This window comes from Cupressus sempervirens, chromosome 9 (assembly GCF_028749045.1).
Source record: "Cupressus sempervirens isolate cs-2001-9-10 chromosome 9, ASM2874904v1, whole genome shotgun sequence".
NCBI classification, from domain to species: Eukaryota; Viridiplantae; Streptophyta; class Pinopsida; order Cupressales; family Cupressaceae; genus Cupressus; species Cupressus sempervirens.
In genome coordinates, this window is record NC_143126.1 from 191,073,434 (window position 1) to 191,217,612 (window position 144,179).

At 34.9% G+C, this 144,179-nt stretch overlaps 1 protein-coding gene across 2 annotated transcripts; it reads left to right on the forward strand.

Annotated features, from left to right (window-relative positions):
- Positions 1-52,383: 52,383 nt before the first annotated feature.
- On the forward strand, positions 52,384-116,722 carry LOC149538131 (L-type lectin-domain containing receptor kinase SIT2-like). Of its 2 annotated transcripts, none has more exons than XM_089799509.1 (5): positions 52,384-53,032; positions 111,571-112,048; positions 112,364-112,585; positions 112,865-113,164; positions 115,865-116,722. In XM_089799509.1, the coding sequence occupies exons 1-5, from the start codon at positions 52,507-52,509 to the stop codon at positions 116,367-116,369; spliced, it is 2,031 nt and encodes a 676-aa protein (XP_089655635.1). In that variant the 5' UTR covers positions 52,384-52,506; the 3' UTR covers positions 116,370-116,722. The 2 variants fall into 2 exon arrangements, with proteins under 2 accessions (XP_089655635.1, XP_089655634.1); XM_089799508.1 differs by lacking the exon at positions 52,384-53,032 and adding an exon at positions 107,746-108,654.
- Positions 116,723-144,179: the final 27,457 nt, after the last annotated feature.

The following is a 144,179-nucleotide window of genomic DNA, read 5'->3' on the forward strand; positions in this document are numbered from 1 at the left end:
TTATTGCTACCCATAAAACTTTATGTCATCAATGCATTTCCCTCACCCTTGGTGGACGTCAGATTTGAAATGCATTTTAAAAAGGTTTTATTTAAAAAGTTATGGCAAAGTCAATGGTCTTGATGGGAGGGTGACGTCACCCTGTCCCCATGTCCCATCCCCACCACCTTGCTTGGCGCGCAGACCATATGTTTGGATGGGAGGTGTAACAATTTTGTTAAGTTGTTTTTTTTAAATAAATATAACTTCAACCTGTTCCCCCCCCCTTACCTTTTTGGTCGCCCACTTTTGAGGGAGGCCTGCGCAGGATGTTTTGGGGCAGAGCGCTATCCCAAGGACAATGCTTGGGAAGCACTCCTTGGGAAGTGCTACCCATGGGGGTGTAGGGTGGGGTGTTTGGGAAAAGGTTTAAGGTTAGGGGTGGGTTAGTAAATAAGTTTAGTTAGTGTGTTTTTTGTTTATTTATTTTAAATTGTGATTATTAAATGTTTAAATTAAGTTAATTGTAGTTAGTTGTTTTAATTATATTAGTTGTTAGTAATAGTGTTAGGATTGATTTATGTTATTTTAATTGTGTTTATTAATAGTATTAGTTAGTTGTTAATTTAATATAGTTTTGTAATTATAAGTGTAGTAGTTTTTATATTATGTTATTTTAGTTTGGTTTTAATATTATTTAGTTTAAATCTAAAGGTTAGTTAGATAGTTTTATGAATTAGTTAGTTAATTTTGTTTAGTAGTAAATATAGTGTTAGTTAAGTTAATGGTTATAGTAAGAATTCAATTAGTCTTGATTTAAAAAGTATAGAGGTAAGTTGGTATTACTAAAATTGTTGATAGTATGTAATTTAGGATTATGCTAGTTAAATTGATATTTTTTTTGGAAGGTTTCCAATTTTGAAATGTAATTAGTAGATTTAGTTTAAGTTAGTAAAGTTTAAATAATGAAAGTTAGTTTGATTTCGATTCATTCAATTTTAGATATTATGGATGTAATCGTTAATTTAGATTTGATTTTAAAACTTTGAATGCATTTAGATGGTAAGTAAGGTTAGATTTAGTTAGTGTTTATTTATTTGATTAAGTGTATTTAGTTAAGTTTTTATTATAGTTAAGAGTTTGGATGAGTAAATAAGTTTATATGTCTTTCCTTAATTGTAGTTAGTAATGATTATAAATTTAAAATGCTTAGCAAATTTAATATATTATTCCTCCTCAGGTTTTTGAACTTAAGACGTAACGTAGAGAACCTATACTTAAACTGTGATCGCAAAACTTATCAAACGTGAGCATCATAATAATAATTATTTTATCTCAAAAAAAATTTGTGTGTTTTTGCCCTCGTAGTTTGGGCATGACATTTCAATCCAATTGACACCATGCAAAAGCAAAACTAATGTTACATGGCACAAAATTTCTTCAATCAAGGCCCAATTGGAGTTGAAAATTACTCTATTGTCATCAATACTATAAGTTCCAAATGCCATTCTCCCATTTTTTCTTCAATGCAAACTTTATCTTTGTAGATTGATCATTCTTTAGATAGTTAATGCCTATCTTCCACTGTCAATGCTTCTATTATATTAACACCTTCATCTTTATGGCTTAAGAGTTTACTCTCTCATTTCTATAGATATTCAAATACTTTAATCAAATCTCATACCATCCACCTACATTGTAGATTCCTTTAAGGTCCGTTTCCTAGAAATCACACTCGTTAGCTATTAAATAAATATCTACCTTTTCAACTCATGGTTCAGAGGAATACATTTTGCTTCTTTCTAGGTTTTTCTCATATTTCTCTAGTTCTTTACCGGATTTTACCTCTTCTTTGCTCCAGTATTTTTGTTTTGGATTGCAATATGCTTTGCATGAGAAGCAATGTTCTTGTCTTATAAGCTCATTTTAATATCCTTATTTTTCACAACTAGGAGTTTATTGTAATGGAAATTATATCTAGGCATCAACTAGAACCCTAGTGTTGTGGATTCAAATGGTGGTTTCTTGAGGCTTTGGTTTAATACCATTCTTTTTGCAAGGAATTGATTCAGAGTCTTCTAGAACCTCTTTGAATTTATATTTTCTCTTTTCCTTTCTTGACCTCCTTATGTAGTTATACAAGCCTCTTTCAGTTGGGTTCCTATCTTTGTACAAGTTAAAGTAACAAGCAAAGGAGAATGTAATTTTGATAATATCAAGCATGCTCTGATACTCCTCAAATTTCCAAAGAACTGCAAGTTTATACCTTTATTTTGTATTTTCATATTCTCTTTTTGAAGAGGATTTATATCTTCTTTGATTGAGCCTCTATTCTCATTACTATTGGCCTTGAATAACGTTCTACTATATGGAAATGTAAAGATTCAAGAATGATCCCATGATTCACAAGTTGATAAGGAAACCCGTTTTGATGCCACTGTAATATATTGGGCTAAATATCAATGGAACATATCATTTAATACCTTGACAAAATTCATTCAAATTCTAAAATTTAATCTAATTTTACAAAAACCACAAATTTCCTTTATATTCTCATTAACCTTATACTCAAATTCACAATGAAATGGCAAATCAAAGGTAACTTCGGATTTGCATGTTTCAATCAGATTTGGTGAAAACCCAGATCTCTTTAATGTTTACACACAAACTGAATTTAATTATTATGACTAGCTTTTACAAACCCAGTAAATAGAATTTTGGATTTATGTGTTTTACCCAGGTTTGGTCAAGACCATAAACATATTCAACATCAACACTAACAGCTCACTTTTCTTCACATTTCACAATACACTAATGCCCACATTATAAATCAAAGTGAAAAAGATGCAAGATAAATAAATAATATGACATTTCCAATATTACTGTTTTGAATACATTACACTATAAAAATTATAACAAATTGATAAATTACAACAACCAAAGGTTCATTCTATCACGGAGAATCCCATATATCCTTACGAGCCTCTTACTACATCCTCAAAGACCATTTGGTTGGCTAAAGAAGTGAAACCAAGAAAGATAACTTATATAAAAGAGAAGTATGTGGATATGTTGGAGGACAATCTTTTCCTTAAGGGAGAATGAAGCCGAGTTGCACAAAGGATGTCATATGTCACAAAAGATGACATTAGTAGATGGAAAACATAGGTTGTTGTTCCACCTCCTAGGGTGAATATATAAAACATTACTCATGATGATTATGTCACGGAGGAGGTTGATTCGGGAGAACCCACAAGAGAAGGTGGGAAGGCATTGGTTGCTTTGGGTTTGAAACAATTATTAATATATATAGATTAGGACGAGACCCATATCTAGGGTTTAAAGAAGAAAAATCAAGTTTTGAATGATTTCATTTCAAAGGTAGTAGGTCTTATTGACCCAAATAATTTTGAGGCCACATTATAGGTTGTACTCAAAAAATGAGAAACCCTAAACATTTATTTTAATTCTTTTATTAAGGCCTATATGGAGTTGAAATTTTGTTTTGAGATATACTATGAGTTGAGAGTTTAGATATTATCTTGTGGTATTTCAGGACAATTGTCAATAACAAAAGCCATTTGGGGAGAATGATAGAGAATGCTAATGAGATGATGGAGACATGGGAAGCTACAAGGATTAACTTGAAGAATATCCAGAAGCAATGCTTTTGATTTTTTATCAAACTCTATCAAAACAAAGAGATAGATAAGTTTAATGATTGGATGAGTTCCATTTACATAGGTGTTAAAGAGTATGATGTAATTTTTTAGGAATAGAAGGCATGAGAAAAATACAATTTGGTGGGTAGCTGAAGGTGACAGGTTCTTTGATGGACTTGATCTTAAGATATAAAAAGATGTAGATAAAGCCCAAACGTACCCCATGGGAAGTAGTCTTCATCAATTCAAGGGGACCATTTAGGTGCTAAACATTGAGGATGATTTTATTCTTCCATTCCTATAATTTCCTTGCTCGAGGAAGACTAATTTGACAAATACCTATTCGCTAGTACGTGCACTCCTCAAAAATAGGAGAGATAGGTGGCAATGAGAGAGAGATTTTACAAATGGTAAAAGCCATTAATCTCTATGAGGTGTACTGACTTATAACTTACGATCCATGAGACTGTGTGGGATGCTCGTGAAAGGGCTTCAGATTTCTACATATGTAAATCAATTATCCTGTTAGCTAAAAAATTCATGATACATATACTCAAAATTCCATCGAATATTAGCATCACATATGAATTATAAGCATTAAATGGTACATGACAAGTTAATCAAATTAACCATTGATCTATCAAGAACTCAATATTGAATAGCATAGGCATTGATCACATAACAATACATTTCATTCATGTCATTGATAATCAAACCCCCCTTCAATGTTAGTTAATCAAACCCCCCCCCCACATCATTTATATTATTCTTCATCCATCTCATCATCAGGATCATCGTCATCGTCAACATCATCACATCCACTATCGTCGTTGTTGTCATCATCGTCGTCATCATCATCATCATCCTCTTCCTCCTCATTATCATCATTATCGTGATTGGTGGAAGCATCATCATCGCGATCAATAGAAACACCATTTGCATCAGGAGCATCATCAACTAACTCTCGATCATTGTCCACTTCTTCCTCTTCCTCGATATCTTCTTCCTCCATCGCATTATACTTTATTAGCCTTCCTTGTTGGTTGTTTTTAACAAAAAATGGCCAACCCAGTTTATGTGGAACCTCTGAGTAAAATACTTACTCACATTGGCTTGGAAGAACATAGGGCTCATCCCTAATTGGCTCAAACAACTTTGTATTAATCATTGGAAATCCATTCTCATGCTCAATAATAGTTCTATGAGGATCATTTTGACTGAGTCGTAGTCTTTACCATTTGACAACAAAGAGAACTAATTTGAAGGAATTAAAGTCACAGTCAAGTATATAAACCAAAATTGCATAAGATCGATTTTGAGACTTTCAAGGATGTAAGTCATTTCTAGATGAAATATTGTTCACCTGGAAAACTGCACTTATCCCAAAATCACAAGTTCTCTTTGTGTCATCAAACTTTTTGTTGCAAAATTTATAACTATTGCATAACATAGTCTTGTGGTGTTTCACCTACAATAATGTCAAACATGTATAAATAATTGCATCACAAGTTTGTAACGCCCCGCCAAGGGATCCAAAAGAATTAACCTAAAGTTTCACTAAGTTTGCTAAACATTTTTTTTTTAAAGTAAGAAAGTACAACATACACATCAAACACATAGTAGCGGAAGCAATAACATGTAATCATCAACAAACATACATTGTAAGTTACATTTCTTAAAGATCCCAAGACGTTGAGTCATGTTTAAATTTAATTAATTCTAAGTCTAACAACTATCACATACATATGAAAGAATAATCAGAAAGTCCCATGTCCATAATATACATTTGTTTCGAATGCCTCTCGGCAAATTAATTTGGAATGCTCAATCATCCACTATACATGTCATAGGGTATGAAAGGCTTAAAAGAATATACATATGTAAAGATAAAGATACAACATCCTCAAATCCATGATACAAAGTACAGTAAAAATATATGAAACTATTCCCATACATGATACATCCATACATCCATAATGATAAAACATCTATCATAAAATCTAACCATCCATCATAATAATCCAAGAACATAGTGAAGGTAAATGCCAATCACGAAAAACTCCAGCCACGGTGACCACGGAACGGATCTCAAAGGTAAGAGTAAAAGCACTACCACCCGACCGCGTGGAACCTAAATGGTCCACTCCCACCGCGCTGAGGAGATAGTCTCAAGTCCCAAATAGGATAACAAAACCTATAATCATAAATACTCTCTAAGTCCAGGAAATCCTATAAGTATGCTAACTCAAGGGTTCCTAAAAAGATCGACATCTAAATCCTAGAGGTACCACAAGACACGTAGGAAACCTAATATGCAAGCGGGAAAGTGTCATCACAAAAGTCATGTACAAGCTACCCTAGCAATCCCTTAGGAATCCCGGGTCCCTATTGATCCTACGGCCACTAGTATCCTCTCGTACTGATGAGGCCTACTATGGAATGCAAGGTCGTAACCAAGCGCTCTCTCTACCCCATCCTAGTCTGTACTAGCACTCAAGGCATGGGAGAGAACATACAATTATCTTGTTAGGTTCATTTTCTCTCATTTAGTGTAAATGTTTTCACTTATTAAAAACGACTTACAATGGGTTTCTCAAGGCAATCTCTTAGGGCTCCAACCCCCATTGCAAGCCACTTCTCGACTATACACATAGATAACCTACCCTAGGCTCATGAAATCATAAATCAAAGAATCATAATAAAACCACATCAGTCCTATACAAGCAACTAAAAAGACATCATAAAATGATAAGCCACAAAATTATATCAGTTCTTCATGAGCAACAGATAATATCAAATAGTAATCATATGATCACGACAGTTCTCTATCAGCAATTGAAGGCATTCAATGATAAGTCACAAAATCCAATGGTTCTCCAATGAGCAACCAGAAAGTATCCCAATAGTAAATTTCAATACTGATCGAAGACTCCAAAATGGTCAAGTCAACACATGACATCATCAAGAACATAACAAACACTTCAGTCCTTTCAAGTGACTGAAAAGCAATCCAAGTATAACTGATCGAGACTCAAAAATGGTTATCAAATATAATTGATCAAGACTCGAAAATGGTTAAGTCAAGTATCTCAAATACGTACATCTCAGCTTCACACAAGGAAACTGGAAAGCAATAACAAACAGTAAACACAATCATGTCATAGAGCACTTCATCACATTACCATGGTCGGGTTAAGAAAGATCGAGACCAAATCATCATGACATCACATTCACAACCCCGAGCCTCTGGTAACAATCTAAACTGGTCAACGCTAAACCAACCCCAAAATATTCAAAGCACAAAGACAACATCAAAGTCTCAGAGATTGGATCTAAAAGTATATTATTTGAGTTAAGGTAAGGTTTATGTTTTAGTTTAATGTCGAATTTCAAGTAACAAAGTTTTCATATCTACCCCTTACGATTAACCCATTTCTATAATAACTTCCATTAAGTCAATCTTCCAAATCTATTATTTAATCAGATAATATTCATTATTAATTAACTTTAATTAAACTAATTTTAATTAAATTAATCAATAATCATTTGATCTAATTACTTATTTTAATCTATCCATTAATTGTTAATTTATTAATATTTAACCAAAATTATTAATAAATTAATATTTACAAACTATGTTAAATGCATTATTATTTAATTATTAAATATTTAATAAAAATTAAAATCTTTATTAATTAAAAATATATATATATATATTAAAAATTTATTAATTAAAAATTTTAAATAATAATAAAATTTGTTTTTATAAATTATAAAAATTATATAAAAAAAAAACAAAAAAAAGACATATTTAAACATACGTTTATAGCCCGTCGGCTGAAGAGACCTCTGCGGTCTGCCGCAGGCCTGCAGTCGCAGGGCCTGCGGCGGCAGGTACTCTGTACCTGTCGTCGCAGTACCTGCAACGTAGGTACTGTCGACCCGCCAACAGTAGGGGTGGGTACGGGGTGATTCCCTCCCCCCCACTAAATACAATTTTTTTTGTTTTATATTATATATATTTTTAATTGAAATTTAATTTTGTTTAAATATAAATATGCATGTATAAATATATAGATTTATAAATATACTAACTCAAATCCCCTTTAATATATATAAACGTATAAATATATTAAAGAATTTTCTCTCTTTTTTTTATATATTGGTATAGAAATAAAGTCAACCATCCAAACTTCTAATCTAGAATTTCGGTATTAGATTCAACCCTCCCATTTAAATCTCATGTATACAAAAGTTTATAAACAAGCATCTGATAAATTCCAATATCGTAATGTTTAAGTATTCCTCACAGAGAATTTCAGATTTACAAACCCCAGACACGAAGAAGACAGGAAAGGATAATTGCGTATTTAATCGATAATCAAAAACACAAGACCCTACCTGATCCTGATGCTATTATGCAATCTCCAAGAACTGTAAGAGAATTCGCTCCTCTCAATAATCTTCTTCCGAAAATCTTTCTTTGGTATTCGCCTTCTAAAATTCGCTTCCAAAAGTTGTCTCCCCCAAAAATTCCCGTCCAACTTCGTATATCTCAAAAATGAACCCCCAAAGTTGTCATAAGCAATTTCTCCTCAAATCGGGGCACTAATTGTGCGTTTACCCAAGAAGACTCTTTGCACAACTCAGTTAACTCCAAATTAACCTTTATTATCTTTTCTTTTATTTTGCATTCAACTTTCATGCACATTAAGTTGAATTATTAAATAACTTTATTTAATATTCCACTTGACTTCTATTTTAAATTAATTTATTACTTTAATCTTATGTGCACTTTTAAGAAATTAAAATAATACTATTAATTTCTATAATTTAATCTTTTAATTTAATTCTCATATTTAAACTCATGCTTAGATCATGCGATCTAGAATTCTTAATAATTTAATATCTTTCAACTTTTAATTTATTTTAGAACTTAATTGATAACATATTTGATTAATTTAAATAACAATAATATTTAGCATTTATTTAAAAATGAACTCCAAATATATTATTATTAAATTAAATAAATCTTATCCTATTCTAAATTTATCTTTGAACTTTAATCTCCAAATTTAATTCTTTTATTTAATTAATTTCTCAATTAATTAAATATAAAGATATCATAATAATTCTCTATTAAATTAAATCATTAATTAATCTTTTTTAATTAGACTTAATTAATAGAAAACACATCAAGGACTCATATAACAACATACGAAAACCCTACATAGAAAAGCATATACTAAATCAAAACAAAAAGGTTATAATCTCGAAATTACATCATTTGATGCATTCAAAGGGTACTTAACTTAGATACTTGTCCTAATTATCAATTAGTACAATTGGCTAAAGGGTTTAGGAATTGGACTTAAGAGTTTATCTCCCCTCTCTTACCATTGAGATAGTGCGATAGGGTACGCTCATCCTGACAATTCAGGGAAGTCAATACCCGGTACCTGCAACCTGCATAAAAATCCACGCATGTACAAACGCAATATTCTAAGCTAAATAGACAATGGCAGGAAGTGGTGCATCGTGTAGATCCCGACTAGCAGGTGACTACGACTCCCTTCCTTAACCACATCAGAAACACCATACATAAATAAAACAACACGCACACCATACACCTGCAGTATGGTGTAAGTATCCATAAGAAGCACATGGAATAATAAACCATCTAACTAATCATCATCGATAACTGAAACCATTGAATAATCATCATACATGCATGAAATATAGAGTATCAAGTAATCTCATCATATAATAAACTGAGTGTAAAACAACATCTGATAATCTCTAAAATAATAATACTAATCATCAAACATAAATTGGCCTAAAAGAGTTTGGCAATGATATCAGAAATGTAGCTCGAAAATGTAGACTAGGGCAGGCATTACATCCACCCCCCCCAGACTTAGGCTTACTCCTGGAAGCCTATAAACAAATAGGGATATAAATCCCGTAATCTAGATGCATCCTCCCATGTAGCTGAAGAGTCATCAGTAGGGTCCCATTGGACCCTTACTTGCTCTATGGTTCGACCCCTGAGGGTCAACTCCCGCTGCTCCAGAATATGAATTGGCTCCAAAGCCAGCTGCCCGTCCTCTACCTGCAATGCATTCCAATCAAGAATATGTACAACATCAGGGATATACTGTCTAAGTACTGAAACATGGAAAACATCGTGAATGCGAGCAAGGCTGGGCGGTAAAGCAAGACGATAGGCAACTAGACCAATCCTCTCAAGAATATTGAATGGTCCCACAAAGCGAGGTGCTAGCTTTGAGCCCTTTCCATAACAGATCGGACTCTTCCGCGGATGCACTCTCAAGAAAACCTTCTCTCCCACAACAAACTACTTATCTGACCTATGTGCATCAGCATACCTTTTCTGCCTATCCTGTGTCGTTGTCAAGTGCTCTCGGATACGCACCACCTGTTGCTCCATGTCACGAAGCATCTCTGGACCCAACAGGATGCGATCCTCAAGGCTATCCCAACTCAAAGGTGCACAAAAAGGGCGTCCATATAAGGCTTGGAAAGGTGCCATGCCAATAGAACTGTGATACCCGTTGTTGTAAGCAAACTCCACTAGATAGAGATAGTCCTCCCAATGAGTCTGTCTATCCATCACGTACATCCTCAACATATCTTCGAGAACCTGATTCACTCTCTTTGTCTGCCCATCTATCTCTGGGTGATATGCTGAACTAAAATTCAGCTGCGCTCCAAGATCATGCTGTAGTGATGTCCAAAATGCGAAAGTGAAAACATGATCCCTATCCGAAATGATCTTTTCGGGAATACCATGTAGTCTCAAAATGTCACGCATGAAGACATTAGCTACTGAAGCTGCAGTGTAGGAAGACCTGATTGGTGCAAAGTGTGCCACCTTGGTCAACCGGTCAACGGTGACCATGATAGTATCATGACGTCGAAGAGTCATAGGTAATCCTACTATGAAATCCATAGAGATGATGTCCCACTTCCATGAAGGAACGAGATTCAGTTGCAAAAGTCCTGTCGAATGCTGGTGTTCTGCCTTGACTCTCTGACACTCAAGACATCTAGCCACAAAATCAGCAATGTCGCACTTCATCCCAGACCAATAGAATAAACGTCGCAAATCTGCATGCATCTTCTTGACACCTGGATGTGCCGAGTAAGGTGCACAATGGGCCTCTGATAAGATCAATATGCGAAGCTCATCCAGTAGCGGCACATAGATCCTTCCTGAATGTCTCAAAAGGCCATCCGACTCTAGGACATAGCCTGAAAACTTACCCTCCAAGGGTCTCCCTAAATTGATCTCACTGCACACCTCCAGATACCATGAATCAGTGGGGAGTGCCTGAAGTATCTGACACCTCAAATCGACACTAAGAGTCATAGATAATATCACATGTTTCCTGCGACTCAAAGCATCAGCTACAACATTCTCCTTCCCCTGGATATACTTTACCTCAAAGTCATACTTGCACAAAAACTCCATCCAACGCTTTTGCCTAGCATTCAGATTAGGCTGCGTGAATATGTACTGAAGACTACGATGATCGCTATGTAGTTCAAATCTGTGTCCCAACAAGAAATGTCTCCATATCACTAAGGCATGAACTACTGCGGCTAACTCAAGGTCATGTGTAGGATAATTCAACTCATGATCCTTGAGTTTGCATGATTCATATGCAATCACTCGACCATTCTGCATTAGAACTGCTCCAATACCCTCAAGGGAAGCATCTGTACACACCATGAAATCACCTTCTGGATTAGGTACTACTAAGATCGGTGCACTGGTCAAAAGCTCTTTGAGTTTCTGAAATGCTTCTACACATTTTTCTGTCCACAGAAACTTCTTTCCTTTCCTCTGAAGGGAGGTAATAGGGTGTGCTATTCTGGAGAAGTTTTGAACAAATCTACGATAATACCCAGCTAGACCCATGAAACTACGAATCTCCGACACAGTAGTGGGTGCAGGCCAATCTACTATTGCCTAGATCTTCGCAGGGTCTACAGAGATACCTTCGCCTGAAATAACGTTTCCCAAATATTGTATCTCTGATTGAAAGAAATCACACTTTGCCGCATTGGCATAAAGTTGATTATCTCTCAAGCACTGCAAAACTAAACTGAAATGTTCCTCATGTTCCTTTTGGGACCTAGAATATATCAGAATATCATCGAGGAACACAAGAACAAATCTATCAAGATAGGAACGGAACACCCCATTCATTAAGCACATGAAAACTGATGGAGCGTTCATCAGTCCAAAGGGTACCACTGTGAACTCATAATGCCCGTAGCGAGTTTGGAAGGCGGTCTTATGAATATCAGCCTCCTTGATGCGAAGTTGATGGTATCTTGACTTAAGATCAATCTTAGAGAACACTGTAGCCCCCTTGATCTGATCAAATAAATCATCAATCCTTGGTAAAGGATACCTGTTCTTTATTGTCACCTTATTCAGCTGTCTGTAATCAATGCAAAGGTGCAAAGAACCATCCTTCTTCTTCATGAAGAGCATTGGAGCTCCCCATGGTGATACACTAGATCGAATACTACCCTTGGCCAAAAGTTCCTCTAACTGCAAATGCAACTCACTTAACTCTTGAGTGGTCATACGGTAAGGAGCTTTAGAGATAGGTTCTGCTCCTGGAGTGAGCTCAATGCTAAAATCAATGTCTCTCTTCGGAGGCATGCCTGGAATCTCACTCGGAAAGACATCAGCATACTCCTGTAAAATAGGGTGATCTAGGGTCTTCCTCATAGAGTCTTCCTCATCTAGCTCATTTACCGTAACGACAAATACCTGACATCCCTTACGAAAGCTTCGCTTTAATTGCATAGCAGAGATCATCCGTAGGGATATAGGCCTCAGTATCCCCACAATCTCAACATCCTTCCCTTGGTCATCCTGACACGTAATGGTCTTCTTTCTGCAGTCTATACTAGCCCTATGAGAGCCAAGCCAATCCATACCTAAGACCACATCGTAGGAGCCAAGAGGAATAACTCAAAAATCGATTGAAGTCTCAAACCCTCCTATGCTAAGTCCACACTTATGAACTACAGAATCTGTGGAAACTTTAGCGCCCGAGGCTAGTTCCACTTGCCAACCATGATCTTGCTTAACCGACTCTAGCTTACACTTATCAACTAGAGATGGAGAAATGAAAGAATCTGTAGCACCTGAATCAAATAATACAAAGAGAGGTGTACCTCGGATAGCTCCTGTATCTCAACTACTGTCCCCTGATGGTCTGCCTGACGGTGATCCACCGCTGCAAATACTCTATGAGATCCACCTGCATTTCCGACTGTAGGCTCAGATGTTGCTGGCCTAGGTCCTGAATACTGAGATGCTCACTATGGGCAGTACGCTGCAATATGACCAATCTGTCCACACGAATAACATCCCGTGCTTCTACCAAATCCTCTCCCTATAGGTGGTGCATTCGACCACTGGCGGCTACCCCTTCTAGTAAAAGACTAGCTGCTCTGTGCAGGCCAAGATTGCTGATTCTGTTTATTACGTTGAGCATTGCGATTGATCCTAGAGTTGGATCCACCACCACCACTCTGTGCCTGAGGGTAAAATCCCTTATGCTGCTGAGGCTGCTGCTGAGAATGTTGCTGAGGATGCTGATTCCTCCTAGGGAAGGGAGGCTTCCTAATTCCACCAGAGTTGTGGTTGCCCTTAGATCCTGCTATAGTAGGCGCTCCCACAAAACCCCCTTGTCCAAAGTTGACACTTTTCTCTACCAGGATAACTCGATGTACCGCATCCTTGAGGGTCTTAGGCTCAAATACCTTAACACCCCCAATAAAATGGTTATTCAAGCCTTGAATGAAATGGTGTGCCAACTGCGCTGGGTTGTCATTGAGTCCCGAAAAAGGCATGAGCTCATAGAACTTGCGCTCATACTCTACAACGGTCATAGTGAACTGTCTCAGGTTATGAAACTCATCTGCTCTATGCTGCTTCCATTCCTCTGGTAGGAATCGCTCATGAAAACTCTCCAAGAAAATCTCCCAAGTGACACTACCCATGTTAATGCCCAACTTCTTCTCCTCAATAGTCCACTAGGTGGCCCCAAATAACTCTAGATTGGTAATGGAAAATCTCGCTTTGACATTACTGTCAAAGTCCTGTATAGCAAAAATCCTATCAAGGGCAATAAGCCACTGCTCAGCTACATATCCAGAACCTTGCCCATTAAAGGGCTTGATCTTGAACCTCTGAAGGTCCTTCATCTGAGAAGATACTATGGATCTATGTCGATCCCTCTGAGGACTCCTAGATCTGTGTCTATGCTCATGTCCAACCTGGTGTGCTCTATCCTGCTCAAGAACAGGAGGTAAGCGATCAATAAGGGTTCGCATCATTTGCCTCAGATCAACCTCCTCAGAGTCGGCATGTCCCTCTCCATGGTTCTCTTCCTGATGTTCACTGACATGCTCTTCCCTATTCTCTTCCTGAATGGGGCTCTCGTGGATAGACTCATGAACACTAATATCTCTGCCTTGTCCACGGCCTCTGCCATGGCCAAGACTACGACCTCTAACGGAAGATCTTGTCCTAGATACCATCCTAAAATAATATCCAAGACACAAGATGCTAAAATAACCATGAAACATACTACTGAAACACATAGATAGAAGACACATGTTTTGCAAACAAGAAATTTTCAATTTTTCAGTTTACCTATAATTTCAGTTTGAGTATAATTTCAGTTTTGAAGTCTTAAGTGTTGAAGTACGAAAAAAAAAATAGGTAACTAATAGTTTACATAATGTTTCAGTTCAACTAGTTTCAAGTTCCAGTTTAAGGTTTGCATTTTTGTTCAACTAGTTAACACTCGTGGCGTTCCAATATACCCAGAGCTCCCAATGTAGAAACTTGGGCTCTGATACCAGATGTAACACCCCGCCAAGGGATCCAAAAGAATTAACCTAAAGTTTCACTAAGTTTGCTAAACATTTATTTTTTTAAAGTAAGAAAGTACAACATACACATCAAACACATAGTAGTGGAAGCAATAACATGTAATCATCGACAAACATACATTGTAAGTTACATTTCTTAAAGATCCCAAGACGTTGAGTCACGTTTAAATTTAATTAATTCTAAGTCTAACAAATATCACATACATATGAAAGAATAATCAGAAAGTCCCATGTCCATAATATACATTTGTTCTGAATGCCTCTTGGCAAATTAATTCGGAATGCTCAATCATCGACTGTACATGTCACAGGGTATGAAAGGCTTAAAAGAATATACATATGTAAAGATAAAGATACAACATCCTCAAATCCATGATACAGAGTACAGTAAAAATATATGAAACTATTCCCATACATGATACATCCATACAACCATAATGATAAAACATCTATCATAAAATCTAACCATCCATCATAATAATCCAAGAACATAGTGAAGGTAAATGCCAATCACGAAAAACTCCAGCCACAGTGACCACGAAACGGATCTCAAAGGTAAGAGTAAAAGCACTACCACCCGACCGCGTGGAACCTAAATGGTCCACTCCCACCACGCCGAGGAGATAGTCTCAAGTCCCAAATAGGATAACAAAACCTATAATCATAAATACTCTCTAAGTCCAAGAAATCCTATAAGTATGCTAACTCAAGGGTTCCTAAAAAGATCGACATCTAAATCCCAGAGGTACCACAAGACACGTAGGAAACCTAATATGCAAGCGGAAAAGTTTCGTCGCAAAAGTCATGTAGAAGTTACCCGAGCAATCTCTTAGGAATCCTAGGTCCCTACTGATCCTGCGGCCACTAGTATCCTCTCGTACTGACGAGGCCTACTATGGAATACAAGGTCGTAACCAAGCGTTCTCTCTACCCCATCCTAGTCTGTACTAACACTCAAGGCATGGGAGAGAACATACAATTATCTTGTTAGGTTCATTTTCTCTCATTTAGTGTAAATGTTTTCACTTATTAAAAATGACTTACAATGGGTTTCTCAAGGCAGCCTCTTAGGGCTCCGACCCCCATTGCAAGCCACTTCCTGACTCTACACATAGATAACCTACCCTAGGCTCATGAAATCATAAATCAAAGAATCATAATAAAACCACATCAGTCCTATACAAGCAACTGAAAAGACATCATAAAAGGATAAGCCACAAAATTATATCAGTTCTTCATGAGCAACAGATAATATCTAATAGTAATCATATGATCACGACAGTTCTCTATCAGCAACTGAAGGCATTCAATGATAAGTCACAAAATCCAATGGTTCTCCAATGAGCAACCAGAAAGTATCCCAATAGTAAATTTCAATACTGATCGAAGATTCCAAAATGGTCAAGTCAACACATGACATCATCAAGAACATAACAAACACTTCAGTCCTTTCAAGCGACTGAAAAGAAATCCAAGTATAACTGATCGAGACTCAAAAATGGTTATCAAATATAATTGATCGAGACTCGAAAATGGTTAAGTCAAGTATCTCAAATACGTACATCTCAGCTTCACACAAGGAAACTGGAAAGCAATAACAAACAGTAAACACAATCATGTCATAGAGCACTTCATCACATTACCATGGTCGGGTTAAGAAAGATCGAGACCAAATCATCATGACATCACATTCACAACCCCGAGCCTCTGGTAACAACCTAAACTAGTCAACGCTAAACCAACCCCAAAACATTCAAAGCACAAAGACAACATCAAAGTCTCAGAGATTGGATCTGAAAGTATATTATTTGAGTTAAGGTAAGGTTTATGTTTCAGTTTAATGTCGAATTTCAAGTAACAAAGTTTTCATATCTACCCCTTACGATTAACCCATTTCTATAATAACTTCCATTAAGTCAATCTTCCAAATCTACTATTTAATCAGATAATATTCATTATTAATTAACTTTAATTAAACTAATTTTAATTAAATTAATCAATAATCATTTGATCTAATTACTTATTTTAATCTATCCATTAATTGTTAATTTATTAATATTTAACCAAAATTATTAATAAATTAATATTTACAAACTATGTTAAATGCATTATTATTTAATTATTAAATATTAATAAAAATTAAAATCTTTATTAATTAAAAAATATATATATATTAAAAATTTATTAATTAAAAATTTTAAATAATAATAAAATTTGTTTTTATAAATTATAAAAATTATATGAAAAAAAAAACCAAAAAAAAAACATATTTAAACATACGTTTATAGCCCGTCGGCTGAAGAGACCTCTGCGGTCTGTCGTAGGCCTGCAATCGCAGGGCCTGCGGTTGCAGGTACTCTGTACCTGCCGTCGCAGTACCTGCGACGCAGGTACTGTCGGCCCGCCAACAATGGGTTTGGGTACAGGGTGATTCCCTCCCCCCCACTAAATACAATTTTTTTTGTTTTATATAATATATTTTTTAATTGAAATTTAATTTTGTTTAAATATAAATATGCATGTATAAATATATAGATTTATAAATATACTAACTCAAATCCCCTTTAATATATATAAACGTATAAATATATTAAAGAATTGCCTCTTTTTTTTTCATATATTGGTATAGAAATAAAGTCAACCATCCAAACTTCTAATCTAGAATTTCGATATTAGATTCAACCCTTCCCATTTAAATCTCATGTATACAGAATTTTATAAACAAGCATCTGATAAATTCCAATATCGTAATGTTTAAGTATTCCTCATAGAGAATTTCAGATTTACAAACCCCAGACACGAAGAAGACAGGAAAGGATAATTGCATATTTAATCGATAATCGAAAACACAAGACCCTACCTGATCCTGATGCTATTATGCAATCTCCAAGAACTGTAAGATAATTCGCTCCTCTCAATAATCTTCTTCCGAAAATCTTTCTTTGGTATTCGCCTTCTGAAATTCACTTCCAAAAGTTGTCTCCCCCAAAAATTCTCGTCCAACTTCGTATATCTCAAAAATGAACCCCCAAAGTTGTGATAAGCAATTTCTCCTCAAATCGGGGCACTAATTGTGCGTTTACCCGAGAAGACTCTTTGCACAACTCAGTTAACTCCAAATTAACCTTTATTATCTTTTCTTTTATTTTGCATTCAACTTTCATGCACATTAAGTTGAATTATTAAATAACTTTATTTAATATTCCACTTGACTTCTATTTTAAATTAATTTATTACTTTAATCTTATGTGCACTTTTAAGAAATTAAAATAACATTATTAATTTCTATAATTTAATTCTCATATTTAAACTCATGCGATCTAGAATTCTTAATAATTTAATATCTTTCAACTTTTAATTTATTTTAGAACTTAATTGATAACATATTTGATTAATTTAAATAACAATAATATTTAGCATTTATTTAAAAATGAACTCCAAATATATTATTATTAAATTAAATAAATCTTATCCTATTCTAAATTTATCTTTGAACTTTAATCTCCAAATTTAATTCTTTTATTTAATTAATTTCTCAATTAATTAAATATAAAGATATCATAATAATTCTCTATTAAATTAAATCATTAATTAATCTTTTTTAATTAGACTTAATTAATAGAAAACACATCAAGGACTCATATAACAACATATGAAAACCCTACATAGAAAAGCATATACTAAATCAAAACAAAAATGTTATAATCCCGAAATTACATCATTTGATGCATTCAGAGGGTACTTAACTCAGATACTTGTCCTAATTATCAATTAGGACAATTGACTAAAGGGTTTAGGAATTGGACTTAAGAGTTTATCTCCCCTCTCTTACCATTGAGATAGTGCGATAAGGTACGCTCATCCTGACAATTCAGGGAAGTTGATACCCAGTACTTGTAACCTGCATAAAAATCCACGCATGTACAAACGCAATATTCTAAGCTAAACAGACAATGGCAGGAAGTGGTGCATCGTGTAGATCCCGACTAGCAGGTGACTACGACTCCCTTCCTTAACCACATCAGAAACACCATACATAAATAAAACAACACGCACACCATACACATGCAGTATGGGGTAAGTATCCATAAGAAGCACATGGAATAATAAACCATCTAACTAATCATCATCGATAACTGAAACCATTGAATAATCATCATACATGCATGAAATATAGAGTACCATGTAATCTCATCATATAATAAACTGAGTGTAAAACAACATCTGATAATCTTTAAAATAATAATACTAATCATCAAACATAAATTGGCCTAAAAGAGTTTGGCAATGATATCAGAAATGTAGCTCGAAAATGTAGACTAGGGCAGGCACTACAAAGTTCAAAAACATATGATTGATTAACAAACTTATAAGTACATGGAGATCTCTTAAACCATATGCTAAATCTATTTTCTTTTGTGTAACATTGGGATCTCCATTACAGTGAGCTTGTATAACCAATGAAGACACAAATTCCCATTTTAATCTATAACCAAAATGTTGAGATCTTTTAATCCATATTGTCATTCAATCTTTGATTGTTTTCAATAAACAAATATATTGCATCCCACTCTTTTGTAATAGTACAAAAGTAAATAAATGACTTACAACATATTTATTTTGAAGATTAAGAATTAATTAACTACAATAACATCTCATTACTTATTATTTGGGGGGAGATTGTGCATGGTCTTTACATTGTGGCCTCTAGTTATGAGACATTGCAATTTTAGGGCCAAGCCCTTGTGTGGGCCAAAGCCTGGTTCTTTGGCCTTATCCCAAAAATTAACATATTCTTTTGGATCTTACTCCAAAATCGTATCCTCACGGTGGATAACCTGACCAAAAGGGGTAACATGATGCCCAATAGATGTATCTTATGTAAAAATAACAGTGAGTGTTGACCATATGTTTATACACTGCCCTTTCATTAGTTCTATTTGGTCTCTCTTCCTATCTTTTTAAAAAATTTCCTAGTGTTTTCCTTCCAACATTCTAGATCTCTTTGATCAATGGAAACTTGGGCTGGTTGGAAACGAATCCAAGACTTTATGGATATGGGCCTTACCACATGTTTGTTGGGGGGTCTAGAAAGAGTGAAATAATAGAATCTTCAAGGACAAGGAATCTAAGGCTAAAGTTGTTTTCCACAAATGCCTCAATGCCTTGATGGAAAATTTCACCAACACAAAAGGACCTATCCCTCCCGTTAATTCTAAGACCAGGGATGAAGACAAAAGGGAGGGATATAGTTGGTCTTTCCCTGCCTAAGGGTTGGCATAAGGCTAATGTTGATGGGGCAGCCAAAGGTAACCCGAGAAAGGCTGGGGTTGGTGGCATCATAAGAAATGTTTCTGGGAAAGGAATTGCTACGATTGTTGCCCCCCTTGGAATTCAAACTAATCATAATGCGGAGGCCATTGTGGCTCACCAGACTATTAATCTAGCAAAAGAAATAGGAGTGAAATACCTATGGCTGGAAGGAGATTCAAAAAGCATAATTGATTGCCTAGATGAGAAGAACAAGCCTACTTGGGTGACCACAAATATTATTGATGAATGCATTCAGAACCTTAAAACCTTTGAAAAAACCTATGTGGCACATGAGTATTGAGAGGCCAACAATGTGGTGGACAGGTTGGTAAATTGGGCAGTAAAGTACCAGGTGGCTAAGTAGACAGATGGTTATGATATCCCATCAGAGTTTCATGAGGTCATCGAAAGGGAATGTATCTCGGGCAGATCGAGTATAATTGAAAGCTATTATAAAAGTTAGTAAGTTGTGGGAAGCGGTCAGAAATATTATGTGGATTTATTATGATAATTAATGATGTATGGAGAATGTGCAGAGCTGTGAGGTGGAAGTATGATATCTCTCATACTTCTCATATCTACAATATCCATCAACTCATGTCAAGTACCGCTTGTGGGAAGAGAATTCACAAGGTGGAAAATAGATGTAAGAAAAAAAGGAGAGCTAAAGGCTTGCTGGTTTTGAAGGGCTCTGATACTAACTATAGAGATTGCATAGAGAAGGACACCATGGTTGGCGAAAGACATAGGAGGGAACCAAAGGACAAAGCCCAGAAGTGGGGAAGACATTCCAAGGTGTGGAACATACTGAAGAAAGGAGAAATTATGAATTATATTGAACACCTCCATGGATGGGAACCCTTTGTAACCAAAAGTATGGTAAAAAACTAGAACAAGGGAATGGTCAAAATTGACGAGGTGGAGTTCTCTATGATGGAAGAAGTCATCTCCATGGTTACTAGCATCCCCATAATTGGCAAGAAATTTTACAAAGATTGGAAAATATCGAGGCAAGCAGTGGTGGAATTCATAGAGAACCAAGAAGAGAGGTACCCATTATCTCCCGAGCTCCATCAAGCCTCTGTGGAGATTCACGCTCTATACTATAATCAAATATATTACTCTCAACACTAGGTTTGATCGTCTATGCACTTACCACTTCATGTTGCTCAACCACTTCAGGTATGGGGCAAAAATATCTATCCCCTTCTACCTTTACTTTTCCATGAATGAAAACATTAATGAGTATCAAGAAAAGCATACTAGGAATCCGACACTCCATGAGGGGTTGTTGTTGTTAATTTATGAATACTTCAAAGCTAGGACTATGAGTAAACAAATCAAAGATAGGAAAGAGGGCAAGAAAGGAATAGGGGAATCCGAAGAGTCTGATGAGATTTATTTGCCCTCAGATATGAAGGAAAGTCTTGAGATGCATATATATTTGGAGGAATTTTACTCCCCGTAGTGTGGCTCAGGGAAAAAACACTCAAAACAAATAGCAAGGAGAAAAAAGTGCTCCCCGAGCCCACATAGGAAATTGACACATCCTCTGATAGGGGTTATAATGAAAGGGCGAAAGGGATGGATACAGGAGAGGATAGTGCAGAGGGAGAGGAGAATATCAGGGAAGGGGATGGCAAGGAGTGAAAGAAGAGTAAGAGAACCATCACTATCAAAGTGCCAGCAAGAAAAGAGGAGGCCATGATGTTAGGGAATCAAAAAAGGAAAACCCCAAATTAAAACGAGGAAAAATAGGGGGAGGAAATTGAGAAGGTGGAAGGGGATCCCAACCAAAGTGAAAGGGAGGGACCCAAACAAGGCTACAAGGATTTTGGCACTAGCACTTACAAATGCTCAGTCACGAGGAAGGATAGAAAGGTGGCGTGGCAGAAATTTTACTCAGTTTTGGCTACTATGGGCATCAAACGAGAGCTTATCATAACTTAGGTCAAAGAAAATGAAGAGGGAAAATTCTAGATGGAGGTGTTGATCAATCTGACTTTGGTCATCTTTAGCAACATTGCAAAGGAGCACCCGGACATGGATGTCCTTAACAATGTGGTGGACAGCTTCTGTACCACCAAGTGGCTATTCCACAAATTCCTTGAGCTCAAACATAGAGTGAACACTCTAGAAAGGGATACCTATAGCATAAGGAATAGGGTCAAGGAGGATGAACAAAGAAGTCATTAATAGGGCCCAAGTGGTGGATAGGACAATGCAAGGTATAGTTCAACAGAGCTCTAAGATCCTTAAGGACAATGAGAACATTAAGAGGTTCATACACTAGACAAATGACCAAAGCATTAGCAAGGAGGAGGACCCTGACACCACAACATAAAAGATATGACCTTGGAAGAAAGCTCAAGGAAGTGGACTAGATCCAACACTAGGAAAAAGGACACTTTGGCCCCAGACTAGGAGCTTTTTAAGATGAAGGAGGCAGCTGGCAAGCTGTCGGAGCTGGAGATAAGCGCAACAAAAATGTTGAGAGACATCATCTGAGTGCCTTGGCCTTTTATGGGTAGCCCTGGATTTTTGGCGTCTCTCCATTGCTTTACTTTTGTTTCTATCTTTGTTTAGGGAGATGTTCTATCTTTTTGCTTTTTGGCTCTGTTTGTAGCCTTAAGTGTTCTTTTGTTGACTGTTCTTTGTTATGTTTGGATTTCAAGGACCTTTTAAAGCCTATTTTCCATAATAAAAAACATCTCATAATTTATTACCTTTTACATTCCTAAATCTATCATTCCCCTCCAAGTACTCCCCTTCAAATTTTTTAATGGGTTTGAGATCCCAAATGCAATCTATATGAGTCTTTGTTGCAAGATTAGGAATATATTGAGTAGTGTACACCATCATTTAGTATACCATATATCCCTTAACCATAGAACCCTCAAGATGTGCTCTTTTTCAAACCAAACCCTTCAAAAATTTCAAGTGTCTCTCAACCATCCACATTGATCTAGGTTGTATAGGTCCACACAATTCAATCTCCTCAACTTGGTGCATGAAGTGGTGTTCTTGTGCATTGAAAAAAGTTGAAGGCAAACACTTTTTCATTTTACACATTAGTTGACAATTCTTGTCTTCCAATATTTTATATCTTCTTTATGGATTTCTTTAGATGACAACCACCTACAAGGGATTTAAGACACAAAAAAATATAAATACAAGACTTTAAAATATATTACTTGTTTAATATTATTGTTTGATATATTGAACAAATATCATTGCTTACCTCATGTATTTTCCAAGATCATATATCACTTGTCTGATATTATTGTCAAAGTTGTCTAGGAGCGATAGGGGTAGCACATACTACAATAATTGTCAACTAATCATTTCATTCTTTTCTAACGTAATACAATGAAAATTGAATGCAGCTTCACAAATATGTTATAAATATAAAATACCATGACTTACCTTAATGAAGGTATGCCAATCATGTGTTTTCATCCCCAGCCCAAATTTAGTTTTCTTTGATATGAGATTGCTTATATTTGCAACAAATCCTGTAGAAAATTGAATATTTTGTATGACTTTTTTTATGGCATTACTTTGTTTCTCTGTTACTAACCAAGGAAGGGCACTTGCATTAATCTGGTCTCCATTGCTATTTGATTCAGTGATATTTTTCATTGCATAATTAGAATCATGAATGTCACTACAAATTGTGGCAAGATTTTCTTTGTCATGCCTTCCATCCAATATTTTTCATAGTGTCTCTCGTACATTATTTCCAATATTCATAGTATCAAACAAATGCACAATTTGTAGTTTCTCGTAGTTGGGCAACCTACTAAGTTCTCTGGGATAACATTTTAGTCCCTTTGGAAGGTGGTCAGTGATGCCTTGACAACCTCCATGATTATCAATTACATAATTAGTCAACAAAACATAATCAAAATATATAATTTCCAAACATAAACCATTAGGTAGAGAGATACTACCTTGAATTCTATTATAGTCCAACTATCATAGGTGAGGTTTCATTCTCTGTGTCTTTGATGTAGCCTCTTCTTTCCCATTGAAAAGATGGTTTTTGACACTTTGGCACTTATGATTTCTGTGGAGGAAGTGCTTATACTGATCAAACACCTACTTTCTTAAACTTTTGGAATAACGAGATTCCATCTTTGAATGACACATTAGACATGAAAATTTTCCATTTGTTTGAAGACCTACAAGATAATGATACAATTAGATTAAATATTTTAATTTTTAGAATTAATATTATCGCACACAACTAGATTTTAGCACAACATACCACATAAATGTGTCAACCCTAGGGCATCATGAATTGTCCACACAAGCATTGCATGGAATTGAATTTTTTTTCCAATTGGTCTAGAGATATCATACATAGTGAAACCATTCCATAACACCAACAATTTGTCGATAAGAGGTGCAATTGATACGTTCATATATTTCACTTGGTACTTACCTAGTTGAATGAACAACATTAGATAATTATTGTGGTCCTTTCACTCCAAGACTTTTAATTACATGTAGATAACAATAAAATAATAAAATACCTCAAACAATCATTTTCAACATAATGTGCTCCCTCTTTATTGACATCCATAAAGGAAGGTTATTGTTGATAACAAAAACAGGCCACACCAAGTAAACAGATCTCATCTCTCCAAATGGATTGACACCATCAATTGCTAGAGAAAGCTGAGATTTAGAGGTTCTTCTTTAAAGTATGGTCATTTTTCCTCTATGTCCATAAATGTTGAACCATTTGTAGGCATTCAAAAAATATCATCTCGACTTCTATTGTGTGCCGAGTAATCCATAAATTGTGCCAAGCTATTGCACCTGAATAATCATTTATGACATGGAATAATGAGGATGTAATGAAGAACCTTGTGAGGAACCTTTTTTTCACTTGATCATCCCAATATTTTCTCATATGACATTTGGGGCATTCTATTGCATTTTTGTGTTCTTTATGATAAATAACATGATCTTCAAGACAAGCATATATTGCTTGATGCTCCATTCCAATATGTTTCATAGTGGCACACAATTCTTGGTCTAAGCAAGGGAGAATGTTTGATGGTGGTAACAAAAGGTCATCTATCAATCTACAACAAAAAATATAAGTCGTTAGTATAAACAATCTTGATGGTACATGTTTCACCTTTTATAAACTATAATGGTGTATATGACAAGCCTTAGCATATGTGGCATTGTTATGTTGGATGAACCATTCATAACCTTCAAATTCACCAACAAAAATACAATAGAGAGAAGAGTTGATTGGGATCCTTCGTAAAGGGTCATATTTTCCTTCTCAAGTAGAGGTATATCATGGATGGCCTGTAACACCCCACCAAGGGATCCAAAGAATTAACCTAAAGTTTCACTAAGCTTGGTAGCATTTTTTTTTTTAAACATGAAAGTAAAACCATTCATAGCATAGTAGCGAAAGCAATAACATCATTCAACTAAAAGTAAACATAAACATACATAACAGGTTACCTTCTTCATGGATCCCTTAACGTTGAATCACAACAAAATTAACTAATATTAATGATTCCATCTATTACTACATCCACATAAAATAATAATGAAAAGTCCAATGTTCATATATTACATTTCTGAATGCTCAATCATCTGCTATACATGCCACAGGATATGAAAGGCTCAAAAGAATATACATGTGAAAATAAAGTACATCATCATCCCTATTCTAGTCCATGATGCAATAAAGTAAATGTAATCACATGTCATACATGATACGTCATCATAAAGGATAATAATTTATCAGAAACATAATTAACTAAGTGCACGGTTCCTCCCAACTGTAAATAGCATCATTAGACCATCGTGGGCCCTAGCCATCCTTATGTGTGCAACATTCCAAATCATCGAAGAGATCATCGATATTAACATAGTAGGAATGTCACTCCTAAATCATACTACATCATATGCAGAAAATAAATCTAACATGCAAAGTAAAGCATAAGATAACATCATCTAACATATGCAAATCATCAATATAAGGATATGTGTCCACCATCATAATCAAAGAATGCATCAGCCATGGTGTCTCAGATGGATCTCAAATGGTAAGAGTGAAGAAGAACTACCACCCGACTACGTGAAACCTAAATGGTCCACTCCCACCATGCTGAGGAGATAATATCAAGTCCCATACAAGTTATCAAATCACATAGCGCAAATACTTTCTAAGTCTAGGAATCCTAAAAGTTTACTAACTCAAAGGTTCCGTTCACAAATTGACATCTAATCCCAGAGGCACAACAAAGACATGTAGGAAACCTACTATGCAAGCAGGAAAGTCTCATCACATGGTTCACACTACAGTTACCCTAGTAGTCTCCCAATAGACCTCGGCCCCCTAGTGATCCCTATGCGGCCACTAGTATCCTCTCATACAGATGAGGCATACTACAGAATGCAAGGTCGCAACCAAGCATTCTCTCTACTCCCATCCTAGTCTATACTAGCACTTGAGGCATGGGCGAGAACAAACAATTATCTTATTAGGTTCATTAAGTCAGTATTAGGTGTAATGTTTTCACTTATTAAGACAACTTACAATGAGTTACCCTGGCAGCCTCTTAGGGCCCTGACCCCCATTGCAAGCCACTTCCCGACACTACAAGTAGATAACCTACCCTAAGCTCATGGAATCATAAATCAAAAAATCACCACAGTCCTATACAAGCGATTGAAAAAATACCAAAGATAATCCACAAAAGAGCATAAAATCTCCATGAGCAAAAGAAAAGCATCGATAGATAATTATGACCACAAGAGTTCTCTATTGGCAACTGAAGGTATCACTGATAATCCCAATAGTTGTTGGTTCTTAACAAGCAACCAAAAAGTATCTCAAAGTAATACTAATCGAAGACTCCAAAATGGTTGAGTCAAAACATGTCACAACATGACATCATCAAGATTAGATAACAATTCAAATGGTCCCACAAAGCGAGGTGCTAGCTTTGAACCCTTTCCGTATAGGATTAGACTCTTCCGTGGATGCACTCTCAAGAATACCTTATCTCCCATAGAAAACTGCTTATCTATCCTATGTGCATCAACATATTTTTTTTGTCTATCCTGTGCGATAGTCAAGTGCTCACGGATATGCACTACCTATTGCTCCATATCACGAAGCATCTTAGGACCCAATAGGATGTGATCCTCAAGACTGTTCCAACTCAAGGGTGTATGACAAGGATGTCCATATAAAGCCTAGAATGGTGACATGCCAATACAACTGTGATACCCACTGTTGTAAGCAAACTCCACTAGGTAGAGATAGTCCTCCCAATGTGTCTGCCTATCCATCACATACATCCTTAACATATCTTCCAGGACCTGATTCACCCTCTCTGTCTGACCATCTATCTATGGGTGATATGCTAAATTGAAATTCAATTGTGCTCCATGCTCATGCTGTAGCGATGTCCAGAATGTGGATGTGGATATGGGATCCCTATTGGAAATGATCTTTTGGGGAATACCATGTAGTCTCACAATGTCATGCATGAAGTCATTAGCTACAGAAGTTGCTTTGTAGGAAGACCTGATTGGTGAAAAATGTGCCACCTTAGTCAACCGATCAACAATGACCATGATAGCATCAAGACAACGAACAGTCATAGGTAATCCTACTATGAAGTCCATAGAGATGATGTCCCACTTCCATAAAGGAATGAGATTTGGTTGCAAAAGTCTTGTCAGATGCTGATGTTCTGCCTTGACTCTCTAACACTCAAGACACCTAGCTACATAATTAGCAATGTCTCACTTCATCTCGGACCAATAGAATAAATTTTGCAAATCAGCATGCATCTTCTTGACACCTAGATGTGCCGAGTAGGGTGTACGATGGGCCTCTACTAAAATCAAGGTGCGAAGATCATCTAGTAACGGCACATAAATCCTTCCTAAATGTCTCAAAGGACCATCTAACTCTCGGATGCAGCCTGCAAACTTACCCTCTAAAGATCTCCCTGAATCTATCTCTTTGCACACCTCCTGGTACCAAGAATTTGTAGGAAGTGCCTGAAGAATCTGACTCCTCAAATCAACACTAAGAGTCATAGATGATATCACATGTCTCCTGCGACTCAAGGCATCTGCCACCACATTCTCCTTTCCCTGTATGTACTTTACCTCAAAATCATACTCACATAAAAATTCCATCCATCGCCTTTGGTGAGCATTCAAATTAGGCTGAGTGAAAATGTACTGAAGACTGCAATGATCACTATGTAGCTTGAATTTGTGCCCCAACAAGAAATGTCTCCACCTTGTCAAAGCATGAACTACTGCTTCTAATTCAAGATCATGTGTAGGATAATTTAGCTCATCATCCTTGAGGTTGCGTGATTCATACGCAATCACCCGTCCATTCTGCATCAAAATCACTCCAATCCCCTCAAGGGAAGCATATGTACATACCATGAAATCACCTTCTGAATTGGGTATTGCTAAGATCGGTGCACTGGTCAAAAGCTCCTTGAGCTTTCGAAATACTTCCTCATATTTCTTCATCCATATAAACTTCTTTCCTTTCCTTTGAAGGGAAGTGATAGCATGCACTATTTTGGAGAAGTTTTGGACAAATCTACGATAATAACCAGCTAGACCCATGAAACTATGAATCTCTAGCACATTAGTTAGTGTAGGCCAATCTACTATTGCCTATATCTTTGCAGGGTCTACAGAAATACCATCACCAAAAATGACATGCCCTAAATACTAAATCTCTGATTTGAAGAATTCACACTTAGCTACATTGGCATAAAGTTGATTATCTCTCAAGCACTGTAAATCCAGTCGCAAGTGTTCCTCATGCTCCTTCTGAGTCTTAGAATATATCAATATATCATTGAGAAACATAAGCACAAACCTATCAAGATAATATCAAAACACCCCATCCATCAAACTCATGAAGACTAATGGAGCATTAGTTAGCCCAAAAGGTACCACTGTGAACTCATAATGCCCATAGTGAGTTCGAAAGGTGGTCTTGTGAATGTCAGCTCTTTAATGCGAAGCTGGTGGTATCTTGACTTAAGGTCGATCTTGGAGAATACTGTAGCTCCCTTGATCTGATCAAATAAGTCATCAATCCTAGGTAGAGGATACCTATTCTTTATTGTCACCTTGTTCAACTGTCTGTAATCAATACAAAGGTGCAAAGAACCGTCTTTCTTTTTCACAAAGAGCACTGGAGCTCCCCATGGCGACACACTAGGTCGAATGCTCCCTTTGGCCAAAAGTTCCTCTAGCTGAGGATGCAACTCACCCAATTCCTATGTAGTCATACAATAAGGAGCTTTAGAGATAGGCTCTGCTCCTGGAACAAGATCAATAATGAAATTGATGTCCCTTTTCAGAGGCATGCTTGGAATCTCACTCGGGCAGACATCTGTGTACTCCTGTAGAATCGGGTGATCTAAAGTCTTCCTCACAGGATCTTCCTCATCAAGATCATTTACCATAACTGCAAATATCTGACATCCCTTATGGAAAATCCACTTCATTTGCATAGTAGAAATAATCCATAGAGATATGGGCCTTAGTATCCCAATAATCTTCACATCATTCCCTTGGTCATCTTGACACAATATAATCTTCTTCCTACAATCTATACTAGCTCTATTAGAGCCAAGCCAGTCCATACCAAAATCCACATCATAGGAACCAAGGGGTATAACCCAAAGGTCAACTGTAGCATCAAATCCTCCTATGCTAAGCTCACACTTAGGAAATATAGAATCTATGGAGACCTTAATGCCTGAGGCTAGTTCCAGTTGCCAACCATGATCTTGCTTCACCGCGTCCAGCTTACACTTAACAACTATAGATGGAGAAATAAATGAATCTATAGCACCTGAATCAAACAACACTGAAAGAGGTGTACCTCAAATAGCTCCTATGGTTTCAACCATTGTTCCCTGATGATTTTCTTGACAATGATCTACTGCTACAAACACTTTATGAGCTCTGCTTGCATCCCCAACTGTAGGCTCGGATGTTGTTAGCCTAGGTCCTAAATATTGAGGTGCTCGCTGTGGACAGTGAGCTGCAAAATGTCCAACCTACCCACATGTAAAACATCCTATATTTCTGCCAGATCCTCTCCCTAAAGGTGGTGCATTTGACTATTGACGACTATTCTTGCTAACAAAAGACTGACTGCTCTGAGTTGGCTGAGGGGGCTGATTCCATTTATTGTGCTGAGCATTGTGATTGTTCTTGGAGTTAGAACCTCCGCCACCACCTTGAGCCTGAGAGTTTGATCCCTTCTACTGCTATGTTTACTAAGACTACTGTTGATACTGTTTCCCCTTAGAAAAAGGAGGCTTCTTGTTTCCACCTGAGTTGTAGTTGCCTTTAGGTCCTAATGCTGCAAGTGCTCCCACAAAACCTCCCTGACCAAGGTTGACACTTTGTTCTACAAGGATGGCTCATCATACTGCATCCTTGAGGCTTTTAGGCTCAAATACCTTTACACCCCCAATTATACAGTTGTTCAAACCTCTAATAAAGTGTTGTGTCAACTGAGCTGAGTTGTCACTGAATCTTGAAAAGGACATGAGCTCATAGAATTTGCGCTCATACTCTGTCACAGTCATAGAATACTGCTTGAGGTTATTGAACTCATCTGCCCTTTGCTGCTTCCATTCCTTTGGTAGGAATCATTTGCAAAAAATCTCTAAGAATAGCTCCCAAGTGACATTGTTCATATCTATGCCTAGCTTCTTTTCCTTAATTGTCCACCAAGTGGCCCCAAAATTCTCTAGATTGGTAATCGCAAATCTCTCCTTAACATTACTGTCAAAGTCCTGCATAGCAAAAATCTTGTCAAGGGCAATAAGCCACTATTCAGCCACATATCCAGAATGCTGCCCATTGAAGGGCTTGACCTTGGATCTCGAAAGACCCTTCATCTAAGTAGATACAATGGATCTATGTCGATCCCTTTGAGGGCTCCTAGACCTAGGTCTATGCTCTTGTTCTGTGTGATGTGCTCTATGTTGTTCATGAGAAGGAGATAGGTGATCAAGAATGGTCTGCATCATTTGTCTCAAGTTAACCTCCTCAGATTCAGCTTGGTCTCCTTTATGACTCTCTTCCTACTACTCACTAGCATGCTCTCCTCCGCTCTCTTCATGAGGAGGCCCTCCACGGATAGACTCATGGACACTGATAGCTCTGCCACGTCCACAACCCCTTCCACAGCCTCTACCACGGCCTCTAATAGAAGATCTTGTCCCATATACCATTCGAAAACAATATCCAAGATACTAAGTACTATTACAACATAATACATGCTACTATATAGCATAAAAGGCACATGTTCTACAAAAGACTAAGTTCAACTTTGGTTTTGCCTATGTTTAGATTTAAGTAGGATTTTCAGTTTTGAAAGCTAAGTGTTGCATATGCAAGTCAAAGTTCAAGTTCTATTTTAGTTCACCTAGTTTTCAAGTTTGAAGAGATACACATAATAGTTTCAAGTCTTAGTTTTGTTCCAAAATACCCAGAGCTCCCAATGTAGAAACTCGGTCTCTAATACCAAATGTAACACCCCGCCAAGGGATCCAAAGAATTAACCTAAAGTTTCACTAAGTTTGGTAGCATTTTTTTTTTTTAAACATGAAAGTAAAACCATTCATAACATAGTAGAGAAAGCAATAACATCATTCAACCAAAAGCAAACATAAACATACATAACAGGTTACATTCTTCATGGATCCCTTAACATTGAATCACATTAAAATTAACTAGTATTAATGATTCCATCTATTACTACATCCACATAAAATAATAATGAAAAGTCCAATGTTCATATATTACATTTCTAAATGCTCAATCATCCACTGTACATGCCATAGGGTATGAAAGGCTCAAAAGAATATACATGTGTGAAAATAAAGTACATCATCATCCCTATTCTAGTCCATGATGCAATAAAGTAAATGTAATCACATGTCATACATGATACATCATCATAAAGGATAACCATTTATCAAAAACATAATTAACTAAGTGCATGGTTCCTCCCAACTGTAAATAGCATCATTAGACCATCGTGGGCCCTAGCCATCCCTCAGTGTGTAACATTCCAAATCACCAAAGAGATCATCGATATTAACATAGTAGGAATGTCACTCCTAAATCATACTACATCATATGCAGAAAAGAAATCTAACATGCAAACTAAAGCATAAGATAACATCATCTAACATGTGAAAATCATCAATATAAGGATATGTGTCCACCATCATAATCAGAGAATGCATCAGCCAGGGTGTCTCAGACGAATCTCAAATGGTAAGAGTGAAGAAGCACTACCACCCAACTGCGTGAAACCTAAATGGTCCACTCTCGCCGCGATGAGGAGATAATATCAAGTCCCAAATAGGTTATCAAATTACATAGCACAAATACTTTCTAAGTCCAAGAATCCTAAAATTTTACTAACTCAAAGGTTCCATTCACAAATTGACATCTAATCCCAGAGGCACAACAAAGACATGTAGGAAACCTACTATGCAAGCAGGAAAGTGTCATTGCGCGGATCAAGCGAGAGTTACCCTAGTAGTCTCCCTATAGACCTCGGCCCCCTAGTGATCCCTATGTGGCCACTAGTATCCTCTCATACAGATGAGGCATACTACGGAATGCAAGGTCGCAACCAAGCATTCTCTCTACTCCCATCCTAGTCTATACTAGCACTCGAGGCATGGGCGAGAACAAACAATTATCTTATTAGGTTCATTAAGTCAGTATTAGGTGTAATATTTTCACTTATTAAGACAACTTACAATGAGTTACCCTGGCAACCTCTTAGGGCCCCGGGCCCCATTGCAAGCCACTTCCCGACACTACAAGTAGATAACCTACCCTAAGCTCATGGAATCATAAATCACAAAATCACCACAGTCCTATACAAGCGACTGGAAAAATACCAAAGATAATCCACAAAAGAGCATCAAATCTCCATGAGCAAAAGAAAAGCATCCATAGATAATCATGACCACAAGAGTTCTCTATTGGCAACTGAAGGTATCACTGATAATCACAATAGTCATTAGTTCTTAACAAGCAACCAAAAATTATCTCAAAGTAATACTGATCGAAGAAACAAAAATGGTTGAGTCAAAACATGTCACAACATGACATCATCAAGATTAGATAACAATTCAAATCCCATCAAAGTAACTGGAAAGTAATCCAATACAACTGATCGATAACTCATAAAAAGGTTACATATATCACAGCTTACACAATGAAGACTGAAGACAATATCAATCAGCATGCCATCACATAACCATGGTTGGGTTTGAAAATGATCAAGATCAAAAGACATCATCATGACATCACAATCATAACCCCCAAGCCTCTGGTAGACGTCCTATAACTAGTCAACACTAGTCAACCCAAAAACCCAAAATTGATAGCATAGAGAAAACACAAAATGCAAGTACATGTTTTGGTTTTCTATAATTACATAGTTGAATTAAGTTTGGAGGTCTCAATTCTCATTTTGGATTTAGACATCAAGTGAATGTTTATTCATTCCTCTCTAGCTCAAATAGATGTTTTGATAGATACAATCTTCTCCCCCATAACTCATAGAATTGTTCTAAATGTTCTAAATATTTATTATATATATGCTATGATGATAATAACCCCCATTATGTTTCAATGGATCAATCAAAATCTTATTCAATGTGATCATAGATTTTCCCCCCCATATCTAACCATCATATTTGAATTCAACTAAAAAATTAAATTAAATTCATATTAATAATTCCTACAATTAACTTTTATGAGAAAAGACTACATTATTATTTGCTATCTAACATTAACAAACTAATTTAAAATTACTAATATATAATAATGGATATTTAAAAATTGTTATTATATATTAATTAAAAATCATTATTATAAATAACAATTTAAAATTAATAATCCAAAATTTGTCAATGTATTAACATTACCATATATCTTACTGCGCATTACATACTAAAGTGATATAAATCACTGCGCATATTATACTGACGATGCCATATTATATTAATGACACCCTTTTAAAAAGGGGAGCCGTGTGGCCCTGTACCCAGTCGCAGTACCTGCGACTGCGGTACAGGCACCATCGGCCACAGGCCTTAAGTGAGGTGGGGTTAGGGGGTGGGTAAACCCGCCCCTCCCCAATACATGTATTAATTTTTATTTTTTTAAATGACTCATTCCATCATTTTGAACAACACGCTACGAATATTTAAAAAATATTTTTTCACTGTGATCTCATAAATAGCGTTTTCAATAATCGTGTATATATATATATATATATATATATATATATATATATGTAGATATATATGTATATATGTATATATATATATGTAGATATATATATGTAGATATATATATATATATGTATATATATATATATATATATATATATATATATATATATATATATATATATATATATATATATATACATGTAGATATATATATATATACATGTAGATATATATATATATATATATATATATATATATATATATATACATGTAGATATATATATATATATATATATATATATATACATGTAGATATATATATATATATATATATATATATATATATATATATATATATATACATGTAGATATATATATATAGATATGTATATATATATATATATATATATGTATATATATATGTATGTATATATATATGTATATATGTATATGAAAACCCATCATAGAAAAATCCATGCAAAATCAGTCTAAAGGGTTAAAAATCATGAATCATGTGATCCGACACATTCAGAAGGTAAAATATCCAGATACTTGTCCTACCTCTCTAGGACAAATGGTTTAAGGATTTAGGATTTGGACATGAGAATTTATCTCCCCTCTCTTATCATTGAGATAGTGCGATAGGGTACGCTCATCCTGGCAATTCAGGGAAGTCGATACCTGGTACCTGCAACCTGCATAAAATCCATGCATGTACATACAATATATATATGTGCTAAGCTAAACAGGCAATGGCAAGAAGTGGTGCATTGTGTAGATCCCAACTAGCAGGTGACTACGACTCCCTTCCTTAACCACATCAGAAATGTCATACAATAAGAGAACAAACACGCACACCATACACATGCAAGTATGGGGTAAGTATCCATAAGAAAACACATGTGATAATAAACCATCTAACTAATCATCATCAATAACTGTAAATAACGTAATAATCATCATGCATACATGAAATGTAGAGTCTAAGTAATCTCATCACATATTAATTGAATCCATAGCACATTATTTGATAGTCTCAAAACAATGCTACTAACCATGAACATAAAACTAATCTAATAAGGTTCAACCATAATAGCAACAATGTGTCCAGAAAAATTTAAACAAGGGCAGGCACTACATGGCCTCAATGGTATCCTCATCATAATCATCATAATCATTATCATCATCAACAACACCATTACCAAATGTATCATGGATCAATGCATTTGTACCATCATCTTCAAATGTGTTTTCTGGCACATGATCGTCATCTTCTATGGGATCATGATCTTCTCCTTCAATACTCACACCTCCATGTTCCTCCGAGATGTGGTGGTCCATATCACGTACTACACTAGGGATATCGACCTATATAAAAATGATGATAAGCAAACCCCCCTTCAATGTGATAATCAAACCCTCATTTCATGGTTCATATGTATATTAATTGTGAAAACAATATAAAAAACAACTTACCAATGGATGATAATCAAACCCCCCTTTAATTTGACCATTCTCCCTACAATTTCTCTTAGTTGTATTGATTTTGATTCTTCTTGTCTTTAAGCCATTAGAACAATGTTGGCTAGGATTTCATCTTGGAAAGTGGCTAATAAAACCGAAGTAATGATATTCCTAAACTATATCTCCTTTGGTGCATACATATGTCATGGGGAATAAATTCACTTGTTATTGTTGGCCCTTTTTGTAACTATTAATGAAATCTATTGATCAATGGGTGCAAGGCATAAAAGAGCCTATGAAAAATTATGTGAATTCACACCATTTAAGCTCAAACAATGTTTCTAGGTGGAAAAACATTTTAGAGAAGTTGCATGGTCAAATCCAGCATTAATGGTGCTTTTGTGTCATATCAAAAGGTAGTTGAGATGAAAAAAATTAGTTGGCATGAATGTTAGAGCTTGGGGATTGAGGATACTACATGGTGTTGGAACTAAAAATTACATGGTTAATTTTGAGTACCATTGAGAAATTGAGCCCTACAAATGCTTTTAAATGCCTATGTACTTGGCTGTACTTTTGAGCCCCATAAGGTGTTTAATGTTTCTAACACCTTCCATTCAGCCTATCCACCTATTCCATGAAGTTAAATTGAGATTCTGAGCCATTTCGTGAAGCCTTGTTTTGAGCACTTGTCATTTCTGCATTTTCACCGTAGTGTCAAACAGCGACAGGAGGCCTTGTTTGCATTTGAATATCTTGCACCCAGAAATGTGTCATGACTCACCACTTTGGGAATGTCTAGTGTCCATACCTAAGAGCCTATGTTTCAGGTTTCGAGTCATTTTGGGTCCTTTTCCCTAGTTTTTGAATCCCTCAAAGTTGGCCAGTTACTGTTTTCATGCTTTTGCAATTATTTCTGAATTTTGGGAAGCCCTGTTTGACCTATAATAACTTTTGACCAGTTGATCAGAATGTTGAAATTCCTTTTGTGTTGCATTGTAGACATCAGAGAATTGTTATGTTTTAAGTTTCAGATCATGATGAGTCCGTTTGATCAGTTTTCAAACATGATTCCAAACACAATTTCTATCTTTTTACTGGTGTTTGCATTTACAGATTTGTCAAGACCCCTGTTCGTGATGTTATAACTACTAATTCGTGATTGCCTAGATCGAATGGATTGTACCACTATTTTGTCCTCTGAAACTACTTTAAGTGTGCTAGTTTGTAAGTCTTGAAAAATCCGTATCCACACTTTTCCATGTTAACTCCATTTGCAAAAATTGATTTCCTGCCATTGTTTTAATCTGCAAAATCTGAGTAGCCCACTTTGAACGCTCACCATTTGCGCCCTGTTATTCGTCATGAGCCCAAATCATAGAAGTACACTCTCCTCATGAAAATGAACCAACGCCTCAGTTTTCATTTTTCTAGGTGTCAGTTTACCTAGTTTTTGAAGCCGATTCTAAACCCAATTTAGTGTTTTCTGACATGTGTTCTTGCAGGCAGTTCTGAGAGGTCAACTTTGACAGTGAATATCTTTTGATCTCGAATTCTTCATGAGACAAGATTTGACATGGTGCAAGAGTGCAAACCAAAGAGTCAATGTGTAAGTTTTCATAGCTTAATCAAGTGATTTGGTCAATTTTTAAGGCCAGTCAATGGAACTCCTGATGCAAAATTGATAGTTGGCAGAAAGATGTAAAATGAGCTTCAAATTCTCTTTTAGTGGTCAAATTTGTTTCAAATTAGTGCTAGAGGGTGAATGAGTCAGTTTTACAGTTCAGTCATTGGGAAACAATTTTTTTTTTAGCCGGACCCACTTTGGGGCCCCACTAATCCCATCTGATTAATAAGGTGATAAAAATAAGGTGGAGATTTTTTATATATTAAAGGATAGACCTTATCATATGCCCTATGCACAAACTTGTGGAGTCTTTTCAGCAACAGGGCTTCTCATTTCTGAGAATCTCACAAGTTGGGTAAGATGGGTCTTACATTCATGAAGCTTTTCCGACGGTTATTTGCTAAGAAGGAGATGCACATTTTGAGGTATATGTGACATTGAGGCATACAAGAAGATATGTTTGGCATGTATGTACCTATTAAGATTCTTCATATTCTGACATTCAAAAGTGTACAAATTATTCCCACTAGAGTTCAACAATATTCAATTCCTGAGGTGAAAAAGAGGATCCTACTTTATTTTTTTTAGGTTGTTGGTAGGAGTTTCTTAGGAGCTCCACCATTGTTTTCTTCCCTATTATGTCAGACCAGCCCATTGATATCAATGCAATTTCTCACAAGGATAAATGAATGAGAATGAAATGTGGAGGCGCCTAAAAAAGTGGGGTTGGATGAAGAAACCTTGCAGAAGAAGGGCAAGGCTGCCTTGATTGCCCACATCACCAAGTTAGAAATTGAGGAGAAGCCTTGCAAGCAGTAGCTAAACATAAGTTTTCCAATGCAAAAAGACTACTACAAGATTTTGAAGCTCACGAAGATGAACTTTGAAAGCAGCGACAATCATTCAAGTCAGAGTGTGAAGCTCATGAGATTGGAGCTTAATAAAATGAGAGAAAACCCTTGTGAAGAGGAGGAAGCAACGAAAGATGGAATCAAAACATGTTACATTTGATTTTCAATTCACATGAAGACTAGATGTGACCCACGACTAGGAGCTAATGCATTGAAAAGCAAAAAATAAAATAAAATTTAGAAGCAGGATGCTGAATTGATTGAGGCAGACAGATGATATAGATGAGTTCTATTCTTTTGATGAGACATATAATGCTCATAAGCTTGGAGGGAATCCTTTGCATGGTTTTATAGAAGCTTGTACTTCTACAACAGCCCCAACACTTTTTTGTGTCAAAAATTCTATTGGGATTGGGGTTGATGCTAGCCAACAAGCTTATTTAGAACTAGATCCAGGTGATAGAGAGTCAAGTGATTGCATAATGCTACACAGGAGGCAGAGAGAAGGCCATCATTGCGTACAAGGAGCAGCTCACGGCAATCAAAGAGACGTCCACACAAAGTGTTTGCATTGAAGTTCTTCAATGTAGGTGGCATGGGTAAAGCAAAAGGGAGGAGGTTTGTGCATTAAAAAGACCCCAAGACTCATGCCCAAGCCTTGAAGAAAGTCAAAGCCGCAATGAAATCTAACCAGTGGCAGTGAGACTCTACGATCTGAGATTTTGAAAGAGCAAAGAAAGTGCAGCGCAATGGAAGGAGAGGATGTGCCTACACAAAAGACAGTCTTAAAAAGGAGCCATTCACCCATAATTTTAGGAGGTAATGTTTGAAAGCAATAGAAAACTTGCGCATATCTTTGCCAAGGTCCATGTTAAGTACAGGAGAAGACCTTGTGCAAACTACAAATGAAGGACATAGCTCACAAGCAATTCACGACATCCAGCTCCATTTTCCATGCCAAAGAGGTAAAAGTCTACAAGATGAAGCCACATGATTAAAAAAAAGGTATGAGGGATAAATCCCACATTGCTCGTGGTTAAGAGTTCAATAGTATTTAAATACCTCAAGGCATAGTAAGCTTTTTGTCTTTAAGAAAATGCTTTATATAAGCCACAAATTGTGTGGATGGGCCCATCTAGCTAATGTTAACATATTTTGACATCCATATGCCTTGAAAAAGGGGGACATGTGGCAGTTTGCATGAAGTCGAGAAAGGTAAGTTTGAAAGTGCCTGATCTTACGCTTAACCCATGAAATTAGAGGTTGAGATATTAACACTTACGATGATATAGTCAAGCGAACAATCGTAAACAAATTATCAAAGGCCTTTGATTTTATGCCCGACACATAGAAGCGTAAAGGGAATTCATTTGTGTAAGGGCGTAGACCAAATTTTAAAGACCTCCGCTCATATGCAAACCCTATAAGACGTTAAGCAATCTTCAAACCTCTTCGGTGCTACAAGTGCTCATAAGAGCGTAAAGGGCAATGTTCAGCGTGAGAACGTAAGCTAAATTTCAAAAATCTTCGCTCTTACGAAAATTGAAAGTGTAGAAGCAGAAATGGAAATGTGAAGAGGTTCCAGGGCTATGGGGTATATCAGATATTAATAAAATATTAATATGTTAGTGAACGCATGAACGTAAAGGGGGCAGAAACAAAGGGAATAAAGAATGAAAATTCAAAAAATGTTTTTCAACATGAAAAATTGAAATGAGTTTCAAAGTTTTATATAGTCTAACTATATAAAAAAAATTTAAAAATTCATTTTATTGCAAAACCATGGCTCAGGACCCTGAATTTCAAAGTGCCATAACAGGGGCGATTTTTATCAAAAATATGTAGTGCAGCATACAGTTGGAACCGGGAGAAGTTAAGTTTTCCAATTTTGAGGTCAAATTTTGCACAACAGTCCACTGGTTCAGTCTATAAGCAGTTTTGTAATTTATGGGGCATTCTCAGTAAAAGAGGCAGAATTCATCATGGAGTGTTAGAATTTGTTGAGGAACATATATTGATGTCTGTTGATGCTAAAAAAAATTCTGGAAAAGTTGGCATGCCTCTAGAATTCATATTTTAACTGATTTTTGTTGTTGTTGTGAGTTCAAATCAAGAGTTAAAATCAGTTACTTGTTCCTTTCAAATATCTAAGATATCTTTACATTTGGCAAGCCAAATGATGAAAATTTGATTCACCAGTTGAGGGGAGAGATTAGAGAGTTTTTTTAACCTTTTGAGAAGGTTTTCCAAGTAGACAGATGTCATGTTTTGATCAGATCTAGGAATGAATTCTTCTCCTATATCTTTCATTCTTCTTCTTCTTTAGGGGACCGTTCCAATTTTTGTCACTGAGAAACCAGTTGGTTCCAGTTCTTTGGAGAAAATTTGCTCATTACTATGATACCAGATTTTGGATCCAGTTCTGGATGCATTCCCAATACTGAGACAACATTTCTTTCAACATTTAATCTTCAGACCTCTCCGGTGCTACAAGTGCTCATAAGAGCGTAAAGGGAAATGTTCAGCGTGAGAACGTAAGATAAATTTCAAAAATCTTTGCTCTTACGAAAATTGAAAGTGTAGAAGCAGAAATGGAAATGTGAAGAGGCTCCAGGGCTATGGGGTATATCAGATATTAATAAAATATTAATATGCTAGTGAACGCATGAACATAAAGGGGGCAGAAACAAAGGGAATAAAGAATGAAAATTCAAAAAATGTTTTTCAACATGAAAAATTGAAATGAGTTTCAAAGTTTTATATAGTCTAACTATATAAAAAAAATTTAAAAATTCATTTTATTGCAAAACCATGGCTCAGGACCCTGAATTTCAAAGTGCCATAACAGGGGCGATTTTTATCAAAAATATGTAGTGCAGCATACAGTTGGAACCGGGAGAAGTTAAGTTTTCCAATTTTGAGGTCAAATTTTGCACAACAGTCCACTGGTTCAGTCTATAAGCAGTTTTGTAATTTATGGGGCATTCTCAGTAAAAGAGGCAGAATTCATCATGGAGTGTTAGAATTTGTTGAGGAACATATATTGATGTCTGTTGATGCTAAAAAAAATTCTGGAAAAGTTGGCATGCCTCTAGAATTCATATTTTAACTGATTTTTGTTGTTGTTGTGAGTTCAAATCAAGAGTTAAAATCAGTTACTTGTTCCTTTCAAATATCTAAGATATCTTTACATTTGGCAAGCCAAATGATGAAAATTTGATTCACCAGTTGAGGGGAGAGATTAGAGAGTTTTTTTAACCTTTTGAGAAGGTTTTCCAAGTAGACAGATGTCATGTTTTGATCAGATCTAGGAATGAATTCTTCTCCTATATCTTTCATTCTTCTTCTTCTTTAGGGGACCGTTCCAATTTTTGTCACTGAGAAACCAGTTGGTTCCAGTTCTTTGGAGAAAATTTGCTCATTACTATGATACCAGATTTTGGATCCAGTTCTGGATGCATTCCCAATACTGAGACAACATTTCTTTCAACATTTTCTCTCTTATGAAAAACATTAAGAAGGTTAATACAGATAGTTCAGATCTCTTAGGTTGTTTCATGTTTTTCATTTCATGCATATGACTGTATAATTTCAAGGAAATAATACAAAGAGCAGTAGATGGTTGAGTTTTAGTTGAATCATGTCTCCTTTATCAGCTAATTTTCAATGTTTTACAATCTTTGACATAGAGCTTAGGTTGTTGTTGCAGTCCCTTAAGGCTATATGTTATTTCATTGTTGCTTATAACCCAAGAGGTTATGTAAATGCTTCAGGGAATCAACAGGGTTGCAAGTTTATTGATGGGGATATCATGTAAGAATGGGATTTAAATTGAGTATTGATGTCTATTTACAAGTTAAATAGATAGATCAGATATCTGAAGATACACATATGTCTCAGATATCCATATGTATGTTTGTGATTCATGGATTTGCCCAATGGTTAAGGCACTGATCGGTTACAGGATCATTAGGTCTTATTGTTGCATATTTGAGGGTTTTCTGAATTCAACATTATTAATCAAACGTTCTTCCCTTTCATGTTGAAGGACCTAAATGTAATTCCCTCACTCAGCTTCTGAGATTCATAGATTTGCATTTAGTTGCCGTAGATCTATGTCATTTCATGAGTTATTAGGAGATATAAGGGTTTTCATCTGCTTAATAGATTTAGGGATATGTTTTGCACTGGTACGGTATCAATTGAATCTGAGGTCTACCCACCTAGGTCTTGTAGAGCCTGAAGTAGAACAAGGAGTTATGCCTTATAGTTGGCTCAAGACTGCAATCAGGTGCATTCATCATAGGAATTTTCTAGCCTTAGATGCATTTGTCTAGTTTCTTGGTCATTTTTAAAACTATTAAATCAAGAGCCAACACGTGGCACATGCCATAATTTGGGAGTTGAGAGTCAAGGGAAGGCATCTTGGTACATAGTAGTTTGAAACTTCAATAAGGGGATAGGACTAGGTGTGCTTTGATGAATGAATCAATGAAGGATTTTATTGACGTCATGAGATGATTAGTCTAAGGGACCACAAAATCACAACCTTAAGCAACTCCATATTCTTTTCCATGGCTAACCTCTTGGTACGGATCTTGATAATCAAACTAGCGATTTGGTTGATTTGATTGTTAATGTTTAGCATCACATAGATTTGTTGAGACTACAAATTTTAATATATATAATCAGATACCAGCCAAACACATCTAATATGAGATTCAATACACTTATGTATTGTAGATCGATCACTTTGAAAGTAGTCACAATTAGTTAGTATTAACTAACTAATTAGATCTTGTATAATATCGAATTAGTTAGTCAATACTAACTAATTCTCTAAACAAATTGTGACTCTTGAATGGAAAGATCATGACTGATCTTGAGAGGCATCTATTAAAGACAATATATATGTATATCATTTGTTGTTTTATTGACATTGAAATCAATATATGTTCATTACCTAAAACAGGTTGCTATCCAACATTGTCATGTGTTCTCACAAGTTGTTATTCAAGCTATATTTGCAATAGCATGTCAAAGTTTTGTGTGTTCATATAGGCTAAGATTCATCATCAGATATCGACATTATCTCTGATTAGATTCATCACTGCAGATTGAGATTAAAGGTTCAAAGTTTATATTCTCAACAAATCATGCTTCTACATACAGTCTGATACAAGTTTAATTCAATCACATGGTATCAAAGCTACACTTATCTTAAACCTAAAGTTAAAATTGAGAATTTAGATTGCATACCTTTAACTTATAAAATTCATCCTTCAAAATGACAAGTGCAATAAGACTCGAGGATCATCTTGAAGAAGCCAATAACTTCATAGCATGGAAGTTACAAATCATGATGGTATTAGATGAAAATAAAGTAGACTCATTTGTTAAAATAAAAGGTACTGAGCCTGAGAATGAGCCAAAGAATCACAATGCATTTAAAACAATAAGAAAGCTATGAAATTAATAGTGGATTCTATAAGGAATCACATTGTACCTATTCTAGCAAAACAAACAACTACATACCTCATGCTCAAATCCTTAGAAAACACATTTGAGGTGAGTAATACCAGAAGAAATCTTGCACTAAAAATATAATTGTATCACATAAGCATGAACAAAGGTGAATTCGTAAATGCCTATTTTATGAGAATTATAGAAATAAGGGATCAATTGTCTAATGTTGGGTATGAAATATATAGTAAGGATTTATCTCTAATAGTACTAAGTGGCCTCCCAATTTCATGGGAACCATTCAAAAAAGGCATTAGTGCAAGATCAAAACTACCAAAGCTAGATTGACTAAGATCTAGTTGTCTACAAGAAGCCAAGTTCTTACCAAAAGGAATCTAACCAAAATCCTTAGATGAAGACATACAAGTTCTTAATAGAAATACAAAGAAGAAAGGAAATAAGAAGAACTTCAAAAGAAAGAAGAATTTTCATGGGAAAAGAAAATATATAAAAGATACTTCACAAGTCGAATGTTTAGATGTGACCAATATGGACACTATGCTATAAACTGTCCTAAAAGAACCCAAAAAAACACATCTTATGCCCACGTTGGAAAAATAAACTCTCGAGGAGAATATGAGAAGTTCTTATTTTATTTAGCACTATCAAATCAACTATCAAACAAATCAAGCAACTGGGTAATTGATAACGGATCATCTAGACATGTTATAGGATTCTAAGAAAATATGGGAACTATGGTAGAAGAAACTGATGAAGAAGTGACCATAGGAGATGATTCTACACATCCTCTAAAAGGTTTAGGGACATGTACCATCAAAATAAAGTTAGACATGGAAATTCAACTAAAAGATGTATTATATGTACCTGAAATCAAAAGAAACTTAATATCTATATCAACTCTTGAAGATAATGGACACATAATCACATTAATGAATGGGAGAGCTTTGGCTTGGCACAAATCCAACACATTTAAGAAAGCCAAACCTATAGAAATAAGGCAATGTTATCTATATAAACTATGTATCAAACCTAAACAAGCTCTCATTCTTGAATCTCCCAACATAAATGAAATCTGGCACAAAATATTAAGGCACATACAATTTCGAGCCTTAAAATCAATGGATAAATTGGAACCAAACTACCCAAACTAAACTCCTTACATTGCAGAACATGCAAAGGATGTGGTCTAGGGAAAAACACCAAAGGATCATTTCACACCAGTTCAAGCAAAACCAAAAATATATTGGAACTAATCCATTCTAACCTCTATGGACCTATGTCAACACCCTCCAAGGGAGGGGCCCTCTACTATGCAATAAGACATGGATATATTTCCTAAAATATAAAGAATTTGAGGAAATCCTAAATAGATTCAAAGAGTTCAAAGCTCTAACTGAAAATTTCTCCGAAAAGAAAATCAAGACCTTGAGAACTGACAATAGGACAGAATGCACTTTAGAATTATTCAAAGAATATTGTGTTAGTTCAGGGATTAAGAGGGAGTTCATTGTACCCTACAATCCTCAAAAAAAAGGGGTAGCTGAAAGGAAAAATATAACTATTGTGGAGGCAACAAAATCCATGATGTTTGATCAAAATCTAGATGCATCCTTCTGGGCAGAAGCATCTAGAGCAACTATTTATATTAAAAATAGATGTCCTCATTCTCATCTTGATAACAAAACACCTAAGGAGACATTTACCAGATAGAAACCTGACATAAGTCATCTAAGGATCTTTGGCTGCCTAGTGTACATTCATGTACCCAAAGAGAAGAGAACAAAACTAGAACCCTCTAGAAGAAAAGGGATATTTGTGGGATATAGTGAAACTTCAAAGGCATATAGAATATTCATTCTTGGACAAAGACAAATAGAATTTAGTCAGGATATAATATTTGAGGAAGATATTGCCTTTAAAAGGGAAAAGAATTATGATGAGTTAGAAAATCAAAATTGTTATACTCCTGAAATTTAGTCAGAAACACTTTATATGAAAATCCACCTGAATATGAGATTCAACACGAGTGTCTTGATGAAAATCAAAATTCCAACAAAATAAAACAACCACTTTGGGCCAAGAAAATTGTGAAGGAAGCTGAAAACTTTGTAGTGCCTGATGGTACATTCAGAGAAAGCAAAAGACCCCAAAAACTAACATATAATGCATTGAAATTCGTGACTCTAAACCAACAAATGTTGATGAAGCCCTCAAAAAACAAGCCTGGAAATATGCTATGACAAAAGAATATCACTTCATTCTAAAGAATGATGTTTGGGATATAGTTCCTAGACCAAAGGGAAAATCAGTTTTTTCTTCCAAATGGTTGTTCAAAATTAAACATGCTATAGATGGTAGCATAAAAAAACACAAAGAAAGTTTTGTTGCCTGAGGATTCTCTTAGAAGGAAGGAATTGACTATGAGTAAACTTTTGCACCTATAGTGCGATATACCTCTGTTGGAGTTGTGTTAGCCATTGCAGCAGTGAAAGGTTGGAAGGTTCATCAAATGGATGTTAAGACTGCATTTCTAAATGGAACAATAGAACAAGAAGTCTATCTTGAACAACCTGAAGGATATATTTATATTTCATAATACAAAATCTCATATATGAAAATTAAAGAAGGCTCTATATGGACTTAAACAAGCTCCCCGAGCCTATTATGAAAGAATTGACAAATATCTAATGAGATTAAAATTCTCCAAGAATGTTGTTGATCCAAATCTCTATTTTAAATGTATTAATGGTGATATGCTAATTTTAATTCTTTATGTTGATGACCTATTTCTCATAGGAGAAGATCATCTTATTGCTCAATGCAAAAGAGATTTAGCTTCATAATTTGAAATGAAAGATTTGGGTTTTCTACACTACTTTCTAGGATTGGAAGTGTGACAGAAACCAGAAGGTATCTTTCTAAATCAAGGAAAATACACTGTTGATATACTTAAGAGATTTGGAATGTTAAACTATAGACCTATGTCCACTCCCATGGAGAAAAAATTGCACAAATTAAAAGAATCTACTTCAAAATCTAGATTTGTAGATCCTACACTTTATAGATAGATTATTGGGTCACTCATGTATTTGGTTAACACTAGACCTGATATATGCTATGTTGTGAATGCCTTAAGTCAGTTCATGTGTGAGCCTCATGAAATTCATCTTGTTGCTACTAAACATATTTTGAGATACCTTCATGGTACTATTGGATATGCCCTTAAATACAAGAAGATTGATCTCAATTTACATGGATTCATAGATTCAGATTAGGTTGGCAGTGTGGAAAATCAAAAGAGCACATTTGGGCATTGTTTTAGTTTAGGATTCACTATGATCTCTTAGACAAGAAGAAAACAATCTCTATTGCACAAAGCTCTACTGAAGAAGAATGTATTGGAGCAACTATGGGAACTAGAGAAGCTATGTGACTTAGGAATTTGATTGTGAGACTATTTGGAAAACCTCTAAAGCTTACTACTATTCTATGTGATAATCGAAGTTGTACTAAGTTATTAGAAAATCCAGTGTTCCATGATTGATCCAAGCATATTGAAATTCCTTTTTACTATGTCAAAGATATGGTAGAGAGGCAAGCAATTCAATTAGAGTATATTAATACTAGTGATCAAACTACATACATTCTCACCAAGCCTCTTTCCCGAGTTAAAATGGAACACTTCAAGAAGAAACTTGGAATGATTGAAATGTAATTGAGATTCAATCTCTAAATTTATTTCATTTGTGAAATTATATACTAAAGATGTTTAATGTGTAAACTCTTTTTGTCATATGTGTGACTCTATGACTTATGTGCCCTTGTCTAGTGTACATTACATTAAGGTGATGATCTTTCTGATAATGTACACTTGTATTAAACATTGTGAGGTGATGACTGTATAATGTTTCCTAACATGAGGGATATTATGTGACATGATATCTTTATGTAGACCATGATAGTAGTATCTCTAGAACATTTTGATGGATATCATGAAATGTGATACCTTTATACATCATCATGTTCTTTATGAGATAATCATGTTGAGATGCCATGATGAATTAAGATAGACATCATGCAACGTGATGTCAGTGCACATATCATAACTAGGGTATATGAATGTCATGAGATGTGATATTCTAAATATAATCCTTGATGTCATGAATAAGGTGATAGCTAAAAATTCATCTTATTTATCTTCCCTAGCTAAGAGGGAGTGTTAATGTTTAGCGTCAAGCAAATCTCTTGAGACTGTAGATTAGAATATATATATAATCAGATACCAACCAAACACATCTAAGATGAAATTCGATACACTTATGTATTTCAAATCAATCACTTTGAAAGCAGTCACAATTAGTTAGTGTTAAATAATTAATTAGATCTTGTATGAGATCGAATTAGTTAGTCAATACTAACTAATTCTCTAAACAAATCGTGACTCTTGAATGGAAAGATCATGACTGATCTTGAAAGGCATCTATTGAAGAAAATATTTATGTGCATCATTTGTTGTGGCATTGACATCAAAATCAATATATGTTCATTACCTACGACAAATCGATATCCAACATTGTCACTTATTCTCACAAGTTGTTATTCAATTTATATTTGCAAAGTAGGTCAAAGTTCAGTGTGTTCATACAAGTCGAGATTCATAATTAAAGATTGACATTATATCTAATCAGATTCATCACTGCAAATTGAGTTTAAAGATTCAAATTTTATATTCTTAGCAAATCGTGCTTCTACATACAGTCTGATATAAGTTTAATTCAATTACACTTATCTTCCTCAAATAAACCATGCATGTTGTAAACCTTGAAGATGATTTTGTACTGAGCCCAAATGTCTACATACATTGTGTACTCCATAAGAAAGTGTCATTTGATCTTAGTCACACCCATTTGCAGAACATGCAATTCCTCTAATCCCAATTCTCTTTGGGCCTTTTCCATCTACCCGTCTCACATCTGAGATGCTACAAGCTCATCTTCAATTGTGTTGCTAATAGTCTATCTTTCTTTTCAATAGATGCCACTAGATAATTTTTATCACTATGTTCTTGGGTTGGGTTGAAGACTTTAATGTGGCAAGCCTTTTTCTGACCCATGTGAGTAGTCCACATGGTAATCTATTCTATGGAAAACTTTTTTATTTCCACATTAGTATTAGGACACACTTGTAACTTGATGTTCCAAAAACTCAACCACTTTATGTTTTTTTTATCCAAGTTTTCTTTTTGCAGACCAAACCTTCTTTCATTGTAATTTTGGGCCATCATTGGTTATCCATGTTTTTAAGTTTCTTTAAATAGCTTATTAATAACCGAGTTATCACTCTTGTCTCCAATGGGAAAATATCAACTTCCATTAATAGAAGTTCATATGGCATCGAGCTCTTGACTTTGAGATTGCTTGTAACGAGATATTTCCAAATCCTTTCTATCTCCATCCACATTGTCATCTTGGCCCCCCCAAACTCTGTAGCCATAAAGAACAACCAACATGACCAACAAACCAATAAAAAATTTATTGGTTTTCTAGTCCCAAAGCTTAGCATTGTTACATCTATTTTGAGGTAGTTATGATGCTTTCCATCCCACTATATCTTTTTCGCTCCACAAAATATCATTTTGAAGTGGCAACCAAATTTCAACCATTGCATTGGTAAAACATGGGTATTTTAACCTTCATGCTACATGTACATGTGAATTCATACCCCTTTTAAGTTTAAAACATTTATGGGTGGAAAAACCCTTTTAGAGTAGTTGCATGGTCAAACCTAACATAACTGGCACCTTTGTCTTGTATTTGGACTAAAGTGAGGTGAATAGTGTAAATAGTCATGGATTTTAGAGGTGGGGATCAAATATATTGCATGAAGCATGTTGGGGGTTGGGAGTTGGGAGACGAGGGAAGGCATTCTTATACGGGAAAGAAAAGAGTTGGGCTTGGTCAAAAGGTATGCTATGATTGACAATACTAAAACTCCACCATAAATAGAGGATAAATAGGGTTGGATAGAAAGGGATGCCAATATGGTAAAGGCTAGAAGTCCAATGGGAACTACAAAGAAGTTAAAATTAGGTAGAAATGCATGTCAATAGGATGAAACTAAAAAATTCTAGCAACCTGCAGACACTCAAGAAAAGGACCAGAAACTACACACTTAATTTTGTTTAAATCTTTACCTCTCACAACTCATCCAAAGGCATCTAGCAAATAACAACGAACCACACTTAGGCCTAAGCATAGCTCATATAAATAGGGATTGAAACTTTGTTTTGCACAAACATAAATTGGTTTTAAATGGGTTTTAAATTTATGTTTATGGTTTGATATCCGAGAAGATTCTTTGCTCAACTGAGTTAACTCAAAATTATCTTTTATTAATCTTTGCTTTATCTTTTTAATGCATATTAAATGAATCATTAAATAACTTTATTTAATATTCCACTCGACTTCTATTTTTAATCTTTATTACTTTTAATCCCATGCACACTTTAGGAAATTAAAATAACATTATTATTTCCTCTTATTTTATCTTTTAATTTATTTCTTTATTTTCAACACATGCTCGCATCATGCAATCTTACAACTTTTAATAATTAATATATTTTCACTTTGTAATTTATTTTAGAAACTTAATTGATAAAATATTTAATTAACTTAAATAACAATAATATTTAGCATTTATTTAAAAATGAACTCTAAATATATTATTATTAAATTAAATTAATATTATAATGTTCTAAATTATCCTTAAACTTTTATCTCCAAATTTAATTCTTTTTATTTAATTAATTTCTCAATTAATTAAATATAATCAAATATTAAAATATCATAATAATTTTCTATTAAATTAAATCATTAATTAATCATTTTAATTAATTTCTTTTATGTTTAAACTCATGCTTAGATCATGCGATCTAGAAACCTTTAATAATTTAATATCTTTTCCACTTTTAATTTATTTAAGAAACTTTAATTGATAAAATATTTATTAATTCAATTTATAATAATATTTAGCATTTATTTAAAAATGAACTCTAAATATATATTATTATTAAATTAAATTAATATTATCACATTCTAAAATTATACTTAAAACTTTTATCTCCAAATTTAATTCTTTTTATCTAATTAATTTCTCAATTAATTAAATATAATTAAATATTAAAATACCATAATAATTTTCTATTAAATTAAATCATTAATTAATCTTTTTAATTAAACTTAATTAATAGAAAATACATCAAGGACTCATAAAGCAACATATGAAAACCCATCATAGAAGAACACATACTAAATCAAACAAAAGGGTTATAATCACGAAATAACATCATTTGATGCATTCAGAGGGTACTTAACTCAAATACTTGTCCTAATTATCAATTAGGACAATTGGCTAAAGGGTTTAGGATTTGGACTTAAGAGTTTATCTCCCCTCTCTTACCATTGAGATAATGTGATAGGGTACGCTCATCCTGGCAATTCAGGGAAGTCGATACCCGGTACCTGCAACCTGCATAAAATCCACGCATGTACAGACACAATATTCTAAGCTAAACAGACAATGGCAGGAAGTGGTGCATCGTGTAGATCCCGACTAGCAGGTGACTACGACTCCCTTCCTTAACCACATCAGAAACACCATACATAAAAAAAACAAACACACACACCATACACATGCAGTATGGGGTAAGTATCCATAAGAAAGCACATGTGATAATAAACTATCAATATCTGAAAACATTGTATAATCATCATGCATATATGAAATATAGAGTAAAAATCAACTGAATCTAAGACAATATCTGATAATCACCAAACAATACTACTAATCATTAAACATAAAATTAGCCTAAAAGAGTTCGACAAAAATAACAGAAATGCGAACTAGGGGCAGGCACTACATCTCGACTCAAAAAAAATGTATATATGAAACCACTTGTTACAAACACTTTACTACCCACTACTATACTCCATTACTACCAAATTCATTTCTCCAAAGACCAGCACTAAAAGTATTATAATCAGTTTAATATCTGAAACATTTGTAGAAAAATACCCTATTTTATTTACGGGCAAATCAATCCTCACAATTCTTAGCAATATATTCCTCCATCTAAATCTCAAATCAACATCGTTAGAAGAGTTCGCTTGAGCCATGGGGACACCTTGCAGGTTGAGGACTGGACTAGGATGTGCCTCCTACATTAAAAAAACAAAAACAAACAAAACCCCTCTTTTTATTAAATTTCTACAAATTCAAATCTACATTTATGATTGTAAACCCCACTCTTAATTTTAATTGTTTATTACTGGTCAGTTCTAAATTCTAATTTTTTTATTACTGATCAGTTTTTAACTCAACAAAATGATTAGATTGCCAATGAATTCAATCAAAACCTTTCAAGCTTTACAAGCAAACAAAAATCTCATTTCCTAAAATTGAAATCTTTATTATATTTTGAAAACTTTCCAGGCACACTCTCTAAAACCCTTTGAAAAGTAAATCTTCTCCTTGAAATCTTGGTTCTAAAACATACACCTCTAGTCATCTATGAGCTGCTGTATGATGTAATACCCTGACTTTCCTTCAATAATAACCAGAAAACAAAAAGTCAGTCAACCCTTGAATGTAATTGGTAGGCGATTTGGGTCAAGATTGTCAATTAAAGTTATAATTAAATATAATGCGCCTTTCCATGCATTATCCGGGGTTTTGCTTTAGTTAGGCCAATACCCACTCAAAATATCTACCAGAAGAAGAACCTTTTATGAATTAGATTTAAAATGGTATCAGCAATTACATAGAGAGAAAACCTGGTCATTGTATGCGAGGCCGCCATGAATTTCTTGTCTCTGCTGCTGGTCTTTGCAGTAGCATTAACTGCAGCACAAGACTCTGCCAACAATCAAACACATACCACTTTTGCCTTCAACAATTTTACTGCCACTTCAAAAGTGACTCTTGCCCAATCTGCCATGATCAGGCCGCCAGTTGTAAGGCTAACAAATGATACTCAGTGGATTATTGGTCGTGTGTTCTATCCCCATCCCGTGCAAATGAAAAGAAATAAGAGCCTTTCTTCTTTCAGCACAAGCTTTGTTACAGCAATTGTGCCCCCTGAAGGGGCAGCAGGAACAGGGCATGGATTGGCCTTTCTTATGGCTCCCTCTGCTGATCTAACTGGGGGTCAGGCTTCTGTCTACTTGGGTCTCTTGAATACCACCAGCAATGGTCAAGAATCTAACCATATGTTTGCAGTGGAGTTTGACACCAGTCAGAGTGTGGATTTTCAGGACCCGAGTGCCAACCATGTGGGTCTGGATATCAACAGCCTTAACTCTCTTGATACCCCTCCTGACGCAGGTATTTTTCCTTGGCTTTTCTTTTCCTTCCATGAATTTCTCTATTGTTCAACAGAAGTTAGGATATGTGAATTCACCATCAATCCTGAATGGTTTTCATTTCAAAAGTAGTCTCTTTAAGTTCATGGTGAGTTATTTTCCCCTTCAAATTGTTTCAAAACTAGTAGCAACTGGTTAACCTAAATTAAGCCTGATTGTGGTTGTTAAGGATGTAGTCTAACTCGGGCTATGCTCTTGGTTGAGGAGGTTTCAATCTATAGGCTCATGTTGTCATATTGGGTAGCAAAAATTCTTCGTTGTGGCCATCGTTGGAACTAGATTGTTTGCAAGATGCATTGGGCAGTCCTCATAGTTTCAGCCTCCATTAAAAAAAAAATTACGTTTAAAAATATGAACTTAGTTGTTTTCACCAAATATCGTGGTCTTTTATTACAAGGTATTTATTTGAAAACTTGAAGATAATCATAAATGGGAAGAGTCCACTAGTGAGAAATTTTGAAAAACTATTCAAACATTCGACGTAAGTATTGACAATGGTTGAATGAGTGTTGGGACATTTGTGGATAAGTATTGTCAAATTTTTAGGTGATAATAGTGCATGGTAATTGGGTAATTTTAAAGTAGGTATTGGGTAACACTTTGAAATAACCACATTTGAACCTTGTGCAATTTATAGATCCTATAAGATATGTCACCACTACTCAGAAACCAGAACAAGAGCTAAAGGTAGCAAGTCACATACATAGACAACAACAGATTATTGAAATCCAATGTACTGCTTAGAATTATGAGGTGCATGAAGTTTGCTATAACAACCACTAGTATGCTTATTGTTTGACATTCAATTGATTCATCATTGATATGTCCTTGTTTGATCCTTTTCCATAGGTAACCTCTCTTTAACCTAACAAACAATTGATTCCTTGTTTAGATGTCTTACGGTTATCTCTATTGATACATATGAATATATATGCTTATGACTCTATCCAACTCTACCATGGATTAACCCCTTTAAGAATTTGTTGCATTAGTTGTCCAATTCAACACCAAGTTACGTATTAACATTATAAAACTATGAGCAATCCATTCTCAAGCCTAAACTCTTCTTTATTGAGCCTATGGTTTAGATTTTTAATAGAGAAAATCAACCATCTTAGCAGGAACAGGAACTGGCCATCACTATTAGCTCTTATATTTTTGACATGATACACATAGGTTCCATTTGTACTTAGTAGGGATTAACCATTTACCCTTTAATTGATCTAGAGTTTGCATTATCTAGAGGTCGATTTTCATTACATGTAGTGATAAACATGCTCATTTTCTAAAGCAAATAGCAAAGACAAATTTATTTATATTTCAAAAAGTCAATGAAATTGGGAGCTTATATGTCGGTTATCTAATTGTATTTTGCACCAATTTTCCATGTGTACACTTCATGCCAAAGTTAATATATGATATGCATATTGAAATTTGTTTTATTCTTGTAGTCAATAGGAAAACACATATTGTTCCTCTACTTTGTCTCTCTATTTTGAAAATCTCTCCATCTATCTAGACATGCTCTTATTGCATAGAATAAATCCTATTGTGCAATAAAGTCATATTGTGATTTTAATTTTAGTATACGAAACATAAATTTGTATTTTTCGACATTAATAACAAAACAAAATAATGTAGCTCAATTTAATTAAGGTATAAGAACAAGAAGAGGAAGGGATATTGATAATTTAAGATCTAGAACCTAGGAGAAAAATGAAACACCAATTACCTTTGGCTAATAAAGTTTGTTGTGAGAGAGATGAGTCGAAGAGATGCAATTACAAATAACATAGTCGGGGAGAGGAACCAATATGTGAGCACATTCCAATGGTTGTGATAGGAGTTGTTAACTTAATACCCACATGTGTTGATTTAATATCCAATATTTTTGACAAGATTGTACCAATAGTTGTGACTTAAAAGTTGTTCTTACTAATGATGACTACTCATAATTGAACAAAATGTGTCTATTTCCCAAAAAATAACCAATAGTGTGATGTCACATTAGCTGCACAAGTATGGGGGTCTCTAGTGCACTATGATTGGTCCCACTCTTTTTTTTTTGGTTGATTTAGACACCTTGGCAAAAAGCATGTTGATGTGGCATCATATTTGATGATGTGGCTCTAAAACCTTAGTTATAAGAAGGGGACTTGCCAATTAAGCTACTATAAAAAATGGGAGTGATTTGAAATGTCCACATAGGATTTTGAGAACCACAAAGTTAGCGTGCTCAACTACTGGGTCATCTTCCCTAGTTTGGTTGACACTTTTATCAACATAAATGTAAGAAAGCTAGGGTTAAACCATCCCATTATGGAAATATTACATGTTGACAAGAATAAAAATTAAGCCACTCATATATTGGTTGTCCCATAATAAAAAAGTAAAACAATCCTTAGTTGTGAGTTGCATCTTTACAGAGCAACTTAATATTCTGCACCAAGAGGATAATGTTCATATTACTTGCCAAACATCCAAAAATATATGATTGAGAATTATCGTGACAAGTTTTTTTTCCATTTATTCTAATTAAAAGATGAATATCATTTTTCATTAGCACTCATAATCTCCGACAAACAACTATGTTCTACTCTAAATGAAGTAATTGCATTAATGCTCCCCAATCCTCTGGTCTCACCTATAATGCCTCCAATTGCTTCAAGCTTTGATTTAATTCCCTAGGCACGTAAGAAAGATGAAAATGTTATACATTTATAAAGTTAAGTAGCTGACATATTTATTTCATCACTTTCAAAATTCAATATGCTCCTAGCACAAATAAAAAACCATGTAAAATTATTTTTCCAATTACTTTTTGTTGCATCTCCAAAAATGAGATTGACCAATGTCAACCATATTGTTGAAAGTGAAAAAATTAGTGAATAAAATAAATTTTCTACCATCATAAACATTTTATTTTCCTTGAGATATAATATATACCTTTGAAAAAGAAAGATAATATAAATTACATTAAGTGTTTGACTTGAACATATAAGAAAGGCCTCACTCATAAATGAGAATGAGATCTTTGTAATAAATGCTAGCTTTCTACTAAATCATCCTATTGTACACAATCTTCTAGCTAGCTTTAAGCAAGCATATTTTTGTTCATAATATGTCATCCATATATAATATGTTTTCTACATAGATTTAGAATGTTAATAGTTATTTAAATGCTTCTATAATATCTATAAATATAAAGAAACTAATGGTGCATACATTCTAATAATAATGGAGTTGAAACACTTCAAAGTGAGAGCCTTTTGTCTATTTAAAGCTTGGTAAAGTACACATTCCGAAATATATTAAAGTTTTGAGAAGACAATAAATTGTGAGCTTTGTGACCATTACTTGGCATGCTTTGCAACCTTCCAAAACACATCATGTCTTCATTTCAACATAAGCTCATTCTAAGAATTGTTGGTAGAACCATTTCATTGTGCAAATATAAAATGTTTACAAGGACAAAAATTAAGCCGCTCACATATTGGTTGTCTCATAAAAAAGAAGTAAAACAATCCTTAGTCGTGAGTCACATCTTCACAGAGTAGCTTAGTATTTTGCACCAAGAGGATAGAGTTCATACTACTTGCCAAATATCCAAAAATATATGATTGAGAATGACCATGACATTTTTTTTTTCATTTTTTTAATGAAAATGGAAATAACATTTAACATTCACACTCCTCATAATCTCTCACAAACAACTATATTCTCTTCTAAGCAAAGTAATAGCGTTAATGCTCCCCAATCCTTTGATCTCATTTATAATGCTTTCAATTGCTTCAAGCTTTAATTATTTTTCACCGAACATGAAAGTAAGATGAAAATGTCACACATTAATGAAGTTAAGTAGCTAATGTATTTCTTTCATCACTTCTAGAATTCAATATACTTGTAGTGTATCACCTGCAAATAATTAGTTTTGGAATACAATGATCAAACAAAGAACTCAACAAGGTTAACACCTATGAGTGGACAAAAGGAAACAAGGTAAGAGAGAATGAAAACCCTACAATCAACATTCCAAGCCTCCTTTGATGGGTAGATGTGTCCAATGATGTAGATGTATGCTCAAACATGTAATCCAAATAGGATATGGATGCATACAATTGCCAAAAATGGATGGAGGGAACAAAGGATAAGGACCTAAAATAGATGGAAGTGAGGAAGGAGTAGGTCCCAAAACAGATGGAGGAGATAAAGGATTTAGATTAGGTATATAAGGACCCAAAATGGATGGAAAGGGTGAAGGATTTAGATAAGGGATATAGCGACACAAAATGAAGGGATGGAATAAAGTAGTAGGATAAGGACCCAAAATAGATGTGGAACAAGATGGATGGGAATTTTGGGGTGAAGATGGAAGGACTTGGGACCATGAAGGGATAGAAGGGATACCAACATCTAGAGATACATTTTTATTTCTTTTTTCAATGTGATGTTCATTATTTGGAACACAAGATGTGAGTCCATTAGTAGGTGAAGGAGTTGAAGTTTTGGATATGATAGTGAGGTCTTCTTCTATAGATCTATTACCATGGATTATATGGTATGTATGATCATGAAGCAGAGGGGATGGGAGGAGAGGATCTTAATTTGGATAGAGAGAGGTTAATATCTCTTGAGATGGAGTAGGTATAATGGTAGGATTTGGATATGGAGGAGATGGTGACTGCTCTTTAGATGGAGTGAATTGTAAAAGTGGATCATGTAGGGGAATAAGTGGGATGGTGGGATCTTTGGATACAATGTATGGGATAGTGGGATCTTCTTTTGTGTTGTGGGATATTTCAACATGATTTTGAACAAGACCTTGATAGGATTGGATTGGAGTGGGTGTTGCACTAGGAGATGTATAGATGGTTTCTTTAAGTGGGGTAGATCGATGCAGGTGAGAGGTGTTGACACCTAAATTTGATTGCATCACTAAGTAATCTTATTTAGTCATCTTTTAGGACATTATTGATTAAATATTTTATATTTAATTAATTAATCATCATCCCTTAGTTAATTAATTTATTAATTAACTATAGTCAAATGAATAACATCAAATGATAACCCAAAATTAATTTATCAATTAAATCCATATTATTCTATTAAATTAAATAATTACACTATACCTTTTTAATTTAATCCCACATCCCCCTTTTATTAAATAAATCATTTAATAAATCAATTCCTAAACCCTAACCATCCCTAAACCCTATCATTACCCAAATCCAACCCATTCACCCATGCTAACCTCACTTAGCCAGCTAATTAACCTACATCACTAACCCTAAGCCTTTTCCCTCCTAAGATAAGCCTAGTCCCCCTCCTAAACATGTACACAACCTTAAACATGGGTTAAGACTTTCTAACCCGAGCCAAAGTCAAAGTCATCCCCCATCCTCTTACATTCTTATCCAAGAGCATTAATGGCTCTTACATGCCTTAATGACCCATTTAATACCTCTTACATCCCTCTTTCACACTCCTCCTTCCTCATAACTCTTTTTGACCACCCATTTTGACCCACTTCCCCTATCCAACCCCCCTATGACACTTGTCACAAGGCTATGCCTTTGAAGAAGCACAATCCAGGTACTTCCTCTTCCTTGCATCCTAGCCCTTCCTCATCAAACCTCCATCTTTCCATCCTTACCCTCAATTTCAGTACTTCTTGGCCTATAAATTAGACCCTTTCCTTCTCACAAATCATCCGCTTTCCATGAAAACTTATAATGCTCCATTAAACACCATAATTATCCATTGCACCCTTACCATGTGAAAACCCATTTACATCTCCATTGTTAAATCTTCCATTCATCTCCATGCTTGATCACAAAACCCATCACTTAAAGCTTGAGAACACATGAGAATACATCCATCATCACTTGGACACATTGAAACATCAAGGTCACACTTGGGGAGATTATCATTCTTGGTTTACCTTCCTCTACAATGTTTTCCTTTGTCTTATCATAAGTATTGCTAGTTTATTTAGTTTGTGAATGTTAGATCAGTTTTGATATTCGTAGCAGATTGGATTTTGTAGCATACAAGAGGTTCTTTAATTGGGATGAGTTGATGGGGGAGGGACTCATTAGGTTTTGTATATAGGATTTGGGTAATGCTAGGAGGAGTAGATGTGGATGGGATTTGGAGGGATTCAATAGATTGGAGGTAGGAGATGGAAGGGTACTAATCAATGAGGTGGATGAAATAGGGATGATAGTGTGGGATGATGGAAGAGGAATAATGGGTGTGCGAGATAATTTTTCTTTTGGTTTCCTTGTAAAGATCCTTGGACATGTGCATGTTGGATTGGTAAGAGTAAGGGGATTAGATTGATGCATTATATAACAAGGATTGGTTGGAGGATTTGGAAAGTGGTTTGGAGGATATTGAGATGGTGGAATTGGATTAGGGATGTAGATAGTAGCATTGTTCTAGAAGGGGGGAGATTGGGATATGAAGGCGGAGGAATATGGAGACATGATTATTGTATAAAATGAATATGCAGGTGCAAGATATGAAGGAGGTGTGGATGAGTGCAATAATGTATTTACCTTGTCAAAGGTATGATAAGGAGTACTAGCGAGTATGCATGGAGGCATGATGGGGTAGTTTGGAGGACATTTGGAGAAAGATCTTTAAGGCTTTCAATATAACCATCATGGTCAACAATACCTTCATCATCATTGGAATAGGATGGAGTGGGAGAATAGGAAGGATGACCAAACTCATCATAATAGAATTGTGATAGTCATGTTTTGATATTTGGATAGGGATGAAGGATGAAGGATGAATATGGATGAAACCTAAAGATTAGATTAGGATAAAAAGTAAGCTCAGAATGAGATTTAGATGAAGCTCATAATAGGAGGAAGGATTGACTCCAAGGAAGATGGAAATGAGGTGGGAATGGCGAAGATAACTCCGCTAGTTAGGATATGGAGCAAAAAGGAGGACTTGATGGAAGCCTTTAGAAATGATGACACTAGAGGAAAACAATATAGGATAATAGAATGGGTGTGATTAGGATGAAAATGTTTTGGAAGGTTGGATGAATCCCTGATGGGATAGTGACTACGCTAAGTATGCCTTGTTTTGACTTTGAGACAATATTTTTGGATCAAGTGAACAAGCAATCCCTCAAAGGACAAAGCAAATTTGAGGGAAATAAATAATGGATCTCTTTTTTGGAAAAAATGACATTTGATAAACAACTTTGACAAATGTGTATGTTCAACAAATGTTCTCCACGAGGTCATTTCACAAATGAGATAGTTCAAGCATACTTTATCCCTATGGTTAATTTGGTTTTAATGTAATACTAAAAGGGTAGTTGCTAGTTGGTTTGTAATAAGATCAGTGGAGTCATGTCAAATGACTATTACTTGTGTGATTCACTTAAAAATCTATTCTGATCATGTTGAAATCATGGAAAATTTTTCCCACCTCAGGATATCATCAGAAACGCATCACCCAAACTTGTCCTAGATGGTGAAAATGTTGGAGTACAAACACCAGACTTACCCAGATCTATGAGAGGCGGTTAAGCCATGTCACAAACCCCAAAGGAGGTGTTGAGGACCAAGTCAACAATCTCCCTCTTAGCACCAATTGAGGGTTCCGCACCCACAGAATGAAGGAGACCTCTTGAGATTCGAACTCATGGCCAAAGGCTCTGATACCACTTGTTGGAATACAAACACTAGACTTACCCAGATCTACAAGAGTTGGTTAAGCCATCTCACAAACCCCAAAGGAGGTGCTAACCACCAAGTTAATAGAAAAAAGATTACCTTTCTCATTTATATACCGACCAAAGGGGTTTATTGGTTTGAGCTTTTATCCAAGGGGGAGACACTTCCCAAAGAATGATGAACTTGCTAGAAGCACTCTTAGGTTGTTGCAAATGATCTTGCTAACAATGTTCAGTACGTGCATCATGCAATTTAAGGGTTCTACTTTGCAAAAAATGAAAGATTGACTTAAGGCACACAAAACACTTGATTCATTCCAATATTTGAAGCTTTTAGGTTTTCTATCTATTTTTGAAAACACTTGTGACTAGCATGAAAGGTTTATTCCAACTTGACAACAATGTCAACAAAGTAAAACAAGTCAACATAATAAACCATTCACGTGAAAGCTTTGAAAATGATGGGAATAAGAGCAATTTTTCTTTAGAGCATTCAAGATGTTGTGATTTTGTCTTTAAGCCCTAAATTGAAGTGTTTGGAATATACTTTTCAAGCCCAAAATGAAATGTGTGGTTTCTTTGACCTTTTATACATTCAAGAATTGTTTGATTTCTATGTATTCATCCCAATGAAGTGTTTGTTGATTTCTTTAAGGCATTCAAGATTGAATTTTTCTCAAATTTTAACCTCTTGCATTCAAGATTGAATTTTGCTTAAATTTAAGCCTTTTGCATTCAAGATTTGATTGATAATTTTGTTAGGCCCAAATTGAAGTGTGATTTCATCAAACCAATGATTCAACATGCAAGTAAATTCCAAAGGAAAATGTTTATAAATGACAACCTAAAAATAATAATCTCCTCATCTCTTTAACCTAGACAAAAGATAAAATCCCCAGTTATAGATGCATAGATAGACAGAGTAAACGTGCTAAAACATAGAATAGATGCGCAGTAACACAGAATAGATGCATGGTAATATAGAGTAGATGCATGCAATTACTAAATGAAAGCATGGAATTACTACATGGATTCATAGAATTTTTGAATGAATGTGTGTATTATTGAATGGATTCACGGAATTAGTCCATGGATGTGTGGAAATACTACATGGATGCACATAATTGTTGAATGGATGCACAAAATTATTGCATGGATGCACGGAATTATTGCTTGGATGCATGAAAATAATGAACAAATGCGCAAAAATAGTAAATGGATGCACAAAAGTAAGGAAAGGATGTGTAGAAAAAAGGAATAGATGTGAAAAACTAAGGAATGGATGCATAAGAAAACAAGAGTAACTACGCAACTGTGAGTTATGGGAGTGTGCATTTACCACTTACATAAATCTTGTAGAAAAGCGCTAAAAAATGTGATACATATGCATATGTTGTGTAAAAGCACTAAAAAAAGTCATAGATGTGCCAAAATAAGGCATGGATGCATAAGAAAGAGAAATAGAAATGTTGAGATAGAGAGGAAAATTTGTCAAAGTGTTTTCAAGAGTTTTTGAGCATTTTAAGGTGTAATTCTTCCTCCTACACGAGTCTCTAGACTTGCATATGTTGGAGTTGATGAAATCCAACTCCACAATCACCAGGATCACCTGTAGTGCAAATAGCTTGCTGAAGAGAAACCTAAGGAGCAAGAGCTTGAAGAAAACAAAGCAAGAGAAAATATTTCATAATAGGAAAATGAAATTACTATGTGAATGGATGAATTTACAATGTGAGAGAGACCGCTTATAAAGGCCTCAAGGAAGCTTCTAGAAAAATTTGGAAGGAGGTAGAAGATAAGGTTGACAACTAAGCACTCTTCCACAAAAAGGTGGAACATGCTAGAAGGGAATAAACTCCCGTGTTGTCAACAACTCATCACTGCATGCATTAAATACTAAATATTAAATAAATGCATTAACCTAAGTAAGCTTAAGTAAATAGAATAAATAATAAATAATAAATAAATTATTTACTCTAACACCCCCACACCCCCCCCCCCTTAAGTGCAACTTAGGGGAATTCCTTAAGCTCACAAAACTAAGATGAAAATGCAAAATGGGTCCTAGCAACAAAGCCATGTTAGGTACCCATGTACAATGCAAAGAAATGCAACCTCTGAAAACGGGGAAAGAGGGAAAACCTTATGGGAAAAACCCTCCCCCAAAAAGAGGTAAAAAACATGCTGAAAAAAAAAATATGAAGTGAAGGAAGGAAGGCCTCAACCAATCCCCCCAAGGACAACTTCCATCGAAAAAGAGTCAAGAGACCCGCTCAAAACCATAAGTACAACCAGCCTCCCCACAATAAAAGAGCCCCTAAAGGAGGGATCAGACCAATGCAACTCCAATGTTAAAGAAACAAGGGTACATAACAAGGGAATCCCTGAATGAGAGGCAAAACTGGAAAGCCTAGCTGATGCCTAGAGGAGAATCTATGAGGAACTAGAAAGGGAATCCCCAAGGCAAGTGTGATGACACTGTCATGAATGTCCACTGTAGTATCTGCAACAAGTGCACCTGGAGGCTCAATGAATGGAGCTGGAAGATCAGGTAAAGTAGAAGAAGAAGAATCTTGCTGAAGAGAAAAGACCTCAATTGGATGTGGTGTGGAAGTCAAAACAGGGATCTCATGAACAATACAAAGGTTCAAGTATCCAGACTACACCACATGATGCTTCAGTGAAAGAGAAGAGTCGTGCTCCAATAATGGAGATGGTGGACCAAAGTGTGAGAAGGTGTAGAGATGAGTGGAAGAATCAACTGGACCTATAGCAATAAGATCTCCTGTAGCACGATCTTGAATGAAGATTGAATCAGTAGTGAACTCAACTGTCTTCCTTGATCCACTACGTGTAATCTGATAAATTGAGAGAAGGTTTGCAGACAAAGATGGAACATACAACACATCATTGAAGGTGCCATCCTGAATGTGAGCTGAACCTTTCATAGAGACTGGTAGTGTAGTGTTATTCCCCATGAGAATATGAGGAATAGGAGAAGCCTCAAGAGTAGAGAAGACACCTTGAGAAGATGTCGTATGGTGAGAAGCACCTGAATCTAGTATCCAAGGAACTTGTGAAGGAGATGTAATGGTAGCCTATAATGCATGACCCTTTCCAAGATCCGATGTAGATGTCAAAGATGTGGAAGAAGACTGAAAGGTAGACCCCTGTGAGGTAAAAGAGGATGGAGAAGAAATGGTGTTCTTCTAAAGAAGAGCTTGTAAATCTGCAATTTGTTTCTCATAGCCATCAAATCTCTTCTAAAAATAATGTGCCTCGTCATGAGATCCTTTCCCACAATAGGAATAGGTAGGAGTCTCAATATTCTTTTTCTCCTTCTTCTTAGAAGAAGATGATAAACTAGTAGAAGGGGAATCTGATATCTGCTTTGACTTCTGCTCCTGTGTATCCTTGACAAGCAATGCCTGTGACTGTGAACCTGAAAGTGAATCCATCTGATTGATTTTGGATTGTTCACAAGTTAACCGATCACAAAACATCTCAAATGAAGGCATCCTGTGTCTATCACCCAAGGCATCCATAGTGGAGTAGAAAGTAGAAGAGAAGATATGATACTGTCCCCTCAACTTTGAGAGTATCAAAAAGATATACTCATCATCTGTCTTGGTTTTCCCACATCCCTGCAAAAGTGTACACAAAGATTTGAACTTCATCAAGAAGTCCTCAATGGTGGGAAAGCTATTAGGTGTCAAATAAGTCAACTCTGCATCTAGCTAAAGTGCCCAAAAATCATTCACTGTGCCAAAAAAAGTTTGAAAATTGAGCCAATAAGCCCGTGGAGTGGTCAAACCATCCAAGTGAAATAGTAGACTGTCTAAAATATTCAGTGCAATCAATCCCATGGCCTCGTCCATTTTATTCCTATGTTGAAGAACCTCAAAAGGGCATGTAAGAACAGGTTGATTCTCATCCAAACATGACCATAAGCCCCTTGACATGAGAAGCCTAGTCATTTGTGCCTTCTAGGTGTGATAGTTGTGTGGTGTGAGACAGGTCACAGATGGATCTGCCATTGAGAGAAAGAAGAAGACAGAAGTAGAAGGGTCTTATTCTAAAGTAAATTATAGAAAAGAAAATGTTCCCCCCCCCCTCCCACAATGTACAAATTGGGCACTCTTTACTTAGTGTGATTATAATAGCCAATTTAGGGCCTATTTCTAAAAGTAATATTTCTATCTACTGAACCTATAATCTAATTGTAGATTCGGAAAGTAGACAAAAAAAATGCACTTTCAAAAAAAATGGAACCTGATTATGTGTCTAGATGAGCCCGTATAAAGCATTTAAAGTGGCAAAAATTGGAATTTGCAAGTTGCAGAAAAATTTAGGAACAAAGATGTCAAACCACCTGCACCAATGTGTAGATCACAGAATTCTACCCCAAAACAAAAAAAAAAATTGCTTGAAAAAATGAGTCCATATGAGAGAGATATCGTTGTTTGAAAATCACCTCTATAGTTTTTCTTTTAATCGCCGCCATCGCACGTCCAAAAAATATCAGATATGTTATGCCAAACCTTCTTTCTCCTTTTTCTCCAAATATTGAAAAAAAATGCTCTTCCTCCCGATTGAAGAAAAAATCACAAATAAACTAAGGTTTGTGTCTCTGAATCACGGCTTCAAAAAAATCCTTCGAACAAGAAGCAACAGGAAGGCTCTGATACCATGTTGGAGTTGATGAAATCCAACTCCATAGTCACCAAGATCACCTGCAGTGCAAATAGCTTGCCGAAGAGAAACCTAAGGAGCAAGAGCTTGAAGGAAACAAAGCAAGAGAAAATATTTCACAATAGGAAAATGAAATTACTATGTGAATGGATGAATTTACAATGAGAGAGAGACCGCTTAAAAAAGGCCTCAAGGAAGCTTGTAGAAAAAGTTGGAAGGAGGTAGAAGATAAGGTTGACAACTAAGCACTCTTCCACAAAAGGTGGAACATGCTAGAAGGGAACAAACTCCCATGTTGTCAACAACTCATCACTACATGCATTAAATACTAAATATTAAATAAATGCATTAACCTAAGTAAGCTTAAGTAAATAGAATAAATAAATAATTATTTACTCTAATAGCATAATCAATAATAATCATTTTTAACCACATCAAAAAACAAAAACACCATTAGTTTTAGTTAATTCATTAGTTAATAAAACCAAAAATGAATAGAGATTGATGAAAAAATGACCCATATGCAAGGTCCCACCAGACATACCAAAATGTATCACCTACAAATCATTAGTGTCAATGGAATACAATGATTAAACAAAGCACTCAATAAGAACAATAAGGTTAACACCTATGAGTGGATAAAAGAAAACAAAGTAAGAGCGAATGCAAACCTCATGATTGAAATTCCAAGCCTCCTTTGATGGGTAGATATGTCCAATGATGTAGATGTATGCTCAAATGTGCTTCAAGCCTTCAATGGATGAAAGATGGTGTATGGGGTGAGTGTGGATTCCTATATGATAAGGGCATGATTGAGTGATTTTTTCTCCAAAGGGGCATTATGAGTTTACATGAGATTTGATTCCTAAATTGTGAAGGGAGAGGGCTCCATTTATAGGCGAATGATGTGAGAATGGAGGGTTAGGATGCAAAGATAGAGGAAGGATGAAGGATGACTAGGATGCAAGGAGAAGGAAGCACATGGAATGTGCTTCTTCAAATCCATAAATTGGATGCGAGGGGATGGTCAAAGTGGAGGGTCAAAGGGAGTTATGAGGGAGAAGGAGTGTGGAAGAGGAATGTAAGAGTCCTTTAAAGAGCCATCAATACATGTAAGAGCCTTTAAGTCTTTTGGATAGAAATGTAAGAGGGATAGGATAGAAGTTTGACTTTGCTTTGGCTTAGGACTTTCTTAACCCTTGGTTAAAGTTGTGCACATGTTTAGGGAAGGGATTAGGCTTAGCTTAGGAGGGAATTAGGATTCAAGTGGGCTAGTACTTATGAGGTGGGTTAATTAGTTGGCTAATAGGATTAGCATGGGTGAATGGGTTGGTTTTAGCTAATGATAGGGATTTAGGAATAGTTAGAGGTTGGGGATTTGATTTAAAATAATTTATTAAATCAAAGGCGATATTAGGAATTAAATAAAATAGATATTATGTATTTATCTAATTTAATAGGAGAATAGGGATTTAATTGATAATTAAACTTTGGGTTTGTCATTTGATTTTATCAATTGGGCTATAGTTGATTAATTGAATTAATTAACTAGGGGTGACATTAAATTAATTAAATATTAAATACTTAACCAATGATTCGTGCAGATGACTAAATAGGATTGCTTAAATGTTGTAATCAGATTTAGGTGTCTACACCTAGCATAGATAGAAGAAAAATGTAAATAATACTTTTCAATTATTTGTTGCATCTCCAAAAATGAGAATGAGCAATGCTAACCATATTGTTGAAAATGGAAAAATTAATGAATAAAATAAATTTGCCAACATCAGAAATATTTTATTTTCCTTGAGATATAATATATACCGTAGAAATAGATTGATAACAAATTACTTTAAGTGTTCGACTTGAAACCTATAAGAAAGGCCTCACTCATAAATGAGATTGAGATCTTCATAATAAATGTTAAAATAAAAATAAAAATATAAGATATAAAAATGCTAGCTTTCTGCTAATCCATCCTATTGTACACAATCTTCCATTTGACTTTAAACCAGCATATTTTTATTCATAATATCTCATCCATATAGATGATTTCTATGTAGATTTAGAATGTTAATAGTTATCTAATGCTTCTATAATATCTATAAAAAAATAAATCAACTAATGGTGCAAATATTCTAATAATTACGGAATTAAAATGCTTCAAAGCGAGAGACTTTTGTCTATCTAAAGCTTTGTAAAGTACACATTCTGAAATATATTAAAATTTTGCAAAGACAATGAATTCTAAGCTCTCCATTCATTACTTGGCATGCTTCGCAAACTTCCAAGTACACAATATGTCCTCATTTTAGTATAAGCTCATTCTAAGAATTACTGGTAGAAGAATAGCCACTCTTTTATATTCAGGTAGTTATGGATTTCTTGGCCCACCTAATAATGAAACTGGGGATAACTTTTTTTTTTCTTGCAATCAAAATTTGTTTCCCCAATTTGACTGCCTCCAATGGTTGTCTCGATGGATCTACTGCTTCAATCTATTGTCAATGAGAATGGAAAGAAAATCCAAATCTTTGGGGATGTTAATATGTTGAGGGAAAAAAATTTTGCAGCATGCCAAATGAAAATGATAGATGCAAGATCACTATAATTCATTTCTTGAGGTATGCAAGAATGTGGAAACTTAGATAAGGCACGTGGATCTTTTGCATATTTAGGCTAAGATTGTTTTCAACATTTGGGAAAAAATAACAAAATGGATTATCTTCTCAAACAAGAATTTAAGCTACAATGTAGCATGTGTATGCATGAATATGCGGCCTCTGCTAACACACACACTTCAACACAATCTTTATTTGCGGATTCATCTCGAAATGAACACTGGATTGTTCATCCAAAAATTAGCTGGCAAGGTGACCTTTTGCCTTCTATCTAAAGGGATTTTTCTTGTTAGATATCCTCAAATTTGAGGTGTTTAAGCAACCAGACCCTCTAAGAATGAAGGATTTAAGAAATGAAATTAATCTATATGATTGTGCAGATTAATCTAGAATGAGAAATGCATTCTAATCTAGGAACAATTGAAACAAAACTAGATTAACCTATGCATATTAACCTAAATGAATTTAAACTAAGAATGCAAGATGTATGCAAAAATGTGAGCAAATGTGAGTATGAATTCCAGCAGCAATTTGATGCAAATTCCAAATTCATCATCTCCCAAAATGAAGAGATGAGGGTCTCTTAAATAGACTTTCCTAGAATCCATCAATGGTTGAGATCGATTTCAATCAACGGTCAGGATTAAAGGTGAAGTTCAGTCATAAAGGAAGATTCGCAAATTAAAGGGAGTTAACTGATTTAATTTGAGTAGAATAAGGAGTTAACTGATTTAATTTGAGTAGAATAAGGAGTTAACTGATTTAATTTGAGTAGAATAAGGAGTTGACTAATTTAATTCCTTTTTTATCAATAGTGAATTGGGAATTTCTCTTTTTGAACTGAAGAAGGATTTTGGAGAGATATTTAATTTAATAAAATGAGATATGCTCTCATAAATATATTTCCTCTTTAATTAAATAATTTCATTTAATTAATTAGAGACACTTTCTTATTTAATTAAATAACTATATTTAATTAATTAGGAATTACTCCTGGGCGGGGGCCCTAGCTCGGTTGGCTAAATCTTCCCTGTTGCAGGGGGTTGGTCATGGGTTCTAGTCTCCCCCGTCCCCGTGGTACCGATGGGCATGTCGCGCCAGCGCTATCAGTCACGTTAAAAAGTTTACTCGACACACTACAGTTTATAAGGGGGGTCGTGTTGCACCCAATTCCTGCAGTCTAATAAAAAAAAAAAAATTAGGAATTACTCCTATTTAATTAAATAACTTTGTTTAATTAATTAAAGAATAGCCTTCCATTTAATTAAATAATTATATTTAATTAATCAAGATAGGCATATTTATTAAATTAAATAAATTTAATCCCATAGTACATTAGTCTTAGGAGATAATTTAATTTAATAAAGTATAAATACTTTTAAATTAAATTATAATTAAATCAAGTAGGTTTAATGCGACTAATATGAGTACGTACTATAGGAATTAAATAAGAAATGTGATGAATGCATATTAGGGTCTTCTGCATCTGACAATTAAGTCAAGTAGCGAGTTAGATCAAGAATGTGTCTAATGAAATAGGACTTTAGCAATGATCAAAATAGACCAAAATTGGTATCATGGCAATGAGCCAATTTTGGGGTATTACAGCATGCAATGTCAATACAAAACCCTAATTTCCATTTGTTAGGCCTATGCAAAATGACAACCCCAAAACTTTAATTTTTCCCCCTTCCTTTATATTTTGGTGCTCTTGCATAGGAATCTATAGTGCCTCCAATTTGGCCCAACGAGAATCTGCCAAGGCTGATATTGTATAAATAGTTGTTAAATCTTGATTGCTTCTAGCCAGCAAAAATTGAAGTATAAATAATTGTTAATAGATTCTACAAAATTGTGACCTCAAGAAATTGGTTCTTGTCCCCCCCTCTCTGTGTGTTCTCTTGCATACGAGTCTCGAAACCTTGTGATCTGGCCGACAATTTTTTTTACAGTGTCCATATTGCTTAAGAAATCCTTAAAGTTTGATCACCTTTGCTCAAAATATCAAAGGAAAATGTAACAATAGAGAAATGAGACAATATTATTGGATGGAAATGAAATGTATAATTAAGACTTAAGTTTTAACCGCCTAGAACAGTACACTACCATGGCAAGAACTAATAATAGATAACTCAATATCTTTGCAATAAAGTGAAATGCATTAGTTGGTAAGCCAAAAAGAACTTCTTAGATGAATTATTTAGTAGTAGGTGTATTACTAACAACATTGATAATTATTTAGAAGTAGGTGTTTTACTATGAACATTAATATTTTCTACTATATAATTGATAGTATAATGAGTATATATTCAACATAATGAAAATTTGGTTTTTCCAAATCTACCCTCATTGTGGAGTGTGTTCCTTAATTGTGACAAATCATTAGCACGTGTGGTTATCTTGTCAAGCTTCTTATGCAGCTCCTTTTGACTATTCTCCAAAAAAAGTTTTCTTTATATATTCTCCATATATTTGGTTAAATTTAAATATAACCTTAGAATATTTTGTAGTAGAAAAGTAAAATTCACAATTAAAAATATATTTTAGAGTCAACTGATAAAGTGAACTTCTAGAAAATTGGTTAAATTTTAAAAATAAGAAAACATCTACCTTTATAAATTTATGTAATGTTCACTTGTCACACTATTCTTAAAATATCTAACTAAAGGAGGGAAGATTCTCACAACTACTTTGTCCCAAAGTAGCAAGTTAGATAAAGTGGATGTACAAATATATTGAGAAAAAGAGAAGAATTAAAGGAGTGTTTAAGGGATTCCTTCTAAAATAAGACATATGGGGATAATTTGGTGGAAATGAATGTGGTTTTCCTTACAAGAAAAAGTGAAGAAACATTTTATAGAGTAAATTAGGCTTGAGAATAAAATTTGCATTCTTAAGCACACTTAGTTTGATCTTTATTCCTACAAGATGTGTCTTCATTTATCATTAATCCTTAACTCATGATTTAGAAATGGGTAAACTTAGATTGATAAATATATCTGAAATGTAAAATATTAAGTTTAGCACCATTATTTCACTTCCAATCCTAAAAGGGATTATAGGTGCATAAGTTTGACATCTTACCTTAGGGATAAGGTTAAACCAAAGTAGACATTTCAAAAAGATATTTATTTTGGAAGGGAATATATTAAAATTAATTTTTAGTCATCAATATAACTTTGAGTAGGATCAAGTGCAAGGGTCATATGTATCTCAATGATTCAAGTTGTTTTCTAAAATAGTTCATGCAACTAATATATTTATATAATCCTAGAGATTATATACACACTTTTATCTACTACGATTTCAATGTACAAGTGGTTACTTGCTAAGCCTATATCTCAACAATTCATTAAAACACTTTAGCTATGCAGAAATAATTTATATAACTTTTAATATGTTTTTGAGTTTGCTTAAAGCACATATTTAAAAATTGGGATCAAGAAAAATGGTAACTTTTTTTGTTTCCCTACTTATTCTAATAAAATCCTACTAACACTATTTCTTAGTGGATTCCCTTCTTGGTTGATGTTCACTTTTTTCTTCAATCTCAAATCTAGCTTTTGTTGAAAGAGATAAAAATACTAGGATTTAAATGTTCCTTCATCTTTCCATGAATTTAAGATAGTTTTCCTTCCTCGTGTCAAACATCATTAGTTTTCTCTCTACCTTGGTGGATTACATTATATTCATATTGATATGGCCTACCCAATAAAATATGATATGATTCTATCAACACTACATCACAAATCTCGTCATCCTCATATAGGTCAATTTTGAAAGCAACTAGATGAGGCCTACCAATCAAAATATGACTCTTTCGCAACAAATAAATCTTTGAGGGATTAGATTTATGAATACAATGAGGTTTTGTTGAACATCTGGTATACTAAGAGGGGAGGGGTAAATTAGTATACCCTTGATTTTTATAAAAGATTTAAGTAGATATCCATAAGACATATTTCAAACTTGTGGCAAATAAAAGAACTAAAAGTAAATAACACAATACCATTTTTTAATCATGGAAGACGAAGATTGGAAACACCACATAGAGAATTAACTCTCAAGTATTAGCATAATTGATTGAGTTATACAAGGTGGCTCACTCATGGTTGGCTCACTTTTAGTTGGGCTCAATGTCCTAAATACAAAAAATGTACATGATAATGTATCATCTTAAAATATAAGAACCTAACTTGTGCTTAGTTTGGAACCATTTTGTGCCTATTCTAGTGTGTTCCCTATGGTAGGAACTCATACTACACTTAAATGCACATTTTGTTCAAATATGGGTCCTCCTCCCCCTCCTCCAATCTTGGTTTAACTTGCAGTCTCATTTTTACGCATGATTTCCCATTTTCTATCCAATCTTGTATTCCATTTCCTTACTTAGTCCCTTGTTGTAAATATAAGAGGAGTAACTGAGAGGGGAGGGGTGAATCAATTACCACAAAAACAAATCCAAATCCCTTAAGGTGTCAATAATACAAAACCAAAACTCTGCTGAAATTGTTGCAACTCGGTTAGCACAGAATCACTCGGTTAACACAATAACTCAGTCTAAACTAAGAATAAATGTTACTTGGTAAACACTGGAAATATGCACTATTACTTGGTTAACAATGAACATGCAGATCTTAAGGTATTAAGTGTGATTAACCTTAATTAACTTAGTTACATAAACATAAAGCAAATAACACAAACACATGTGACACCAAGATTTAACGTGGAAACCCAATTTGGAAAAACTATTGGAGTTGATGAAATCCAACTCCGAAGATGCCCAAGATCACTTGCAATAGCTTGCTGAATAGAAACCTAGGAAGCAAAGAGCTTGAAGCAAATATGACATGAGAGTATTTCACAATAGGAAATTAGAATTGCTATGTGAATGGATGAATTTACAATGAGAGAGAGACCGATTATAAAGGCCTCAAGGAAGCTTGTAGAATAAGCTAGAAGGAGGTAGAAGATAAGGTTGACAACTAAGCACTCTTCCATAAAAAGGTGGAACATGCTAGAAGGGAACAATCTCTCGTGTTGTCAATAACTCATCACTACATGCATTAACCTAAGTAAGCTTAAGTAAATAGAATAAATAATTAATAATTAATTGATTATTTACTCTAACACCCCCCCTTAAGTGCAACTTAGGGGAATGCCTTAAGCTCCCAAAACTAAGATGAAAATGTAGAATGGGTCCCAACAACGAGGCCATGTTAGGTACCCATGTACAATGTAAAAAAATGCAACCTCTATAAATGGGGAAAGAGAGAAAACCACGTGAGAAAAACCCTACCCCAAAAAGAGGTAAAAACAACATGTAGAAAAAAAGCATGAAGTGAAGGAAGGAAGGCCTCAACCAATCCCCCCAAGGACAACTTCCACTGGAAAAGAGTCAAGAGACCCACTTAAAACCATAAGTACAACTAGCCCCCCCCATGAGAGATACTAAAGCCTCCCTAGAATAAACGAGCCCCTGAAGGAGGGATCGAACCAATGCAACTCCAATGCGGAAGAAACAAGGGTACATAACAAGGGAATCCTTGAATGAGAGGAAAAACTAGAAAGCCTAGCTGATGCCCATAGTAGAATGTATGAGGAACTGAAAAGGGAATCCCCAAGGCAGGTTTGATGATACTGTCATGAATGCCCACTGTAGTATCTGCAACAAGTGCTCCTGGAGTCTCAATTAATGAAGCTGGAGGATCAGGTAGAGTGAAAGAACAATCCCATTGAGGAGAAAAGCCCTCACCTAGATGTGGTGTAGTAGTCAAAATAGGGATCTCATGAACAATACAAAGATTCAAGTATCCTGACTGCACCACATGATGCTCCTGCAAAAGAGAAGAGTTGTGCTCCAACAATGGAGATGGTGGACCAAAGTGCAAGAAGGTGTAGAGATGAGTGGAAGGATCAATTGCCCCTATAGCAATAAGACCTCCTGTTATATGATCCTAAATGAAGACTGAATCAGCAATGAACTCAACTATCTTCCCTGATCCACTACGTGTAATCTGAGAAATCAAGAGAAGGTTGGCAAACAAAGATGGAACATACAATACATCATTGAATATACCATCCTGGACGTGAACTGAACCTTTCCCACAGATTGGTAGTGCAGTGTTATTCCCCATGAGAATATGAGGAATAGGAGAATCCTCAAGAGTAGAGAAGACACCTTGAGAAGATGTCATATGGTGAGAAGCACCTAAATCCAGTATCCAAGGAACCTGTGATGGTAGCCTGTAATGCATGACCCTTTCCAAGATCTGATTTAGATGGTGAAGATGTGGAAGAAGACTGAAAGGTAGACCCCTATAAGGTAGAAGAGGATGGAGAAGAAATGATGTTCTTTTGAAGAAGAGCTTGCAAATCTGTAATTTGTGCCTCATAGCCATCAAATCTCTTCTGAAAACAATGTACCTCATCATGAGATTGTTTCCTACAATAGGAACAGGTAGGAGTCTCAATCTTATTTTTCTCCTTCTTCTTAGAAGATGATGAACCCATAGAAGAGGAATCTGATATCTGCGTCGACTTCTACTCCTATGTATCCTTGGCAAACAATGCTAGTGACTGTGAACTTGAAAGTGAATCCATTTGAGTGATCTTGGACTATTCACAGGTTAACCGATCATAAAATATCTCAAATGAAGGCATATTGTGTCTATCACCCAAGGCATCCATAGTGGACTAGAAAGTGGAAGAGAAGATCTGATATTGTCCCCTCAACTTTGAGAGTATAAAAAAGATACACTCATCATCTATCTTGGTTTTCCCACATCCCTACAAAAGTGTACGCAGAGATTTGAACTTGATCAAGAAGTCCTCAATGGTGGGAAAGCTATCAAGTGTCAAAGAAGTCAACTCTGCATCTAGTTGAAATGCACAAAACTCATTCACTTGGCCAAACAAAGTTTGAAATTTGAGCCAATAAGCTTGTGGAGTAGTCAAACCATCCAAGTGTCCAAGTGAAATAGTAGATTGTCTGAAATGTTCAGTGCAATCAATCCCATGCCCTCATCCATTTTGTTCCTATGCCTAAGAACCTTAAAAGTTCATGTAAGAATAGGTTTATTCTCATCCAGACATGACCATAAGCCCCTTGACATGAGAAGTCATGTCATTTGTGCCTTCCAGGTGTGATAGTTGTGTGGAGTAAGACGGGTCACAGATGGATCTGCCATTGAGAGAAAGAAGAAGACAAAGGTAGAAGGGTCTTAACTAAAGTAAATTATAGAAAAGAAAGATACCCCCCCACAAGCATACAAGAATATCCCTCAATACCACAAAAACAACTATGGAAAGCAAAAAATTAGAAAAGAACCTAGATTTGTTGATGCAGAATAAGAGGAAACACAAGCCTCTACTTTGACACCAAAAATGGGAGCTCAAATGAACTTAAAATTTGAAAAAACCAATACCATTGTCTCTATCTCTAAGTCAGCTTTCCAATGCTTCTTTCAGATCAAAAAAAGACCTTCGTATGCTCAAGTTATGGCCAAAAAACTAACCTCCGCTCTAAAAATGCACCTTGTTGGAAAATTAAAGAGACTGTCTTAAATTTGATGGCCATACGGACATCACAAGGACATCACTAGAAAAAAATCTAGTTGTCGAATTATTGACTTTAGTAGCTAGAAATATGATGTCACCTCACTAGAAAATGACGTCAGCACGTATCAGAACTGATGATGTCACTTGTCAGGAAGATGACATAATCGGCCATGAAGATGATGTTAGCTATGTATAGATACTTGGAAATGATGTAAGGCTATCTGGAAGTGACATCAGAAGGGTGTAGCGGCCGCCAAGTGGTAGAGTAGAGAAAATTTCCACTGGCGGTGGTGCCCGGGAGGAGAACCCGGTAGCGCCGCTGTCTCGGGCGGTGGTCTGGTGGGTCCCTGGTAGAGCGCCGACGGAGCTCGACTATGGAGGAGCCAAGAGGAGGAGTTGTTGGCCAAGTGGCAGACTGGAGGCCGACGAGAGGCTGCTAGGCGGCCGTTGGGTGGTGCTTTGGCACTGCTACAATGGTAGGATTTTTTAATTATTTTTTTTGCGTTTCCTGTCCATACAGTCCGTACGGCAGCATCTAGGGGGGCCTCAAATTTTTTTCCAAAATGCCCTGTGTTTAAAAAATGAATTTTTTTTATATGAATCTTAGCTGCAAACAACCTTTTAGATCCAATGGCAGCATCCGCTTGGCCCCAAGATGCTCTCAAAAATTGCTCTACCCCCGAATTGAAAAAAAATTGCATAAACAAACTAGGGTTTGTGACTCCAACTCACGACTTCAAAAATCCTTTGAACAAGAAGCAACAAGGAGGCTCTAATACCATGTTGGAGTTGATGAAATCAACTTTGAAGATGCCCAAGATCATCTACAATAGCTTGTTGAAGAGAAACCTAGGAAGCAAAGAGCTTGAAGCAAATGACACGAGAGTATTTCACAATAAGAAATTAGAATTGATATGTGAATGGATGAATTTACAATGAGAGAGAGATCACTTATAAAGGCCTCAAGGAAGCTTGTAGAACAAGCTGGAAGGAGGTAGAAGATAAGGTTGACAACTAAGCACTCTTCCACAAAAAGGTGGAACATGCTAGAAGGGAACAAACTCCTGTGTTGTCAACAACTCATCACTACATGCATTAAATACTAAATATTAAATAAATACATTAACCTAAGTAAGCTTAAGTAAATAGAATAAATAATTAATAATTAATTGATTATTTACTCTAACAAAAACCACCAATTGCAACTAGTTACTATTTTTCACTCTTTTGAAGTGAGCCCTATTAGGAGCCAACCCTGTTAAAGGTTACAAAGAACACTATTAAGTGTGACCCTATTAAAGTATTTAGATCACCCTATTAGGAGTGCCTTGTTAGAGGTCTTCAGACACTTCAATCTAGAAATGCCATCTTGTTAGAAGATTTGGCAAATAACTATTATGCGAGCTCTTTTATTCACTGCTACAATTATTAGAGAGTAACACGTGACTTGATTGTTGATGCAACTAACTTTGTTGATTTCAGATCTCTACTCTGGCTTGATTACTTGATCCTCCTTGATCAAAATGTTCTTTGCAGCTTGGTTAACTTGAATACTCTGTTATTTTTCTAATTCGCTTCCTTTATTCATCTTCTTCTCTTCCACTTGTACTCATCTTCAATCCTCAACTTGACCTTATACTTATATGAATTACCTTGTCAAGTCGGCTTGAATACACTTATAAAAATTCAATAATCAACCCTTGAGTCAGCGAGAACTAACAAAATAAATTCATCAGACTCAATATGTTGTAACAAAAATATCCTTTGGTAGTCAACCCAACTTGGTCAACACTAACACAAAAAGGACTTTCCTTTGTTAACCAAGTGAACTCGGTTAACACTGTTTCTAGGCCAACTTTCCTCTGATAAATGAGTGAGCTCGATTAATATTAGATTTTCTTCAATGTTCGAGTGAGTTTGGTAGATACTAACTTTGAACTTGGTTATTACTGGAACACTTGACATACACAGGAAATTGTCTTCATCGCTCAAGTGAGCTCGATAGTCACTAACTTCTTAGTAAAGACTTGATATTTTGTGTAACATCAAAGACAATATACAATTGAACAATTATTTTCAACAATCTCCCTCTTTGGCATTAATGGCAACAAAATTGTCATAATACAATGAAATTTTAGAGCAAAAATAAAAGTAAGGATAATATCCTTAGTTTGATTTTGATTCTCATCCATGCGAAGTCCCTCTATCAATGTAAGATCCCTCTAACATCAATCTCTCCCTCTGGAATGATTATTTGATTACTCTAGCTGTAATTTCTCCCTTTTTCAGCAAACTCTCCCTCTTTGACATCTCATGCCAAAAGCATACACTCTCCTTCTTTGATATCACAAAATTTCTCTGATATGACAACATAAACTCTCCCTCTTCGACATCTCATGACAAAGAAAACATTCAATGGACTTTCTATGTATCTGATGTATTAATTCATATGTAATATGCTCTGAAAATACTACATCAACCTTGATTGATTGTCAAATGCTTAGTTGATGCATCACTAAACTCCTTTTAGTGAGCTTACCTCTTAGATACAAGAATGCATCCTTAGACAATGGTTTGATGAATATGTCTACAATTTGTTCCTTTGTATTCACATATTCCAATCTCACCTCTTTGTCTTGCACTAGTTCTCTTAGAAAATGATATTTTATTGCAATGTGTTTAGTCCTGGTATGCATCACAGGACTCTTATAAATGTTAATTGCACTGGTGTTATCACAGAAAACAACTATTGGATCATTGATTTCTTCCTTCATACCTAACAACGGTTGTTTGAACCAAACAATGTTAGAACAATTGACTACTGCTGCAATATATTTTGCTTCTATTGTAGACTAAGAGATGTAATTATGTTTCTTGCATGTCCAAGAAGCTAGCCTCTTTCCAAGAAAGAATGCTCCACCACTAGTGCTCTTCCTATCATCAATACTTCCTACCCAATCAACATTAGTGAAGGTTTTCAATTCAAAGTTGCCTCCTTTCTTATACTACAATCCATAATCTTTAGTACCCTTTAGATATTTCATGATTCTTTTTATTGCCATCATATAATTTTCTTTTGGATTGGCAAAGAATCTTTCCACCATACCAACTGCTAGTGCAATATCAAGTCTTGTATGCACTACATACTGAAGTTTTCCAATCATTGATCAATATGCAGTCTAATCTACCTCTTTGGAATCATCATTTTTGGAAAGTTTATGTCCAATAGACATAGGTGTTCCAACTGGTCTATAATCCTCCATTCCAAACTTCTTCAATATCTCCTTCATGTACTTAGATTGAGTGATGTAGATACCATCCTTCTTCTATTGAATCTGCAAGCCAACAAAGAATTTGATCTCTCCAAACATTGACATTTCAATTTCCTTACTCATTCCCTTAGAAAAGGATATGCACAAGTCATCATGTCTAGTGAATAATATAACATCTTTAAAAAAAAATTGCCAGTAATATCTTCTTATCTGGTCATTCCTTGATGTATAAACTATTGTTGTCATTTGTTCTTTGAAAACCAATCCTTACCAAATAACTATGCAATCTTTCATACTAGGCTTTGGGGGATTGTTTGAGACCATATAAAGCTTTTTGTAGTCTACAAACCATATTCCTTTTGTTGGGATCTTTGAATCCTCTAGGTTGCTCAATGTAGACTTCTTCTTCTGGGATGCCATTCAAGAAAGCTGACTTTACATCCATCTAATATACCTTGAATCCTTTATGTATAGCATAAGAAAGTAGTGTTCTAACACCTTCTAGTCTTACAATAAGAGAAAAAATTTCTCCATAGTCAATACCTTCTTCTTGAGCATAACCCTTGCATACTAGCCTTGTCTTATTCCTTGACACTTCTCCATTTTCATTGAACTTATTTTTGAATACCCATTTTGTGCCAATTATGTTTTTGTCCTTGGGTCTAGGAACAAGAGACCAAGTATTGTTTCCTTCAATTTTTTCTATCTTTTCATTCATAACCTCAATCCAACTTTCATTGTATAGTGTATCTTTAACAATTCTAGGTTCAAATTCAGTAAGCAAACATGTACCTTTTAGTTTGTTCCTTGTCATTGTGCCTTTTGACTAATCTCCAATGATTTGCTCAGGTGCATGATGCCTTTTGACATATCTAGCAAGAAAAATTATCTTCTCTTTTGATTTTGGACTTGAATGACTTAGTTCACCATGCTCAGAATGATTTTCTAAATCATGCTTGGCTCTCACTATTTGTGACTCGAGTCCTTTAGACTATGACTCGGTTTCCACTAGCTAAAAATTAGGTCCTTCTGATAGAGACTCGATTTTTTCTAATTGTGACTCGGGTTGCACTGGCTACAACTCGAGTTGAACTGGAGATTTCGGGGACTCAGGTGGTGAAGATTGTTGATTCCCAATTGCATTATTTTGAACTTCAGGTAAAGTATCAAGTTCATAGTAGACAAGTTTTATGTAATTTTTAGGTTCTTTTCTACTTTGTTCTTCACTCTTTTTTGCAAACTCATCAATCATTACATGTGCACTTTCTATAACCTTGTGGGTAGTTAGATTCAAACATTTGCATGATTCATTTTTGTTGGAGTATCTTAGGAATATGCCTTCATGACTTTTCACATCAAATTTTCCTTTCCTTGTCTCTTTTAAGATATAATATTTGCTTCCAAATACTTTGAAGTAATAGACATTAGGTTTATAGCCATACCATAATTCATAAGGTGTTTTCTCTGAATCTTTCTTCAATTGAACTCAGTTCAAGGTATGAACTGTTGTATTGATTGTTCCTTCTAGTATTTGATTGCAACATTTTTCTCTATCATCAGTGTCCTTGCATAATCCATAATGGATCTATTTCTTCTTTCTGCTATGTCATTCTACTAAGGTGTATCAGGTGCAGATATGTGTCTTTTTATTCCTCTTTCATTGTATAATTTATTGAATTCATTTGAAATGTATTAACCTCCTTTGTCTGACCTTAGACATTTTAGTTTCTTTCCTATTTATTTCTCTACTCTAGCCAGATACCACTTGAATTTTTGAAATTCTTCAGAATTATCTTTCAAGTACATTAATGTCATCATCCTAGAATAATCATCAACAAATAAAATAAAGTGCTTATCTCAACAATAGCTTTGTGTGAACTAATAGGTCCACAAAGGTTTGTGTGAACTAGCTCCAAAAAAAATTCAGAATGATCATTCTTCCTTTTGAAGCTTGTATTTCCCATCTTACCAATTTGACAATTCTTGCACATGCCTATGTCAGGTTTCTTGAGGCTTGGAATGCCTCTCACTCTTCTATTCTTGCTTATGTTGACCAGGTTATCAAAATTCACATGACATAGCCTTTTATGCCATAACCAACTTTCCTCTACTTGAGCTAGGAAACATGAACTTTCAGTTAGATCAAGATAGAATAGAATACCTTTTGTTTGATTTCCAGTCCCAACTAGATTTCCTTTCCCATCTAGCAGCTTGGCCTTACCATTCATGAATTCTATCTTGAATCCAATGTTGTTCAACTGTACCACACTAAATAGATTATGTTTCAGTCCTTCAACTTGAATAAGCATTATCACATTTGAGTTCATTGGTCAATGCAATGCATTCATTTCCTTTTACATAACATGGTTCACCATTGCTAAATTTGACACTTCCACCATCATAGTGTTCCAAGTTCTCAAACTTTGATTTATCACCAGTCATGTGGTGAGAACAACCAATATCTATGATCCATGTGTCATTTTTGCTAATATGAGAAATGAGAGCCATCTTATCATTTTCATAATTTGATTCATCTTTATTAGCAATGTAAACCATTTCATTTTCATCACTATTGTCAGAGTCTTTAGCCATGTAGCAAGATTTCTTACCTTTATCCTTAATCTCTTTGTAGCTTTTGAAATATTTCTTTCCTTTTTACTTTTTGTACTTCTTTTCTTCTTTGCCTTCTTTGTTTGGACACCTTGCAGCAATGTGACCAACTTCTTCACAAGAAAAATAGATCAGAGGTATTTTGCCTTTGTACTTTTCATTTCCTTTAGGGAATCTTCTTGCAAGTAAGGCATCAATGGTTTCAAGATCATCATCATAATCTTCTTCATCTTCACTTTTAGATTGTTTTCTTTTAGATTTACAACCTCTCTTTTTGAGTGATGGTTTAGCTTGAAATGTAGACTCAATGTTACTAGAGCTAGGAACATAGTTATCTAAGTTATCTAACTCAAAATATGTCAATCTTCCCACTAGTGCATCCAAAGTTATATCATTTTTTAGATCACATCTCATCTCTTGAATTGCTGAAACTCTAATTGCATAAACATGAAGAATAGTTTTGAGTACCTTGCTTACCACTGTCACATCATCTATCTTTCCTCTTGAGGCTTTGATTGCACTTACACTAGCTTTGATTATTTCACTATATTTTTTAATGTTTCTATCTTCTCTCGTCTTTATTTGGTCAAACTGAGCTCTTAGACTTTCGGCCTTAGCTCTCCTCACATTTTCATCTCGTCTATAGATATCTTTCAGCATGATCCACATCTCATGTGCAGTAGGAAAATCTTTGACTTCATCAAATTCAACATAGTTGAGAGTAGAGGCAATGTCAATTATCATTATGTTGTGATTCTTCTTTTCTATAATTTGTTAGACAGTCAAAGTTCTAGTAGGTACCACATAATTGTTATCTAGGTATTTTAGGCTTTAATCTCCAATGGTTTCCAAATGTAGCCTCATGAGTTCTTGCCATGCTTTGAAGTTATCTATGTTTAGCTTAGGAATTTCCCTTCTGTAATACATCTTGATCTTTAGCTTAGGTCCTTGAATTCTTATATGCAAGCACCAAATGCTTTGATACCAATTGTTGGAAATATAAGAAGAGTAACTGAGAGGGGAGGGGTGAATCAACTACCACAAAAAAAAGTCCAAATCCCTTAAGATGTCAATAATACAAAACCAAAACTTTGCTAAATCTATTGTAACTCGGTTAGCACAAAATTGCTCAATTAACATAGCAACTCAATTTACACTAAGAATAATTGTTACTTGGTAAACACTCGGTTAACACTAAAAATATGCACTATTACTTGGTTAACACTGAACATGCAGATCTTCAGATATTAGGTGTGATTAACCTTAATCAACTTAGTTTTAGAAACATAAAGCAAATAACGTAAACACATGTGACACCAAGATTTAACATGGAAACCCAATTTGGAAAAACCACCAATTGCAACTAGTTACTATTTTTCACTCTTATGAAGTGAGCCTTGTTAGGAGCCAACCTTGTTAAAAGTTACAAAACACACTGTTAGGTGTGACCCTATTAAAGGATTTAGATCACCCTATTAGGAGTGGCCTTGTTAGAGGTCTTCAAATAATTCAATCTAGGAATGCCAGCTTGTTAGAGGATTTGGAAAATAGCTATTAAGCTAACTATGTTAGGAGATTTGACTCACTACTAAAATTATTAGAGAGTAAAAATGACTTGACTTGATTGTTGATGCAACTGACTTTGCTGATTTCATATCTCTGTCCTTGCTTGATTACTTGATCCTCCTTGATTAGAATGTTCTTTGCAGCTCGGTTAACTTGAATACTCTATTATCCTTCTAATTCGCTTCCTTTATTCATCTTCTTCTCTTCCACCTATACTCATCTTCAATCCTCAACTTGACCTTATACTTATATGAATTACCTTGTCAAGTCGGATTGAATACACTTATAAACATTCAATAATCAACTGTTGAGTCAACTAGAACTAACAAAATAAATTCATCAAACACAATATGTTGTAACAAAAAAATCCTTCATTAGCTGACCCAAATCAGTCAACACTAACACAGAAAGGACATTCCTTTGTTAACCAAGTGAACTCGGTTAACATTAGCTCCAGGCCAACTTTCCTTTGGTAACCAAGTGAGCTCGGTTAACACTGGATTTCCTTCGATGCCCAAGTGATCTCAATAGATACTAACTCTAAACTTGGTTATTACTAGAATGTTCAGCATACACAAGAAACTATCTTCATCATTTGAGTGATCTCGGAAGACACTGACTTCTCGGTATAGACTTAAAATTTTGTGTAACATCAAAGACAATATACAATTGAACAATTGTTTTCAACATGCATTTATATTTGTATTTTGTAGTCTATCCCAACATCCTAGCAACCTACATTTTCTTCCCCTTCTCCTTTCCACATTAAATAAATATTATTTTTTTTAGTAACCACATTAAGCAATTATAATAGTTTTAAACATGAAAGCACAAAAAACACCAACACAAAGAACACACAAATTTATGCAAAAGCTCAAAATGGAAAAAAAAAAATGGAGAATCTAATTCTCATTAAATGAACAATAGTTTAGGTGGTTTTCACAAGTGACTTACTGTCGATTGACTCACTATCAGTCTAGCTAACTACTCTAAAATATTAATATGGATAACTACCAAGGTAAATAAGTACACTGCTAGTACACATAGCCTTAAAACTAGAATATAAGAAATGAGATTGAATCCACCAATGAAATCACTATCATTGATAATCTATAATACAAAAATGATATATCAGTCTACTACCAGTTGCATATGTACACAATAATAGAACACATAGATATTCTCTTGTGAGATACAGTCACTTCACATACTAGCATCATGCAAGTCACACAAATAATTGAAATCATTACTCTTTTTATACTACTTGATGCTAACAATCAAGTTAACTTGAGCCAATTCGAAATAGATCACACTAAAGAATTCACTACCTCTCTAAACATGACACACCTCATGCATATCAACACATTACACTATCTCTAAGACTTTTGGTACTAATGGATATGATGAACATGTTACATGGTAGTGGTTGGAACCAAAACTTAAATAAATATGCTCCAAATAGTACCAAACCCAAACAATCCATCCATAATTTGTTGCACAAAACTTAGAACCACCATCAAAATAGATAAGGATAAAAATCTAAAGCATATTTTTTGAAGAACACCTATACTTATATGCCAAGGTTATTCACACACATCAAGTAATACAAAAAAAAACACAATTGTGCATCAAATGTGTTGAGATCAACAACAACCATTAATGAAAACAACATGAGCAACATCAACTTAAATTTCCCCCTTTTTAATTGATGACAACATTCATCAATAGCACATCTAAAACAACTCATAGTCAAAATATATGAAAATCAAAGTTCTTTGTTCTTCTTCATATTTCACCTCACATTCCAACACTGAAAAGGGGCCAAAAACTCCCCCTTTCTATACTACACTACTCCCCCTAAGAGGAATCTTTCAATCATTGATCTAGAAAAGAATAAACATGAAATTTTTTAGAAAAATGCATCCACTAATGCATTTGTTGAGCACTAGGAAGGGGCCACACACTCAGTTTCCCCTTAAGATGCTCGAAAGTATCCTTGCAAAAAGGTTTTGTAAACTTATCTTCTATCTACTCCTTTGTAACTTTATTTTTTGTGTAATTAAATATTACTAATTACACTTTACTTAAGTTTACTTAGGATAATGCATTTTCATATTAGTTTTCATGTAGCCACATAGGAGTTTGCACTTTATTTGAGCACATGTTGTCTCACACTTCTCTTTGTGTGATACACCTTTGTGTTATTATCCTCTAATTGTTGCATTTACCCTCATGCATAGTGAAGGATAATCCACCTTTGGTGGACATGTGCTTAGTTTTTATGCTTGCCACGTGCACTACTCCTAGTTATCTTGCATTGCCTATATATTTAGCCACATCTGAATCTGAATATCTAATTTGGGCATCCATTACCCATTATTATTTTGATCATCAATGAATCAAGTCATTTGAAGATCATATAATCTTGTCTCTTTTTTTGTGCGATCAATTGATCTTATAGATCTTGGCACTTTCATGCATTGTCTTGGGAAAATTCTTACAATTATCTCTCAAGAAGTGATATATGATAGATATATGTTTCATTCTAGGATGTTGCATTGGATTCTTTGGAAATTTTATAGTAGTGGTATAATCACACATAATTGAAATTTGCTCATCAAAAGTAATTCCTACATCCTTTAAACTTTTCATCCATAATACTTGAGTACAACATTAGGATGTTGCAATGGACTCTAATTCAAGAGTGTATAAGTTATATAATCCTTCTTTTTGCTTGACCAAGAAACCAATCGAGAGCCGCAAAAATAATTAAGCTCAACTATTAGTACTTCTTCAGTTATCCAAAAATTCCCGCAATCAACATTAGTGTGGGTTATCAACATTAAATCTGATCCTTTTGTAAACCATATTCTAAGTTCTTTTGTTCACTTTAGGTATCTAAAAAATCCTCTTCACTTTCATAACATGTGACTCTTTTGGTTCTTGTTGAAATTTTGTTGCTAAACATACTACATAAATGATGCCTAGCCTAGTAGCACTTGGGCACAATAATCTCATGTTTTGATAAATCATTAGGTCCTTAGTCAACTTGCATCTAGTAACAATATGATTACATACTACTTTATAACTCCCCAAACCAAACTTCTTCAAGAATTCTTTCATATACTTGGAATGAGAAATGAACATTCCTTTAACACTATGATTTACTTGTGATCCAAGAAAGAAGTTCAAGTCACCAATCATGGACATTTGAAACTCTTTTTACATTTCCTCTATAAATCTTATACAAAATATATATTTTCCTTCAAAGAAAATGCCATTAACATAAACCACATCAATTGCAATTTTATCTTAAAAGGTTTTGTAATACAAATTATTATCTTCTAATCCTTTCTTGAATCCTTGTCTAATCAATTAATTATCCAATGTCTGATACTCTACTATAGGTGCCTACTATAATCCATAAAATGTCTTATTTCATCTATATACAACATCCAATGTACCTTATGATTCAGCTTTAGGAAGTTTAATGTATGCTATGGTATGTACTAGGCCAGATATTGCACATGCAGTGGGAGTTGTTAGCAGGTATATGAGTCATCTAGGGATTGAGCATTGGAATGTAGTTAAATTGATTCTCAGATATTTGAGAGGAACATCTAATAAGTGTTTATATTTTGGGGGCTCTACTACTGATTTACAGGGCTATGTTGACTCATATTTGGCAGGAGATATTGATACTAGGTATAGTATTGTAGGTTATGTATTTAGTATTGGTGAGACAACAGTGAGTTGGATTGCTTGGTTACAAAATGTTAATGCTTTATCTACTACAAAGGCATAGTATGTTGTTGGTATAGAGGCAACAAAGGAGATGATATGGCTTCAGTTCTTCATGGAAGAATAAGGACACCCACAGCGGGATAATTATTTGTTTATAGATAACCAAAGTGTCATTCATCTTGCAAAAAATTCTTTTTTATATTTAAAGACAAAACACATACAGTTGCGATACCATTTCATTCGGTCAGTTTTGGATGATGACCAGTTAAAGTTGGAGAAGATACATCTATATGATAATCTAGTAGATATGTTTACAAAGGCAGTCATAAGGGAGAAGTTGAACTCCTCTTCAACTTTGGTTGGTAATCTAGACTGAACAAAATAAAAGAACAATAGAGTCTAGGGTGTGTTCATATTCTAGTGGGAGCTATAGGTTTAGCAATGCTATGATCAATATCGAAGTGGGAGGTTATTGTTATGGAGTCTAGTTAGTCTCCAAGAGGTAGATTGTTGTGATGTGGAGCCTAATTAGACTTGAAGGTTTATTCCACATAGTTTTCCCCCAGATTATTTCTATGAGGGTTTGTGGGCATCGCCCCCAAGATAGGGTCAAGGGACAGCGCCCCCAAGACATGGTCAAGGGGTAGCACCCCAGGTGAACTCCCTATCATAGTATAGAGTGGAGTCAAGGCCAACGCCCCCATGGGGGTAGTGCCCGTAAAACCAAAAAAAATGACTCTACTATTGTAAAGACATCTACTTCTATTTTCCTATTGGACAACATATTCTAGCCCCAATTTTGTAAGTGGAATTTTTTTTTTATAAAATGGATTAGGGTTAGGGATTTCATCATGTATGATGATATTGTAGCTTCTTGCGGTGATATTAAGCTATAAGGGATTGTGGATTGTAATCAGTAGATAATAATAATATTGGACTTGATGTTGATGGACGTAGCCCAGGTTATGGGTGAACCACGTTAAACCTTTGTGTCTTGTGTTCTCTTCTATGCGACTTATTATTTTTTGATATTGGTTATATTTGCATTTAATTGTTATTTATGTATGTGGTTAATCCTAACATAAACATGGTCTTTTAATACCTTACTTCTCTGGAAAAAAAAAAAAAACACATCAAAAGTAAATTCTCCTCCTTTTTAGATCTCAAACATTTAATCTTTTTACCATATTCATTTTCAACTCTAGCCTTGAATATTTTGAACATTTTTAAAATGCCTCTATTTTTTTTCTTTTGGAAATGAAACCCAAGTTAACCTTGAACAATCATCAATGAAATGTATCAAATATTTCTCACCTTGTAAAATTATTGTTCTAGTAGGACCAAAAAAGTTGATGCGCACTAGCTCTAGTAAATCAATAGAATGAATAATCTGTTTCCTTCAATGATTCTCTTCTTTTTGTTTTCTTTCTTGAAATCCTTTACAAATAATATTTTATGGTCTACATAGTCTAGGTAAATCTCTTACCGCATGTAATGAACTTATTCTCACTAGATTGTCAAGATTGATGTGCACATCTTCGATGCCAAAGCCAATTGTCTTTAAGTCAAAATAGTAAACATCCTTTTGTAGCTCCTTTAAGTTGGTACATGTTCTTTCCAATCATGTTTCTAACTATAACTAATACTTTAGATCTCTTCTAGATCTCACAACCTTCACTCTTGGACACAACATCATAACCATTCTCACACATTTATCCAACACTCAAAAGATTGTGACACAAACCCTTCACATAATAAATATTGCCAATTTAATTATTTCCATCAAAATGAATAGAACCTCTACCAAAAATATGTGTTTTCTTATCATCACAAATCTAACATGGCCACCATAATTTTTGTCAAGATTTGCAAACCTACTTTTATCACCATTCATATGATTAGAACATCCACTATCAATTCAACTTTTATTTTTTGTTTCTTCTAACATAAAAAGTAGTTTTAACATTATCATCAACTCCACCTCAAATGCCAAAGGTATTAATTCTTAATTTTTCATTTTCTTCAACATAGAAAAATGAATCTTTTTTTTCAATAATCCTCATTCAAAATACTAGCATAGTCATTAACATAGTAATCCTTCTAAGTGAGCTTCTTAAACTTCTATCTAGGTCCTTTCTCTAGACATCTAATACCTAAATGATCAATCTTTCCACACCTAAAACATTTAACAAGTAACATAATTTTATACTTGTTGGTACCTTTCTTTAGTCTCCTTGCAAAGTTTGCTTCAAATTCATTTGATTTATCATCACTGCCAAAATATCCTAATTTAGTTACCTTGAATGTAATTTAAGATATGCTCTTCTCCATTCCAAACTTTCTTATCTCAAATCTAGTCAAAAACACCAAATAAATATTCTTTTGTAATCTGTTTTTGAGCATATACCTTGACTATAGTCAAGATCTTCTCGTTGTGGCTATCTAGTAATGTCATCAAGATCTTTTCTGTGAAATCTTTATCGGTGATACTAACTCTTTGATTCTTGACTTCACTAACTGCATTTTCAACTCTATGAAAATATCTTATAATGTCTTCAACTTTTTCTTTTCTTTGTTTCTCATAGTGACACTTAGTTGTTAGCTTCTAGAGAACTTAGCCCTGTCATTTTAATGATAAATATTTTTTAACTTTTCCCAAACTTCATAAGCCATTTTTAAATAAATAAATTTAGCTAACTCTATTTTTGATAAAATACTAGCGATTTCATACTTGTTTTTCCTCATTCTCCTCATAGGTTGTGATTTCATCTTAAGTGTTTCTAGGCTATTATGGGGGAATGCATACTCCATCTCCGCATGCTTCTAAGCATTGTAATCAACTGAAAGCAAATATCCTCTCATCTAATATTTCTGTGAATGGTAGTCTGAACCAACAAACATAGGAAAGTTCAATTTGTGTGTCCTTGGATCATGAAGAATAATTGGCGGGCGGGGGGAGGGGGGGTGAATTAACTATTCTAAAACATGTTGTAAAATTTTTGTTACGTTAGTATGCCTAGAGACCATGCAAATGACAATGATGGTTATATCTATATTAAATTATGTTCTATTGGTAACCACATTAATCAATTATAACATATGTAAACATGAAATCACATAAGAAACAATACAAAGAGCACAGAGATGTATGCGGAAATCCAAATTGGGAAAATAGATAGAGAATCTTATTCTCATAAAATAAACATCAATTAAAATTGCATTGGTTAAGATGATTTTACAAGGTGCTCAATATTTATTTTCACTCCAATGTTTGGCTCACTGCTGATCAAGATAACTACCTTGATTTTATATGAATATAAATAACAACCAATACAAATAGGTTCATTGTCATCATATAAGAAATGATATTGAATCCACCACTAAGATCATTGTCAACAATACTTTGTAATATAAAAATGATATATATCAATATGCTCTTGATTGCATCCACACACACACACATAAAAACATTGATATTCTCTTGTTAAATTTATGTTCCCTTACATACAATCATCATACAAGACACACAAATAAATGAAATCACCACTCTTCTTATACTACTTGATGCCAAGAACTAAGTCAACCTGAGCCGGTCAAACTAAAGCATTCCCACAATGGTAAGTAATAAAACATGGACCATATCACTCAATAGAACACACCTCATACATGTCAATATGCTACACCATCTCCAAAAAAATTGGTACCAATAGATATGATCAATATGTTGTATGGTAATGGATGGGACCAATACATAAATAAACATGCTCCAAATAGGACCAAACCCACGTAGAAGTTGAGAAAAACCAACTTCACAGTTTGCCAAGAACACTTGCATGCAAATAACCTGTTGTTGAAAGGAAACTAAAGAGGGAAAAAGTGCATCTTGGAAATCTCAATGGAGTGAGAGCAAAATGTATTCCAAGATAATGAAAAAGAAAATACAAGAGTTCAATCTTAAAGGTGAATGAAACCCTAAAGCCTAAGAAAGCTAAGTTGCACATTAATAATTAATAAAAGAATTAATTATTAATGCACCTAAGAGAAAGCTTAAGCACTAAAGAGTAATAACTTAACTAATTAAATAAAAATGATTTAAAAAGTAAGAAAATAAAATATTACTCTAACACCCCCCCTTAAGCTAAGCGAAGGGGATAAGCTAACCTAACACAGCTATGAAAGCAGGAAATGAGTCCCAACAACAAAGCCTGATCAGGTACCCAAAACAAGGAAATCTCTGTAAACCAGAGACAAAGGAGAAAACCCAGTGGGAAAAACTCCTCTCCAAAAAGAGATAGAAAAAAAAGAAAAGAAATGGCTCAAGAGACTCTCTCAAAACCATAAGTATAACCAGCCCCCCATGAGAGAGAGAAGAAACACCAAACCCCCCCCCCCCCCGAAAAAAAAAAAATGATGGAGCCCCTATAGAAATGGTCAAACAAATGGAACTCTAATGCGGAAGAAACAAGAGCATAGAACAAGGAAACCCCTGAATGAGAGGTGAAATTGGAAGGCCTAACTGATGCTCAAAGGAGAAAACATGAGGATCTTGAAAGAGAACCCCCAATACAAGTGTGCTAACATTATCATGAAAGAGGAGATGAATGTCCTCTATAGGATCCTCAACAAGTGCACCTGGAGGCTTGATGAATGGAGCTAGAGGGTCAGGCAGAGCTGAAGAAGAATCCTACTAAAGGGAAAAGACCTCAACTGGATGTGGTGTGGTAGCAAAACAATGATCTTGGGAACAACACAAAGGTTCAAATGTCTTGACTGCACCACATGATGCTCTCGTGAAAGAGAAGAGCTGCGCTCCAACAATGGAGATGGTGGACCAAAGTGCAAGAAGGTGTAGAGATGGGTGGTATGATTAACTACCCCTATAGCAATAAGGCCTCTTGTTGCACTATCCTGAATGAAGACTAAATCTGTAGTGAACACAACTGTCTTCCCTGATCCATTGTGTGTAATCTAATAAATCAAGAGAAGGTTTGTAGACAGAGATGGAACATACAATACATCATTGAATGTGTCATCATGAATGCCAACTGAACCTTTCCCACTGACTGTTAACGTAGTACTATTCCCCATGAGAATATGAGGAATGGGAGAAGCCTCAATAGTGGTGAAGACCACTTGAGAAGATGCCATATGGTGAGAAGCACCTGAATCCAGTATTCAAGGAACTTGCAAAGGGAATGCAATGGATGTCTGTAATGCATGACCCTATCCAAAATTTGGTGTAGATGTCAAAGATATGGAAGAAAACTCAAAAGCAGACCCCTGTTAGGTAGAAGAGGATGGAGAGGAAATAGTGCTCTTCTAAAGAAGAGCTTGCAAATCTGCAATCTATTTCTCATAGCCATCGAATCTCTTCTGAAAACAATGTGACTCATTATGAGGTCCCTTCCGATAGTAGGAACATGTAGGAATATCTGTCTTTTATTTCTCCTTAGAAGAGGATGATGGGTTAGTAGAATGCTGAGAAGAGGAATCTGATATCTGCTTCGACTTTCGCTTCTATGTACCCTAAGGTGACTTGGCAAGTAATGCCTATGATTATGAACCTATAAGTGAATCCATCTGAGTGAGCTTGGATTGGTCACAAGTTAACCTATCATAGAATGTATCAAAAGAGGGTAAAACATATCATGCACCTAGTGCATCCATAGTGGAGTAGAAAGTAGAAGTGAAGATTTGATAAGGACCTCGAAGCTTTGAGAGTATCAAAAACAATACACTCATAATCAGAATCTATCTTTCCAGCAACCTATAAAATAGATCAAAGAGACTTGAACTTCATCAAGAAGTCCTCAATATTGGTGAATGAGTCAGGTACCAAGGAGGTGAACTCTACATCTATCTATAGAACCCTGAATTGATTCATTGTACCAAACAAGGTGGAAAACTTGTCCCACATAGCCCTAGGTGTAGTCAAACCATCCAAGTGAAATAATAACCCATCTGAAATATTCAGTGGAACGAGGCCCATTGCATCATCCATCTTATTTTGTTGCATAAGAACCTCATAAGGCCTCTATAGAATTGGTTGAGTTGCATTGAGGCATGACCATAACCCCTTTTCCTTAAGCAATTTGGTCATCTGTCCTTTCCAAGTATGGTAGTTGTGAGGTGTAAAGCAGGCGACAGAAGATTCTACTATTGAGAGAAAGTAGATAGAAGTAGAAGGGTTATTTCTGAATTAAATTATAGAAAGAAAATGTAGCCCCCCTACAATGTATAAATTTATCCCTTGTATACCAAAGAAACAACTAAGGAAAAAACAAAAAACTAAAAGAAAACCTGGATGCCAAATGTAGAGAGGGAGGAAATAGAAGCCTCTACTTCAATGCCAAAATTAGGAGCTCAAACGATCATGTCATAAAATGAAACCAACATCATCATCTTCGACTTGGAACCAACTTTCCAGTGATATTTCATTTTTTGAAAATAGACACCATATGCAAAAGATATGGCTCAAAAACCAACTTCCCCTTCCAAAGAATGAGCTCTCTGGAAAAAATTTGACGGTTGTATGGTCGTCAAATGCCTGTTCATCGGAAAAAATTCAATCGTTAGAAAAAAAATTTGATTGCCAGAAAACTTGTTAGAAAATTGTTGTCTATGAAAAAATTGAGCACTGGTTGAAAAGGTGACATCAGTGCCTAGAAAATGATGTCACCTATTAGAAAAGATGATGTCACCACTGATGACGGTGACAGGCTAGTGATAGCTATTGCCAGGTGGCGGGGGTAGTCGGGCGAAGTTGCGTTAGTGGTGGCGGTGGGATGGTGGTGTGTCGACAGTGGTGAGCCATGGGCTAGGTCCTTGTGGCGGGGCGCAGTCTGAGCGCGGGTTGTACGCTAGTGGCGTGTGGGTGGTATGTTGGCTCTGTAACAACGATGCCATTTAAAAAAAAAATTTAAAGCATTTTTTGATTTTTTTCATTTTTTTGATCCGTGCGACCTTGGGAGGCCAATTTTTTTTTCTAGAGGCTATTGTGGCCAAAATTGACAAATTTTATATAAATTTTGACTATACCAGGCTTTCTAAGTGCAATGCGGACATCCATTTTTTCCCAAAGTGCACTAGAAAAAAGGTGCCTCCTCCAAATTGAAGAGAAAAAACCATGAAAAACTAGGTTTTCTGTCTTCAAATCATGGCTTCAAGATCTCCAGACTAGGCAGTAGTAGGGAAGCTCTGATACCATGTAGAAGTTGAGAAAAACCAACTTCACAGTTTGCCAAGAACACTTGCATGTAAACAACCTATTGCTGAAAGGAAACCAAAGAGGGAAAAAGCGCATCTTGGAAATCTCAACAAAGTGAGAGCAAAATGTATTCCAAGATAATGAAAAAGAAGATACAAGAGTTCAACCTTATAGGTGAACTAAACCCTAAAGCCTAAGAAAGCTAGGTTGCACATTAATAATTAATAAAAGAATTAATTATTAATGCACCTAAGAGAAAGCTCAAGCACTAAAGAGTAATAACTTAACTAATTAAAGTGAAAATGATTTAAGTAGTAAGAAAACAAAATATTACTCTAACAACCCAAACAATCGATCCACCATATGTTGCACACAAAATAGAATCACCACCAAAATATATGAGGATATACATTTAAAGTAAATCCTTTGCTGAACATCTTTAATGATAGACCAAGTTTATTGATACGCACCAACTGATACAACAAAACCATAACTATGCATTAGATATATTAACATTAATGACAACCAATAATGACACAAACATGAAAAAAAATAGCTTCACATTCTAACAGCATGGAGACCAAAATCCTTCCAAGTGTGGTACCTATTAGGATCATCTCTATAAATGTAATTTCAAATCACTATGTTCTAGGTTTCATTTATGTCAAAAACTTTGATTGTCATATTTGAAGATATTGATAATCATCAATGCAAGATTGTTATCAAACCATGTGTCAAATAATTAGAGGGTGAAAAGTTCTCGAGTCACATAGTGGATGCCTTTGGGAGTGCTAATGAAGATCCATAAAAAATTCCTTCAAATATCTTTAACCTTAAGATATTGTTAGAGTAAAGAGTTAATTTCATTTCATTTATTAAATTACCTTTACTCCCTTTTTAAGATTTTACTTTATGCACTTGCATTTCCATTCAATAATTAAATATTAATTATTAAATGTCATTTACCTCTTAGGATTTCCCTTTTAGGTTTTACAATCTCCTTTTATAAGGATTGATCAATTATAAATTTCATTCATTCTTTTTAGTCTAATAATATAATTTTCCATATTCTGAGAGCCAAACTCTTGCCTCTTCTTTGTCTTTTCTTCGTTGTGACAGGTTCTTGTATGCAATGTTCTTTGGGTTTTGGGGATTTGTTTTACTCAAATCCTTCATGGCATTAGAGTCAAATCTATTGTAGCTTGTTCAATTTTTGAAAAAAGTGGGAATGAGGGTTTGTTGGAAATGATCTGGTTGTTTTTCAAGTTTTTTTTGTGAAAATAGGGGGGTCTCTAAATTTTAGAGCACTTTGAGGCCAAACAACCCTCACGGTTGAATTCAGAAGATGTCAAAACCCACATTTTCATATTAAATATGTCTATTTTGGCCAACTTTGGATTCTGAGGCAAAATTTTGTTTTCCTACCAAGGTTGTATGACCCTTGGCATGCACTTTGAGGTGGAAAAATCTAGAAAATCACAAAAATAAAATAAAAGGTGGTTAAATTCACAACTATGGTTATTAAAATTTCGTGGTAGCTAGCACACCAACATAGTGGTTACCTAACCACAACGATGGCCGTTGGTGGTTTATCAAACACCACTTATAGTAAGTGAACCTACGCTGCTCCTTTGCCACTATGGCTTGTTCTGTGCTCGCATCGTGCCACTCGCCACCAGGCCGTTGCCAAAAACTGCCACGATTGTGCTTCCTCTACCCACTATGTCACCTCCCAACCTCCACTTCCCAACCTATGGTCACATGGTGGGGTGGGGGCTACTTTCTTAGCCCCATCATTTTTTTTGGGGGAGTTTTGTAACTGTTTTTATATATGGAGGCCTTGTCGGTTTTTTGGCTCTAACTTGAGCATATAGAGGCATTTTTTGGATTCAAAAAAAAATGTCAAAAAGATAATTCCAAGATGGACATGATGGTGAAGGTATTTTTTGGATTTTTTTCCCAATTTGGTACCTATTTTTTTTATCAAGTTCATATGATACTTTCTACATTCTAGAGGTCATAACTTGCTCGTTTTAGCTCTATTTTCTAATCTGAAAGAAGTGCCAGGAAGCTCTTCTCTAGAAGTTTCTAGATTCTTTGCACTAGTCATCTATAGGAAAGCCTAAGAAGACACTGAAAGCAAAGAAAAATTTAACAGGCAATGAGATTTGCTCCAAGCCTACTCCTAAATCAGATGCTTGGAAATCCACTCTAAATGGTAAAGCTTAGTGAGTCTTCCTCCAAGACTAAGAATTTCATAGGTGATCCTTGCAAGTTTTGTGGCAAGGAAGGATATCTAGTTTCCAGGTGTTGGAAACATCTTGTGGCTTTAGAGGAGTCCGTGTAACAACATAGTATTGCTTCTCTAAAGCCACCACCTCCTCCTTCAGGGAAATAACATGTTTTTTCTACAAAAGCATTGTCTTCTACAACTACTTGTATTCTTAATTCAGGTGCTTCCCACCATATGACACACTCAACTGATTTGGTTACCTTACTTGCTCAGAGTGTTACTACAAAGATTACAGTTGGTGACTCCACACAACTTTCAATTTCAGGTTCAAGAACTATCTCTTTAGAGGGTGGTTCACTACAAGATTTTCTCTCAGTTCCAACCATTTCTACAAACCTCCTGAATGTCTTTTAGATTTTTCATCCTAGCTCTGGTAAGATAGTTGAGTTCTCACCACATGATGTGGTTATTCGAGACCTCCATGATCATGATTTGGTTGTTGCTATTAGGATTGTTGATCGTTAGTCTCACTTATATCAATTTGATAGCTTTGATAACTATGATTCTATATGTGTTTCTCTTATTGCTCATGCAGACACAATGAGAAAGCTTTGGCATGAACGTTTTGGCCATATCAACTATAAATATCTACAACAGATGAGTACACAGGAGCTAGTGACTAGGCTACCACAAATTTCTTGTACTGACGATATTTTTTAAGGTTGTGCATTTGGAAAACATCACAAAGATCCATTTTTGATAGGTAGATCCACCTTTGCAAAGGCACCATTCAAGTTGATACACAATGATCTTATGTCATTCTCTACTCCATCCTTTTCAAGTGCTTGATATGTGCTTACCTTCATAGATGGATTCTTTAGATGCACATGAGTGTACTTTTTAAAGTTCAAGTCCAATGTCTTTGATTCATTTCAAATCTTTAAGATATTTGTGGAGAAGAAGTCTGGTCTTTCTGCCAGGCGTAAACACACTGACAATGGCAAGGAATATGTGAATAATTCTTTTAGATATTTTTGCAATGAGCATGGTTTACATCACCAGTTCATAGTTCCTCATACCCTTTAGCAGAATGGGTCTATAGAGAGAAAGAATAGGACATTACGAGAGATGAAAAATTGTATGATAGACTCTCGAGCTATGAGTTCTTCATCTTGGGTTGAGGCTATCAATTGTGCCAACTTTATTCAAAATAAGATGCCTCACAAGGCATTGCGACATTTGATCCCTAAGGAGGCTTGGACAAATGTCAAGCCCAATATTTCTACATTTTGTATTTTTGGTAGTGAGGCTTGGACATTTATTATAGGTGCTCAGTGGAAAGTCATGGAGAAGAAGATTCAACCACTCATCTTTGTTGGCTACTGTGAGGATGTAAAGGCATACAACTTGTTAGATCTTGATTCCAGAGATGTCTTGTTTTGGCGAGATTTCTAGTTTGATGAGCATTATCGTCAGATGGAGCCTCCATCATCATCTTCTCCCTCACTACCTAGTACTTCCTCAACTCCTCCATAAGATTATGTATCCTCTGAGGAAGATCTTGATGTTGATCCCCATTCACCACCTCCCCAGTTATTCAACGAGTGCCCAAGTGGGTTCGTGATACTATTGATGTAGCAGGACCTATGGCAAGTGATCCTTTAGATTCTTGTTTCACTCATGCTTAGACTTCTAGTACTAGACTATTGAGTCATGCCATTTTAGATAATCCATAGATCTTTTCACAGGTGGCATGAAACTTAGAGTGGGATAGGGATATGGATGAGGAGTACTCTTCTTTGATAAAGAACCACACATGGATCTTTGTCCTCTTCCAAAAGAAAGAAAGTTGGTTCGGTGCCTGTGGGTGTACCATACCAAGTATGTTGCAGATGGTTCTATTGATAGGTACAAGGAATGTCTTGTTGTAAAGGGCTTTTCATAGGTTGAGGGTATTGATATGCTTCACAAATTCAACATGCTTGATTGCAAGCCTACTCCCACACCTTTATAGTCGGTTGTTGTTTTATCTACCACTTGCACTACTCCAATAGTGGATTCCACTTTATACAGACAACTCGTGGGTAGTTTGTTGTACATGACACACACACATTCTGATATTTTCTTTGATGATGGACTTGTCTCTAGATTCTCACATGATCCACATGAGAGTCATTTGCAAGCTTCTAAACGTATCTTGATGTACATTAGGGGTACTACATATTATGACATTCACTACACATCAGGGGATCCTCACATTGTTGATTACACAGACTCAGATTGGGCTGGTGATATTGATGATTGCAAGTCTACTTTTGAATTTATTTTCCATCTTAGTTCTGGTCCTATCACATGGTATTGCAAAAAGAAACATGCTCATGTATTATCGTCTACAGAGGTAGAGTACAAGGCAGCTGTACTAGCTAGTCAGGAGGTTTTATGGCTTTGATAGTTGATGATAGAGTTTTGATTTCTTCCTGATAGTCCCACCTTTCTTTGGCATGACAATCAAAGTGATATACATATTTCTTGCAACCCAGTTGAGTATCAGAGGACCAACCACATTGAACTTCACATGCACTTCATCAAGCATCTGATTTAGGATGGCTCTCTAAGCTTGGAGCACATTCCAACTACTGAGCATATTGCAGACATCTTCACTAAACCTTTTGCATCCTTGCGATATCTTTAGCTATGTTATATGCTTGGGGTGAAGGAATTTGTCCTTGGGGGTCTCACTGAAGAGTCCTTCCTTCCTTCTTTTCTTGCCTTTTAGCTTTTTTTATCTCTTTTTGGAGTAGGGTTTTTCCCATGTGGTTTTCCCTATTTCTCTATTTCATAGAGATTTGGTTATGATTAAGGACCTCATCAGGCCTTGTTGTCGAGACCCAAGTTTGCTCTCAACATTGTAGTTTCCTTGCTTTTTCATGCATTGTTTGTAGCTGCATTGTTGCTCATCTTAAGAGGGGGTGTTAGAGTAAAGGGTTAGTTTAATTTCATTTATTAAATTACCTTTACTCCCTTCTTAAGATTCCACTTTATGCACTTACATTTCTATTTAATAATTAAATATTAAATATTAACTGTCATTTACCTCTTAGGGTTTTCCTTTTAGGTTTTATGATCTCCTTCTATAAGGATTGATCAATTGTAAATTATATTCATTCTTTTTAGTCTGATAATATAATTTTTCATATTCTCAGAGCCAAACTCTTGCCTCTTCCTTGTCTTTTCTTCTGTATGCCAAGTTCTTGCATGCATGTGTTCTTTGGCTTTTGTGGATTTGTTTTTCTCAAATCCTTCAGGCATGAATCTAGATAAGGAACCTAAAATGAAGAGAAATAGACTTGAGTAATAACTAGACTTAGCATCCTCCTAATATTTCCTTACCAAGGAAAGAGGTTAAGAAATCTAGAGGGATAATACAATTTCTTCTCAATATTGGTCATATCCATTTTCCACAAGGTGGAAGGAGAATCTTAGAAGGAATACCTAGAAAACTAGAAATTTTTCCAATATTAATCTATTTGTAGCATGTAGGAGCCTAGAGACAAACATAGTTTTAAAAATAAATTATTTGTAACTTTCACTTTTCATTACATATTCAACCCAAAAGTCTTAATAAAACATTCAAGCATCATATGGTTTATCTAATATTATTTTCTTCCTCTTAAGATGGTGAGGAGATAATCATCTAAAAGTGACCATTAATGGTTCAAGATATGATATGGAACTAGGAAAATAAAAGCCTTTGAATAGGTTATGCAAAACAACATTATTCAAGAGATAGATGCAAACTTAAATTCAACATGTACACAAAGAGACAATCAAATGTAAACCTTTATGAATGACCAAAATGAAGGAGATTGTTATCCATTAATAGTAATGCACATAAACACAATAGGATTTTTTTATTTTATTGGATGCATAATCGTGGCCCAAATCCTAGATATTGAAGCATAACAAGGATAGATCAATGGTTACTTAACATGACCCTAAGCCTTGGTGAAGTCAATCTAAATAATCATGAGTTGTTTAGAATATACTGACTATTCCATTCCTTCCTAGACTACAATTGTATTGTCAATAATTACTTAAGCCACTAATTTTGAGGAATAATATAGTGAAGCTTTAAAAAAAGTGCCTTGGCAATGCTTTTATAAGGAGTTTCAACAAGGTGATTGCTCTCTAGCCAAATATATGCTTGGGGCTATTATACTTAAGTAAAAACTTTATACCCCCCTTCTTTATAAGAATTTCAAAGAAATTAAAATGAAATGTTTTGAGATTAAATTTATTAAGATTTTCATTAATTGATTATCATGTAACTTTATAAGATTCATAGAGAAAACCATCATAACTAGGCCCGTCTTATTTTTGACCATACATAGATAGTTTATTTTAGGTGATCTTTGGTAAGAAGTTGATCATAGAACACATATTGGAATTGGAGATCTAGAAAATAATAACACTTAAAACTATTGTGGAGCTATTTCATATTAAAGATTGGCTTTGTAAGAGTTGAAATTTTAATAGTGATGAATAGCACATTGAAGACCTTTTGACAATTAAGCCAAGAAATGTTGATCTTTTCTATTTTTCATGGATTGAAATTATTACATGGGTATAGGGACAACAAACTCTATTTGAAAATTCTATCAACAATATTAAACCAATAAAAACTATAATCAATAGACTTGAAAAAAAAAGAATGTATTAATGACTCTACATTACAAATTAACATTTTCTTCGAGTTGAGAAATCAACATAACAAAATAAAAGTCTACAATTGAAGATAACATGTCCAAATAACATAAGATTGTATTATATTTAGAGAAAAAAAGAATGTTTTCAAACTATTGATCTATTTTAAAATTTTTTTAAACCTATTTGTGATATAGGAGCCATTAGAAAAAAGGGGTTATCCTTTAGATGTTGGTGAAACCAACTATGAAATCCATCACAACCTTCTACTCTATGAAACCAATGATGTATCACTACAAGGATAAACTATTATGTAAACAATCTTTCCTATGCACATTAAAAAAGGATATAAAAAGGAACCACAAGGTAAAAATACTACAATTTTCTTAAAAACATCACCAAAAAACTATACACTACTACTTGTAGAATGCAATACTAGAATAGCTAAACTTGAAGAAACCAAAGCTGAAACTCAAAGTAGAAAGCCCACCTAAATAATAAAATGAGTAAGAAGTTGATTGGAGGTCAAGGAAAATTGCATAAGCCTCCATCTATTGTGAATCATTATGATCATATGGTTTCACAATGAAAATAGACTTTGGTTTCATGAGTTCAACATCCTCACTATCATCTCGAGGGAAGAAGATGTCAATGTTGTCCAACAATATACAAGCATAATTAAAGACTTGTGTGACATTACAAATATTCCTTTGACCATGTGTATGACTTGATTCTAACACCATGTTAGTCATGAAATATATAATATTGATACAAAGAGTACCACCAAGATCTTTGAATAGCTCCTAATATGCACCACCTCTTCATACATCTCCCCCTTCATGATTTCTATCTCCATTGTCATCTTAGACTTATCAGCCTTCCTACTCTTAACTCATTACAAAGGTGTCATCAAGCTACTAGAATAATTGGTTTATGGGGAAAAAATATGACAATAGTCAAATCAAAACACAACACTTTAACCACAGACAATAAAACAAACATACACAAATCTTCCTTAGAATGATGATATCCATCCTAACCAATCTTTGAAAGAACCTTCAAATCAACCATTTAAATAATTTGAAAGACACCCAATCCCTTTTTGAACCATTATTTACTTTACACCAATTATACTCTTTATAAATAATAAATGTAAAAATTAGACAAACACCCAATAAACCACTACAATATTTATAAATTCATTAGTGACAACCACTACAAATATTTTCTAACAATAGCCAAGTGACTTAAAATTGATATCATAGTCAAATGACCCTTAGTCTACTAATGAAGTTGAAAACCAACTTTAAATTACAACATATAATATCTCTAATCAACACTAAACCCTAAAATACCTACATATCAATATAGAGAAAACAAATCTACTATCTCACACATATAAATTATTGTTTAATTACGCCGAAGGTGTACCTATACTGAAGAAAACAAACTCGATTTATGAATCAATGGTTAATATCTTAGCAGAATAGTGCAAGACAATTGCAGACGTTTCAGTTGATATTTTTATGTCATATTTTCCTTGTCACCGATAGAGAGAGAAACTGCACAAAAAGTTTTGTGTATATTCGTTCTCATTGATTGGAGTTTGGAACACACAATGGATGTGGTTTAGTGCATTAAATATTTTCATACTGTTGTCACCTACATATTTGATATTTGATGGATTATTTATGTTATTGTCCTCGAAACTCGAAGTTCTGCTCCAAATGTTTCTTGCACTTTATCTTTTTAAAAATTCTTTACATTTTCTATCTACCAATAGGTGAGCGAATCTATAGTTGGTTTGTTTTGCCTTTTTTTTTGTTTACATTTTCTTTTCACTGGTATTATTTTTTGTACTAATTATTAAGAATGTTAGAATTATTCCTTTCTCAACATTCTCTCTCTTCATAGGACCAATCAAAACTTAGTTTCATAAAATTCATATAATTTAACTTTAAAACTGAATGTGCAATGCAGTTGGAGTGGATTTTATATGCAAGTTTATATTTGTAAGATAATCATTACTTCTTTCTTTTCCCTCTTATGTCTAATCTCTCACATGTTATATTAGATCTCTTTTACTTGAGTTTTTAACAATTATATAAAATATCTAGTTTTAAAAAATTCTTTGATATATTAATAATGTTTATAAAATATTATAGTATTCAATGTGAAAATTAATTTAAAATTAATGTTATAACATAATATATTTAAATAAATGTAATGTGTAATTACATTAGTATAAAAATATATAATATTTTATAAACAATATTAATATGCCAAAGAATTTTATGAACTAGATTTTTATATATTTGTTAATTATAATAATATGGTTTAATGAGTGAATTTTTTAAAATATTGCTACATAAGCAAGTGTATCAAATGTAGAATAGTCATTTCAAATTTTATTTTAGGAACATTGAAGTGCATTTCACACAATATCAAGTATCCTTTAATGGAACACAAATTTGAATTTATCTAGTGTTTTTTTATTTCAAATATTTTTTTCTAATATATTTGTGCTATCTCTTATATCATTTTTTATTGTATATTTAATTTACATAAATTAATTTTATTATATAGATTAAATATAATATAAAATATAAGATATCATTAATATACAATATTGATATGGTGTACAATAAGATCACAATATTTATATGGTGTACAATAATATGATAAGATCACACAAATCAATAAAGTCAAACTTATCCATAAAATATATTATTTTTTGAGTTTATATAACAAATTTTAATCTTCATTAACTAATTTGATACTCTCTTCATATAAATCTTTGAGACACTTAAACGAATGGACCAAGATCACTTAAGTTTGAAATGTCTTATTTAAATTATGGTTGGATTCCTTTTTCATGTATATATTTTGATATATTTATCAACTTTATAAGTTTAATATTTACCTAAGCTTATTAAATAATAAACACCACATATTGGTCAATGCTTACATGATGCTTACTATCATGGTTAGAGCTAGGGTTTTAGTTAGGGCTAGAGTTAAAATTAGGATTATCTTTTATGTTTAGGATTGCAAATTATAATTAGGATCATGCTTTGGGTTAAGGTTTACATCATCATTGTTGTCAAGGTTAGGATTAGGGTTTATGATTGTGATAATGGTTAGGTTGAAGGATTATATCATTGTTGTAATTTGATTAGGGTTAATAGTCAGGGTTAGGATTATAATAAGAGGTTAGGATTTACACCATCTTAGGGTTATAATTTGGTTTGTAGTTTTGTTTATGACTTAAGAATAGGGTTTGATGCTCATGTTAGGGTTAAGGTTAGATTTAAGGTTGTGGTTTGGATTGTGAATAGGGTATAGGATTACAATCATGATTAGGTTTAGAGGTTTTTAGAGATAAGGTTAGGTTTGAGGTTAGATTTAGGAATATAGTTAGTTTATGGTTAAATTTAGGTTTTTTGGTAAGGTTTGGATTAGAAAAATCGTTAGGTTTATGTGATGTTTAGGGTTGCAATTTTATTTATCTTTTGAGTTATGATCTTGTTATGGATTAAGATTATGATAATGATTATAGTTTAATGTTTCTGATAAGGTTAAAGCTTATGGTCATGAAGTATGACTATCTTCCTAATTTAGATGTTTTTTTATATTTATTTATGTACCTATCACTTATATATTAGGACCTCTTGCATAAATATTATTGACTAAATAGTTCTTCAAATGACTTATTAGTTGCATATATATATATATATATATATATATATATATATATATATATATATATATATATATATATATATATATATATATATATATATATATATACCAAATTTTTTTTCTTATTGTACTTGCTCTAGGCTAGTACTATTGCATTCACTTTGCAAGATTACTCAATTAGTTTAACATCAATCCACCAATTACAAACAATGATTTTTTAATTATTAAAATATTTCTGAAGCTTTGCTATTAATTTATATATTTTATATTTTATAAAAAAAATATGATTGGTTGAATAGATTTTGTGTTATAGGAGACCTTTTTTCGGAGGTTCTCCATATTGCAATATTTTCAGCTAAAATTTATAACAGAGAACATGGTTAATATAAATTGTGAAGTTATTTTGCACAAAATCAAATAGTATATTGACTTAATATGATTATTAGTTTTTCTCCACATTTAACCTCTATTCAATATTTTTAACTAAATACTAACACTACACTTTACTTTTTTTAACACCCTCATCCTAAATTCTAAAACACCTTTTACTCTAATTATATTGTACTATTATAAATTCTAAATACAAACGGTAATTATATTTAAAAATTCAAAATATTCAAACAAGCAAATCAAATGCAAAACTACATTTTGCCTATAACTCATTTATTTATATTATTATTTTAATTAGTATAGTGTTATAAAACAAAACCAAAATTATATTATAACTTATTTATTATAAATATTTTTTTTACTATAATTAGAATTAACGACAAGTACATGCCACTACGTGACACTTGTTACTATCGATATTTCTTCTCTGTACCCATTAAGGATATTCCAGTTCTTAAACTGTGCTTAAATTACTCAATTCATGTCTGAAGCTTTTTCACCGTGTGAATACGATTTCGTATCTATTGACCATATGATCGTGGGACCTCCGAAGCTTCCTCACAATATTCAGTAGGAAACTATTATTTCGCACCACTGTCCATCACTAACACTAAAATCAAGCTTAGTCAACAATAAGGAGAAGCCCATCAGTTCTGAAAGCGAAAAAACAGTATCCAATAATTCCTGTAATCTACATGTTAATATGCTATATTTCCTCATCTAGAAGTTTATACGTATGGAAAATGTCTTCCAATTGCGTAATGCAGCCATCGCTTTGGAAAGCCGACATAACAAACCAGAGAAATAAACGCCTACTTTCCTATCATCATCCCTTCAAAAGTTTTGACCCTGACTTTCATGGATTGTCGATATATTTAAAAATTAATCCTTTCACACTTTGGTCAACAAATGAATGTGTGTTTTAATTTTCCAAATGGTTTTAAGAAAATCAGGCTGCTTTTACTGTTGAGGTAGGTATAATTATGACTCATGGGAAGACGGTCGCTTGCCTTGAAGTTGTCCCTAAAATTTAAAATTAGTGATTAAATGAGAGATCTTAATGTTAAATAGTTTAAAGATTTTCAATGTTTTTATAATTGAATTTAAAAATAAAAAAGAAAGTTTAAGAGGTGGATTTTTAATGTTCATGTGACAGGGTTAAAGATTGTCTAACGAGAAATGGAAGTTATTTTTTAAGTAAGTGTGGAAAATCTATAATATTTTTAGATTAAATTGTGTATTAGTTTTTGTATTAACATTGATGAAAAGTTGAGATACAATCTAATTTAAAAATTTGTCATATCTTGAGATTATAGATTGTGTAAATTTCTTGTCCTTCACTTAAAAATTGTCATATAAAGTTAATGGACTTGTGGTCTACCACACTAAGGATCAAGTCTTGCGAAATGTATATACTCAATCTTTGGCTCTTGGACAGAGAGGTTTTGGCTAGTCTCTACTCGTGAACTTTTGTCCTTGTTAGATTACCATACCTACACTCACAACCTTCTATTAATGTGAAGGAAACATGGGGACTCACACCCTTGCCAAAACCTTGAAGTACCCATCCTCGAGACCCCTTGTCCCAGCAATTCGCCCCGACGTACCCAGGTACTGATGTTACGTTGATTAATGTTACTCTCTCACACACTTATTACAAATGAAATCCCCTTGGTATTAATTCTTTATTTGAAGAACCACTTGTAAACCCTCTTATTATTATTATTACATTTAAACATGGTCCAACTTTATTGATACAAGTCCAACTTTATTGATACAAAAGTTTTTCATGCCATAATCAAAGCATGATATTTAGGCAAACCTCTTCACAAGAAATAAGATGTTTCCATTATCCAAAAAAATTGAAACATAGGGCACAATGCATGGATTTTGTAGTGAAGCTTATTCTTACAAAATTTAAGCCCCCATAATTTATGGAAGTTGGTAGTGTCATGATTTTGTTTTGAAATATTTCATTCACATACCAAATAAATAAAAATGTTAAAAAAATTATTGATAAGAATTGGAAATTGTTATATGATTGGCAAGTGGCAAAGAAAAGTCTAAGCCGGTGGGGCAAATTCTAGCCCCACACCTTTTCCACCAGCTCAAATTTGTAAATAGTAGAGACTACTAATTTTAAGGAGAAGATTCCAATTAATCCTTTACCAAACCTTTTTCATTTCATGGGACCAACCACCACCATAAGATAACTTAGCTTCACACCATTATTTAACTAGAAATTAAAGTATTTTCATTACACAAATTTATAAGATATGGTCCTTGTCCCTTTTGCTATTAAAACCATTTTCATTATGAATATAAACCCTCCCACCTCCCGCTGTGTTCTATTGGAGAGTGTGACCATTAAACCATTTGCGGCCTTAGGCAGGGGTCCTATGAGAAGAGCTTGGGCTCTATTTTTATGGAGCAGGGGACTCCATGGTAATTTTTTAGAGGGGCCTAAAGCTTTAACTGGGATCTTTTTTTACAAAATAGGAGCCCCAAATTTTTAGCCCTCTCAATTTAAGTGGGTGAAAATGGGGTGGGGCTGAACAAATTTACGAAAAAATATAAATTTTTATTTTCAAAATTCATGACACAATCCTCTTCCTTGAATTTAGGAACTATGGACCCGTTCCTTTTTAAAATATGCCTAAAAAATCTCACTCACTATACTTTTAATCTACTTTTAAGAAAGTAGAAAGCGGGTGCCCATAGGAACCCAGCCTTATACACAGTAACTTTGTTCGCTACTGAAAACCATGTAGTCTTTAATTTAGAATGGGCCTCTGTTTTATTTATGAATAGTTTGGACAGATGCTTGTAGAGAGTAACATGGAGGCAAATACTCGTTTACAGAGACTGCTGTACGGTTGCACATGTTCTAATGGCTGTTGTTTGAGCTGTAGATGTGTATATTTAATCAAATTAAAGGTGTTGTATGCATAGGGAATGATAGTTTGGTTTAACGGTATTCTATTCTTTGAATTGGAAAACCATTTTCTGCCTCTATGGATTTCTCGTGGCCTCGGTTTTGAAGGCCACGATGCACAGCTCAAGACTGAGCTTGTGCCTGTTGCTGTTTGCAATAACAATAATTGCAGCAGCACAAGAATCTTCGGACAACAAAACGCTTGCCACTTTTGTCTACAATCATTTCAATGTCACTCCAAGCCTAATATTCGTCCAGAATGCCGTGGTTCGCTCAGAAGCGGTCAGACTTACAAATGATACGAAGTGGATGATTGGTCGTCTTTTCTATTCCACTCCCCTGGAAATAAAATCTAATGGCACTGTTTCTTCCTTCAGCACAAGTTTTGTCATGGCCATGGTGCCACCTCCCCAAGCAGAGGGCACGGGCCATGGAATAGCCTTCGTTATGAGCCCCACAACGTCTTTCATTGGGGCATCTTCTGCTGAATACCTGGGCATATTGAATGACACCAGCGATGGACAGGCTTATAATAATCTGCTTGCAGTGGAGTTTGACACGAGCCAAAATGTGGAGTTCCAAGACCCTAGTAACAATCATGCTGGACTGGATCTTAACAGCCTTGTGTCTATCGACACCCATTATTCAGGTCCTCCTTGTTTTCCTTTTGCTATTTTTTTTCTTATGCTACTTGAATGTTACAATACACAGCCTGTTGAGTAAGTACAAGGAATTGCAAGCTGCCATTAACATCAGAAGCAAGGAAACCGAATCACAGGCAATCGTCATAACAACAGCTCTTTGCCAATATTTCATCGCGTCCGTTACTAGAATAACAAATCGCCCTGGCCTCCAATTCCAAACACAAAAATACCTAATTATCAAGGATTTGTTTGTCCAGGTCAATCCAATTAGTTTATCTGTACAGGAAAAACATCGGAATATCACCGTGGCCTCATTATTGAAGGTCAAGGATACCCTATTTGAGATAGCTGCTCCTGATCATCTAACCACAATAAATCAATGATTCATGTCATTAAAGTAATCCAGCGCTTTACGTATGCAGGGTCAAAACATGAGAGAGAGCCTAAGGTCGTCATTCTCTGCCTTTTCAAAGCCTATCTGTACATACGGTGAACCTTTCTTGTATAACGTATTGCAGAAATCAATACTAAATTTAGTTTAAAAGAACCGTTTACAAGTAGAGGAGAAAACATGAGAAAACCAAATGATTGCCCTAGCCCCGTGTTTCAAGGTCGCTTGCTTTTAATCATCCAGTAAGTAGCTACGAAAATGAGGCAGTAGGGATTTATGTGACTAAATCAATCAGGAATTTTTACATTTGCGGCAGGAAACTTGAGAAAACCGATCAAAATAGGACTTTCTTCCTGACACTTGTTACGGAGCTTTTAAATCCTCCTGCTCGCTAAGCATGACATCATCGGGCTTTTACCATTTGCAGGCATAGGCACTTGAAGAAGCTGCCTACAGCAAGCTTTTTGTATCCTTTGTTTGAAAACCTTCTCTGTAGTAGTAACTTGGATGTCCTGATAAGCATGGTGAGCATTCGATACCAAAATTTGATCAGTTCAAAAGACAAAGATTCTTAAAAGTATATAGTAGTCCCATGTATTCTACCATTAACCTTCCTTAGGGTCTTGCAACGAGGAAGCCAGAAGTATGAACAGATTCACTGGTTGGGAGAGGAAAAGAACCAAATAAGAAAAATGCTTTCATCATATCAATGACTTCAGGTATTTGACCTTATCATTAAGTTATCTTGCTATTTGTTTTTCTGAATGCCTGGCAAGAGAACAAAAATGCCTGTAGATGCCACATTGTCTTCCATGAGGCAGTGAGGCTGAAGCACCTGTCTTATCTCAATTACTAAAACATTTTTTGCTTTGAAGGGTGGCTCAGAACCGGAGAGCAAACTCCACGAACTTCATGTACCCTGGTCTGGTAAGGGTTCTATTATGTACTAGCATTTTGATATGATCCCAGCCTTGGGTACAGGTTATTAGAAATTACAATGGAATAGAGATTTCCTATTTAGGTTCTTCAGAGACCCTGTATAATTTATGTGACTGGGCAAGTTAATTTGTTCTAGGTGACCGAGTCACAACAGGTTATAACTTAGTAAGTAATGAAAAGATCCAACCTTTTCATTCAGGATCCAATACTGTTGAGCTGTTAACCTTAGGCTTAAATTCTAAACCATGTTTGATCCCGATGATTGTAAAAATTCTCCTTCCTGGCCAATTGGAAATGTTCAATTGTCCCAATTCAGGTGATCTGTTTAGAAAGTTTGTGCTTTCAAAGAAGTCAGAAAGATTCATATGACTCAAGATTATGGTAGTTATTAAAATTTAAACTTATTATGATAGATCTTAGTTATTGATACGATTCTGGTTCTGCTGCTGATGCACAGATGCACAATTCTTTTTGGGGGATTTTTAGGTGTGCGTCTATATATATGTATATAGACACATGTACACTATAATATATAATATGTATACGTATATGTATATGCAGAAGTATGAAAAAAAAAAACTATTCCATAACATAATACTTCATCATTGATAGTTTAACTTCAAACATCATAAACACAAAGTGACAAATATACAAATTGAAATAATTAATTAGTAAATTACTCAAGTTCAAGATTTAAATGCAATTTGAATTACGAAGTCAGAATATAGTTCATTATTTAATGTTGATCAATCAAGAGTCAAGAGTCAAGATTTTAAAATCAAATTTAGTCAATCAGAATTATAAGGATTCTCAAAAAAGTCCACTTTCTCATCATCTCCGTCCGCTGCAAGACTTGCAAGTTCAATTGAACCATGTTTGGTTCTCTCCAGATGCACCAGGGTGCTGTTTAAGTGCTCTTGGAAGTATCCCGGGTGCACCCACAATGACTGGACATCCTTCCTGGGCCCACCAGTGCAGCATCCAAAAGCACCAGCGCACCAGTAAGCACCAGCACCCACACCTGGGCATTTCCCAGGTGCACTGATATCTTAGTGATAGATATTAAATAAATAAAAGTTTAGCAGCTCATGTGTAATAAGTAGACATAATTACTGTAACCTGATTAACTTTCATTGACATCAAATTTATCTTTGGATATACGATGTATGCAAACAATCCTTACTAATTTTAAGTTTTGCACACTCTTTCCCCTCAATATTCCAACTTATTGAGTGGGTAAAATTAAGAGGTTTCTAAACTCTTCACAGAAAGTTTGGAGAAGAGTATCGTCTGGCAGTATTATTAGTATATTAATCTCCACACATAGTCAAGATCCAAATAATACTAATTGTCAACCAAAAGAACTATATTTTGACTCTAAACCTTGATCTTATTTATATTTCTCTATCCCCTCGTTTCAAAATTCAACTAATAATAGTTAACATAGTATTCATTCTCGTGAAATGTTTCTCAGATCATGGCAATGCTTCCCATATAACAGCATGGTTGGTGCAAATTATACAAAATTTATAAAAAACTTTACAAAAAAGCACTCTCATTTGATAAAATCTCATTTTTATTTTCTTTTCAGGTTATTGGGATGGCCAAAAATTTGTCAATGTGTCACTTAAGAGTGGTCGGAACATTCAGGTCTGGATAGATTATGATAACATTCAGGATCAGATCAATGTGACCTTGGCACTAGCTGGGATGTCTAAACCACAAAAGCCACTCATATCTCGCACAAAGCTGAACCTCTCAGGTGTTCTGCAGGACCAGGTTTATGTTGGTTTTTCCTCAGCAACGGGGAACTTTGTTGCAGAGCATTACATTCTTGCGTGGAGCTTCACCACAAATGGCTCTGCACCTCACCTAGATGTATCTAATCTCCCTTCGTTGATGTGGGAAAAGAAACCTTTATACAAGACTAGAGGATTCATAGCTATTATTACATTAGTTTCCTTCCTCCTCCCTTTGGCTGGAGCATTATTTTTATTGAAAAGATACCGGGACAGAGAAATTATTGAAGAGTGGGAGCTGGAGTTTTGGCCTCACAGATTTTCCTACAGGTATGCCACTCTTTTGTCGAAGCCTATGATTTGTAGGTCTTCACATCTTTAATATTCACAAGTTACAGTGTCTTAAATCTCACAGCCATGGCTACACAAGATTAGTATGCAAGAGGAGGATGTTAATGCATCAGATTGGAATTTTTATAGAAGGAAACTAACCACATCGACTTGGAAATTTGTATTAGACGGTGTGCAATGCATCCCTTTGGGCATATGCACTTCAATGATTTCTTTAAGTCTGTACATAGTAGTTTATATGGTTTCATCAATGTCAGGTAAACTCACATACTTGCACTTTTTACCCCTTTTCAGAGAGTTGAAAGTTGCCACAAAGGGCTTTGCAGAAGTGGAGGTCTTGGGATCTGGGGGTTTTGGACGGGTGTACAGGGGGATTCTGCCAGCTAGTGGACAGGAAATTGCAGTCAAGTGTGTGAACAAGGAGGTTCGCGAAGGAATAAAAGAATTTGTTGCAGAAATCACAAGCATGGGGAGGCTACAGCACCGGAATCTAGTCCAGCTTCGTGGCTGGTGCAGGTAGGTTGTTAAATTTTAAGGTAGAACCATATTGATGGTGCTTAATATAAATCTGAAATATCTATAATCTGATTTTAGCAAATTCAGTATTTCTCTTTCAAACTATGATTGTTCCAGAACTCCATTGACTGCAAGGTGATCCACACACAGGCACTGCTAGGAAAAGAAGGATGCTAACATATTATCTTGGGGATTTGTACCACTGAAATCTCCTTCCGAATTGGCAAACTTTTACTTAATCCAATGTATTATAAGTTTTATTTGTCACATAATGTGCAGATACAAGAAGCGCCTTTTCATAGTCTATGACTACATGCCAAATGGAAGCCTTGACAAAATGATATTTGAAAGCAACACTTTTCTCAATTGGGGTCAGAGATACACAATCCTCAAGGGGGTGGCAGCTGGGCTACTGTACCTGCATGAGCAATGGGAAAAACGAGTTGTGCACAGAGATATTAAATCCAGCAATGTATTATTGGACATGGAGATGAATGGACGTCTGGGTGACTTTGGCTTGGCACGGTTATATGACCACAGTGAGAACCCTGGAACAACTCATGTGGTGGGCACTCTCGGGTACTGTTATATACTCCATTCACGGCTTTTAGTTATAATATATTTGATGATGCATAGAACCTCTAGTTTTCTTTTTTTAGAGTCCCATTAAAGCCCAAAGGGCCAAAAGCCTGCCTCAGTTCTTACTCTGCAAAATATTTACTGAAACTAGTGTTGAGCTTTGGTATACATCAGTATCAGTGAATACACTGATGCAGAGCACCTTAAATTTAGTTTCTCTTTTTATATCTATATTTTAATCTGTCTGAAGTTCCTCAAATTTATCCTCTTTGCAATATCCTTCGCCTCTGCAATTGTCCACAGCGTATTCTCAATTACTTTATTCCTTCCAACTTAAAATACTCATAATGTATTTAATCTGCTTATCAAACTTAACCGCATTCTCTTTATCAAACACACAAGGTGCCTGAACAAAATACAGGAAATGGATCTACTTACACAACACACATAGAAAAGTGAAGCAATAAATGAAATCAAAGGTTGCTATATAGTAGTGTGTACTGAAAGTGTCACTTCTTTCCTCTTGCATTCCCTTCCGAAAAACTATGTTAGAATCCTTCAAAATGCCTATCCCTTATATTTTCCATCTGACAAAGCTATCACAAGAACGTAAGTGCCTAAATACATAATGGGATTACTTGGATTCGTTTTATAGTTGCCCCATGAATTCCTGGGATAGTTCAATTTTTGGGCCTTCCATTTACCACTCCAAGGAGGAGTGAGAGTGAACAGACAGCCAAAGGAAGGCATCCAGCCAGAAACAAACCTGCCACCCAACATGTGTGCAAGGAAAGCACCCACAATCACATAACTCTTCTTACCAACAACAGTCCACCTTCTAAGGATGTGCCTCCTAATTGATAGAAGTTCCCACCTCAAAAGAAAACTTAAAAAGAAGAGAACAATGGAGAGAATATCCCGGCCGCCACAAAGAAACTAAGTGAGATCTCACCTCCATAGAGAAATGCTTTCCCTTAATAAGAGCCTCATAGGAAGATAACCAGCCAGAGAAGACCTTCAAAAAGAAAATGAAAGAGAAAGGGGAAAGAGCAAGCCCTTCAACTGAAACCAGCCTCCAAATACTAAGGCACCAAAGAGCTGAGAGTATAACAGAGCCTCCTCAAACCTACCAAATTGAACAGGGAAGACAAGGAACGGCAGTAGAGCAGAGGAGAAGAAAAAGATCCAGCAAGGCACTGAAAGCCTAACCACAAGGAAAGCACCACAAAAGTCTTCCACAATCTTCGGCAGGAAAACCCAGAAGCACCCAGTAGCTAGACAACATCTGAGAGCAAAGATCAAACCCTCACAGAAATGAAAAGAACCCAATATCCCAGCATCCAGATCTGAACCAAAGAATCCTCAATGGAAGAGGACACGTTGAAAAGGGGAAGGCCTACGGACCCAGAAAGAGGTGGGGCAGTAGAGAACCTAAACCACTTTAGCTTGCAACAAATGCCAAAAACAGCGCTACCACAACCAAGCCAAAGCACCCGAACAAGGGCACAGACCACACCCGAAAAGGGCAGCCACAAAACAAAGGGGAAGAGAAGAAAGGCTCCTAACCAACAGCAACAGGGCTTCCCTGTACTGCAGAAAAGAACCAGATTATGCCTCCAATAGATAGAGCCAAGCGACAAGCCCACACAGCCATACAGCCAACAGATCCTCAAACCAGCAAGTCATCTGGGTCTTGATCATCATCATCCTCAGCCGGCGGCTCTCCATTGCTGCTAGAAACCCTAGCAGAGTCGCTCCCACTCAACACCATATTTTTAAGATTCCTCTATATGTTAATGATAGTGCTCTATCCGATATCCTAAAGATTCTCAGAACCAACTATGTTGCATGGGTACACGCACCCACACCCCTGGGACGTATACCTGTGCACCCAAGTATTGGATGCACGTACTTAAGTATTGGGTATTCAATGGAGAGCATCATAGCTAAGGACATTATTTAAGATTTCTGATTTTTGTTTTGATTTTTTTGTTTGAATATCAGCTTGTTGTTTATCAAGCTTAATTCATTACATGATCAGTTTGAAACTTTGATACAATACTGATTAACAGTACTGGTCAAGTCAGAAGCTTATCATTTGCAATATGTCATTGTTATATGATTTATGATCTTCTTGTTCCTGTTTAACCTTCTATGTTATTATGCATCTAAACATTTAGCACATATTATTATTACAAACATATTGCGAATCTGAAACTGAAAACCATCATTACATCTGCAAACTTTATTATTGTTCTTGTTTTGAAAACCATTGTCATGACTCATATTTTCAGTCTTTCTATAAATACTAAATTATGTCAAAAACAAATTGACGCACCCAATTACCCTTGTCCCCCATTTTGAAAAATAGTCATACCTGTACCTGTACCCCAAGTACCTCCGTCTCTGTGCAACCTTGGTTCAATGGATTTTTTTTTTCATGGAACTATTTAACTACAAAAAGTTTTGAGATTTCCTGGAGGCCTGCAGAGAAAACTTGGGATTGCCCCCTCCACTGAAGCACTAAGAAATATTTTCTCTTTCAGTTTGCACTGTGCAGAAAACCTCCAAGGCTACTGGAGCCTGGTCCCCATGCCTTGCATTATTCATCATTTTCATGGCTTTCTATTTGAGTTATATTCCTTCATATTATAAAATTCGTAATTTTGTATTTTCTGAAAATTTGTACTGTTTAAACAGATACATTGCACCAGAGCTTCTCTACTCAGGTAAGGCCACACCTGCCACAGATGTGTTCAGCTTCGGAGTAGTCTTGCTAGAGGTGGCCTGCGGGAGGAAACCGGTAGATCCTAGCAAGGATGATTCAGAGGCAATTTTAGTAGACTGGATGTGGGAATTGTATTCTCGTGGGAAAATTCTGGATGCGGTGGATCTGAGGCTACAAGGTGATTATAATATTGAAGAAATGGAGAAAGTGCTATATTTGGGGCTCTTCTGCTGTCACCCTCAGGCTGAGAAAAGGCTGGCAATCAGGAATGTGTTGCAGATACTTGAAGGGGAGGCTGATTTGCCTGTCCTTAGCATGCCTTCTTTTGGTAGCAGCATTTTGGGCAGTACTCCTAGAAGCGGATTTTTCACCGGAACGTCCTATGGTTCGTCCACCCCTAATTCTAAGATTTCCCAGGACAATTTATTCAGCTCAACCAACTCAAAGCAACAGCTAGAAACTGAGTCTCTCTTATGAACATACTGTTTAACCCCAAGGGCAAGTCTGATTGGTGAAGGATCACAGAGAGTCCACCAAGGATTGGTTCTCCCTGAGTTCCCAAGACGGTATGATGCTTGTTAATCTTGTATGAATTTGACAGAATGACTATATTCTCCTCAAACCTTATTGCCTTTGTTGGAAGAAACACATGGGGCATGTACATAATCAATTTTTTTCGATCTGTTTCCAACAGAAGACAATGTTGCTCCATACCTTTCGTTCTATACAATAGATTTAGTTGATCCTATTAATTATATATAAATATGTATATATATGAAAACCTTTTCTCACTATTGTTTATTCACAACCTAATTAAACTTCGTTCTCCATTGTGCTGTTTCCATTGTGTTTCGTGTTTCTGTTAACATAGCTTAGCACTAACCAGTACGTCTATTTCTGTAGAGATTGCTTTAAAAAAAAATTCTGTACACATTAACTTTAACAACTTAGTATTAGAGCTTATTGAAGGGATGGTAGTGTAACATGCAAAATTCTCATGAGAGCATTGTTAAAAACTAAGCTGCACATCAACCCGCATGTAAATTTCTATTGACAACCATAGTTGATTGTTCTCTATTCTTTAACTTTGCTACATATTAATTTCTGAAAGGGAAAGGCTGAGGATTTCACCCATTTCTATGGATTAGGACACATGAAACACAAACTGAAGAAGAATCTAGATATAATTACGTAATTGAAAAAAATGTTAAAGCATCTTCCATGATCTACGGTTCTAAATATCTAATTTTGCAACAGGCGAGCTTGTACCTCTGTGGCGGATAACAAATTTATGTCTGTTAATCTTAATAATAAACTGATTTTTGATTTTAAATTAAATTCATAGGTGTGGATTATATTAACAATATGATAATGGTGTGAACATTTGCCGAGGGTTAAAATTGGTTCACGAGACTGAAGAATTACAATGAATAAGTTGGACGAAGTGAATTAAACGTAAGTATTAAAGAAAACTAATTATATTCTTTAATGCTATGCACATGATCAATATTTAGAAGTTTGTCGTGTGGTCACTCTCTGTTGTATTTAGGAAGAATTCCAAACGAAACAAATCTTTCGAAGTGCAGCATGGTGGAAGTGAAGTTGTTAATTAGATATTGACAAAGGTCAAACATAACATCTGATGAAAGGGTTGTAGCAAATTAGGCGATGATGATAAGAGGAGATAATGTCAGTAACTAAGGTTTAAACCTTTTGGAGGTTTGTTTGGACTAAGTTTGACACTAGAATGAATTTGATGGGTGGGATCTTCTTGCATATGACTACTTAACCGAAGGAAGCTTATAGTTTAGATGTATGCTTACTCATAACCTTGTAATCCACTATATAAAGACAAAGATGCTGATATCTATGTATGTTGTTGGTTTAAGATATACAATTTGATAAAAATATGTATAATATTGCTCTTTGGTATTGCATGACTACTTTGCAATATTCACACATATTTATTTAAGGCTGATGTGATAAGGACAAAAATGTTATGAATGATATTTAATGATAATGAGTTGTTAGGCATTTTGGACTTTAAAAAGAACATTTCTTCTCTTAAGATGTCCTATTTTAGTATTTTTTTAATGAAATGATTTTACAATTTTTTTTGGTCATAAAAATGCATATACAACTCAAAAAATTAATTATTGAATCATTGCCTCAAAGACACATATATTCAACCAAAGTCCAAGAAAACACACAATCAATATAGAACCAAAAGCAGTTTAAAAGATCAATTATTCAAACTATCACATCAATTAAACGATCAAGCACCAAAAGCTAAAACACTAACAACTTGAGGTAGATTATAGACATCAACCTTGTAGCTCCATCTAAACATTTAACATGACTTCCATCTAGAATATGTTCTAAATATATACGGGTACTAGCTCCATCTAACATTTGGCATATGACTACATCTAGAATATGTTCTCAATATATATAGGTACCAGCATATTCAATATTTTATAAATTAAATATATATAAAGGGAGAGACGAGAAATAATGAGAATGAGACAAACAAATATAAAGATACAGATAATAAACGAGGGAGGTAGAGATATAATGACATAGAGAGTTTAAGAGATAATTAAAACATGAGAGCTGTCAAGCTTTACGAAAATTAAATATTTATGTCCTAGATCCAATGAGTGCTAAGTGTTCCATTTATTCTCATGAGAGATGGATTCATGTTGAATCACTACTCATGAAACATGGGACAATGAGTTTGACTCAAAAATCACACGGTTAAATCTTGATAGCAATATTACAATCTGACTTGCTTTGGTAATTATCTCCTACTTTCAATTGATGAGCTTAAGGGGCTTTAGTGAATGGTTCATAAGGCACAACACTTGGTGAAGGTTTTGCAAATGGGGTTGCAAGCTTTGGGTTTAACCATGGAGGAAACTCCGTAGTTAAGTGCACTCAGGTTGGAGTAGTACTGAGATGGATGACCTCTCAGGAAGTCTTGGTGCTTCACCCCTGTGAGCATCACTTAGATCCAATGAGTGCTAAGTGTTCCATTTATTCTCATGAGAGATGGATTCATGTTGAATCACTACTCATGAAACATGGGTCAATGAGTTTGGCTCAAAAATCGCACAGTTAAATCTTGATAGCAATATCAGAATCTGACTTGCTGTGGTAATTATCTCCTACTTATTTATTTATGTCCTATTAAGAAATATTCAAATAACAAAAGATTAATACGGGCACTACAAAGCAATCTTTCCTTGCAATTAAAACTTTGATGACCACATTTTATAGTAAAATGATATTGAAGCTTTAGGAGCTCATTGATAGTCACATTTGTCTAGATTGAAAATGCATTATTGTAGATTCTTTATAGTATAACCAATGAAATGGTTAGTATAAGCTTCTTGTATGTGAGGTGTTGTATCGATTTTGCTAGTTGGTGATTATATAACTACCACAACTTTGAAATTGTGAATGCAACTTCATATAGAAATTGTAGCTTCTTCATTTGTTTATCTAGAAATAACTAAAAATGCTAAAGAGTACTCTAAATTGCTTCTCCATTTGATTTTTGTGGACTTTTGGGATTCATTGTGAGATTGACCAATTCTATTAATAATTGTGAATGCAAAGTAGAATCTAATAAAGTTCACAAATCTAGTAGATTTTTATAAGAAACAGAGTAAACTTAAAAATGTGACAAAGTAAAGTTGTAATCTTGAGAACTAAAATAAGTTGATTTAAGAATGATTATGTGTTGAGAAAGCCAAAGACTATACTCCTTTAAATATGTGGATACAGACATGTGTTAATTTACTTTGATTAGAAGTTTTTTTCGATTAAAATTTGCTAAGCCAAATATTTTATCTCCTCTTTTATGATGTCAAAACTCTTTGTTATATTAAATGATTATTCAAAAAATATAAATTATTTGACTCTTCATAATTAAGATATAAAATTGAAAATGGTGAGAAAAAAGCGAAAAAGCATGTTGCTTCCGATAGACAAATTTTGTTCAAGTTAGTTACCTCTGTACTCCTTCGGCTCCTTAGGGCAATCTAGCTACTCCGCAAGCTCCTAGGATTATATACGGCTATGCCAAGGCTCCTATTCCTACTAGGAATACTTTTGTTGCATTAGAGAGTGATTGTCTTGCTTCAATGAAGGTCCAGGGGTCAGTGACAAGACTATGGCTAAACACAAAGAATCTACTATTCCAAATCTTTGTCCTTCTTTGCGAAGGAGAATTGAGGAAAATTTTAATGGCTTCCAAAATTATGTTCCAATTGAAACCCTTCCTCAAAATTTAGGGATAGCTAGGAAAAATAACCTATGGGTGGTTTCAATTCGAATCCCTTCTTTTGCAATGGAAGCCAATTTGGTTTCATTGGGGCATGGAGTGGGAAGTAAGAACATTGTTATTAACCCACAACAAAGGGTTATTGAAAAACCTAACCCACCTTTTGGAAATCACTTGCATCAAGATCTCAAGCGAGTAGCCTCCCTAGTGTCAAATGCTCCCCATACTTGATGATGAAATTCAAACCCTAATCCTCAACAATGAGAACACAAGAAACTTGTGGAAACAATGCAAATCCCATGGTTTGTTTTCCAAATGGTGCGGATCAAGACCTCTTCCTATAAAGTTATTTGTTTGAATGATTTTGGTGTTGGGAGATGACATAAGTATTTCTAACTTGCTCAATAATACACTTTTTATTGACTGCAAATCTAAGAAACTTAGAGATAAAATGCTTTATGATGTCTTGTTCTTTCTAGAAGGCCAACATGTAAAATTCATTGAATGGATGCCTAATTTTAATGCTCAAATTTTCAATAATCATAAAATTATGAAATGGGTTTCTTTCAATAATCTCCATGTTGAGCTTCTTGAAGAGAACAATTTGGGACAGATTGGTGATTCTCTAGGGAGATTTAGAGGGTTAGAAGAAAACTTCTTGAATTTTGTTGATGTCAAAATTTTGGTTGACATCAATGTTAATGAATCTTCTCTAAAATCCCACATAACTATCATGAATCATTCTATGTATTATCTTAATCCAAAGTTTTTCATGGGAACCTGTGAGAGTTGTCTATTATGGCTACTGGATAGCTCTAATAATCATTTTACTAAGGTATTTCGTATAGAATCAAATTTTCTAGGGAAGATTGGATGAAGATTAGTCGTTCTTCTCCTTGGGCGAGCTCTCCATTAACCCTGAACCCTAGCAATAAGGAGAACTTAGGGGCTTCCCTAAATGAGATTTTGCTATCTTCCTCCCATCCTCCTCCATTTGAGGGGAATAATTTGAAGTTTTCTATATCTCTTAGTGCTTCAGAGGGAGGATTTTCTATTATTAGAGGGAATATTCTTTCTAGTGATGAAGGATGCTCTCCCCATTCTATGAATGCTAGTAATAATTTGGAGATCAAACAAATCATAATAAGATCCCAATAATTGCTTTCATGAATAATCTAGGGAAATCTCCTACTTTTCCATTCAACATGGGGGATCAAAATTACAATACTCAAATGGATGGGATTCTTAGTATTCCTTCCAAAGAAAGGTCCCCTCCCTCTAATAATAGAGGTTCCTCTCACAAAAGGTTATGTAGGGAAGAGAAATAAGCCCTTTGTGAAAAATTGATAGAGGACCTTATTAATACTTGTATAGAAGATGTGGTTAAGGATGGTTTAGATCTTCAAAAGTAGTTACTCATTGATCAATTGCTTGCCCTAGGAGGAGAAGGCTACACTATGGATAATTTTCACTTAGATCTTCTAAAACTAGAGGAATTAGACAAAACTAGAGGCATTGAAAAATCAGATGCCCCTTTGGCCTCTCCTAACTTGGACATAATTTCCAAAAAGAGGGAGGAAATCCTTGAACAAACTTAGAATTTAGGCTGCTGAATTTGAAGGATAGAAAAAATTGATTGATCTCTTTGAAGCAGGGAAGGGGAAGTGCCTTCCCAATGGGCAATGTTAGTCTTATCCAAGAATGGTAGGTCCCCCAATGCCCCTAACTGACAATACCTTCTAAAATATTTTCTTAAATAAATACAAACCTAATATTGCTATTATTCAAAAAACTAAAACAAGTACATAGAAGAATTGTCTAATTTTAAAAAGAAACTAGGTTTCACGTTTATTTGGCGAAACCCAACTGAGGGTGCTTTAGGAGGTTTGGCCTTTATATGGAACCCCCATAGCATTAGAATCTCCCCTATTAATGTAGATAAACATTAGATGTTGGATCAAGTTAAGGATCTTAATAAGAATTTAGTTTTTTCACTTTTTAATGTATATGGCCCTGTTGAATACAATTGGTTCATTGTGTATTGTCTTTGATGTACACAAAATGTCATATCTTTACCAGTCAGTGTATGCTGAGCCCACTCAGGAAATGAAGACGGTTTCATGTGTCTGCTGAGCATTCTAGTGTTTGGCAAGTTCAGAAGGTAGTGTCTACCAAGTTCACTCAGGCATCAAAGAGAAGTTCACAGAAGTAGAGTGTTAACTGAGCTCACTCGAGTAACAAAGGAAAAGTTGCATAGAATCAATGTTAACTGAGTTCACTCGATTACCAAAGGAACTTTGTAAAGATGCAGTGTTAACCAAGTTCACTTGGTTAACACAAGAACATCATTACTAAGTTAGAGTCTACCGAGCAGGGTTGGCTAATGAAGGATTTTCTTGTTTTGGCATATTGAGTTCAATGGATTTGTTTGTTGGTTCTAGCCAATTGAGGAGATGAATATTAATTATTCTAAGTTGTATTCAAGCTGACTTGACCATGCATAAGATATAAATATAAGGTCAAGTTGAGGATTGAATATGAGAAAGTGTATGAAAGAATAGAAGATGCTTAGAGGAAGCGAATTAGAAGGATAAGCAGAATATCCTTATGGAGCTGCAAAGATACATTCAATTAGGAAGGATCAAGTATTCGAGCTAGAATTGAGACTTGTAATAACCAATTTAGTTGCATCAGAAATCATGTCATCTCATTGTTACTCTCTAACCATTGTAGTAGTGATCCAAATCTCTTAATAGAGTTGTCTTAACAAAAATTTATAAATCCTCTCACAAGGTGACATTTCTAGATTGAAGTGTCTAAAGACCTCTAACAAGGCCACTCCTAACAGGGTGATTAAATCCTCTAATAGGGTCACACCTAATAGTATGTTTTGTAACCTTTAATAAGGTTGACTCCTAACAAGGCTCACTTCGGAAGAGTGAAAATCAGTAACTAGTTGCAATTGGTGGTTTTTCCCAAATTGCTAGTTTCCACATTAAATCTTGGTGTCATTTGTGTTCATGCTAATTCTTTCATGTGTATGAAACTACATTAATTAAGGTTAGTCACAAATAATATCTTAAGATTTGCATGTTAAGCATTTGCCAAGTTACATTTGTTATTTCAGTGGTTATCGAGTTACACTGTATTATCAGTATCTGAGTGCCTTTGTATTTGCCAAGCAACAATATTTTTCAATGAAGTTTATGTTATGTGCTGACATCTATGGGATCTGTAGTGCCTGCCCCTAGTTTACATTTTCAAGCTACATTTATGATATGATTGCCAAACTCTTTTAGGCCAATTTATGTTTGATGAGTAGTATTACTATTTTAGAGATTATCAGATGATGTTTACACTCAGTTTATTATATGATGAGATTACTTGGTACTCTATATTTCATGCATGTATGATGATTATTCAATGGTTTCAGTTATCGATGATGATTAGTTAGATGGTTCATTATTCCATGTGTTTCTTATGGATACTTACCCCATACTGCATGTGTATGGTGTGCGTGCTGTTTTATATATGTATGGTGTTTCTGATATGGTTAAGGAAGGGAGTCGTAGTCACCTGCTAGTCGGGATCTACACGATGCACCACTTCCTGCCATTGTCTGTTTAGCTTAGAATATTGTGTTTGTACATGCGTGGATTTTATGCAGGTTGCAGGTACCGGGTATCGACTTCCCTGAATTGTTAGGATGAGCGTACCCTATCGCACTGTCTCAATGGTAAGAGAGGGGAGATAAACTCTTAAGTCCAAATCCTTAACCCTTTAGCCAATTGTCCTAATTGATAATTAGGACAAGTATCTGAGTTAAGTACCCTCCGAATGCATCAAATGATGTAATTTCGTGATTATAACCCTTTTGTTCGATTTGGTATGTATTTTTCTATGATGGGTTTTCGTATATTGCTTTATGAGTCCTTGGTGTATTTTTCTATTAATTAAGTCTAATTAAAAAGATTAATTAATGATTTAATTTAATAAAGAATTATTATGATATCTTTATATTTTTAATTAATTAATTAATTTAATAAAAGAATTAAAGTTGGAGATTAAAGTTCAAAGATATATTTAGAACAGGATAATATTAATTTAATTTAATAATAATATATATTTGGAGTTCATTTTTAAATAAATGCTAAATATTATTGTTATTTAAATTAATTCAAATATGTTATCAATTAAGTTCTAAAATAAATTAAAAAGTTGAAAGATATTAATTTATTAAGAATTCTAGATCGCATGATCTAAACATGAGTTAAATATAAGAATTAAATTAAAAGATTAAATTATAAAAATTAATAATGTTATTTTAATTTCTTAAAAGTGCACATAAGATTTAAAGTAATAAATTAATTAAGAATTGAAGTCAAGTGAAATTTTAAATAAAGTTATTTAATAATTCAACTTAATGTGCATGAAAGTTGAATGCAAAAGAATAAGAAAAGATAATAAAAGTTAAATTGGAGTTAACTGAGTTGTGCAAAGAGTCTTCTCGGGTAAACGCACAATTAGTGCCCCGGATTGAGGAGAAATTGCTTATCACAACTTTGGGGGTTCATTTTTGAGGGAGAGGAATTTGGACGGGAATTTTTGAGGGACAATTTTTTTGGAAGCAAATTTCAGAAGGCTGATACGAAGAAAGTCTTGGAGGGGAAGGTTATTGAGAGGAGCGAATTCGCATACAGTTCCTGGAGATTGCATAATAGCATCAGGATCAGGTAGGGTCTTGTGTTTTGACTATCCATTAAATATGCAATTATCCCTTCTTGTCTTCTTCGTGTCTGGGGTTTGTAGATCTAAATTCTTTGTGATGAAAGTTTTAAGAGTTCAATATTGTGAATTTATTAATTGCTCTTCAATAATTTCTGTATCCATGGAGACTGGATGAATTATTAGAACCCTTGTTTTCTTGATTTAGAAATTAACATTTAATTTAGTAGGGGTTTTGATTTTTTTTAAATTGAAAAGTTCTAAATAAATAAATAAAAAAATAAAATAAATATATATATATTTATATATTACATATTTATCCTTTGGAAGAAATTGTTTTTATTAAAAATTAAATAAAATTAATTTTTAAAATAAAACTTATTTTATTTATATTAAAATAAAATAAAACAAAATATAATAATAAAAAAAAAATATAATAATATATATAGTGGGGGGGGGGAGGGAATCACCCCGTACCCGCCCCCCACTGTCGGAGGCCGACAGTACCTGCATCGCAGGTACTGCGATGGTAGGTACAGAGTACCTGCTGCCGCAGGCCCTGCGACCGCAGGCCTGCGGCCAAAGCCGACGGGCTATAAACGTGGAGTGATAAAAAAAATATATAAAATTTCGATTTCGATTTCGATTTTTTTTTAATTTATATAATTTTTAATTTATTAAAACAAATTTTATTTATTTATAATTTTTAAATAATAAAATTATAATATATTTAATTTTATAATAGTTTAAACTTTATTAATATTTAATAAATAAATATTAAATACATAGATATAGTTGTAAATTTTAATTTATTAATAATTTTGCTTAAATATTAATAAATTAACAATTAATGGTTAGATTAAAATAAGTAATTAGATCAAATGAATATTGATTAATTTAATTAAAATTAGTTTAATTAAGTTAATTAATAATGAATTTTATTTGACTAAATTATAAATTTGGATATTGATTTAATGAAAGTTATTATAGAAATGGGTTATTCGTAAAAGGGTAGTTGTGAAAACTTTGTTACTTGAATTCGACATTAAACTAAAACATAAACCTTACCTTAAATAATATACTTTCAGATCCAATCTCTGAGACTTTGATGTTGTCTTTGTACTTTGAATGTTTTGGGGTTGGTTTAGCGTTGACCAGTTCAGGTTGTTACCAGAGGCTCGGGGTTGTGAATGTGATGTCATGATGATTTGGTCTCGATCTTTCTTAACCTGACCATGTTAATGTGATGAAGTGCTCTATGACATGATTGTGTTTACTGTTTGTTATTGCTTTCCAGTTTCCTTGTGTGAAGCTAAGGAGTATGTATTTGAGAATACCTAACTTAACCATTTTTGAGTCTCGATCAGTTATATTTGATAACCATTTTTGAGTCTCGATCAGTTATACTTGTATTACTTTCTGGTTGCTCATTAGAGAACCATTGGATTTTGTGACTTATCATTGATGCCTTCAGTTGCTGATAGAGGACTGTCGTGATTACATGATTACTATTTGATGTTATCCGTTGCTCATGAAGAACTGATGTAATTTTGTGGATTATCTTTTTATGATGTTTTTCAGTTGCTTGTATAGGACTGAGGTAGTTTTATTATGATTCCTTGATTTACGAGTTCATGAGCTAGGGTAGGTTATCTATGTGTAGAGTCGGGAAGTGGCTTGCAATGGGGGTCGGAGCCCTAAGAGGCTGCCTTGAGAAACCCATTGTAAGTCATTTTTAATAAGTGAAAACATTTACACTAAATGAGAGAAAATGAACCTAACAAGATAATTGTATGTTCTCTCCCATGCCATGAGTGCTAGTATAGACTAGGATGGGGTAGAGAGAACGCTTGGTTACGACCTTGCATTCCATAGTATGCCTCGTCAGTACGAGAGGATACTAGTGGCCGCAGGATCAGTAGGGACCCGGGATTCCTAAGGGATTGCTCGGGTAACTTCTACGTGACTTTTGCGATGACACTTTCCCGCTTGCATATTAGGTTTCCTACGTGTCTTGTGGTACCTCTAGGATTTAGATGTCGATCTTTTTAGGAACCCTTGAGTTAGCATACTTATAGGATTTCCTGGACTTAGAGAGTATTTATGATTATAGGTTTTGTTATCCTATTTGGGACTTGAGACTATCTCCTCAGTGCGGTGGGAGTGGACCATTTAGGTTCCACGCGGTCGGGTGGTAGTGCTTTTACTCTTACCATTGAGATCCGTTCCGTGGTCACCGTGGCTGGAGTTTTCGTGATTGGCATTTACCTTCACTATGTTCTTGGATTATTATGATGGATGGTTAGATTTTATGATAGATGTTTTATCATTATGGATGTATGGATGTATCATGTATGGTGAATAGTTTCATATATTTTTACTGTACTTTGTATCATGGATTTGAGGACGTTGTATCTTGATCTTTACATATGTATATTCTTTTAAGCCTTTCATACCCTGTGACATGTACAGTGGATGATTGAGCATTCCGAATTAATTTGCCAAGGAGCATTCGGAACAAATGTATATTATGGACATGGGACTTTCTGATTATTCCTTCATATGTATGTGATAGTTGTTAGACTTAGATTTAATTAAATTTAAACGTGACTCAACGTCTTGGGATCTTTAAGAAATGTAACTTGCAATGTATGTTTGTCGATGATTTCATGTTATTGCTTCCGCTACTATGTGTTTGATGTGTATGTCATACTTTCTTACTTTAAAAAAAAAAAAAATGTTTAGCAAACTTAGAGAAATTAGGTTAATTCTTTTGGATCCCTTGGCGGGGCGTTACAAGATCTGGGATTTATTTTAGTGGTAACTGATTCACCCCTCTCCTCTCAATTACTCCTCTTATATTTCCAACAATTGGTATTAGAGCGTTTGGTGCTTGTAGAAGAAAAAGTTTCAAGGACCTAAGCTAAAGATCAAGATGCTTTACAAAAGAGAGATTTCCAAGCTAAATAAAGATAACTTCAAGGCATGGCAGGAACTTATGAAGTTGCACCTAGAAACTATTAGTGATTTCAGTTTGAAAAATTTGGAAAATGCTTACAAGGCTCCTACTATAACATTGACTATGGAGGAGATTACTGAAAATAAAAATCATAACATTATGATGATTGACATTACATCAACTCCTAACTATGCTAAATTTGATGAGGTCAAGGGATGTGCTACTACTCATGACATGTGGACCAAACTAAAGGATATCTATGGAGGTGATGATAATGTGAAAAGAGCCAAAGAAGAAAGCTTGAGAGGTCAGTTTGATTAGATGAAGATAAAAGAGGATAAGAACATTGCAAAATATGTTAAGAGAATCAAAGCTAGTGTAAGTGCAATCAAAGCCTTTGGAGGAACAATTGAAGATGCGACAGTGGTAAATAAGGTCCTTAGAAACCTTCTTCCTATCTATGCAATCAGAATGTTTTCTATTCAAGAAATGAGATGTGATCCAAATGACAAGATAAATTTGGATGTTCTAGTTGGAAGATTGACTACATTTGAGCTAGATAACTATGACAATTATACTCATAGTTCTAGCAATCTTGAGTTTGCATTTGAAGCCAAGTTATAACACAAGAAGAAAGCTAAAAGGTCTAAAGGAAAACAATCTAAAAGTGAAGAGGAAGACAGTTTTGAAAGTGATCTTGAGTCCATTGAAGCATTGCTTGCAAGAAGGTATCCCAAAGGCAAAGGAAAGTATAAAGGTAAAATTCCTTTAATCTTATTTTCTTATGAAGAGTTTGGTCACATTGCTACAAGGTGTCCAAATAGAGAAGACAAAGATTAAAAGAAGCACAACAAGTTCAAAGGCAATAAGGATTTCAAGAACTTCAAGGACTTCAAAGAAAAAGGTAAGAAGTCTTGTTTTATGGCTAAAAATTCAGATAGTAGTGATGATGATGAGATGGCCTATATTGCTGTAAAAGATTAATCTAATGAAGAAGAAGATAAAATGGTACTTATATCTCATGTTTGTTGACATATCAGTCAAGTTTTTTATTAGTGAAACACACTTATTCAGATTGTATATAGCTATCGAGCTCATTATACAGTTCACGGTGTTTGCCATGTATTTCAGTTCTCATTGAGTTCTACAGTTGCTATCGAGTCCTTTGGAAAAATCTTAGTGGTTACTGAGAAGTCACAATTACAATGAAGATCAGCAGTGCAAACTATGCATCTCAATGTATGTCGAGTTTATTAGTGCAAGCTGAGCTATGTAGTGTTCACCAAGTTCATAGTGTATGTGATGTGAGTCTAGTGTTAACCAGGCTTCCCAGTGTTAACCAGGCTTCCCAGTGTTAACCAAGTGACTCAGTTTATACTGAGCTCGAAGTGATAGTGTTTACCGAGTCATACAATGTAAATCAAGAGACTTAGTTTATATGACAAGTTTTACATTATCTACCGAGTCACCAGTGTAGACCGAGTTTACGACTACTTGGAAGTGATTAGTATGGACCGAGCTTCTATGTCTACCAAGTGCATAATGATGCCGAGCACTGATAGTGGATGCTAAGCATCAGAACCTCACCGAGTCAGTCTTCAGAACCTGAATGTCTTCATGTGGGCCGACTTTGTAATATTTGTGGTAACTTGTATTGTGGTTGACTTTGTAATTTGTATAATTGGATTGATATATGTAATGTATTGTATCATATTCAAAGTGTGTGAAAAGGTGTATGTATGTGAGGAATTAATTAGAGAAGATCAGAAAGAGAAAATTACAAAGGCTACAATAGTATAAGGAGCAAAAAAGTCATATCTATCACAACAAGGTGATCAATACTTAAAGGAATCTCATTCAGAAAATCAAGTTGCAGATCAGAGATCATCTATTGTTTCATCCTAACAGGTGGATCAGTCAAATCCTTTCACAAGGTAGACCTAATAGTCTTTTGTAAATCTCTTTACCAAGTGCATACTTAATTGTATATTTGTAAATCCTTTCACAAGGTGGACCTAGTAGTCCTTATTGCTCCTAATAGGCCAGATCATCAGAAGTGATCAATGTAAGCTTTAACAGGCTAACTTTATGCTGCAGTACTAAAGTTGTGGGTATCATCCCCAATCCAGTTTTACTTTCTATTTGGAAGGTTTCTGGGTCACCAAATTCTTGTGTCACAGTGTTATGAATGCTTTGATATTTTCAGTTTCTTATGCATGCAATTAGATAGGAGTATATGTGATGGATTAAATGCTAATTAAATTATTAAGAGTTGAAATTTTTGAAGTTTTAGAAGTTACTGATTCACCCCTCCCCTCACAGTAACTTAGCTTAGTCATGAATATTTTCAACAATTGGTATCAGAGCATTGTGGTTCATAGGAGAAAGATTAATAGCTTGAGCAAAGATCAAGGCTATGGAGATATTCAGACTTGACAAAGCTATTGATAATGAGAAGCTAGATTTAGAAATAGCCATTGCCCAACTCAAGAAAGCAAAGGAGCAACTCTCTCAATCCCTAAAAAGAAGAAAATAACTTGCAATTCAAATGAATGATCATCTCTATATTGAAGAAAGAATTGAAGACCTTCATTTAAGAAATTTAGATGAAGCCAATGAAGCAATCAAAGAACTACTAGAAAAGAATGAATCACTGCATGAAGAAGTAAGAAAACTAAGAAGAGAACAAGAAATTCAGCCAGTAAGGTTATGTGAAGTCATGGAACAAAGAAACAAGATAAAAGAAGAGATAGATGGAAAGAACAATGAAATGCAGAGCCAATCCCTTTAGCAAGCAGACCTTATTGATCAACTCTCCAATGCAAATAAGGAAATCATGAGCCTAAGATTTAAAAATGCAAGAATGAGAAATGATCTAAAATTTGAAAGAAAAATCAATGAAAGAATGAGAAATGATCTAAAATCTGAAAGACAAATCAATGAAAGATTATAGAATGATCTAAACTTTAAGAAGCAAATCAATGAAAGAATGATGAAATCTCAAGTAGACATGAATCAATTGAATGAGAAAAACCTTTATAGGAAAAAAGGAAAATTAGGAATTGGATATATAGAAGGAGAATCATCCAAGCAAGGAGCTCAAAAGAACCAAAGACCTACTTGCAATCACTATGGTAAGATAGGTCATACATCAAACAAATGCTATAATGATGGAAAAGAAAAATTCAATGGAAAATGCTACAATTGCAATTAACATGGTCACAAGGCTAATGAATGTAAAGAGAAACCAAGATTTGAAGGCAAATGTCACAAATGCAACAAACATGGACACGATTCGTATTGAATCCAATAGAGAAAATTGTGACAACAATATTTGGTTGGGACTATAACACCTAGTGCAGATGTCATTACTGTGGAGAGTTTGGACACATTAAAATAAATTGTGTAAAACATCATTTGAGGAAAAGAGATACTACTAAAGATGTTTCATTTGTATAGAACTTGGTCATCTTGCCAAGAATTGCATGAATACGAGTAGAATTGAAGATGAGAAAAAGGCAAAAGCTGATAACATCCAAAAACATATGAGACAAAAATGGGTTCCTAAGTCTACCAAGGATACAAGTCCAAGTAATGATCAAGTCACTCAAGAATTGGGTGGCTCTATCATTTCTACTTAAGTTCTCAAAGAATAAACTGGAACTATGCTATCAAAGAAGACATCTAAAACAATTCTAGATTGAAAGAGAAAAATGATCCAAATTAGTATTTAGGATACAAAGGGATCATCGGGTATAAGTGTCTACTGAGTTATCTTCTCTACTAAGTGAGGTTGGGTCACAGACTCTCTTGAGCAAGGTTGAGAGTGATAAAGGTGCTTACAGTTACTGAGTCACAAAGACTTTGCCGAGTGTTCAATATAAGCATAGTGGATGATAGTTTGTCAATATGATGTCAGTCAATCTACCTTCATATTGAGCATTTATGGTGAAGTTTTAACGAAAAGCATGAAATTGAAATCATTTCTTACCATGAAATTTTGAGTGCTATTGTGAAAGTGCGATCTTCATAGCTTCCAAGCGATTTGAGTGAATTTCTAGTGAAAGTTTTTGAATTCCCTCAAACCCTACCGAGTGAAGATGGCATCCAGCAGTAGCAAGGTTAAGCGAGGATCTAACATGTTGGTTTGTGGAGTGGAATGGAAAGTACCTAATTTCAAGCTCACTCTTGGGATCTCCGAAACCCTAGATCTGAGTGGAGCACAATCTCAAATCCCTCCAAAGGTACTTTTGATTAATGATATTCACACTCATTTCAAATGTGTTATTTAGGAAATTGGTACATTGGAAATGGATGATGCCCTAGGCCAACTATGTGTAAATGGAGTTTTGAAACCTGAGCACCAACACTTGGAAACCTAAGGGTTAACTCATATCCCTAACATGCCTCATGAATTCCAAGTTAAATGGATTAGGTATATCCTCAGTCGGGTGCATAATGGTCAGTTGTGGTTGGAAAAACTAGTGTTGATCACAAAGAAGATGATTCATCAAATCACTGGCCTCCTAATGCTAGCCAAGGCCAAAATGACAAAAACCTTAGGTTGGGCAGAGTTGGAAAAGAAAACCCTCGTAGAATGGGATGATAGGGGAATGAAAATTAGTAGTGTTTCTAATATGGAATTGAAGTTTGGTATTCATGTCATTGCACATAAAATTTATAGCTCTAGCAGGTTGAACAATGTGTCATGTGAAGCTATAGACTTGGCATACAAGGTGGTAAAGAAAAAATTGTCATTTGTGAAGCTATAGACTTGGCATACAAGGTGGTAAAGAAAAAATTGTCATTTGACCTTACCGAGCTATTGTTGAGGCAATTCAACAAGAACATGGAAAGCATAAGAACTTCAAAGAATAGCCCGTGTAAATTTTTTTCATTGTTGACTTGTCTATTCTTTTATGTTTAAAAATTCTTTCCTTCAAAAGGCACTATTGAGTGGAGAAAAGATGTGCCTGTGCTTTATCAGATAAATGAGTATATTGTAGAAATGGGTGAAAATTACAATAGTATTATGGATAATTATTTTGATGTATACACAGAGAAAATGAACAATAAGTTCCAAATCGCCAAGAAACTAGTTGAGGATTATAAGGATGATGTATGTTTCATTGTGGATTGTGACAAAGTTTACATTCAGGCAGTTAAGCCTAGAATTGTATGGGTAAGATCTCTTGGTTATGAGGTCAATATTGATGAAACTAAAGACATCATTGAAGCTCTTGTCAATGAGCCAGTTGATCCTAAGGCTACATATTTTGGAACACATGATGAAGAAAAAGTCAGGATTGAACTTGAAATAAACCTTCCTTAGGCAGTAAACAAAGGGAAGAAGAGAATTGAAAAATTGAAATCGAGTTCAACCCTTTTGTTAGTCAAGGGAAAAGGTGATGATGAGGAAGTAGAGGATGTGGAAGCAGAGGAGGAGGCAGAATCTAAGGAAGAAGAGCCATTAAAGAAGAAAGGAAGCCAACCAAGCCATCCACTACAATTTTCACAAGGAGATCTTCAAGGAAGAAGTTTGAAAAGGAAGGAGAAGACATTGTATTAAGAAAACCTTCACCCACCTTCCAAGATAGATTAAAAAGATCTAGAAGCAGGGACAAGAATAATAAATTTTAAATCATTAAAATATGAGATTAGGATAGTAGAGGAGCAGAAGTAGATTGAAGACCTGATGATGAACAAGATGGGAAAATGGAAACACTCACTAGACCAACTTGCTTCTCAAATTCCGAATGATTTGTTGAAAAGATAAAGCCAAGATGGGATTTTTCCATGCAAACTATCAAAGATATATATGGGAAAACCTTGAGGCAACTATTACCAAGCATATCAGATGTTGAGGTAAAAGAGTCATTGAAGAAAAATGAAGAAAAATTGACTCTAAAGTTTAGGACATTGAGAATGTTGTAAGGAACACAACAAACACTTGGAAGAATATTTATCTATTACATAAACCAAGTGATTTTCCAGTCAATGTCAAATATGATGATGATGAAGAAGATAAGGAGAAAGATGATGAAGAGAATATTGAAGAAGTAACTCATTTTGACAATGAAGAAGATGAAGAGGATCAAGGAAGCAAAACCATATGATGAGGAGACTGATCCAGTTAAGATAGTTGCAACAGTCATTGCCTCACTTCCTCACTCTCCAAGAAAACTAGTAACCATATCAAGTGTGGAGACATCCCCAATAAGTTTTATTGTGACCACTAGTGCCAATCCAATCATCCAATCACTCTTTGCTCCTACTCAGCTTAACACATCACTGACAGAAGTGACCTCCACTTCATCTACTAAGCTGCAGATTCCTCCTTCATCTATCGAGTTGAGTACTTCAGTTTTGACTACTTTAGTTTTGAGCACACCAATTTTGGATTCTTCAAGTATTTCTGTAAATATTTCTTCAATAAGCACAATATCAATTTTTATAGCCAGTCCTAGCATGTCTACCATTATTTCTATTCTAGGTACAAAAGCAATAAGTATAAGGATAGTTGAGCCCAAGGTTCAATCGAGCACAAAATTTTTGAGTAAGGGAAAAGAGCTAGAGGAAGAAATTGATTTAGATGAGGAAATTATTATCCCTAATTGAGACATTTTGAAGCTTACCTCAGACCAAATGCAGTTATTTGGTGAATTCCTCCAGAAGAAGGCTAAACAACAGAAACTAAGAGAGGAGAGAGACAAGGAATTTAAAATAATTGAAGATGCAAAGAACATTTTGGTAGAGGCCATAAGTATTGAGGTTGACTCTTCTTAGCCAATTTTTTATTAGCTAGCAGAGGTAGTACAAAAAATTAAATTAAGACAATGAGGGACAACAAAGGTTAGTGCAAAAAGTAGAGAAGAAGTTTGATAATAAAGTGCTGGAGCACATTGCTCAGTAGATAGCCATTCATCAAGTAGAACTTTCTACAATTTTGGGCAATTTAGAAGCATCTTGTACAAATGTGTCATCACTTTTTGGAAAGATTTGTGATGTCTTTGAGTTTACAAAAGAGATAAAGGACAAATTTTCCAAAATAGATGAAGATTTGAAAGCTAGTGCTCAGCAGCTACAACTTGACCCTAGTTCAAGCTCCACACATTTTCAAAGGATAAGATTTTTGTCAGATATGCAAGTAGAACTGCTTAGAGAAGAAGAAAGAATTAGATCCACATTGATATATATACAAAATATGATTCTTCCCATCATGGATGCACTACAAAAACATATTGTACATTTAAAAACGCTCATCCATGACAATAACTTTTCCATTGTAGATCGTATGATAGAATTATCAATAGAAGTCCAAATTGCACTTCACACATGCAAGGTCCTACAAGATAATTGGGATAACACCTTGGCGATCATTCTCAAGGTACATTCAGATTTTCTATCTCATTTTGGTGTTACTATGTGAATAAATAAAATACATCTTTGGAATTAATGTAAAAAAGGTGGAGAAAAGATACATGTATTGGAGAAAGACATATGTTACGGGGGAGATCATGCAATAACTTGAAAAATCAATGGGGAAGTAAGATATGTACAGAGAGATATATTGTATATAGCAAGAAGATGTATAGTATATTGTATGAAGGAGCCAAGTACCATGTACATTTATATCCCTTACAAAATCAATTTTGAAAAATCTCAAAAACAGTATACTCTACCGAGCCAGTATTACAAGGAATGGATAAAAGGTATTCAGGAAACTTTTTGAGCTCATTTTTCACTAATAAGTGCTTTTGTCACTAATGTCAAAGGGGGAGATTGTTGACATATCAGTCAAGTTTGTTATTAGCGACACACATTTATTTAGATTGTATATAGCTACTGAGCTCATTGTACAGTTCATAGTGTTTTCCATGTATTTCAATTATCACCGAGTTCTACAGTTGCTACTGAGTCCTTTGAACAAATCTTAGTGGTTACTGAGCAGTCATAGTTACAGTGAGGATCAACAGTGTAAACCATGCATCTCAATGTATACCGAGTTTACTATTGCAAACTGAGCTATGTAGTGTTCACCGAGTTTGCAGTGTATGTGATGCGAGTCCAGTGTTAATCGGGCTTCCCAATGTTAACCAAGTGACTTAGTTTATACCGAGCTCAAAGTGATAGTGTTTACCTAGTCATACAATGTAAATAAAGAGACTTAGTTTATATGACAAGTTTCACAATATCTACTGAGTCACCAGTGTAGACAAAGTTTAGGACTACTTGGAAGTGATTAGTATGGATTGAGCTTCTATGTCTACCAACTGCATGATGATGCCGAGCATTGACAGTGGATGCCAAGTATTAGAACCTCACCTAGTCAGTCTTCAGAACCCAAATGTCTTCATGTGGGATAAATTTTTAATATTTGTGGTAATTTGTATTGTGGCCGACTTTGTAATTTTTATAATTGGATTGATATACATGTAATGTATTGTATCATATTCAAAGTGTGTGAAAAGGTGTATGTATGGGAGGAATTAATTAGAGAAGACCAGAAAGAGCGAATTACAAAGGCTACAATAGTATAAGGAGTAGAAAATTTATATCTATCACAGTAAGGTGATAAGTACTTAAAGGAATCTCATTTAGCAAACCAAGTTGTAGAGCAGAGATCATCTACTATTTCATCCTAACAGGTGGATCAGTCAAATCCTTTCACAAGGTAGACCTAATAGTCTTTTGTAAATCTCCTTACTGAGTGCATACTTAATTGTATGTTTGTAAGTCCTTTCACAAGGTGGACCTAGCTGTCCTTATTGCCCCTAATAGGGTAGGGCATCAAAAGTGAAGAGGAAGACAATTTTGACAGTGATCTTGAGTCCACTGAAGCATTTCTTGCAAGAAGGTATCCAAAAGGCAAAGGAAAGTATAAAGGTAAAATTCCTTTAATCTATTTTTCTTGTGAAGAGGTTGGTCACATTGCTACAAGGTGTCCAAATAGAGAAGACAATGATTAAAAGAAGCACAACAAGTTCAAAGGCAAGAAGGATTTCAAGAACTTCAAGGACTTCAAAGAAAAAGGTAAGAGGTCTTATTTTATGGCTAAAGATTCAAATAGTACTGATGATGATGAGATGGTCTATATTGCTGTAAAAGATGAATCTGATGATGAAGAAGATAAAATGGTACTTATATCTCATGTTTGTTGACATATCAGTCAAGTTTGTTATTAGTGACACACGCTTATTCAGATTGTATATAGCTATCGAGCTCATTGTATAGTTCATAGTGTTTGCCATATATTTCAGTTCTCACTAAGTTCTACAGTTGCTATCGAGTCCTTTAGAAAAATCTTAGTGGTTACTGAGCAGTCACAGTTACAAAGAAGATCAACAGTGTAAACTGTGCATCTCAATATATGTTTAGTTTATCAATGCAAGCTGAGTTATGCAGTGTTCACCAAGTTCACAGTGTATGTGATGTGAGTCCAGTGTTAACCAGGCTTCCCGGTGTTAGCCAAGTGACTCAGTTTATATTGAGGTCGAAGTGATAGTGTTTACCGAGTCATACAATGTAAATCAAGAGACTTAGTTTATATGACAAATTTTACAATATCTACGATGTCTCCAATGCAGATCGAGTTTACGATTACTTGAAAGTGATTAGTATGGATCGAGCTTCTATGTCTACTAAGTGCATAATGATGCCAAGCATGATAGTGGATGTTGAGCATCAAAACCTCATCGAGTCGTCTTCAAAACCCGAATGTCTTCATGTGGGCCAACTTTGTAATATTTGTGGTAACTTTTGTTGGAAATATTCAAGATATGATAGGTTACAAAGAGGGGAGGGGTGAATCAGTAACATCAAAAAATTTAAAGTAATTCAACACTTTAATCATATATATACTATTCACCATTCATTCATCTAATCTACTGCATATATGAGAGAACAAACATTTATACCACATGTACATAGTGATTTGGTGACCTAGAAACCTTCCAAATAGAAAGTAAAACTGGGGTGGGGATGATACCCACAAAAATTCATTACTGCAGTATGAAGTTGGCCTATTAAGGCTTACATTGATCACTTCTGGCGATCTGCCCTGTTAGGAGCACAAAGGACTGCTAGGTCCACCTTGTTAGAGGATTTACAAACATACACTGAAGTATGCACTCTGTTAGGAGATTTATACAAAAGACTATTAAGTCTACCCTGTTAACAGATTTGCAAAAATGATTCGCTTGTTAGGATGAAATAGTGGATCTACTTACAACTTGATTGCTAATTAGATCCTTGAAAGATAGATCACCTCTTGTGACTGATGAATCTTTACTGCTCCTTGTAGACCTTGCTGAATACACTGCTCTTATGCTGATTCGCATTTACACTTCTCAAAACATTACATGTCTCTCTTTATATTCTAACACATATATTGTAAATGATATAATACATTACATATATGCCATTCCAATAATTACAATTGTAAGGTCAGCTAAAACATAAGTGAACAAAACATTACTGAGTTGGCAAAACAGTAGAAAAATCGGGTTCTTCAAGCTAACTTGGTGACCTTCTGATACTCGACATCCACTGTATTACTCAGCATCATCATGCACTTGGTAGAAGTAGAGGCTCAGTCCATACTAACCACACAACGTAGCTTGGAACTTGGTAACCATTGGAGACTCGGTAGATATAGTGTCACTCGATAAAACCTAGATCCTTCGTTTACCTTGATTTCACTCAGTAAACACTATACTTTCATCACTCGGTAAATACTGTACTTCCATCACTTGGTAAAAGCTATGAAGCTCGGTGAACACTGTGGACTCGGTAAATACTGCTGGATTGCACATTCACTCGATAGCTTCATGAATGCTCGGTAAGTGATGAACCTACAAGGTAACCATTGAATGCTCGGTATACATTGTAGATGCTCGGTGTAAACTACGAAGCTTAGTTAACATTAGAATGCTCGGTGTGAACTATGAAGCTCGGTTAACACTAGAATGTTTGGTGTGAATTGATGTAGATAAGTGTTGTCACTAATGGCAATAATAACTTAATGCCAACAATCTTCCCCTTTGGCATTAGTGAAAAAAACACTTATAAGCCAAAACATATGTATATAGCTTGACTCAATGAATTTTGGTTTTTCAAAATTGATCTTTGTAGAACTGCTGCATATACATTTCTATATATCTTCTTGATGACTTATAATGTATATGTAAAGATTCTTATGTACACATGCTAACTCTATTGAGTGCTAACTCCCCCTATCACTCATAGTGATAACTCTCCTCACTTATTATGCTGAATCTCTCCCCCTTTTTGACAATAATGCCAAAGGAATACATATATATAGTTTATATGACTACACCAAAGTGAGATAGAAATTCTTGATGTACCTTGAGGATGGTGGGAAATGTACTATCCCAAGTCTGCTACAAGATTTGACAGGTGGAGAGAGCAATTTGAACTTCTGCTGATAATTGGATCAAGTGATCAGCCATTGAGAAGTTCTGATCGTGGATCAATGTTTTGCAATGAGTAATATGTTTTTGCATTGTGTCCAAGATTGGAAGGATCGTGTTTTGGATGTCTATGAGTGTAGACTAGATCCTTGCTTCCTCTCTCAATAGTTCTGCCTGTACATCTGCCAAATATCTAATTTTGGTGTGATGGGAGGTTGTGGAGGAGGAGTCCACCTTTAGCTTGGAAGTGCTTGATTGCATATCAATGTCAATCTTATTTAACTTATCGTTTATTTCTTTTGTAAAACCAGAAACATCACAAAGTTTGGCAAAAAGTGATGCTACATTATTAAAAGAAATTTCAAAAATTCCCAAAAATGTTGACAATTCAACTTACTTGATTGCTATCTTTTGAGCAATATGCTCTAGCACCTTATTATCAATTTTTTTTCAGCTTTCTCAATAAGTTTCTCTTGTCTGGAAGAATCTTCATTAAATTTTTGTACAACCTCTTCTAACTGAATCAAAATGTATTGAGTAGAATCTACTTCAACATTTATAGCATCTATAATTATATTCTTGGCATTTTCAATTATTCTATATTCCTTATCCCTTTCTAATCTTAACTATTTCTGCATAGCTTTCTTCTCTATGAGTTGACTGGCTAACCTCATCTCTTCAATGGTAGCATTGTCATAGTCAACCTTTGGAATCACTATCTCTGTGTCTAAGTCAATGTCTTCTGCAATTTCTTTTTTGGTGATCAGAAGTTTTAATGGATGCTTTTGTTTGACTTCTGTGATGACTGGTTTGACCTTAGGTATAGACACAATAGATGAGATAGAAGGGCTAGCAGTAGGAACTGGGATAGGACTCAAGGATTGAATGCCAATGGAAGTACTAACTGGATCAAGAACTAAAACACTTCCCAAAAATGGTATCACACTCGATAGAGTACCCATAGTAGTATCTGAACTATTTGGAGTGGAAGTGGATACATATGATGCTAATGGAAACAAAATTGTAGAACTTACTGGAATTGATGATAACAAAATTGTAGAACTTACTGTTACACTCACTAATGATGAAGGAGTTAAGGAGGCTGACTCGATGGTTGAAGAAGTGATAGACAACTTGGTAGATGAACTATTTTAGATACCTGGAGCTAGGAGGAGGTTGGTGAAGATTGAGCAATTGATATGACTGCTGTGCTCACAATCTCACTTGCAGAAGCTATCTCCAAAGTAGATGTGACTGTCTTTGGTCGAGAGTGAGGAAGGGATGCAATAACTTTTGCTGCAATTTTTACTGGATCTTCTTCATCTATTCTTCCTCATGTGCTTCTTTTTTTTTTTCTTCCATTAGTGCATGTAGCTCTCTTGGAGTAACTATGATGGATGGAGTGCTATCAAAATCATCACTGTCACTGCTGTCATCATCCTTGATTTCAACAGGGTCATCACTGGGTTTGTGCAGATGATAGATGTTCTTCCACATGTTTGTTTCATCACTTACAACAAGCTCAATGTCCTTAGTTAAAATCAAACATGTGTGAAATCTAATCATCATTTTACCTTCATGGTTCTTCATTGCTGCCTTAACGTTTGGTTCAGTCAGACTTGGTAGAAGATTCTTTAAGGATTGCTCATATATATCTTTGGCCGTTTGGGTGGCTGACTCCCGCCTAGGTTGCAATCTCTCCAACAGTTCTTTGGAGATTTGAGGGGCAAGCTGGTATGGGGAGTATTTCCATTTTCCCATCTTATTGAGTACCAATTCCGCAATTTGCATTTTCTCTGCATCTGTCCTTGTTTCAAATTTTAATGCCTTGAAATTTGTGATGCCAACTCCTTCTTCCAATTATTTCAATCTATCTTGGAAGGTCAGTTGGGGCTTGCTAAACACTACTTCACCTTTGTTCTTACCTTTTTCTTGCCTAGTGAAAACAACTGTGGAGGCTTTGGGTGGCTTAGTAATGATTACCTTGCCTTTCTTTCTGACTGGCTCTACCTCCTTCTCTATTTCTTCCTCTCTATCTTCTAGTTCCTGCTCCTCTTCTTCATCTTCACCTTTTCCTTTGGTAAGCATAAGAGGGCTGGTTTCAGTTTTCAACTTGGCTATCTTTCTTTTGCCTTTATTTATGGCCTAGGGTAGCTTGATTTCAAGCTCAATTCTAGCCTTTGCCTCATCATATGTTCCAAAAATTGGTTGCTTTGGGTCTACTGGCTCATTCACTAGTGCTTCAATGATGTCCCTGGCCTCATCAATATTCAGTTCATAGGGAAGAGGTTTTACCCATGCAACTCAGGGTCTGACTACCTAAATATACACTTTATCACAGTCAACCATGAAACATACATCATCTTTGTAATCTTCAACAAGTTTTGGGGGAATTCAAAACCTATTATTCATCCTTTCCTTGAAATCTTCAAAATAATTATCCATGATGCTATCAAAGTTTTCACCCATTTCTGCTACAAACTCATTTATTTGATATAGAATAGGAATGTCTTTTCTCCACACTACAGTTCCTTTTAAAGGAAATAATTTTTGAACATAGAAAAATAAAAAAGTCAATAAGGAACCAAATTTGTAGGGATTATTCTTTGAAATCCTTATGCTGTCCATGTTTTTGTTCAATTGTTTCAACAATAATTTTGATAGGTCAAATTCAAGGTTCTTTTTCACAAATTTGAAAGCCAAATCCACAGCCTCACAGGGCACACTGTTCAGATGACTGGAGCTATAGATTTTGTGGGCAATGATGTGAATGCCAAATCTTAATTCAACGTTAGAAACAATGCTAACCTTTAAACCTCTCCCATCCCACTCAGCTAGGGTTTTCTTCTGCAACTCCTCCCGACCTAGGGTTTTGATGGTTTTTGCTTTGTTGAGTATGGGGAGACCAGTAATTTATGAATCATCTTTTTGGTGATTAACACTGGCTGCTCTAACCATAGTTGCTGATTGTGAACATGACTGAGTATGTACCTGATCCACTTAGTTTGAAAACTTCTTGGCATATGCAAAATGTGGGTTAACCCTTTGGTCTCCAAATGTTTATGCTTGGGTTTCAAAGAACCATAAATACTCATTTCTCCTAGGGCATTATCCATCTCTAGGTTTCCAATCTCTTAAAAAAAACATTTGAAATGAGTACGAATGTTGTTTATGAGAAGTACCTTTGGTGGAGTTTGTGATTGAGCTCCATTGGGGTCGAGTGATTCTGCAATTGCTGGAACTAGTTTGAAATTTGGTGCCTTCCATTTTGCACCTTTAACTAGCATTTTTGAACCTCATTTTACCTTGGTGCTACTGTTACTCCCGGATGCCATTGCTGCTCGGTAGGTGTAAGAAAATTCTAAACAGATTCTCCACTTAAGAATTGCTTGAAATCGCTTTGGAATTTGCTTGGAATCGTCGAAAATTTCTTAGTTTTGTAATCATGGTGAAAAATGAAATCAAATTCTGCCCTTTTAACGAAAAGTTTGCCATAAATGCTTGGTATGAAGGTAACTGAGATGACATAGTTCTTGACAGTTTTTCATTCACTTGCTCAGTAGAAGCTTGCAACTCGATGATTGAATAAAACTTTTGTTGCTCCTGACCTAGCTTGGTAAAGTCTTCAACCAAATTTCCTCGGTAGATGCAACTCAACAAAAGATACTCTTTCTTTGATCCTTGTGTATCTGGAATACTAATTTGATCATTTTTCTTTCTTTTATTTTGGAACTGCTTGAGATATCACTAGAAGATGCAGTTCCATATTCTCCTTTATGAATCTAACTGGAAATGGTGGAGTCACTCACTCTTTGAGTGACATTGCCATTATTTGAACTATCTTGCTCGGTAGATTTTGGAATCCATTGTTGCCTCATCTGCTTCTGAATGTTATCAGCTTTAGTTTTCTTTTCATCTTTGACTCTTCCTATGTTCATGTAGTTGTTATCTATATGATCGAGTTCAGTGCATGTATAACATATTACAATAGTGTCCTTCTTCCTTAGGTGATGTCTTACAGAGTTTATACCAATATGTCCATATTCTCCAAAATAATGACATTTGTAGCAGGTACTGTAGTCCCATCCAAATATTGCTTTAACAAGTTGTTCAGCTGGATTGAATGATTTGGATCTACATTGGAATGCCTTGTGACCATGCTTTTTGCATTTATGACAATTTCCTTCAAATTTTGGTTTCTCCTTGCATTCATTAGCTTTGTGACCATGCTGATTGCAATTGTAGCATTTACCATTGAATTTAGCTTTTCATTACTCCAACATTTGTTTGATGTATGACCTGACTTACCACAGTGATTGCAAGTAGGTCTTTGATTCCTTTGGGCACCTTGTTTGGAGGTTTCACCTTCTTCCTTATAACCAAGACTAGCTTTACCTTTTCATTTATGAAGATTCTGCTCACTTTGTTGATTTAATTGAGTCATGTCTTCTTGAGATTTCATCATTATCTCATTGATTTGTTTTTCAACATTTAGGTCATTTTCCAAACTTTCATTGATTTGTCTTTCAGATCTTAAGTCACTTTGTAAGCTTTCATTGATTTGTCTTTTAGTGATTAAATCATTCCTCGGGCTTTCATTCTTAGATCTCAGATTCATAACTTCTTCATTTGCATTAGATAGTTGATCTACAAGATCTTCATGCTGAAGGGATTGATTATTTCTTGCCTCTAAGTCTTCATTGGCCTTGTTTCTCTGTTCCAAAACTTCACATAGCCTAATTGATTGCATTTCTTGTTCTCTTTTAAGCTTTCTTACCTTTTCCTACAGAGAGCCATTCTTTGCTAGGAGTTCCTTGATAGCCTCATTAGCTTCATTTGAGCTACTTGATGGTAAAAGATCTTCCTTCTTCTCTTCAACATAT

What these genes read in the sequence shown, in the direction of transcription:
- LOC149538131 (XM_089799508.1), top strand. Translation starts at nt 108,120, where the DNA reads ATGCACAGCTCAAGACTGAGCTTGTGCCTGTTGCTGTTTGCAATAACA. An exon ending in CCTCACAGATTTTCCTACAG is followed by an intron (nt 112,049 to 112,363) that starts GTATGCCACTCT and finishes ACCCCTTTTCAG; the next exon opens with AGAGTTGAAAGTTGCCACAA. An exon ending in CATGTGGTGGGCACTCTCGG is followed by an intron (nt 113,165 to 115,864) that starts GTACTGTTATAT and finishes CTGTTTAAACAG; the next exon opens with ATACATTGCACCAGAGCTTC.